The sequence below is a fragment of the Haliotis asinina genome, chromosome 10, assembly GCF_037392515.1.
Source record: "Haliotis asinina isolate JCU_RB_2024 chromosome 10, JCU_Hal_asi_v2, whole genome shotgun sequence".
In the NCBI taxonomy this organism is placed as follows: domain Eukaryota; kingdom Metazoa; phylum Mollusca; class Gastropoda; order Lepetellida; family Haliotidae; genus Haliotis; species Haliotis asinina.
In genome coordinates, this window is record NC_090289.1 from 31,386,877 (window position 1) to 31,531,055 (window position 144,179).

Here is a 144,179-nt window from a genome sequence, read left to right on the forward strand (position 1 = left end):
CTTCATGTCCAAGCGTCTGCTGATGTGATACAGTAGCCAGCTGAAACCCAGGCTTGAACTCTTCACCCTCTTCAGGATAGACGTTCAGGAAATAAGAAGAAGTCAAACTCGGCTTCGCAATGCTTTATGTTTGTTCTCATGTCCTGATTAGTATTTATTTGGATCGACCACTCTTCTGGGAATGTTGTCTGCTGAAAGTATGACTGCGGGGTCAAAGAAATTATATACTAGGAAACTGGATCAGTCTAAAACAGAAACGTTATCACGCTGAAAACATTTTCAGAAAGTACAAAAACATAACTTTAAACAGGTATCAAGTTCATCAACATCTTATTAACATTTCTTGTTTACGTCTTTTTAGCAACCATGTTATATTTCTTTTCCCCGGAAGTGTGGTTACTCATTCATACTCATTTCTCTAATACATCACATAAATGCGTTGTATTTGATTTCGACTTGATTTCCTTGTAATGTCTAAGTGATAATTCGTAAATCATTTCCGTGACTTGCTTGTCCTTTTCGTGAACACCAACGCTCATCGCTGATTATCAGTGCCCCACTGTTACGATTTCAAGGCGCTGTCATGCCCCCAGATAATGTCTAATTCTGAGGAAAGTGAGAACTGTACTTTTCCCGCTACTTTAATATTTCAGAATTTAATTACATACAGGTGGGCATTTAACATTTTTCCTATGACTCGGTTTATTCCGTTTCACGGATAATGAATAGATTCTACATGCACTTTAAAATTAAGTATTAAAAGACGGTTTAACTAAACAATTAAATAATATTTTCATATGAGATGAATCTATTCTAGCATGCAAGCTGCCTTTATTCTGTTCAGCGAAAACAAGAAAAGACCACCCGGTTCTGTCATATTATCATAGTTAATTAGTAGTATTCACTTTATACATTATTTGACATGACTAAGTGATGAATGGTATTTACCACTGACGTCGCTTCCTCTGGACAATATGGATGAAGTGTTCGTGTCTGAAGCACGTGTCAGACCAAGAATGCTTTGAAGAACTGTGTCCAATACATTTCCTCCGCAAAACATCGCCAGGATGAACACAATGATTTATTATACAGCATCCACACAACATGTTAGTATAAACAACACTCCAACAACACAACAAATTGCCATTGTTACAAAACAAACTGGTTATACGTATTTGTCCGGGGAGCTCGGCATCCCACCCGGCGCCCCACCCGTTACGGCCCCAACACTCACTGTCCGCCTCCATCTGTCCCCGCACACTTCTCGCCATCAGCCGAAGCTATCACATATCACCTTCACACCTTCTCCGCAGATTTACAAGTCTCGAGAAATAGCATTTGCATGTAATATCGAAAAAAGGTATTGCAAATATTTGTAAAGGCTAATGGATGAGCTAGATTGAATGTCTGTTCGCTTTCCCACCTCCTTGCCTATCTGTAGAGTGGGCTAAGAGTTTACTGAGGACCTGATCACGCTCTCCACATTGTCATACCGGTTTGACAAACATCAAACACTTGAGATCTGTAATCTACAACCTACTTCTCTACCGTAATGGCAGAGTAAGGTAGTCGCACCCGCTAGCGGCAAACCAGGGCTTCTCAAGTTGGTCGGGTGGCCTAATATATAGTTAGCATCTCGCGATAAGCTACAAGGACCCGGTAATGGATATTTGGCGTTGAGGATGCGAAAGTCGCTGAATGAAAGCCCTCATCCTTACTCCCGAGTGAGATGGTCACTTAGCCACCGAGCCATCACAGTTCTACCGTGTGTCACAGTAAATGGCTACAATCTACACAATATCTCATAAGAGCGATGATTGATACTAATGTGCCATTATCGCCTGGAGTTTCCATATCTGCTAGTCCCCTGTGGTAGCACCGCGGGCTCTTTAACACCTGGCCAGGTAACAGCGTCTATAACGAGCAGGTAGGAGAATCAATACCTGCCGTGTATCACCGCACAGTCGTCACATGCTCTATTACACACTTACGACCGCGTACAATTGCCGTTAAATACCTTGTAAACTTCCTTGATTTTTATATTTTTTCTCTTTATCGCATTGAATTACATTACGACAAGTCATCTCTAGATGAAAGTCAAATAACTATCATAAGTGTATATGTACAGCTATGTTAAAAGAATCGAGCACGTGATTTGTTACTTTACCATTAAGAAATTGCAAGTGCAACGATTGCTTTTTTGTTGCAATAAATCTGGAATGAAAGGCGGGCATGGCCTGATCGTGGACAATGGCTAACACCTTTATCAACGTGTGTGAATAGGTATCAATGGAAATCAGATACGTCCTAACAGATGGTAATATTAAGAATTCAAGTACTATTTTACGCAGTGAAGGTGTAAAGTGTTTCTTCCGCATTATGGCTGATGTCTGTTCACGAAACACCACCCTTTATGAGATCTCTTTGATATTAGCAAATGTAGGGTCTGTCGACATTTTGCTGTTTTGAAAGATTCAATGAACTGCTTGCTTTGTGAGGATTCACACTTATATTATTTTATGCTTGCGTTAGTCGTACTAATGCGAAACAGATTTACACGTACAACGACGAAGGGGAAATCATGAATACCCAAATGAAAATTTAATATCTTGACAATGATTCAATATATTTTTTTTAAAAAAAAAGAACAAAGACAGAATTTTGTGTCTTATGTATTCTTGAAAATTAGGTTGTGTGATCGTCCTTCTGTGGTCCAGAAGAAAGGTCCAACGTCTGAAACAATGATGCGCTCCGTGATAAAGAAAGTGGAACGCTTACAAAGAGAAACAAGGGGAAAGCACATAGCCCTGCCACAGACAAGCTGAAGACATCTACCAGCGCCAGTGACCTCACCATCCTTACTGTTATATTCCTCACCATATCCATGAGAACCACGATTATTTTGAATGTATCATTTCGTGGTTATATGCCCGGTTCTTGTTTCTCTTATACAGATTCAGATATTTTGCATCCTATATTCCAAAGTGTTTTGATGATATTGAAATTGCTCACAACTGGGCATACTGTTCCGCAAGAAAAAATAGTTTTTATCTGATGTTGTCTTATAGCAACATTAAATTCTTTTGCAAATAAATAAATACTGAAAATAAACGTGCGATATCATGTCGATCACTTTTGTAAGAAATGTATCGTTTTGATAATTCAAGTGAAGAAATGTTGTTAATATATTTCTTGGAATGTTTAATCTAGAAATGTCCAAGTATTTGGTGACACTATGCGGGATGTTGCTTCTCGACGGTTCCAGTTCCATGTCTGGCGCTCGCTCTTGTAATCAGGCAGGCTCTTTAACCACACCGGTATCGCTGTCAGGTGCGTCGTGCTGCCAGGTAGCGGGCAGGTGAGATCGATACTTAGCAATCAGAGTTAACTCCGCGATACTTCGATCTGCTCTTCAGGTAATTACACCATTCCGGCTTACAATAGCCACACAACCTGTGTGCGAGCGGGAACGGTTAAAGATCATAAAGTGTCGAGTAGCGCCTCATCTTACATTAAAGTATTTGATCTGCATGTAATTGTGTGAATAATAAAAGGACAATTTGTTGATATTTCTGTCAGTTTTGTTATTTGATGTTTGATTCGTGTATTTGAGTATTGAGTGTTAACCTACAACTAATCATTATATGGTGTTTGCATTGAGCTGTCAAGAAAAACATGTTTATCACGTGTATACAGAATGTAAATATTCACCAACGACTATATTAGTTACTGTGACTTTCCTCGTTTAGTGTACATTGGGCTTTTGCAAGCTATACGGCATTTAATCCATGTGTATACACATGTGTACAACGGTCCTGTATAGATGTGGAACATGCATTGGTGAGGTCCTCCAACTGCTTCTGGAAGAGGTCTTCAGCTGTCTTCCTCTTTGAGTATCTATATGTCAACTGACAGGTCTTCTGAGATTAACATAATTTAGTACTGGACTTTGGCGAGTAAGATCATATTTTAGAAAGTTATTTTATTAGTTTGGATAAATGATAATCTTTACACGACCAGTGCAATGTTCATTACGTCCTTGAACCAAGATCAATAGTCAGAACCCATAAAGAAATCCTTTATTTACGTGTTACTGATGCACAGACCATCAGTTCTGTGTCCTATTCTCAACGCAATTTCGCTAAAGTGATTGAGCTTTTAGTTTGTATTAGTAACCTTCTTTATCATAGCTGTATTTGTATTTAGCTTGTATCGGCAACCAAACTTAATAGAGCTGCTTTAAGTATGAAATGATATCCAGCTTAATATAGGTTGTATTTGCTTTTGGTTTGTAGTGTTAACCGACCTCAGAATGGTTGCGTTTCGGTAAGTCTACATTGGTAACTAACCCATATATATCTGTATTTGAAATTGGTTTGTATATGTAACCTTCCTCAAACCAACTGTATTTGCCACACCATTGTATTGTAGAGGCCAATGGAAACTTTTTAATGATCATTGTTTGAATTTTAAAAAAACCTTCATTTCTTCGAGCAACTGTTATGGAGTTGAAAGTGATTCTAAAAACGAGCTCAACGTATCTTTGGAATGTAATGCGTGAGCTTCACACATTGTACCCATATGGGGACTCGAACCCAGGTCTTCAGCGTGATGAGCGAGCATTTTAACCACTAGGCTACCTCACCGAACCCTGCCACGTGATGAACAAAGGGTTGACTGTCAGAGATGGCATCCATACTGACAGTTGTGATGAAATGATAAGGACCTCACCTTTTCGGTAAAAAGAAGGGATATCAACAAGGTGACTGTTCAGGGAAACGGAATGTAGTTTTACGTCGGTGTCAGCAACGCCACAGGCGAGAAAAAGGCACAGGAAGTGATCCCCAAAACACGCGAGAATGTGTCAATACCGTTTTGACGGCACCGTACCGTGCCAGATTTGAGAATGTGTACACGAGTGATACCAACAGTTATGGATGCTACAGCGACTAACGGGATCAGACCCCGATTTCTCGAAACAAACTCAAGTCTGAGTTTTGACTTAAGTTCAAGTTTTTGCTCAAATCTGAGAAAACGCGGGAACGTGCATTTTCCAGAATGAACGGAAATCGGTATCAAATCCATACTTAGTAGACAATCTGAGTTTAGTGGACAGATAGATTTCTTTAGTGGTTTGAACCCTTTTTATTTAAAAAATGCAATTGTGGAACTGAAGTTTGTTTCGAGAAAACGTGGCTAGGTGATCAGGCTCGCTGATTTGATTGACACTTGCCATCCCATTTGCGTACATTGATACTCATGCTGTTGATCACTTTATTCGATTATTTACAGACCACCGCCATATATTTACAGACCACCACCAAAACCAATCACAGATGATACAAACTGTCATACCATCCAAACATCGGTTGAGAGCAAGGACATGCTTTGATGTTCGGATATCAATTTCTGTGTTGAATGTTCATGTTGAACTTCGCTAAGAACGATTAATAAAGGCATGAATTTATTAATGCATTGCTTTCAAGCTGCATACATTTGTAATTAAATGTACCATGCTTAATGTCTAAATTTAAGTATTTTTTCTAAGACCGTGTCTTAAGGTTACAAGCCAGGAATATAATGTCATAGAAAGAAAATTAATTGCTTTATATTTGTAGTGGGCAATGATTTGATTTTATCCGCTGAAGAGAATCTAATGGCTTTTATTACCCACCCTAGGGGCTGCCATGAGAAATGTACACGGGTTGAAGAATTGTCATCTGTTTAAGTCTTCAGCAGTCACAGTTCCAGACGGATCGGAGGGTCTTTATGAAAACGAATTACAGTGAATACACCAAAAAAGTATCAACGTACATGTTTATTAATTCACCACAAGGACACGTGTGTTTTTTTCGACGCACATTTATTTTCTGTCCAATAAATCGATTTATATTTTTCTGTTAACGTCAGGAACACTTGAGTGAAGAGTAAGTAAATGTAGTAAATGCGACGAGTGGGCTTTACACATTAACCAATATAGTTAATAGAACCCTAGACTTTGGCGGAAGGAGTGACCTGGATGTCAAAACAGGTATCACCTTTAGGTTGGCTAATTTGAAAACTGGCCTAGCTGCAATATAGTTTCTTGTTGAATAAAACTGGCACAGTTCCATACCATGCTGGGTCATAGTTCATCCCAAATAGAGGGGCTGGGGTAGCCCAGTGGTTAAAACGTTTGCTCGTCACGCCAATGGCCCAGGTTCGGTTCCCAACATGTGTGAAACCCGTTTTGGTGTCCCCCGCCGTTTTATACGTAGAAGATTGCTAAAAGCGACGTAAAACTAAATTCACATATTTACTCATCCCAAGTGGAGATTTCGATTTCATAATGCGATTTCCCAGTGTTTGTTCTGGAAGGTTGCACCGATCACCGATCACCGATGACCCTGGTCGATACCTCACCTGGAGCAGTTTTTTATGAACGCTTCACGTGCGCCAAACCTTTCACCCTCAGGAAGAATAACATATCATTATATTTTGTGATTGTAACTCGTGACACCTGTGGATTATCCTTTGAAAATTATGGAACTATTGTGGATGTTAATGACAAATCTGGTCCTTGGGGTCAGTCACTGGAAACAGGAAACAGATGCTTACATCTGTCAAAAATCGATGATATGTCTGATTATAAAAAAGAAACGTTTTGAACTTGTATATTGTATGTGTGGAGTTGAATGACTTAGAAGGGTCTTTAGTCTTATTTTCCATGAATCTGAGGTACTGAAAAGCCAAAGTGACCAAATGGTGTTCACGTGTAGGTGCCCTGTTTATTCATGGTTGTGATGGTGCAAGTTCCTGGTCTTTGGTTTCGTCTATGTGCCTTGTTCTAGTGCTGTTGTCACGTTTTTATGTTCCTATTGATGTGCACTTGCCTTGCTCATTGTCCATGTGCCTATGGCTTGTTCATGTACTGGTTCCTTGTCCATGGTCCGTGTTCATGTGCCTATGCCTTGTTCATCTACTGGTTCCTTGTCCATGGTCCGTGTTAACGTGCCTATGACTTGTTCATGTACTGGTTCCTTGTCCATGGTCCGTGTTCATGTGCCTATGACTTGTTCATGTACTGGTTCCTTGTCCATGGTCCGTGTTCATGTGCCTATGACGTGTCCATGTACTGGTTCCTTGTCCATGGTCCGTGTTCATATGTCTATGACTTGTTCATGTACTGGTTCCTTGTCCATGGTCCGTGTTCATGTGCCTATGACTTGTTCATGTACTGGTTCCTTGTCCATGGTCCGTGTTCATGTGCCTATGACTTGTTCATGTACTGGTTCCTTGTCCATGGTCCGTGTTCATATGTCTATGACTTGTCCATGTACTGGTTCCTTGTCCATGGTCCGTGTTCATGTGCCTATGCCTTGTTCATCTACTGGTTCCTTGTCCATGGTCCGTGTTCATGTGCCTATGACTTGTTCATGTACTGGTTCCTTGTCCATGGTCCGTGTTCATGTGCCTATGCCTTGTTCTTATGCTATTGCCATGTTCATGGTCCCTGTGGTTTTGCTATTGCCTTGTTCATGGCCCATGTTCATTTGCCTATCCCCAACTGTGTTCGTGTGCTTGTGTGTGGTTAATGTGCGTGTGCCTTGCATCGCCATGCATTGCATGTTCTTTATGCCTGTGCCGTGAAACCATACGTACATGGTCTCTCAATGCCTGGTGTCTTTTACCTGTGTAGTCTTCTTATGTCTATTACCTGTCCAGGTGCCTGTGTGTTCGGGAAAAGAATATCTCTCCAATATAACAAGTCATTTGGGGAACCACTTTGGAAAGCCCCAATGATATCATGTCGTAAAATATTCTGCATACATGTCAACCATGCAGATACTGACATTGTATTAACATTTAAATAACTCAAACTGGAATCGCACCGGTCCCATATCATCATATTAAATGACCACATCTCATCATAATAAATGACCAGTACCCGATATAGATTTTTTCTGGTTTGAAATAAATGTAACTTATTAAAACACAGTCACAAGCACCGCTTGTATTATTAAAGTATTGGAAAAAAGTAATAACAGATTTATTTGTGCACAATATAACCCCGCCGTCTGTGAGCAGAAATATTGATTTTTAGTTTTTGACAGCCGAAGTTATTACCGTAAGTAATATGGTCAGCAGGTGCTACCAATACCTGCATCAAGGTGTTGCCGAATTTACCTGATAGGTCTTTCACATGACTTGTTCAGAGAATGACGTTTTGTAATGACGATTTGAAAATAAGTGTTACGATCAATAGAACTCGACTGAAATCCCATCGTCTTAAAGATTTCTGGCCATATGGTACCTGTGAATTACCTGGGTGTTATTGACATGGCACCAAGTGTCCACAGGTATCTCAGGTGAGAGAGAGCAAACTGTACAGTCATCACGCAGGTATTCTGTAAACAAAGTCACAATATCTGATAAATTCAATTGGGTGAACAGACTGCGTGTCTCTCGTCAATCAGTAACTTTGGGAACAAATGCTAGTTTGAAAACTCTTAACTAAGATTGAAACCAAGAGAAAGGAGTGGTAGTTTGGACCAGACAATGACGTGATGAATAGCATGAGCACTGATCTATGCAATTGGGACATGATGACAGGGTGTCCTACTACTTGGAGGGAGGGAGGAGGGCGGCAGGAGAGGAGGAGAAGAGTTAAATGTATGATAAAGACCGTGTTCCGTAATAATAGATAGATCGCATAATAATAGGTAAATCGCAGTTACTAGTATTTCTCAATGAAATATTGACGTCAAGTTGCATTCAGTTCAGTCACTTAATGCCATACAACACCAGATGAATGGTTGCGAAGCGGATGGAGTATTGTCCAAGAGACACTTTATATGAACTCACACATTGTCGAGTAGAGACCACTGCCAAACCATGCCAAGCGGCAGTGGTGGCACACAAGACATTGGCTCAGTCGTAAATCTTTACTCTCCTTATTGTAGATCAGAATACAAAGTTTGATTAAAGATGGCGGCTCAGAAATGACACGCGTTGTAGATAGGGGTCGCGAGAACTGACTGACAGAAGAAAAGACAAATCCTCCGTTCCATTGAGGTGGAGCAATGCTGAAAATTATCCCATGTATCGGGGGAAGACGGAGTTGAACACACCTGACGTATAAGTAGTAATTTCAGTGTCAGCTTTCAATAGGCAGAAATTTTAGGGATTCAAGGCGCGTGAAATTCACGTGACACCCACATGCAAAAGTCAGAAGTATCAAATAAAACGAAACAAAGTTCACTCATTCATCAAATTAATTTCCTTCCCCTCCATAAACCTCGTTCATGTATTTATGGCAACGAGTAAATTGATGGAGAAGTTTTGTGTTTTATGTCACTTTGATGTCTAACCACCGTCACCCGGGTTAGACAACGAGGAGCTGTCTCCATAGAGATTCGTATTACAAGCACGTCAGTTATAGTGGCGGTTTAATCCAGCAATATACAACTTGCTTCGCGTCTATTACAGCTGTAACGTAATGTGCCGATCTGTATTATACAAATCCCTACAACTGTGGTCAAGCTAGATAAATATGTCAAAAGTAATAAGTCGAACACAAAATAAATAATTGTTCCTTCTCGTAGGATGCGTTGACTGTTTAATATTACGTCATTAGTGACATTTTAATTGTAACGTAATTAATATTCAAACTATTGAAACCAATATTTTATTTCCTAAATCGTGGATTTCAAGCTGAAACCACAAATACAAGTTTTAACATTTATTTTATATATATATTACCCATTCTGAGACTAGCATAAAACCTCAGAAACTACATCATTTTGATTTGTGATGTGAGGTGAATATTTTGATGTTAGGGTTGCATTCTCGTGGCAGGCCAGTATATAGTTGATGGATCAGTTGAAAAAAAAGGTCTAAAAATGATAAGGGGTGGTGAAGGAATAGCTGACATTCCCATTAAACTGAATTTGTAACAATGAAACCCCTCAGGTAAGAGGGCGGGGACATGCGCGTGCGCTCAGTCACGTGACTAGGTGAGAACAGGGGTTATTAAAACACATCTCGAGGACATGCGCACGCATCGCGTCACTGAGCCTACGGTGGCATGAGGGTCGGGAAACTGTCAACAATAGGCGAAAAATCTCAACTAAACTTCTCAGTGTTTTCATCATATCTAGGGGTAATTTCGCTGTCAGAAATAGTCCGAGTATTGTGATTCAAATCTATGGACACGTTCACGCGTTGTTTGTGTTTGCGTTTCACGTGAATGCTTACAGAACTCTCACGGTAGTAGAACAAACTTTGAAGACAAGCATGTTTTTTACATAGTTTCTGGGACCGTATTGCGGCAAAATTCAAAATTGTTTATGTACGTACTCTATAAATACGTTACATATATAAAATAGTATTTATTCACAATTAATGATAACCAAATTCACAATTACATACATGTTCATATTATGAAAACATCGGACACTTTTTTTTCAATACAACACATTTCATGTAATACAACATATTTCATCCTCATAATATGAAGAAGTCATCGGGCACTGACATTTTATTACAACATAATTCACTGGATACAACATATTTCATTTTCATATCTTGAAGCAGACATGAGGCACTGAGTTATTTTGATACAGCATACATCAATGAGATCAGATGTTTACCCAATTCGTCCACTGATCTAGTCGTTCGCATTTATCAAAATGTGCATATACTGAATGAATGAAAATGCATTTTTCAGGTAGATGAGAAAAAGCATCCACCGATCCTTTTGGCCTAGGACCTTCTGAATAACGTCATTCAACAAATGTAATATGTAGTTTGTCGGTCATTGACAATCCGATCAATGTTATTTTTTCGGCAGAGAAAGCACACAAGAGCCGAGGAATGCAAGCGTGTCAGACTAATTCATTGCCACTGAATTATTGGAAGAGATTTTGTGACGATCACTTTCAAAACGCATTTATCGTGCACAAAATACAAAGCAAAAAACAAAAACAAACAAACAACAACAACCCCACCCCACCCCCACCCCAAAAAACAACATAAACAACAACAACAAAACAAACAAATAATATATATTATATATAGGAATCAATTGAAGGAATAATTTGTTCAATAATTTTGGCTTTGTATAGTTTTTAATTAATTTCATCGGTTTCCCTATTTCTACTGTGTGCTGCGTGTGTCGGTGAGATGACCAGCGATCGAGGAAAGGCGACATGCGTGTCTTAGGTTGTCTAGGAGACGGGTCACAGACCGACCGGACCAGGTACTCACTATTTCCCGGGGAGTCCCCAGAGATTCTGTCGAGGGTAATTATTTCTCTGCGATCTAACCAAGGAAATCATCCCGTCCCCTCCTCGACTCCCCCACGGATTAGTCATATAGTATCAGGTCCACACACCTTGCTGAAAGTAGCGCGGACATGACGTCATAATGTATTCTCAGGGCTGGACCTCATCAAATGTATCCCTCCGCCATAGGTGCTCATCCAGGCCACATAGCGGCACATGCATTGCCTCCCTTGCTCCACTGGCAGAAGAATGGTTCCTTTGTTGATTTTCGACACGTCTTGGAGATGCGTGCGTGATTCATCCAAGAACGCTCTCCTCCCACCGTCCCTCTCTCCCTCCCTCCCTCCTCTCCGCTCTGCTGCACCTTGGTTAAACGATTACGGTGCCAGCGATTCCTGCAACAAAAGATTGGTATTGATTGTCTCTGACCCCGGCCACAAGCCATTGTTATAAATCGTGGTGGTCCTTCGGCAAAAGCAAGACGTCTTAGGACTTGATCAGATTCCATGCCTGTCATAATAGTTATCTATTACTCACAATCTCTGTAATATTCAAAAGTGATATTGAGTTCAAGATTAAGTTTTGTTCAATTCAGCCCTAGGTTGCGTTGAAATGAAGAGAGCATATTGTCAGCTGTACGTTTATTTCATAGTGAGATATATCAGTTTAATTTGATAATTGACAGCACAGCATGATATCAACTTACACATATTTATTTCCCCGAAACATTCTGAATGATCCTGATAGCACAGCTTCAACACATGTATATCTTTAATATTGGGACGCGGTATCTTAAATCTTATTTATCCAACTGTTTGAAATTATGAGAATTTCCAAGAATATGCCCTATAATTTTAAACAAACGTATTTCTTAAATGTGATTTTTTCAACGTTCCTCTGTGAGCCTTTTTGTTGTAGTTAGATTGACTAAGAAAGCCTGTTCGGTTAGGTTATTGTTTTATGACCTGTCTGGGTGTAGATATGTAGATATACTGTATGTGTGTTTGTTTCCACTGAGGCGCATCTTTGTTTGGTGACCCGACAGACAGAGGGCAGACGGCCCCACCGCTATCGACAACAAGGACGTGGGTGATTTATTGTTTATCAACGACTGGGGAGTCGAGTATAGGGCAGATGAGCGTATATCACAAAGAACATAAACTGTAGAGCATAAGTAGTGCAGTGGTTGTAGCAACAGTAGTAGCAACAAACAACAATACCAGTAGTAGTAGTAGTAGTACAAAACCAGTAGTAGTAGTAGTAGTAGTGGTAGTAGTAGTAGTAGTAGTAGTAGTAGTAGTAGTGGCGGTAGAAGTGTCATTCTACCATGTGATTGGTAAATCGAAGTAATTCAGAGGTATATAATCACGTTATATACCTCTGATTTTCCAACACATTATGTACTTGTTTACAATCTAAATAACACGGTTATGGTAGAATGGAGATAAACGTATTGTGTTGGAAAATCAGACGTATTTAACGAAATTATAATAGCTCTTAATTCTGTATTTAAAACCTCACGCTACGCGTTCGGTTTTAAATCAAATTTAGACCTAATATAATTACGCTATATACCTCTGATTTTCCAACACAGCATGTGTATCTCCTAATTATTTTGAAATACTACAGTTCTGATGCTTAGGACATGCTACCAGAAATCTTCAAAAGTACCAAATAAATGGCGACATTTCAAAAACTATTACGAGACCTTTGTTTATATAATGAACAGCAAAAGGAACGCATTTTTTTAAAAAACTTTCAAATAGAATACATTCGAATTCGAATTCGAATATTCGTTCGTGATCATGTAATACCAGTGGGAGAACACATGTATCAGTAAATCCAAAACACATGTAGGTAATGTTGGTATATATTTGAACTGTACGCTGTTTCTTTCTTTAATCATCTACACATGTTTGATCAGTACGCATTGTCCGCTTAAGATTGCGTCACAATCCTCTGACACTAACTAGTTCATCTTATCCGCCCAATCTCTTATCCCCCTCCCTGTTCCCATGCCATATGTTTAAGGTAAGCCGGAAGCGGAAGTCAACCAGCTGGTAGGAGAGTTAAGGTGTTTAGAGGCCAGCCAATTGTTGTATTATCTGATCATAACATCCCATCTAAATCTTCCGTCAACCCCTTTGTCTCACCAAACTGTCTTTGGTGCTATTTAACAATGGGTTCTGCTTCAAGTCATTGTGGAGTATTTTATCGATATATTGCTGTGCGTTTGCAGTTTGTAATAACTTCTGTGATTAAATATCTTTAAATTGGATTATTTTAGAATTTAGCACAATACAAGTCCAATTATCGGTGATTGTACAAAGGCTAATGCATTCCCATGATTTAGACAGTTAAAAAGTTGGAATATGACACACTGACTGAGAATATCTGCAATAATTTTGAAGTGTCGTAACACTTATTTTTCAAGACTATAATTAACCAAACTTAACCTTCAGGTTTTGCATTGTGCTAGGGACAAAGCTTTCTGTACTTTCAAATAGATTTGGTATTTTTGTGAATGAAATATTAGCAGATTATTTCTTTGTGATGCTGCTATATTGTTGAACTCTTTCCAAAACCATACGAAAAAGGTTCAATGGATCCCTATTGAAGAATATATGACCTACAGACACAACTGTTTCAAAATATTCCCACAATATTCGCCTGTGAAATATAAAACAATAACATAACAGATATGTCTTTCTGTCTATATCCATCTCTGATGGGCAGATTTCTGTGATTGTTACAAGACCAGTTATGTTTACACATTTTGTTTTATCCATTTGCTCTTTTACCGGTAATTATGATCTGTTGAGAAGTAGATACGTGGAATCTGTTGCCATTGTTTAAGCCACAAGCCCATTGCGTATTTTTTATCACCAGCATATGTAATCCTCGTAACTGAAATAATAGCATGATAGTATCAGAATACGTATTATCGATCATACTGCAGACAATACAAAATAAAAACAGGCTAAAAATTACAGCAGCTGAAGGTAGATCACTATACTAAGGTCCACGGGGACTCACGGTACCTTAGCTACCTGCTTGGACATTAGTTGGATGGATTTACATCATCCCTTCAGTGATTGGCGATTTGAGTCAAAAGTAGCCATACTTTAAAATAACAGATATTCTACGAGTTAAAAACACATGGAATGAAAATTCAGAATGGGGAAAACTTAATAATAGAATCATGACAATTGTAAAGATTATTCTAAAGTGTGTGTTTTTTTTACTTTTAGTACACATTAGGAGAGGCTAAATGAGGTTATTTCTTCTTGTAAACATCTTCGCGATACCACCTGCTAAGTTATGCTGGTATTTGCACAGCGTAACTGAATTAAATTTATCTGTTGATGCGATATTTGTAGAATTAAAATCTGAAGTTAGGTTCTTAAACAGCTGACATCTGAAGTCATCATACATTGAGCGGTCAGTGAGGAAGTGAGTTTCATCTACTCTGGTGTCTTACAGAAAGGACACTGCCGGGCTTCAAGTGGGGTGATAGGCGGGGTATGTCGCCCTGTTTCGATTTTGTGTGTAAGAGTACCACACCTCAGTTTTGTGAGAAGCTTTCCTTTATTCCTGGGAATGAAAAGATACTTTTTCTGGTATTTTGTCCCTTTTAAATTTCCTACATGTTCTCAGTTTATTACCATTAGGGAGGTTCTTGTCATTCTAGAGACTTTGAAACCAGTTTTCATCATCTAATATTGCACATTTACACTTTACACACTCAATAAAGCTTGAAATATATGGATAATGGTTGTATTTTAAGTCCACATTTATTTTGTTTGCAAGGGAGACAATCCTTGAAAACCAGGATTTTCTTCGTCGTTTTGACCAGGTGAAGCCAGAGTTTAGATGTGTGTTGTGTTTGATAAACCTTGAGTAAAGTCTGAACATTTCACCTCTTGGTTATACAGGTTTTCCATCCCACCTCCACATTTAAGGTTGGCGTTGGGATTAAACTCCAAGAGAAAATCCAAATGCTCTGTTCTGGATAGCGTTGATACAACTGTATTCAGTTCGCTGAGCCATACAGATGCACAACCCAATACAGTTCGCTGAGTCATACAGATGCACAACCCAATACAGTTCGCTGAGTCATACAGATGCACAACCCAATACAGTTCGCTGAGTCATACAGATGCACAGGTTCTACTAGGTTTTCATACAGCTTTGCATATCACATGCCATACCACCAGCTGATATAAACTTTGCTTGAAGACTTGACAAAGCTCTGCTAGCAGATTTGGTTATTTCCCTGACTGTATATTGTAGGGCCAAATATTCATCAAACCACAGTCCTAGATATTTATATTTGTTTTCTGCCATAATTTCATGTTGCCGACAAAAATACTTACTCTCAGAGACGCGGATATTCTTATTTCTGAAGTATATTATCTTCGTTTTATCAGTGTTTAGGGTTAGACGCCATTTTGAGCACCACACTGACTCTGTGTTGAACATAACCCGCCCTGCTGGCCATCCGGCCACCTCGCTGACGTCCATCTCCGCGTGACCTTGGGATGTCATAACATTGGTTCGTTAAGACGACTAGGAAATAACCGTCATGTCTGGATTACTGAGATAATCCTCATCAGAGCAAAGATGGGGGATACCATGGGGGTGCTTCACTTGATACAGGCCATGGTCAGGATGAGATTATGAGCTTAATCTCCTCTGATTACGACTTGTGTCAGGACGCATGTTCTAATTTGTGACCTTCGCTCCATGTTTGGGGATGGCAGGTGCATGAATTTTACCGTTATTGGGAGTTATTTAAAACACTGTTCTTAATAATAAATGCTTATATAAAGTTTATGTTTTTATTGTAATTTTGTGACTCTCGTGATTCTACACTCTTTTGTATGTTTGTAAACATCCTTTGCATGTACAGAAGTGAGACGAAAATAAACTGTTGCCTGTCTTTCTGCCTATATCCATCTCTGACAGGCAGATTTCAGTGATTATGATAAGACCAGTTATGTCTACACATTATGTTTTATGCATTTGTTCTTTCACTGATAATCATGTTTTAATAAGAAGTAAATATATGGAATCTGATGCCTCTGTTTAAGACACAAGCCCGTCGAATAGTTTCTAGCATCAACATATATAAGCCTCGTAATTTCGAAATTAATCCTTGCAAATATATTAATATTTAATCATAAAGATGATGTACAGGCTTCTTCCTAATGCCAACACAACAGTGCCAACATAGGACTCTCTTGTGCAAGGTGTGACTCGCAGAGCTCTGGCACTTCGAATAATTAAGATATTTCCATTTCGGGTCGTAAATCTTCAGCATTATACCATGTTTTTTTCGAGACGATGACAATATGCCCTGATTTCTCTTTATTCCTCTGCCATATCCGTGGCCTACAAACAACGGTAAATAACCTCGCCGTATTCTACCGCTATGCAAGCCTCCAGGGGTGTCTGTGTGGGGGCAGTCGCCCATGAATAATTCCTATTCTGGCGTACACCCCTATGCAAATATCGTGTTCATTACTATAGCCACCCGGATTTGGTGGTCATGTCGCTTCCCGGTTGACTGGTCAAGCGTCACAGATTTATCACGCGCCGGCGCGTGGCCCCTGACCACCAGGTAATAAAGTCCTACCTGTATAACACTCAACGCGTGCCACGGGATTGCCGTCACGTGTGACTTTCTGCTCGAATACCCGTCGTTCAAGAAAGTTTGTTGACTGTTTCCTTCAACCTTGATGATCTTTCAATAAGGCTGTTTACAATTTCCTCTTCTGTCAATGATAATCAAATAAGTTTGTTTACGGATTTGTAGAGTTTCCATGATAAACAAACACCAGGTGGAGAGCACGATACAACCGAGCACTTGCTGCAGTCGGAAATACTCGACAAGTTACGTTACTACAGACGGCCTGGTCAATTTCATTCCATAACTAACACGTGACATCTCGACTAGAACGCCCGCGTTTGATGATACTCAAATATAGATTGAATAGAACATTAATGAACTAGAAACGTGAATGATACATGTTGTTTAGGTCTATATTGACCCTCTTGAAGACGCTTGTGTTAAGATAATTGGATCTTTGGAAAGATTTGAATTACTTAATTGCCAATCATTTTCTCAAAAGAATATTCCCCTGACGAAACATGATGAAATCTTATATTTTGACGCAATAATATTTCATATTTAATCCGTTGACACAAGGTCCATACGGGACAATGTATGTAATTAAGCGGAAATGCTAATTTAAATATTGTTTAGCTGTGAATCATCAGAAGAAATAAATAAAAACTACAATGATCAGAACTGAAAATAAGTGTGCCGTTTTCTCAGGTCGTTTTAACTCTCTTCGCGACAATTTAAACCGACGGACAAAAGAAAGTATACACCCATGTTAGTGAGTGACATTACGCGAGTTAGTGAGTACTTTTACGCCACCTTTGGCAATATTTGAGAACTATCACAGCGGGGCACACCAGATATAGACTTCACACGTTGTTGTAGAGAATCGAACCCGGGTCTTTGGCATGACGAGCTGACGCTTTAACCACAAGGTTACGCCACCGCCCCAAACACCCATGTGTTTTTTGTGACTAAAACTGGAATAAAGAAAGAAAGAAATGGCTATTCGATTGTATTGTATTGTATTGCATGTCAACGTTATGGGTCGTTTCTGTGACTCCTTTTACAGCCGTAGAATGCGGTATACAACGTTTTCGGTCAAATCAGATTTTCACGAGCATACGTTCAGCTTTTGTGAAAGCAGCTCCGGGAGCTGGATAGCTGTGGTGACATAATTACTGCTTGTTGTGTTACACACAATTAAACGTATATATATATATATGTGTGTGTGTGTGTGTGTGTGTCTGTCTGTGTGTGTGTATTTTTAAATGGGGTTTTTTCCCTTCGAGTTCCGGGTACAAACTATCAACCAGGACACACATTGTACCACAAAATCCTGCTTTTAGCTGACTGTAACTAACATGTATTTATGTGCGCGACTCTTAGCACTTTTCTAACTATGTTGGGCGGTTTGCAAATATTCGAGTCTTATATTCGACCACACAATCAACCACGTCGACGAGCCTGACCACCCGTGTCCGTGTGCCGCATCTCACGAGTCAACTCCTATTTTCACAAGTTCCTTAGAATTTGATTCCTAGAGTGCTTCTGGCATTTCACGTCTTGTGTTTTTTACCTTATTATGTGTTGAAGTAATTTGTTATAGCATGTCTTTGTGATTGACGTTTTGTGTTTGTTACCGCACACCTGTGTGAGTTTGAATGTCTCGTAAGTCTTGTATTCTGTATTACAAACCTTTTATGTATACCCTGGAAGCAGCATTTATTATCGGTAAACATGGACGACGATATGGTCGCTCCGAGAAACAGTGCGAAAGAGGGCGATACATTAACTACAAGATGCATTAATGCTCAGTAAATTACTGATACAAAGATATGAATACAGGAATTATTAACAGAGTGTGTTTTCATATCGCAGTATCATTTACCACGAATTTCACGGTCTTAAGCAAGTCTGTGGGTAATTATCTCTTTGTCTTAGGGGCGGTGGGGTAGCCGAGTGGCTAAGGCGTTCTCTCGTCATATCGAAAACAAGGGTTCGATGCCCCACGTGGGCACATTGTGTGAAGCCCATTTCTGGTGTCGCCGCGTGATACTGCCGCTAAAACGGCGTAAAACCTAACTAACTTTTTGTCTTCTGCTGACAGTCTTGAAATATTCGAAGTTTACGACATATTATTTTTGACAAAATAGCTTTAGAAATGTAACGTCAGAGAATGCATTCACCAAACTCACTCCGTTCACTGAGGACCCAGGACAAACACACCGTGAGGTAGTAAGTACATGAATATACAATATTCAAACGATATGAGGTATGCAAATTCAATAACCTTTATAACTTAACGTTCATGAAGACAACCTCACAATACTCACAGACGCTGCATCAAAGCCATAGTTCCAGTATCTTCAGTTCTGAGTTCGTCTCCAAGATTTGCCCTGATTATTAATCTTGGTTTGTCAGAACCATACACGTTTTCCATTAATGGTAAACGATCACTGGCCTTTCTTTGAGGGTAGGCGTTGAAAATAAGGTTCGTTAACTTTAGACAATCTGCCAGTGCCGATACGTTAGTGTCCCTCAAAGACGCTGATGCTAGTTAAATTACTTGGACATGTAATCTCTGAAACTATCTTGAAATTATATTACGTTGTCTTGTGATGTGTTATGGAAAGTCTAGAATGCAGTCCGCCTTTCAACAAATGTGAAACATTTCATTTTGGAACTTTAAGTAGAAACATCCCGAATAAGTGTTGTGCATGTCAAGTTGTTCGAAGTACGTTGGACCATTTATAGGTTGACAATATGAAATATTTGCTATGCCAGTAGTTGGTGCGGTGGAGTGGTTAAAACGTTCGGTTTTCAACCCGAGTTCATTTCGCACATGGACACATGTGAAGCCCATTTTTGGTGCTAAAAGTGGCGTATAACCTTACTCACTAAGTTTCAGTTATTGACTGTTTCAATGCAGGCCAGGAGTTATATATGGAGATCCAGGATATCTTAAGACTCAAATATTTCCGGTGCTTCACGTATCCTGTCGTATTTGTTGCCATCGTAATCGTTTGAGATCAGTGCGCAGTCCAAGCGTCTAACCAGAATTGGACAACGCTGTCCTCGTTCATCGCTCAAAAGGTATCATGCTCCATTTGTATCTTCTGATTCAAGAATAATTGTTCTGAGTGAAGAGTTTCTAATCAAAGGATATCCAATCATAAATTCATTAGTTTGAGACGGCAATTCCGACTGCAACCACTGGACGCTCTCCGGTGCGAACTTCAAAACACCTAACAGCTGCCACGGACGCTGAATCCTAGTCTAAAAGTGCGTTAAATTCATCGCGTGATTCCTTTCCTCTTTGATCAGAGGTGTGAATGATAAACAATCGATTAACAAAGACCTTTTTCATAGTTAATTACAGGTAAGCGGTTACCTTCGCGCTGCAATTACCAGCCAGGTGAGAAACGCTATTAATTTCCAATCAGAGCTTTGAAGGGGCGGAGGTTACCGCCCCGCGACAAATAGGCCGCGTAGAAATACAAAAGAACAATGCGTGAAGCGATCTCGAGCAGGCATTGAACACTTTTGGCCTAGTTTGGTTTAAGGATAAAGGTGTATATTTATGACAGACGGGCAAATTGGACATTGTGTATGAATATCGTATTAATTTTCAAAACTAGGTACAACAAAGCAGATCAGGAATGGGATAGCCATTCTGGAACCGAGAGCAGAATTACAGATTCGGGGTCCATAATATACTCCATCTGGGCATACTGAGGACAATGCACATCCATGTCGCGCTACACAATGAACAATACCCTGTACTCAAGCAATATTTGGATAGCATTTCTTTCATCTTACCTGTGTATAAAGAATTGATATGTTATTCCGAATAATGTTACATGTTTCTTTCCGCTGCTTCAGAAGAGAACTGGAGAGATATTATTGGTTTCTACCTTGTCCTGTTAGTGCGCCAACCTTTGTCGTCAAAAATATGTACAGCTAAAAGCGGTCCAAGTACAACGAGTCTTTCATGCCAGCATAGTTAATATATCGTTACATGAAAGAATAGAATGTTCCATAACTTCTTTTGAGAAGTACATAATACGAAAGCCTGGCATCATTGTTTAAGACTCGGATTTGTGAAACATATCATGATATTCATTAATTAATGCGGGGAAAATAATAATATTCAGTAAGTTTGAACCGCGTCGGGAATCGCTTTTGACGCATTATACCACACTGATTTTAGAATAATCATGTTCAAAACAGCCAAGTATTGAAGGAGGGCTAAGTATTCGAAAGTAATCTGAACCATGTCTTACATATTTACCAGAGAGCTACCAGTATCGTAACGTTAAAATACATCTACTAACGACAGTCGTAGTGCCGCGATTGCTTTGCGTGGAACGTATCTCATGCCACAAAACGATCGTAGCGCTACAACAATCGTAAGTCCATGTTAAACTATGGGCGTTACGATCACCTTGTCATAAGCCTATGCTACATTATGGGAGTCACGATAACCTTAGCGCTACGACAGATCTAAGCTTATGTTAAAGTATGAGTGTTACGACGATCACCTTAGCGCCACGGACAGTCGTAAGCGAATGTTATAAGATTGCAGTTACGATCACCTTAGCGCTACGCTCGCTTTGAGAATGGGACCCTGGGCCTAGATTTTCGAAGCTCTCTTCGCGATAAGATAGTCGTAAGTGCCTTACATTAACATTACGACTGTCTGAGAGCAAGAAGGCTTTGAAAATCTTATCCCTGATTCCTAGCCGTGTGTAATCTTTTGCTACACTCGCACAAATGTCCGAGGTGTTAATTAATAGTTTAAACGATAATTTCTTAAAATATCTAAGTACCCCTCTGACAGACAGGCGACCTGTCCTCTTATCTAGACTTGACTCTTTAAAGGATATAATTACTATATATCCATGGGTTTAGCCTTCAACAGAGCCTTGGAGCAAGGCTAGTCTCTGGCCAAAAGGTGTACTTACCATATCCCCTGCTTTGTACATGCGAAGCTCAATCGAAACTGGATATATGCCATTAAACATATAAACACTACGTTTGTCTGTTGTTGCAGATGAGTGGGTATGTTGAAGCATCTCACGGACAGATAACGGGTCAGGATGACGGAACTTGACCTGTACTGTTGATGACCTTGCACTGGGTCACGTCATTCACATGTCTGGAACTATTCCCTTGGAACCATTATGCGTGGTTTTACAAACAACCACGACAGGTAACTAATACTCCGCAGGGATGCTCTGGCTTGCTAGACCTCTCCAAACTGTGAGTGAGTTAGGTTTACCGCCATCTTGAGTTATATTACAGTTATGTCCCGGTCGTTTCGGTTGTATGTTCCAGAAAATCTAGAAATGACGAAAGTTTTCTATTTGTACCACTTTACTTTGAATTGTGCCGCTTTTGTGGGGTTCGAACCCTCCATTTCGTGTCTGACACTCTTAAGGGATGCTGTTCTATTCACCAAACTGAATCGGTAGATCGTTGGTGAGTCCTTGTGTAAGTTTTCTTGTTTTCCCATAGTTCTTGTTAAAGAAATATGAATTTCAAAAGGTCTACATGCGTGCTTCACGCATGGAATGGAATCACTGAAACTACTGAAATCCTTCGCTTAACAACAAATGCTAGATTCTGTTAAAACTTAGTTTATAATTTAGTTGCAGTGGTAGAAGGACGAATCGGTCTTTGAGCCTGGCAGAGGATGGAGGGAACTGCTGTTGGACGACTTGCGCATTTCAAATCACCGAAGATTATCAGAACAGCTCCATGGCGTACCTGATCAAAAATGGTCTGAACAGCACTGAGATGAGCTAGTCGTTGTCCCTGACGGAGGATGGTCTGAACAGCTCTTTAACGAATCTCAGGTTTGAACTGACCGAGTTCTGAACAGATCCGCGAAGAGTTGGTTGTTGGGGGTATCCTACACAGATCTGGTCGCTGTATCTGACAGAGTATGACATGGACATTTCTGTGACGAACCAGTCGTTCCACTAGACCGAGGAAGACCTGAACAGTTCCACGATAAATTAGTCATTACACCTGACCGAAAATGACCTGAAAAAGTCTATGTCGAACGAGTCGTTACACCTGAACGTGGATGACCTGAACAGCTCTATGACGAACCAGCCGTTATACTTGATCAGCTCTGTAACGTACTAGTTGCTACACCTGACCGAGGGTGACCTGAACAGCTCGCTGTGACGAACCAGAAGTTACACCTGACCCAGGATGACCCTATCAGTTCTACGACGAACCAGTCGTTACGCTTGATCGAAGGCGACCCGAACAGCTCTGTGACGAACCGGTCGTTACAGCTAACCAAGGATGACCCGATCAGCTCTGTGACAAAACAGTCGTTACGCCTGATTGAAGGTGACCTGAAAAGCTCTGTGACGAACCAGTCGTTGCGCCTGATTGAAGGTGCCCTGAAAAGCTCTGTGACGAACCAGGCGTTACACCTAACCGAGGATGACTTAAACAACACTATGACGAGCCAGTTGTTACACCTGAATGAGGATGACTTGAGTAACTCTGTGACGAACCAGTCTTTAGACCTGAACGTGGATGACCTGAACAGTTCTGTTACGGACCAGTTGTTACACTTGAACAGCCCTGTGACGAACCAGTCATTATACCTGAACGTGGGTGACATGAACAGCTCCGTGACGAACATGTCGTTACACCCGAACGTGGATGACCTGAACAGCACTGTGACGAACAAGTCGTTAGACCTGACCTGCAGGCCCCGTGAAGGCGTGTGTCAGTCCACACAGTTTTGAGAAAGTTTGTGTTGTTGAATGTTGATATGAAGTAACCCGCTATCATACACCAGGGGTATATACTTATAATAGCAGCCCAGCACGTAGTCTATATGTATTCATACAGACAGGTTGATTATGAAATTGGTGAGGTATATAAACGATTGTCTAAAATACTACAATGACATACACGTATTTATATAACTTTACAGAGGACGTTACAGATACAATGCACATACACGTATATTGCTGTAATTCAAGTTGCTTCTATTGTCAGACGAAATATACATTGATATAAGCATATGTGTAGTAATACAATATGAATGTACTACAGGTATAGCATAAATGATGGTCTGCATGGTAACTTAGATCCATAAATCATATCATAAAATCATTACATAACTGTATTATCACTTCATGATGATTTAATCAGTCTTAAGTTTACATTTAGTCCTTTGCAGAGGTGAAAGCATTCTTTCAGTGTGGATGTTTATATTCATATACTGTATGTTTAATATTAATTATGACATCGTTCTTTTGTGATAATGTCATGAAAGGCAAGTCGCAATGTTATTTTGTCGGGAGAGGCATTAAATTAATCCTTTTGCTTGTTTGTTGATACTGTTTCTGTACAGTTTATCAGAAATGATGATGATGATGATGATGATGATGATGATGATGATTAAGGGAACTTATTAATGTGTCACACATTGTAAAATGACAAGTGAACAGTTAAAAAACATAAGTACAGATACTTAACAGACCTGTTGGCATATGAAGCACCCAAATCTCTAAAATATCAATTGCACGTATGGGATAAAAAACAGCTCATAGTAAATACGTTTAAACGAAATGCGCTATATCTGTGCTATCGTGTATATCGTGGAGTATAGAATACACACACATTGTTACACTTTACCTACGATTCATTGTTTCAATACACTAGGAAGGAAGCCATCACTTCAAGAACAATAACTTGTGAAGCGTTTGTTCTTTTGTGCGTATAATCAGAATATCCTGGTGTTAACCTGCCTGTCTCACGCAGGGTGGGAGCGTCTGTCCAGGTGCAGTCTAGCCGTCTAGGGGGGGCATGTTATGGACTGTCCTGCCAATAGCAGAAAAGTGTATAATTTTCCCAATGAGGAATTAGAAGGACTACCGCAACGATACCCACCTTTCCTCTCTTATAAACTCATTTATGGATACAACCCCCACGATGAAGCACACGGCCGGTTATTATTTAGAAAATTATCATTGGATGATGTCAATTTCATAAATAACCGTGGCTGTCATTAACAGTGCGAGCGTGGCGGAGAGTTGAGCGTCGTGTTGGTGAAGGTAGAGATTCAAATGGTTGAAAAATTGTCCACTATAACCCTAATCAAATGCATTCATCCTAAAGGTAATTTACCGCTGCAGAATTAATTCCATAAAACTGTTTCATCTCTGTTTGAAACAGAATTTCCACAATCCTAGAATACATGCTAGTGTATTTTAATTGCATCCGTCTGGCCTCTCTGTCACAAAATGTCACAAATACCTATAAATAAACATGTCAAATATCCCGGTTGTGTACACACCGGATCAACCCCGGGAAATACAGTGAAATAACTCTGGCAAAGCAAACGCACATTGACAGGGATCTGTACATGCGAGTTTCAAGACACTTACATAAAATATTCAATTCAAATAATTTACATACACTCGAAAAACACACTCTAAATCGATTAAGAATCGAATAAGGATCGATTGTTCATATCCGATTATATGATCGGCATGTGTACATTATTTGCTATCAATCAGTGTTGACACTAGGTGTTCGCAAAAACGATGAACTTATTCACATCCGTCATATGCTATTCAAAAAGAAACAAAGTACAACAAACAAACAGACCCTCCAAAAAAGGGGGAAAAAACGCCCCCACTCCCTCTAAAAACAAAACACACCCCACACAAACAAACAACACCCCCCTCCCCACCCAAAAGAACAAAACAAAACAAACAAAAAAAAAACAAACAAACAATAAAACCAAAACAATCGACACGTGAATGTGTGGCACAAATCAAAATTGGAAATGTATTGCGTCTAACATATTTTTTGTCGATGCGTCAAATTTGGATATGCCTACAATAAAACTTTTCAACGCTTTTAACATAATTATTAACGTACACATTTGCATGCGTGAATAACGAGGGTTATCTACCTTGGATTCTGTTTCTTACTGCCTCTTACAGTTTCAATACTTTTCAGAGTTTCAAAGGTAAAATACTGTTTTAAAAATATGTTCCTATTTTGGTTTTAATTGACATCTTGATTTTTTTTGTAAGTTTTGACGAGGACGTTTACCTGAACTAGAATTCGAAACGAATTCCACACGGACAGACCTTAATTCTCTTTAACTGTTCCGTCTTTCACGACAACACCCTGTGTTCGGGCTTTTCCGTGAATAAACAGACACTTAACACTGGCATCAGTCATGGCAACAACAAATTCTTCTGAATAAAAAGTCCATTATCCTTGGCATTAAATTCACTGTTATGTTCGTGCAATAGAGCACTGCATTTCAAATAGATTAATTCGCCAAACTTCTCCAAAAACTCCCTTCAAGAATCGCAACATGATCGTATTCACTTTTTACACGATTCTTTTGTGCGAGCCCCGTCTCCCGTCCTGGGTAGCCCTCGCCACCCCCGAGACAGAGAAAGGGGGGTGATAGAACGGCAGATGGCCACACAGGCTCGGCTCCGCACACGGTTCGGGTATTTACCAGGGGTGAGCGGTCGGGGCAGGTCTGAAACTACGATCGTGCACAGTGCCTGAACAAACCGCACAAATAGCTGGAGCAATTACTTTGATCATGTTTAAAGGGAAGAAAATTATTGAAACTCAAGCCCCACCTTGCAACACTTCAGGTGAATTTGCCGCCAGATGGGGTGGACAAACTTTCCATTGTATAGAGTCATTGGAGGCTAATAGTCGTATCGGGGTGCTCGGGCGCTGTCAAGATCATCTCGCGCGCCATCTCAGTCATGCCTCATAATTACATTAGAATTGCAAATGTCCTCGATTCACTTCACATACTGTTACGATATGTTGTTTTTCTTCAAAGAAATGACATATATTTCTATACTTATAAAAACCGCACCAAATGTTAACTATTTGAGTTAAGCTAATTAAGTCACCGAGTGTTATGCCATGTGGCCATTCTAAATCTCTGTTACCTTTATAGAAATTTATTTAATATCCAGGTAACCAAATGAAGATAATTTAATTCAGGCCCTCCTTTCATATCTTTGAACAGTTGCTGTAATTTTTCACCAATTTTCAATCATGTAATTTATAATCTTCGCATGGTTGAGCATGACGGTACAATGTAGAAACGATTTTCCCTTGGCGAGTGCAAAGTGTAAAAGTTAATTTCATAAAACCGCAACCGCCCCTACCGTTACCAACCAATACAATATTACAGTACTGTCAGACGGAGTAATTACATTTCTTAATAATTCCGTTATTATCCACAATGCACGTATGCGCACATGCAAAAATATCTAATTCATATTCCTGGAGCATCCGAGTGTGACCAGAAATTCAATGTTCCAGTCTGTGCAAGCATGGCTCATGGTTTTGGCGGATTTGACTGTCGTGCGCCGCTCGGAGGTACATGTACGAAGGCCAGTTTCACTAAGTACAGTACCGCAAACTCGTGAAGCTCCGATAACAAGTGCACATTTCTCCGGCCATCTCATATGGACGGATATATAGACTGTAGCTGCCACAATAATCACTCAACGCATTTTGGCACAGGCGATCAAATTACACATCGCCTCGGTGTGTGCCGTGCCCAGCCTCTCTTCCCCCGACCTGACTCGTTGGCAAATCAGGCCACCTTATCACCAAAGGAGTCATAACGACCTCTCAATCCGCGGTTTTCAAAATAAAAATGCAGAATGAAAGGCATTCTTGCTAATTTATGCAACCATGTACCATTCCCGACATAAATTTACCATCTTTGAACCAATGGTCAGATTTAGGCGACTTCAGGTGGAATTTCTTAGATCAAAGGTAGACCTGTCTTTTGCCATCAAAGATAGTCCCAACGCGACCAAATGATATATGCGTCAAATTATGATGTCATTGCATTTTGATTTCAGAATGTTTGTGAAATGAATGATTTTCGGTTCGGTATGGTAAAGGTATCTCTACAAGGTGTTTAACAAGGGCCGAGTGATGGCGGATGCTGACACTGGCAGGAGTGAACAGCCCGGGCACCTGGCCATTCCGTGTGTGTCACTCGAGAAGCGCATCGCCACGCCAAATCGAAAACAAAACCTCTCGAGACCGAGTCGGAAACCGACCGTGGACTTTTTGTATGATGACACGGTCTGTTATAGTTAATCAGATTAAAGTTTCAGGAAACACGCGGTAAGAAGGAAATTTATATACGTGAAAGTGTCTACTCTGGCGACCGGAAGCTGTCGTTACGAATAACGGTACATGCGCATTTATCAAGGTCCTCCCAGCTCAGTTCGCTTTAAATGAAAACATGGCAGAGGTAGTCACCAGGTGGGGGAGAAGAAAACAGAAGAACCCAAGGCGAAAAAACGGTAGGTGAACATTTTGATTATATGATGGTGCTTGTATAAATATGTGGCTGTGTCTGCGTTAATTTATATCGCGGTTTCAGGGCGGTCTTTGGATAATTTCTTTAACGACTAACACCTTCCCGGCACCTGCGGTCCGTCATTGATCGAAGTACCAGCCTCTCTTAGAACCAGATCTTCTTAAATTATGAAGAAAACGTAATTAAACAGAGTTTAGTTGGATATTCTTTCGAACTATGAGAGATTTTAACACTAAGGACACTGATTATGAATCTAGGTAAGGAAAGGTGTGACGTTCTACATATGGCTTCGTTGGGCGTGTAGACCGTCTCTGATGGCGAATATGGGACCGACATCGGTCGTGGAAGATATGGCGGAGAAACATGGTCATCGTCACAAGACCAACTAGTTATCATTTAGTATTTATTATGTGCAGGTGTAAGTATTTTCAAACAAGTCCTCCAAGACAAATATATTTATGTCCGGGGGCGAGTGACGGATGGTGGTGTGTGGCGGCCGGGCGCTGAGCCATTTTCCTGTTGGCGACCTATTTCCACATACATTCCGATACCTACGGTGGAGTTTATTCATAATGAGGACATATTGTATGGTCTGTTTCCTAGGATGCCAGGCAATAGGGACGTGTTTGATCTTTGTCTTGTCAGTGCTTTGTATTTTCGTTACCCATTTATCCATTCATGTCATTGGACTTGAAGAAAACCATATGTTGGCAAGTGGTTTCAAGTTACGTCGCCCAGAATTTCTTTGTACCGGTGGAGTTGTTTATTTACGTGCAAATATTTAAAATTATTTGACAAGTCACCTTTACTGTTTATGTGTATTTATAGTTTATTATTTAATACGCTACACAGTGCTATAGTATGCCTTCACTGGAATGAAAACAGCCAGTTTTGGCAAATTGGATTTGTCCTAGGACGTGGCAGGTGCTCACAATTTGAACTTTGAGCAGCATTTATGCAAAATTCGTGTTTAAGAAATGCCATTCAAAAAGTATTTTATGAAATGTTTATTTATAATTTTCTTGAAGTCAAAATTTGTTTTGTGTGAAAGCATTTTATTATGGTGTCATTTGATTTGCATCTGACATTTTGACATTTTCATTCATACCAGATGATTCATTTGATGTCCTGTTGGTTTCTCTTTTAAAGTAAACTTTGATGATGATTTCTTATCCTGGTAATTCATCACAATATGGCAATTATCATTAATTACCTACTGTAGTAAGCACTGCATATTAAGTCAATTATCTACCTCCATATATTCCACTCCCTTCAACAAGGATACAGTTCCCAGTTAACCTAGGCGCGTCACTTATGTCAAGCAAGGGAACACTTCTCTCTGTTAGGTCACCTCAATCTCAGGAGTATGCAAGCGTCCTGTGCTCTCATTGGTTATATTACAAACGTCCTGATCTCTGATTGGATACCTCTTGTTCTGTGAGACAGAGGAGTCACCAAATAGCTGATTTCTGTCAATTTTGCACTGTCTTGGAACTGCACAAAGCTCCTGGACCAGTAGCAATGAAATGGGGCCCAGTGTTTTAGATAAGGGAGTAGAATTGACAGAGATACACAAAGTGGGATAATGAGACTCATTGATCATTCGGTGAGATTACTGGGTTGGAGTGGGGAATGCCTCAGTGTAACAAATATTTGTTGTTCTGTAAGGAATTAGTCATAGGCCTTCACAAAGGTAATCCATGGCAGGGTTGTGTCACACTATGAAAAAGAAGATGAGAAAACATTGTACATATTATTCACATCTTAAAACAGGATCCCTAAAAAAATTAACATTTATTAATGAAGCTTATTTTATTTTTGGCTAATATGTAGTGTACCTTAAACCCTTAAAGAAATAATTTCTCATGTAAAAAGACCTTATCTATTCATTGGATTTACAATACAATAATTTTTAATTTAATTTTATTCTAATTTTAAATATTCCTAAATCTATTTCACAGCTGTATAAAGAAACCAGTATAGTACATTATTACATATATGAAAGTCTACTTTCAGAAAGTATTAATTACTCGGGAACTTAGTAAAAACAAATATTTAGCTAATAGGAAATTAGATGGCACTTAGAGCTGTGTATTTTAACAATAGATATATTAAGAGACTCAAAAACTATATTATACAATTCTCCACAAATATGCCTAACAGATACAACACAGGAAATGTCACTAGAAAACGTGTTTGCAATCTTCTTAGTGTAAACACATTTGATCTTCTTAATTAAGACATGATTATTGTCCAAACATCCCATCACTTTGTTGGACGGGTGTATTGTCCTCTTAACCTGTCAATTTCACACCTTGTAAACACCTTAATAGGCTTAGAGTCGAGCACTGCACACACCTGTATGCGTAAGCTGATTGGCTCAGCTCACCTGGATTACCTGACTTGATTGGCCGTCTGGGGATGGTACTTTCTCCTGATTGGACCTTATGCTTCAGTGGTTTTATTGTTATATGTTACCTATATGGTGTAAACTTAATAAGTATTGCTGTGTTTAATTGTGAAGAGAACAGATTGCTGTCTTTGACTCATTCTATGGCAACGAGAATGGCCAATGAAGTAGGTATGTGACTGATTTGTTTGATGGTGGTTTATTGATATTTACATGTTGTAAAACATAACCTTTTTTTGATAGCACAGTATGCATGCATAGATGTTCATTTATTGTTCACAGTTCACAGTATGAAATCAACACTATATACACTTATTAGAATCATGGCAAGACCAGTGGAAACCTGTGATTCCATATTCATTCAGATTACTTTCAGAGAACCCATATGAGTTAGAAGTGAATTTTCTTTTAAATAATTTTTTGACTCGAGCTAATATTCTCTTATTGGATGCATTGAAATTTACCAATTTCTTTCACAGGTTGTTTTAAAGGAAATGTTTGGATATTTTTAGGCAATCATAGCTGAGATCTTTGTTTGGTATTTCTTCCTGGTGGAGAAAAAGCGCCAATAACAATCTTGGTCCACTGAGCAGTGCCATCTCAATATTCAATTACATTTAGTCAAAATATTGGTGGTTGTATCAAGAGATGGCTTGATACTAGTGATGAAGCTTGGCCCTATTGATTCCCTGGTAAAAACACTTGCCTGACATTGTGCTTTGTTGTAATTTAAAATAACATGGAAAACACTTCAGATATTTGGACACTTGCCAACATGCATATTTATTCACTCTGATAGTGCATAATAATGACATTGTAGGTAGGAGATTGAATGGATTATTCCAAGTTGGTATAGCTGACATTAACGTGAAATAGTTGGCAGTTATCAGGCTATTCCATGCTTGGTATTTATTGATTGAGGTAAAACGTGTCACAGAGGGAGTAGCCATGCTTATGTTTGTATCTAAATACCTTCGGCATATATGAGTCACTTTTCATTGGGTGCATGAATGTTGTCATTGAACAAGTGCCACTGGGTCACGCTTAACAAAAACAAGCGTTGTATATTTATTGTTTTATTATTTTTTGGTAGCTTGTTTTATTGTCAATCCATTATAGGGTTTGAAAGGGATTGACATTTCTCTGAGACTAGTTGGAGCTAATCTGTAATGGCCAGTTGTACTCTTCCTAAGGCTAGTTACACTGTATTTAGCAGTATTGAAAATAAATTTATTTATTACAATTCAAGATATTTTACAGCGTAATATTTAAATGGTTGGTAGCGAAAATTTGAATGGACTAGTTATATGTTCATTTGATATTGTAGGAAAATCTTTTATTTGTTTTTTAAACAGATGGCCATTAGTCTGTGACAAGTGAAAATATGTAAGGACTGGTTATATCTTTCTTACCTATTTGTGGATTGGCTGGATGTAAGATGACAATGGTGATAGTAGCGCTCAGTTTTGTTTACAATTTGCTTTAAGTTGACCTGCTTCTCACACTGTTTCACCTGAAATGTGTGAAAGAAGGAATTTGATGAAAGAAGGGGTTTGATGCAGGGACACACTTGCTTAATTTCAAGAATGAGAAAAAGATAAGACAAAGCCTTACCTGTGAAGCGCTAGTACTATATTATGTATTACTTATCACTAGGGCTAAAACGATTCACACTCAAGTTGATTCGATTCAGTCATTTTCAGTTTGATTCTTCATGCAAGAACCTAGCATCAAGCAATCCTGTTTTGCCTTATTTCTGCACTTGAAACCGCTGACGTTGGAGTCAAATTTATGTTTTGTCAGCATGGAAATAATTTAAATAGGTATTCAAATATTAAATAAAAACAGTGATAATGGTTAAGGTGTCAGATTTGATTTTCTGTGAATCAAACCAAATCATTTCAGCCCTATTTGTTGTTTACATCACAGTGTTTGTTTAATCATGGATAAATGTGAACAAACGTTGGTTATTTTTTGTTAAATACTCATAAATATTAAAGCAGAGATTTAGTCACAATAATTAGCAGAGATTAGTCCTGATGCTCATTTGTGGAGTTTGATGGTGGAAATTATTTATTCATAAAGGTGGGACAGAGCAGGCTGCTCTTCAATGGCTGTAATCACACCTTCGTGGTAAAACCATGGAAGCAAATATTAATTATTGAATTCAGAAAGAATTTACATCACCCCTCCCTCACCCATCTCGAGCACACATTTGAAACAATTACCTTGGAATCAAAATAACTGGCTTTGGTATGAGGGATAAGGGCGGCAAGTTGACTGTATTGCTATGATTGTTGGCGGAATTGCAGTGTTATAATTATAACTATTGAGACCCTTATCGCAGGTGGCATTAGACTCCCTACCAGACATGGTCGGAACAAAGCATGAAAAGCTTCATTGGTCGTCTTTGATCGGTCAGAATGCAAGGATTATTTCATCCTGAATGTGCTTTTCCTTCCCTGGTAATTCCAAAGTTAAATACTTTGTTCACAGATTCAGAAGTTAAAGATTACAATACATGTATTGTTAATTCGGCCATTATACAGAGGAGGACAGCGAGGCTCTTGTTGGAGCCGACTCGTCTTTGTTGGATCTCATCTTGGCGATGAAAAGATGAAGTTCTTGCTGGAGATGAATACCCAGTTTTAATATGCTATCCCATACACTGATTTCGACTGTTGTACTGTTGGCTTGACCCTTGACCGAGCCCGTATAACCAACACTTGACAGTTAAAGCTATAGCGGTAATCACAGGTCTGCTTGTTGCTGCAGCTCCAATAATGATCTATATTGTTTGTGTGTCTATTCTTGTCAGCTCATGTTGCCACTCAACAAGGATGTTGATGTTTTGAAAATACTTATTTTTGTTGTGATCTGATCATACTGAACCAAAAAATAATGCATTTATTTAATCATGCTTAATGTCTTTTAACGTGAGTGAGTTTAGTTTTGTGCTACATTTATCCAGCACTATCATTGCAGGTTTGTTAACATAGACTGCTTATCAGTGCTCAGTTGTTCATTAATTTGGGGGTTTAACTTTCATTCACACTTGCATATTTTGATCTTGAATATCATTTTAAGGTATAATGTTTGTGTTCTACAGGTTTTAGTAGTAAGAGGTTAAGATTGTATTAGCACAAAATATTTCCTAATGTTTTGCAAGGTATTTGAGATGGTAGCCCTGCTTATAGATGTTAAGTGAAAAAAATGAATTATGAAAGACAGAAATTGTCCTCTGACATTTCTGTGCTATTACATTTGATAGAACAGTCTATTTTGTTCTGGAGAATTTAAAAATTTACATTTTGAAGACTATTTGTCAATGTCGTGCCATAATATGGACAAATTTGAAAACCTTTTTTTAACACTTTTTCCCATTCCCAGAAAGAAAAGAGAAATTAATGATATTTTCTTAAGTATCATGTCAATGAAGTCAGGTCCTCAAAAAATTTTTGATAACTCGTTTGATATTGCGAACATTAACCCATCAATGCTTGCAGTATATCATATCTTTCTAGTGTCACAGAGTATCATATTCACTGTCTGGTAAAAGTCGTGATGATCAACTTGAGGCGATAGCTTTCTTTTACCATCCAATAATACTATCAATAACAAGAAATTGAAACAGCAATAATTACGTTGTCTTTCCTCCAGTAGCCCGCATCTCCACATTGCCCCAGCCTTACTCAGATGATCTTGCTAGGTAATGAAAAACGAGGAATTGTCACCTTAAATGACGGACCACACGCCGGTGACAAAAGCCTCGTGGGTGAAGGAACAAAGAGGTGTTCTTTCTTGCTCAGCTCATCCTCCTGCCTCTGACAGCCCTTTGTGGAGCGATGAACACTTATGCAATAAATCTGGATGTTGATTAGCTTGGGCCTGTAGCTCTGCTCCTTGAAGGGGGTGAGGGGCGGGCCCAATCAAGCGAGGTGCTCGCGACATCAATGCCATGTCCTCTTTTCTACAATAGACGGCAAACAGTATTCAGCAACTCTAACGGCAATACTAGAATGGGAAACCCAAGACACGCGCCTGGCACACGTTTGAGATGAATCTGAAGGTGCACTGACTCTAGCCTTACCTGGCGGCCCACTATTACCCCAATTTTGTTGATGTCGTCCAAATTTGTAGGTCTCCATGGGGTGTCGGTAGGGGACGAGGCTATCATTTCTATTGCCGAACACGCTTGCTGGGCCTTTCATTTTCTTCCCTTATGGTTCAAACTGTCATTACAAAGTATTACTGTGTTAAACTGCTTTACCTGAGTCGCGAGCATGTTTGACACAGCTAACAATGACCTATGGGATCCAGTGTCACAGAGAAAACACAGGCTTCTGGTTCATTCATGGTGCATCTGCCATACCTCCTTGAATACGGTCGTTGGCCTAAACTTGGCGAAGGCTGAAGTTCAGGTGAGGAGACAACAAAAACACCTCGAGGTGTGAAATCACTGTCGCTGTTTTGCACTTTTTGAAACATAATCTGAAAGCCCCTTTGGGCTGATCTTAGCAGTAGGGGGGAGCAATCCATTCTTGTACAGCTGTTAAGGGGAATCTGTCAAGACGTGAAGTCTTTATTTGTTGTAAGTGCTCAGCTTTAGGCAAATATGGTTAAATATTTGTGTGCATTTTGAGGCATTGTCCCACATTCTGTAGGAAGAGAAAGTTAAGTGATCAAATAGTTTGATGAAATAACAGCTCTTGAATTTTACTTTCAGTTTCACTAAAACTGCTGTATATTATGTTTATGACAACAATAGGTAGTTCTTATTGTGCTAATATTTTTGGATTTACACAGTTCTTCGATCAAGATTAAACAACCAAAAGTCGCAAACCCCGCATTAAGGTCATCCCCCATTATATTTGTACACAGTATATTGATATAGCTATTCTGTCAAATGTATTATGAAAAAGAAGTAATATTTCTATCACATGTTGAATATTGATATTTTAAAGATCCCATCTCACAAAGTTATTGGAGATTTATGGTACATAGCTAAAGTGATCGTAAGGCCCATACTTTAGCACAGACTTACGACTGCTGTATAGCTGTAAGACCACATATTTAAGACAACAAATAGATAAAAACAGTTAAAACATCTAAATGATTCTTTTGATCCAAAACTTGGAAACTGAGTTTTATTAAATTATTGTAATTAGGGGAAATGTATCATGAGGTGTGATCTCTTGTAATTTTATGATCTGATAATGACTAAGTACATGGCTCGTAGGAGACACCTTAGAATTTAATTTCTGGTTGTCATCTGTGATGTGTACAACTCGACTGTAAATATGAAGCACAAATGTTGAGGGGAGGATTTAGGTAGAATATTGGGAGATTTTAATAAGACCATAGCTTTAAGCATCTGGACTGGGCCAAGTCATGGGCGAGATCATTAGAGAGAGAGATAGCTGGCGGCCCTTTACTGTCCCTTTGTGAGGGCGTGTGTGTTGGGAATGGGATCACCTGAGCATACCTAAGGGCAAAAGCTGGTTTCTCTTCAGTTTAGAAGAAAAAGATTTGTCACCTACAAAACAATGGCAGAGGATCATGGCTTTGCTTGTCGTGTTGATTGAAAATTGATCTCCGGTTACTGTTGAGGTGCTTTGGTTTAGAGGCTTCAGATCATCTCTGAGAGTTGATGTGGGATGAGGACAGCGACATGCAGATGGTGCTGATGGCTTTGGAATGGTACCTATTATTCAGAGTCGATATCAAAATTTGCCTCCCACTTGTTATTAAGTGCAAGGGTTATTGGACTCTGGTCTGAAGATGTAACCCCTCTGTAGAGTACCTGGACTGTAATTAATAAGTTAATCAGTGGCTGCTCATTAGCATCAAGATGAATCCAGTTCTCAGCCACTTCATCCTTCTCTTCATCTCTATGTTACGCCTTTCTTCCTTCCTGCACTCCTTTACTCGTTCAGGTGAATGCCAGACAGAACTGAAACGTAAATTTCTGCCATGATATGTTTTGTATTATTCTAGGTGACAAAACAGTTCATCACTGGTCATTTCCGTGAAGGTGATGGATAATGATTTTTGAAGTGATTCCCAACAGAAACATCAATCACATGAAAATGGTAAATTTCTGAAAATGTTACTAATCCCAAAGGCTCTATGTTAAACACTGATGCATGGTGTGATTGTTGAAATCCGACACACCTTGATACATAGTGGTTGGTACCCCAAATGTTGTATGTACAATGTGAACATGTGAACAGCAGTGCTCCAGGCATCTGGCATCGCCCGTTCTATCACACCGCTGTCTGATTATGTTGTTTGTCCTAATGATTTGGAATTATGAGGTGCTCGTCTAAGGTGAATGTAATCTCCAGGTTTTGTCTCATGTTGACAGAAATATTGGGTAGTCTCATCTGCTGAAATATGATCTTTGTCCTTCTGTCCATATTTACTTGTTTTAATGAACATGTTTCGGATGTGCAAAGAAAGAACTGCTGTTATTGTTTTCAGACAATATTTCAATTAATCTTGGCGCTTACTCAAGGCTCAGAATCCATATTGAGTGGTCAGTCAGTCTCACAATTAAATTGGGGATAAGGTTGTTCCAATTTCCATTGATGGACAAGTTGGGGAGCTTAGAACACAAGAAAGGCAGTTCTGCTGATAGAGAAAAAATTCTTAGATTCATTAGTCAGTGACTTACGACTGTCAGTGGAAGTATAGAGGTGTCAGTACTTTGTTCATTATAGTGTCTTAGAAATATCCTTTCAAATGGGAATAGTACAAACAAATATGGTGATAAGTCATTGACATCTTGCATCAGGCTGGAAGATATTTTAATCAATATTTTTTTATGCAATTATGTATTTGTACTAAACAAATATCTGTAGAGACTCTGCCTAAGAATATTGATGAGGATCATGAAAGTAATTTTGTAATTGATGTCAGTGTATTCGATATTTTTTTTATTTTTGGTATTCTTTTATTAATCACTTGTTTAGTTTCTGTACATATTGCAAGTAACTGAATCAAAGTGAAATTAATTAGTCAAAGTTGTAAATTGATAGCACCCATGATTCAGTGTGGGTAGAAAAGATTTAATTATTAACCACATGACTACAGTTTTCTCATACTTCAACAGAATTTGTTTAAGCCATATAAAAAACATTTTTAAAAATACTGCTTATCGCCCCAAAATCATTAAACCTTAGCTGCAATACATATTTTTAAAATTGTGCAGGACATTGAGCTTTTGGAACCAGATATCTCTTCACAAACCACCCATCTTTCCTGTCCATATGTTTGGCTTGAAAATAAGGACAGAGTGGGTGGACTTTGCCCATAGCTGGACCAGAAATTCCTTTCGAAAATCTTGATTCCATTTCCCCTGGCATCAAGAAATATTAATCATTCTTTTGCTTACATTCATGTTTGTGAATGAAGTATGATTTGGTTGGGCATTCATATCCTGGCCATTAAGCAATGTTGTATTTATGCAAGTGCAATGATGACATACAATTTCATAGGCGGGATGGTGGCTGCCTTTCAGGGAGATAAATGATCATAATGATATGAGACAAGATTTAATCTGTGGCCGACTATACAAAAATCAATATGACATCAAATTGCTTATGTGAGGTCTTCCGCGTTCCTGATTGAGTAAACATGTTTGAGGAATATTGTACTTTCCTTAAGGATGGTTTTTACTTGACGCAAAAATGTCTAATTCTTGTAGTTGTTTACTTGACTTAAAGGGCATGCGTTAAATGGCTGTTAGTAAGGTGACTTTGTTGGGGGTCTGTTTAGCACAGCTGAAGGGAATAAATATGCAAATGATGTTGAAATGTTCTTGGTCTATTATTGCACGTTTCCTGAGTAAGAAACCACACCTTTTGTGGAGGGAAGGACATGTAGGGATATTTCTCATGTTGATTGAAATTTTGCCATGTTTTGACATGTCTTTGTGATAACTGTTGCGATAATCACCATCAGTTACAGGAGTGTGGAAACACTGAAATGTGATGCTGTAGATCTATTCTTTGTATCATTAGTATAATTTATTTGATTTTCATTAGTTTTGTTTATTGATTGATTGAACAAGATTAAGTCAAAGGGGAACAGATATCCAGATATGCAGTATATTTACAACATTGTAAATAAGTGATTTATTTTGTTAGGTGACATTCAGTAAAGAAACAGTAGCAAAGTTTTATAAGGTAGATAATGTTATTAGATTTTTCTTTCATTTTGTATATATATCAGTTTGTTATTTCATCATTTTTGTTACTTCTCTCAAAGACGTTACTACCATTTGTATTTCATGAATCCTAATTCCATTATTTTTTTATTTTATTATTTATTTTATTTTTAACAAACCTTTTTCTTACCATAAAGCAGATCATCTTCACGCTATAGGAATTTAATGTGCAAATGTTCAGATTTTACAGAAATTTTTACAGTAAGGAGTAAACATGTGTCTATTTAATTAAGGCTCCACCTAGATGTGGATGTATTCAAAGCGGTATTGTTGGTAGTAGTTACTTCCTCCTTTGAGTTCTGCATCTTTCACTCATGTCAGCAGAGTCATCGGCATCATGAGAGTCAGAGCATCTCATGATGTGTCAGACTCAGGGCCATTATAGTTATTTGTGTGGTTTGAATCGACAAGACAGCGTTGGCCATAGTTCATCCCAAATGTAGAGACAGAGGTCACTTCTGGACAAAGCCATTTAGAGATTGGTATCAAAGTATGCTCTTGTCTGTATCAAATTTATACATCAATACTGTGATGAGAACACACATCATAGGCAGTTGGTGCCATGTGTAGCACCACCATCTTCCAGTGCTATCTACTCCTCAGATTCATTGGGCAGTGACTCCCTGGCCGATACTGACAATCTTCAACACAAATCAGGAATGTCAGAGAATTCATAAATAATGACTCAAACTGAGGGTCTGGTGCTGATATGAGTTGTTCTGATGCTGTGGAGATGGTCGACCTTTGTTCAGCTGAGGGTCAATGGCTCAGATTGATATTTGTTTTGAAAGAAGCTCTTCAGACACCTGTATGTGTCCCTCCAGGAGCTGGATGGTTGCTGTGAGAGAATCTCTTTAACATGTCTGTTCCCATGCTCTAGGAACAGATAGCTGTGTTCCAAAACTTGTAAGACACCTGTAATTATGCTCTTTTTTTCTGGGAGAATCTCTGTAAAGCACCTGTTCTATGCTCTGGAGGTTTGATGGATATGTTAAGTGCATCTCTCTTAAAGATATGTACTGATGTCTTTGGGATTTGTAGATGTTTTTGAGAATTTCTTCAAAACATTGGTACTTATGTCCTTGGGGGTTTATGGGCACTTTTTCATGGGTGAATCTCTTTAAAACACCTGTACTTTGTGATGAGTGCTTGGCGCTTGTGTTATGAGATCTCTGAGATCTCTGAGATCTCTTCAGCACATCTATACTTATGCCCTAGTTTGTTGGTTGTATATAAAATATTACCCAAATGCTTTTACCGAATCTCTGCTTGGGCTAGGTGTTTGTGTCTGAAAGTTGTCTCTAAAACACCTGTTCTCAATATCTGGAGTTTGCTGCATGTGTTTAGATATTCTTGTTAAGTCACCTGCACAATGCTCTTGGTGGTTGCGTGGGATTCCCTTCATGACACCTGCACAATGCTCTTGGTGGTTGCGTGGGATTCCCTTCATGACACCTGCACAATGCTCTTGGAATACAGTGGTTGAGTGGGATTTTCCTCAAAACACCTGTGAAGTGGTCTGGGAGCTTGGTGGTTTTGTTGGGAATAGTTCTTTTAAACACCTGTAAAGTATTGAGTTTGAGTTGAGATGGGCTTTATACTTCACATAAGCATTATTTCAGCCATAGTGAAAAGACCAAGTCCACATTCATAAACATTTTGAACACCTGTAAAGTGTTCTGGGAACATTGTGGTTGTGTTTTCGAGATTCTCTTTTAAAAATTAGCAGTTAAGTTCCCAGAGTTTGATCCCTTAACTAAACGCATTCACAGTATTTTTATCTCAGAGTGTTACAGGGCTTCAGCCTGCGAGGCTTTCTAGGTGCCCCTGACCACCAAAAACACATATACATGACACACTGGTTTAAGTGAAATGGAACCTTGACCTATTTTCCTGAAAAACACTTATTGATTTCCCAGGGAATGGGTCACTGCCAATATATACTTCTATCAACTGCTACCTCAAGTGTTACCTTCAGAAAATAACCTCTCCTTGAGGAGGAGCTTTCAAACTCTCCCTTTTCCTTGCTTATGAAGGGTCAAAATGAATTCCTGTAAATACATTTGTCACTTCAGTTTCTAAATATCAAGGCTTTTTTGTACCTTCATGGAATGTTGGACAATTGAGGAAAGATTTGTGTAGAATAATCTTCCAAATAGATTTGTCAATGTGTCGTGGCAAGTCCATGTTGACATATGGGAGTGGCATTGCTAACAATTATGTGTCAAACTTAGCTAAGCAAATTATTGGAATCACTGACAAACCTGTAACAAAGAGTGTTGTTTATGAGATCTACAGCATGTTCTGTGTTGTTGCTTCCTTCCTGTATAGTTAGAAGTCTCTCAGATAAGCATGTTGTGAGCACCTTAGAGGGATAGATACATATATTTATTGTGCAAATGTTCCTTACAGAACCAATGACAATATTCTGTACACTACATGAATAAGATATATAATGAATCAAAGTTACAAAATGCAATATAATAGAAATGTGTATAATAATGACATAGGACAATCTAAACATCATCTAGGTTTGTTCATAATTATACATATGGGAGCAGATTATTTCTTTACTATTTGGTTCATTGTTTGTAAACAGGTCAAATTTTTCTGTGGTAGTGAGGCTTTGAAGGTTATTAACTTGACAGGAAAGGTAGTCAAATAAGGTGTTTTTTTATATCACCTGTAATATCAATGGTGGAAGGATGGGGATGGACAAGTATGAAGTAGGACTGGATAAGTACAAAGTAGGTTTGGGTAAGTGTGAAGTATATTCTGGATAAGTGCAAAGTATCTTTGGATAAATGTGAAGTATCACTGGATCAGGGCTACACAGCTTGTTAGAATACTAGCTGCAGTCTTACTAAGATGGACTTGAGAGTAAAGAACAAAACATGTTACGATCTAGATTTTAATTCCAAATGTATCTGTCCTATTAATAATACCTTGCATGTTTAATCAATAACAACAGCAGCCCTAGTAGAAAGGTACACGATTTTGTCACGGGAGATTAGTAACAAATATCTCTTTGGTATTGAAGCTTGTATCATTAAGATTTCAAGGCGTATTTATCATGTCAATTAACACTGATAAGAGCACTTTCTAGAGGTCAGCGCACAGGTCATTAGACAACCCGACACCTTGTGGCAGAGAGAGGAAGTGTGAGACTACACTGGCGAGGAAGGGTTCAAGTACAGGAAGGATTGAGAACAAGGACTTTGGTGTCACGTCGTTATATAATACATAGACAAGTACCTGATGTGCATTGTATGTTTGATATGTGAAACCTAGCTAGTCATGATATTCCTGATATTCCATGATATTCCTGGAGAGTGACATGTTTGAATTCAACACCCTTCTATCAGTGCTATTTCTGAGCAGACGTTTCATTGAGTACTAAACTGGCTACAAGTAACAGTTACATGTAATGTTCTTTAAAAAACGAACTGCAGAAGATGAGTGAGTGAAATGTTTCTAACATTAGAGGCACTACCAAAAGAGACTTCCTATTAATTAAACAACACATTCACACAGGCACATGCACAGATAGGTTTTTCTTTTGAGCCTATTCCTTAAGAATAACTTACATTAAAAGTCCACTTGCATTGGTAAATAATAGGTGAAGAATCCACAGGCAAACAAAATCTTTCAAGAAAAACAATGTATGAATAAATCGGTTTGGTTTTTGGCATTTGGTAATGCAGATTTCAACTTCATTTCAAGAGGGACGACTGTACCTTCCAATTATGGAACTGTCATGGTGTCATTTACTAGTTTCTTTTGTTTTGAGGGTTCAGGCATCAATAGATGTCCTCCAAAAAACACTCCCTGTCCTTGTCATGTTTCACCGCGTTTGCTGACTTTTTACGATTTTTGTTATTTCTTTTGTTGGCAGTACGTCAGGAAATCTATTGATCATTGTCATACACCAGTTTGAACTGGAGGCTCCAGGCCTACTGATAATTATACTGATTTCAATGCAAGGATTGTGCGTGTAAATATGTTGTTGGTGTTGGTGAGTGTTGCACTTCACAGTATATGGTGATGGTCAGTAAATAATCACTGTAAAAGTAGAATCACCATAATCAAATTCCATTGGCCACAAACGGCAGAGTAGTTGTAAAATGATATGTAACTGTGGGGTGAAAGTTAGTGAAAAAGGGGTTTGAAAAAGTGTTAAGCTTTTCCTTCTTTAAAAGTAATAAAAACAGCTTATTCACTTTGTATATAGAAGACATAGTGTGTACCAGCATACCTTAAAATATATATATACATTCCAGGTGTTCAAGTTTGTTTTTGTTTTTTTTTAAAAAAAGCCACTTATCACAGAGCATGTGATTTTAAACATAACTTGTCCTGACTTATTTTCCACTTGCCCTGATTTTTATTACATAATCATGATGATCTCTTAATTATGAAAGAAAAAATTAGTTAGTTAATGTTTTATGGACTATTTATTGACTACTCATCATGCCAAAGACTTTAAGTTCAATTGCCTACATGGGAACAAAGTGTGAAGCCCATTTCTGGTGTCCATTGGTATGATATTGCTGGAATATTTCTAAAGGTGGCACAAAATCCAACTCACTTACTCCTATCAAAAGTAACATATTCATGTGGAAGGATGTCCTTTGGGACAGAGTTGGGTTTCTGGGTGGTTTACTGTATCAATTACTCTTTTGGGTTCTTGGGTTACACTTGATGTCCAATGATCAGGTTATGCTAGTCATTAAAGGAGACAAGTTTTATGCTGTGTCTGTATGCCACGATAGCATAGATGGTTGTTCACTACGTCAATCACTTGATTGTGTTGATGAAACAACAAACGATACTTCCACATGAAGAAATACAGAGCAGGAGAATATTTTACAGTTATTGTTTGATAAAGGCTTTGTCTTTGCTTTTCTTTAACAGAGTTGCTGATATGTTATGAACTGTACTTTGCAAGAGAATATTACCTTCATTATGTTATATTTCCTCAGAAGTTATTGACAGAAACCAAGTCGAACTTAGCTTATTAGGTATAAAGTTATTTAGGCTTGTGTCGTTGTGATAATCATTTATGACACATTAAGTCAGTGAGTTTTGTTTTAGTCCACACTTAGCAATAATCTAACTATAAGGAAGCGGTCTGTAAATAATTTAGCTTGGACTAGACAATCCGTGATCAATGACATGAGCATCAATCTACTCAAGTATTGAAATCAGTCTTGTGTATGTAAACAAATATATTTATTTCCTTATGAAGTTATTCCAGTTACTAAATTGAGTGTGGCCATTGATATGAAATCAATTTTTATGACTGACTATTATATATTTTGAAATATTTTCGCAATTTAATGTGTAAACACCAGTTATGGTTTTATATCTGTGCAGGTGTCTTGAGTCCTGTGGTAGAAGTGATGTGTTGATAGGGTACTAGAGCAGTAGCAATTAGGTTTGTTGCATGACCAAACATTGAACTGAATGCTTGTCATGTTCAATCATTAAAGGGACAGAGAAGAACCAACTAAAATGGGTCTGATACAGTTGCGTTGATAAAACTAACATTTGGAATGAGTTAAATCTGAGGAAATGTGTGTAAATACAGAACAAAGTGTGAAAGGTCAGTAAATTTTGAACTAAGAGTCCCATGTATGATGTTGCAGAGGAATTGATGGATTGCACTAATGAACTGTCGTAGCACCATTGGTGCAGAAAATGGTTAGTTTGGTTGGTTGTTACAGTCTGACATTTTGAATTTGTTGATGTTGATGTAGGTGCAGAAGATGATGTTGAAGATGGTGGTATGATGTTGATTGGTTACTGTGATTGGATATTTGTGGTGTTGGACATTGGTTGTTGCAAACAGACATTGTTGGTGTTGCAAACTGACATCATTGGTGTTTTGTGATGTCATCATGGTTGGTTAATGGAGTCTGACATTGTCGATGTTGATGTAGGTGAGGAAGATAATGTTGAAGATAGTGATGTCATGTTGTTGGGTGTTGATATCAATTGTCAAACATTCTGAGACCTTAAAGTCTATGGCCAAGCGTGGTAGTTTACCATATACTGATATCAAAGGGTGGGGTCATTGTGGTCAAAGATTAGTGTGTATGGTGGTAGTATGAGAGGTTAGGTTGTTGTGGTTTGACATTGCTGTAGAAGGTGATGTCAGAGGGTGGGTCTGACTTTGTTTATGTTGGTGAAGGGATGGTGATGTCACAGGGAGAGATTGCAGCAATCTCACATTGTTGGTGTAGAAGGTGCAAGAGGATGATGTCATACTTCACTGTGATCGCAAAAATGCTTGCATTTCCTTTTGCAGTTGTTTTGAAATCTGATAATGAGATGGTCTGTGGGGGCGTGTAGGCAGTTGTGGACACATGTGTTATCTAGGTATGCCAGACAGGTCCTGTTTCCTAGGTGTTTGCTGCATCCTGTCTTTGTACAGGAAGCATATTGGTGGCAATGTATATCGCTTACTAGCACTCTATTGTCTTAAAGTCACATTCCAGATGCTATATTTTACATGTAACTTGTACATGGTGTGCAGAAGTTACTTTGTTAAGTGATTTTATGGAGAGCATGTAATTGATCTCAGTAATACAACATAACTGTGACTTCCTAGCTAACCATGGAATTGTGAGCAGGATTTAATGATCAGTGAAATGTTGAATAAACACAGATAGCCTTGATGAGCAAGATATTCTTCATGTGATTAAGTACCAAACAGCATTTCAATTGATCTGAGAAGCTCAATATAAGACTTCATAGAAAATAGCCTTGAAAAAAAATGCTGAGAAGTCTTGAGAATTCTGGTATATATCAGAAAATCCCATCATGTCTTGAAACCAAGGATGATGATGATGAACTTTTAAAAAACAAACATCATTCTGACACAGCATTGGAGTTATTTTTGTCATGTGGTCGACACTGTAATGGGAAAATATGTTGTATGAACATCCTTGTGTGGTGCATGAAGTATTACTCAAAATAATGATTCCTTAAAACATCCTTGCAGTTGTTTTAACATTGTAGCTATCAAATAAATAGAACAATATAATTTAAGCGTTCCTGTACAGTGCTGTATCTTTAATGGTGTAATAGGGCAAATATGTGGTTTCTTGTAGTGGATGTTTGCTGTAGTATGAATAGAAAAGTAAGCTGTATGTAAATGGATTTTGTTCAGCAAATGATTTTTAATGATGTTTGATGTCCAACTCAGCAATGTGAATCAGGTATACTGCCCGGTTTAGATCTGGCAATAAAGTGATTTACATCAAGAGCATCAAAGCAGGTAAATGGAACCAAGACTGACCAACTGGACATTTAGTCACTTTACACAACATGCTTAGGATCCAAGGAACCTGTCATCAAGGCTGCAGCGATTCATCCAGACCTTGACCTGATTCACTTTTTGATATTGGACACACGATTCGTTTCTTCATACAAGTGAAATCATCAGATTTCATTTAACTCTCCCAGTTCAAATGCGTCTGCTTTTTTTGTGTGAAATCCAACATCACCTTGCTGATGTCTGCTAATGATAATACTCATTGGATCATTACACAGGCATCAAATAATGTAATTTTCTGTCTAGGACATCAGTGCATAAAGCAATACAAGACGCCAAATATGCAACCCTGTTTGTAGTCAACATGTATCCCGAAAATGTGAGAAAAAATGTGACACAAAATTATCTGAAAAAGTGTTCGTGTTCAGATACTGATTACTTACAGTCCGAGGTGGACTGACTGAATTTAGTTATTGTGTCTGCCCTGGTATGAGAGTGTCATCCTTAGCAGTCACTTGAGTACTCCATCAGCCTCAACAGGATGTAGTGTTCATTTCTTGATGCCAGCTCAGCAAGTGAGCGCTGCTACCCCAGGGGCTGTTATGTGTATGTAGGTGTGGACACAATCATTGTAAAACAATAGGGCCATTATGGAAGTGGGGAGATGGAGAATGGATAACTTGGGTATGGGAACTGCTGTGGAACTTTATGTGGTGATATTGTCCTCACAACTAATCAACACTTAAAAAAATATTGTTTTCATCTTGAAATTAAGCATTAAATATTCTGACTGTCCCTTTTAGTTTTATAGTCTGCAGCTTAAGCACTGATCTGGAGCTTGAGTCAAGTAAAATTTTGTTCTGTCTGGTAAGAACAGGTAATAAAATATCTTCTGATGAAACTAAGATATCTTAAGAATGAAGCTGAGGGTGAAGTTGTGACTTGAAGTCTCATAAAGGTTGGCTACAAACTGTTTTTAAATGAGAGTAGTATGACTTGTATTTTATCTTTTTAAACCATTTGTTTTGCATATTTATGAAATTACATTCCTAATGTTTTTCCAGAACTTTCTTGCTCTCATGCTTATTTTAAACACCCACAATGTATCATCAGTACTTTTACTAAAACTCACATAACAAGCCCCACCCAATATGTAAGTAGTGTATTTCAGGAACTGATGTGTGATGGGTTATTTGTATATCGGAGGAAATATTTATGATTTAATTGATATGAAAGATTGTCATGTTTGGTTCAGTTTCAGAATAGTTAAACAGTCTGGATGGATTTAGATAAGTAGATGAATATCCTGAAAGCCTCTACTGTCAAACAGTAACCAAAATGGTGTGGACAAAAATATGCGACTGAACAGAGAGATTATTGATAAGTGCCGGCCTGGAGTCTAGACGTGGTTCCCCTTGTACGATTGATGTGTCAGTGATCAAACACGGCTTGTCACTAAACTGATGCAAACCCAACTGGCTCAGTAGCCACTGTGCTGATGATGGAGGTATTGAAAATGGTGTAAGGCTGTTGCATCGTGGTTGTAAGTTTGGGCAGTAGCAGATTCACTCATGACCTAGATGATGAAACAGAAGTGTTTTATCGTTAAAAGTCAACAGATCTGTCCTCATGTCAGTTGAAATTTTGATATTTGTTCTGATCAAATATTTTTATTTTTGATTTGTTTCATTTCTGTTTTAAAAAATTTTAGAGTGAGCGTTCATCATCTCCTCTGCAATATTTCAGCGGTATTGTGATGAGACCAGTTAATAATTATATCAGATATCAATAAAGTTTGAAATGAAAAACCTTGTGTCAAAGAACAGTTGAACTGATAGAGTATCACATACAGTAAACTAGTTATTTTTATGTTCCCCAAAAAGGGCCACTAATTTTACTTTTGATCATGTTTCAATAATCAGATTAAAGCAACAGTCCAGGAGTGAAGTTACAGTTTGTTTAAAACGTGTTCATGTAAACACTTTTTACAGTATTTAAAAAGAAATATGTTTAGAAAATTGTTCTGAAAAAAGCAGTCTTATAAATTTTATGTGGAAAAAAGGTTTAATTTTGCAACTTTTGATTAAATCCTATCTGTGGCGAACCAGTTTTCTAATCAGCTTAATGACAGTTTTTAGTATTGCATTTTATTAAACTGGTATTCTGGGTAAAATTGATACATCTTTTAACATGTTATGATGTAAAGTGATGATGACAGGTTTGTCTTGTAGGAGGAAAGGTTAAACCATTCACTTAGCTGTAGTGAAGAACGCAGTTGAATTGTGGCTGGTGGGTGCTGGGAGTGAATCACCCTCTGTAACTCTACCCATATTATATGAACACACGATAAACACAGGCAAATTTTAACAGCCTGCCGGATCAGATTACTGCAAACAAAGAAGCAGAGATGTTACCAGTAGCTGCGGGGACAGTTAAATGTCCCTCATTATACAATGAGCGCAGGGAGTGGTATAACACTTGTAAATCCCCACATCTATATAATACTAGAAGGGCGGGGTTATGTACTCACATGTCAACTCAAGTGGACACTGGTCTTTGTATTTCAGGAAAAGATAAATACATATGAAATTGTTTGAAATTTAGTTTGGATCTGAAAAGGACCTGTCGTCGCCCCCCTAATGTGAAAAGGATTTACTGAACCTTTGTATTCATATTCAGGACCCCCTGAAATTTTAAACAGTTATCAGATGCTTATTTTATATGAATATTTATTCATTATTTAATTAAGAGATTTAATACTTTGAAATTCTGTGAAATCTACCTGTTCACAAACAGCTATGAGAAGTGCAGGGGAAAATAGCACTTTGATATCATGCCGTGTACTATCATCCTAGTTGACATTATTTTTAACTCAATAATTATACTCAAATTGGAAGTAAGATGCTATCATTTTGCGTGGAATTTCGTTTAAGGAACTTCATCATTTCAGTCTGTACAATCATGGATAACGTTCAAGTTGTAAGAAACATGTCTCCTTTATTGGGGTTTGATAGGGCATTCCTGATGCCTAGTTCTGATTTCCCTTGGAAGAAAATATTTGCAGTCTTCATAGACACCCAATAATGAATTCCTGATGCAGAACTGGAACTGTTATGAATGATAAATGCTGATTGAAGCATCAACAAAAACAGTTGCCTAGTTACTCTTTGCTTTGACATAGAGGTAATGATAAATATTATTTCACAGTGTTCAGGTCAGTGCACATTGGAAAACCGTCCCAGTTGAGATTGGATTGATATTCAACTTAGAACCAAGGATGGAGAAATCTTAACCAGTGTTTGAAGTCTAGGGGTTACTGGGATCTTTGAGGTTTGCTTTGGTAGGATTTGAATCTTGGGAACCCCCAAATTTTGCAATTTTTGGCACTAGGGCAATGAAAGGACTGTCTACAATCGGAAAATTGAATTGAACCACTGAAATACTTAAGCTCACTAAAGCTGTTTGCCAGTGTAGTCACAAGGAGAAAAGGCTCCCCAGTCAGTAGATAACATAGACTAATGCTTAGTCTCTGAATGTACGTAAGTTTGATAGTAACAAACAAACCCTTTTGAACTGAAAAGGAGCCCCAGGGAGAAACTTTAGAACCTGATGAAATGTAGACTTGCTCTATTTTGGGGTTTTAGCTTTGCAGGGATGGCTAGGCAGTAGGATGACTAATGTGTTTCGGGGACTGTGAGACAGACCTTAGTTAACCCTAAATTTCTAACTGTTATGGTCAGCAGTTATGTTTGAGGGCACGAACATGAAATGGTCAGTTGGAAGTGTCCACATTGGTTTCGACCAAATGATAAATAGTAATTTGAAACAAGCCATTATTAATACTAAGGATATCTGTGAAAACTGAATGAAAGACTGTTTACATTAATAGGCAACTCATGAGCCATGTATCTTTATTGAAGACTGGTTTTTTATTAGATTAGGCTATCTGACAATCTCAAGACTAATTGTAATAAATGATCAACTTCGTCAGGTCATAGTATACAATGATTGATCATGACTTAATCTGGTGGCTAGGTGCAACAGTTTGACATCGCTTGTTCATACTCCATTGTGTATTTAATATGAAGGAAACAGTGTTGATGAGAGTGGCAATTTGTGCATTTTGCTGTATCCTTAAAAGTGAGTAAGTTTATTTTTATGCTGCTTTTGGCAATGTTTCAGCAATATCATGACTGGGGACACCAGAAAAGAATGTCACACATTGTACCCAAGTGGGGAATTGAACCGGGTCTTTAGCATGATGAGCGAACACTTTAATTGCTAGATTACCCCACCATTGCCCTTTCTACGATCTTAGATATAGACTGTTCATATCAAGGTTATATAACCTAAAATCTAATAGGCTTATAGACAGACTAGTGTCTGTGGTTTCAGACAATTTACAGAATGTCATCAAATAGATGGACAATCGATGGATTCAAAACAAAAATCGTGTAAACCTTGAAGCCTGTTCATCAAAGGTCAAAGTTGACACAGTTAACTATGTAGAATTACGCTCCCTTGGTATCCTCCTGGATCATCTTCCTAGGTTTGTCAACCTGGTTGATGTGCATTATGATGATATCTCATTTTGCATTTTGACATACTGGACTCACATGTTTTTTACATAACTGAAATACTTTCCTGAGCAACATTTATGTATAATCTTCTCTCCTCACCTATTTACCTACCCATACCACTGAAGTTGAAAGCTCAAAACCTCTAAATTTATGAGTCATCTTTCCCCAAACCATCTACCTATCTAGCACCTGTGAAGCTGTGTGTAGAGAGCCTCTGTTTGGTGGTGAGTCAGACAGGATGTGGTGACACTTGCCAGAGGTATCTGTTGGAACCTTTCTGCCATAACTCAAGCTGATTTGTATATATCTCTGATAAGACTGATGAAATTCATAATTAAACATTAGGGTCAAAATGAGACTGTGTTGATCCAAGGCAAAGTTATAGTCTTCTAGAGATGGCAAATGTGGTGAGTCAGTGGTATTTCAGATTGACATCTTTCTTCAACATTCACTTTGTGACAGTGAATTCCTTCTACTAATTCAAAGATACCTGTCTATTTTTTCAAATAGTTCATTTGGAATTTTAAGGCAATACAACTTCCAATGTCTTTGTTTGCAAACAACTTACAATTCTTTGTTTTGTGAGAGATTGAGGGCAGAGGTATAAAGCATTTTGAAAACAACAACCTATTTGTTATTTTGGAACCTATTGAAATGCAGTTAGGAATATCTTATCATTTCGTACTGGAGAATAGTAATTTAGTAATCCTTTTACCAATTTCAGAACATAGTAATTCAACTAAATATGTAATGCTTCTTAAAACAGCAGACTGCATATTTTGCATCAGCTGTATATAAAAGGTATGACTGTAGATTTGAAAGAAGGTGAAGCGTTGTTTTAAGTAGAATGTTGAAAATGTCAGCGAGAGTTGAAGTATCCCAGTTAGGGGTTGACTGGTGTTTTACTCTGGGGAGGCCCTGAAGGTCAACTCATTGGGAATGTAAATTGCAGTAACTCTACCTGCTATTAGTAATAATTGCAGGAGTAATAACAGTTGCAGTGTTTATTTTGAGATAACGGCAATCATATACTGGTATTTAGTCGTTAATTCCCATTGTTCTTTGACAGGTGAATTTAGCAGCTTTGTTCAAAGGAGTTATTGTTTCAAGGCCGTTTGTCAGTTGGGATATTTATTATTTATGCTTGTCAAAGTTTGTACATAAATACATTTCTTGGTACATCTCACAAGATATCATGTTAACCGTGATGTTTTGAAATTAGAATTTGCCTATTTTTTGTGACATATTGGTAAGAAATTATTATTCAATTATTTGGAAATTAAAAAATATGAAATGGTAAATGAGAGGAAATGAATAATTTATGTCATAATTTCCTTCAGGAGAGGTGAATAGTTTTTCTTATGAATGTAGTGGTTTATTTTGTACCAAGAAATAACACACAAGTGATGATACTGATGAACCTGCTGTTGTTACAATAAGCTCATTTCCAGCCAAACTAGTTAATTCATCACTGGTAGCTACACTTTATCCAGCAATTGTTTTGGAGGTTGTTCTATTAAAATTCATTGGTTTCAGTACATGTTTTGAGTGTTTTGATGCCAAGCATGATCCCATTGGGGTACTCCGTTTGCAATATTTGTTTTGAGGCCGAAGCATCCACTTCCAAGAACTGGAATGGTAGAGGAGGCTATATAGACAACATGGCCGCCATATCATCTGCCATCAATATTGATTCTCATAACTGGATATTAATTTGATTTTAAGCATAAGCATTCACAAGGTCAGGTTTCCTGGGTTCTATAGATCTTCTGTTATTTGTCAGTGTCCGAGTGGGCAAACACAGCCCTCCCTGCGAAAGGTTCCATCCTTTCATATATTTACTCTCCCTCCTCTGATGAGTCTGGTCAGAGTAGCCAGAATAAGGTGAGCTAACGGAATGTGCCGGAACCATTGTGGAATAATTATTTGGAATAATTTAAGAATTGAATAACAATACTTGGAACACTGATAACAGATTTATTACCTAATTATTGTTGGCTAATGTTGATTTTTTTATGACATAATCGCAGAAACATTGATCCATCCTGTATCCTTGTAGTTGTAATATTTTTTCATTTTGTCATTTTTGATGTGGTAAATATTTGAAATAAGGGATAAATATATGGTTTGATTATCTTCACCATTTGTTTCAAAATGATTTCAACATTTATTGAATTCATTTTGAGATATTAATAATCAGATCAACATCAAACGAACAATTTTCATATTGACAATTCCTACTTGGATTTCATGGTAGAGCTTTTTGATGTTTTCATACAGATAAAAAATGTTTTGAATAAATCTCAAATTTTGATAGCAGCAAGTGAGACAAAAGTGATGCTTTCGCACACTTTCCGTTTGTCCAAATTAGCATTAATCAAATACAATTAATAGTGAAACCTTGCATGAGCTGGCCGGGGTGAAAGACGCATCACCAGTCTGATGCTCGGACAAGATTGATACGTCCTTTATGTTCTTCATGTTGACAGAATCTCGTAGTTTCTGATGCGTTTCTCCGATTTGAGTTTGGACAGGGGAAAGTTGGGACAATATTGACCTGGCACTCGCTGGTCATATCTCTCTGTGAATTGATATGACCTAAAGGAAATTAGTAGCACCTTGCATTGAACACACCAAATTACAACTGGCTGATTCCTTGCAATTGTTCACCATGTGTGACTCAGCGACCATATTTTGACTGAAATTCTGTCGGATGTTTTCTGAAATGGGGAAACATCTTATGTTAAACACAATAGAACACAACGCAATATTCCTACATCACAAGCACTGGTGAGGAAAGGTGTACTCTGGCCCTCGAATAAGCGAAGAATTTGTCGATATCCATCCATCGTACGTGTATTGATTGGTGGTAGCAACTCCACTGAGGCTTGGAGAGCCCTGTTTGCAGGATATAGAGCACTCCTTAATGTATTTTGGCTATGATGCCGATTGCCCAAACTGTTATTCCTAATGGAATTGAATTTATGTTGCATCGTTTAATCTTTGGTGTGTCGCTGGCGCTGTTGTTGCTCGGACAGCTACTTCTCAATAAGAAGGGACAAACAATAGATGCAAAATGAGGCATCTTTGGAAGAGCTCTTAAGGCACGTTGTGCAGCTTCTATCAATCACAGATTTCTTGTGCTGGTTTTTCCACTTTATCTGGGTAGAAATTTTTACAAGCTGCCAATAGTGTTATTCGGCTGTGCTGAATAAATCTCTTGTTAACATTAGACGTAAATCAAATAAAGGATATAGAAGGTAATTTAATCATTTGATATAAAGTTTATGCAGGTCTGCCACTATCTGGTGGGTGTGAGCACTTGAATCAAATTGTGGAGGTAAGGTAAATACATCTCCGGAGAATACTACTTCAAAGACTCGTCTCTTTGAAATGTATTGATGAAAAAACAAATATGAGAAAGTAGCAACTTCGTGCAGAGTGCAGGCATGAATTGACGACAGTCGGCACCAATGATAACATGGTTCCATGACATTTGCCAGCAGTGGTAACCAAGAATGCCTTTCAATCTGGGGGATTTTTTTTACTAGCAATACTCATCAAAAACATTATGGTCAAAATAACTGACTGTTTTGAGCATCTGATAAATGTTTCAATGTGTTTATACATTCTGCAGCTTCAGTGACTTGTGTTCAAGTTTTGCAAATGTCTTCATGATGAAGCATTCACAAGGATTGAATGATGAATGATGAAAATAAGCTAGAATTATTTAGAAAAGTATGGAAGGGGCCTTCTTATTTTATCTCAGAATAGAATTTGTTTGCTGGACTTGCTGTATGTCCTGGTAAATGTTTCGTGAAAATTTGTGAAGTTGTTTGTCTGTTTCCTGGGTTTGAAACAGTCTCTGAAAAAAAGTGTTGTTAAATGGTAGACCATGTATTTATAACCATTAATTAAGTTAAGCAGTGTTTAGTCAACTTAAAGACTAGGTCCCAGTATGTTGTCCAGTTATAAGAGGGTAAGATTCATGTCGTCCAGTTTTAGTTCAGGCTCTGACATTTTAGCTAGTGCCATATGTCTAACTGAAACAGTACCACTGAAAAGACTAATCAGTTATTGATACTGTCACAAATTGTAAGCAGCTTAAAGTAAACTAGCTGGGGACTGCCTGTTTGGCTGAAGCTATACCCCCTTTAATTCTGGCCCCATGTGTTTATGGTAAGAGATAAAATGAATGACAAGTGCTGCATGCCCACGTTCTGAGAAGTCACCTGTTTCCTACATGAAGACCTTAAGTTTATCTTAATTTCACAAATCCCAAATCAGTTTTTATCTAACTGGAAACAACAGATCCTTTCATACTGTTTGATAAGGTTCTTTGCCTTCATGTGTCAGCACGGAAGATTCACTGGCTGTACAACATTTGATCCTGTTTTTGCCAGGTCTGACATGTGATCAGAAGTGTGGGCTTGTTTGACGCATCATATGCTCAGATATCTTGCAGCAGGTCTCTGGGCTTTCTGGGATGCAACATCAGATGGAACAGTGTAAGCAGGAACTTCAGTTACAGGGATGTGGGGCCTGGCGTGGTCTTTGTGTTCAAGTCATCTCGCTCACTCTATGACATTCCATGATATGTGAGGACACATTGCCTTTGGTGCGTGGAGCGAAATTTGAGATGCGTGTCCCAGAAAATCCAGATAATCATGGATAAGAAAATGAGTGTTTCAGCTTCCAGTGTTTGCCTTGGTTGACCTACCTGCTGAGCTGTGGTGCTGAGGTTGGGGTGAGGCTCTTGAGGTGGGAAAATTGGGTTGAGGTTTGGTTGAAGCTTTTGAGTGGGAATAGTTTTGCTGAGGTTTGGCTGAGGCTTTCAAATGAGAATAGTTGTTCTAAGGTTTGGTTCAGGCTTTTGAGGTAGGAATACAACTAATTGTTCTGAGGTTTGGGTGTTGTTCAAGTGGGAATGATGGTTCCAAGGTTCTGTTGATTTTCGGGTGGGAATAGTGGTGCGGAAGATGGAGTGATAATCATGTAGGAATGGTGGTGCCGAGGTTTAGGTGATGTTCAGGTAGAAATGGTGCCGCTGAGGAAAGGGGTGATGTTAGGAGGGAATAATGGTTCCAAGGTTCTGTTGATTTTCAGGTGGGAACAGTGGTGCTTAAGTTGGTGTGATATTCAGGTAGGAATAGTGGTGCCAAGGAACTGTTGATTTTCAGGTAACATTATTGGTGCCAAGGTTGGGGTGACATGTTAGCAATGGTTGTTAGGTGCTGAAGTTGATATTTAATTCTGGAAGCCACATAGTTCTATTCAGGGTTTGGAGACTATTGAAAGGACTTTGATATATGGATGTAGATAAGCTTAGGTGACAAGCAGTGTATAGATTCCAGCAATGTGGCTGCCACAAATATTGTTCAAACCTACTGAAAATACAAAGAAAAGGAAAAAATACTGTTTCATTTAATGTTGTAGTCTCTCAGACTGTGTTATAGGTATGCCTGTCACTCTGTCTTTTCTCAAGGGTGTTTTAAGAAGACTGACAAGTGGAACAAACCATATAAGAGCCATTAATATTGTAGGGGACCCTTGTGAGTGAAGCTGAAGGTAGCTGGTTGGAAGAGATGTGTCACAGTAATGAATAGTGTCAGTTGTTTCAACCATCAACACATGTTGTACATATGGTGGTGTCTGGATTAGTCTCATGGAATGTGGGTAGATGGGTAGTTTATACATGATGAAACAATTGATCTACAGTGAGTGAGTGGGGGTCCAGGTTTTGAACATTGTCCCTCTTGTGTATCAGTGTGTCAGCCTAATGATGGAGAAAAGTCGGAACTGAAGGTCCACCCCACATGGCAACAAAGTGTGAATCCCATTTCTGGTGTTGTGATATTGTCGGAATATTGCTGAAAGTCACTCACTCCTTACTGAAGTGAAGGTCATAGTTGTTTAATACAAGCATGGGTATGGAGTAGACAAACTTTGAGCCATAATGGCAGGTGAAAGCAGGCAAATCTGGATTTAAAAAATTTCTTAGAACCCCAAGGAAAGCAACTTACACAGTGAAGTGGCCACTTTAAATGACCGGGTCACACAAACATGCACGCATGCATGCACACACACACACACAACACCCCACCATACCACACCATTCACCCACTTATGCATAGGTTGTGAATGGATAGCCACAGATGTTCCACTTGAGAATGTTGAATATTTCACGTTTGAGTGTGGAATATTAATAATGATGACAAAATATTTATTCTAAATGCCTGTGGTGGTGTATATGCAGGTAGTGTGTGGATTTGGTGGGGTAGGAGGTGTTCAAGAATGTTGATGACATTCACGTGCAGAGGCAGAAAAGTTGATACATCACTAAAGTCAGGAATGTTTATTGGGAGATGGAATAATTTCGTAAACTTTCTGTTGCAACAATTTGTACGGCAAGTCTTACAAAATATCATCAGATACCTCATTTAGTTCCAATGGAAGTTTAATGTTCAGTTGTGGTGCTGTTCAACCTGAATTGGTATGCATGTGTGACATAATGTGAAATAGACAATGTAATGCTCTTTGTGTGCCAGCAGACCTCTGGGAGAGTCATCTTGATTGACTGATGGACTTCGCAGCTGTACCCTCTGTCTGTCCTATAGAACACATAAGGTGAGGGAGAGGATCAGGACGTTTTGGTTTAGGGGGTTGGGATAGGGTGGGTTGGCAACTGGGGAGATACTTGCAGGATTTGATGGCATGGGGTAAGGGACTGACAAACGGTTGGGGTGGTGGATTTTCTCATGATGTGTGACTTAGGGATCATGTTCGGTAATTTGGGTTCAGTAGCACTTTATGTTCTCTACTTTTGTTTTCTTTGGTTATCATCAGCATTATTATATATTTTCGTAGATCAATATCACTTTTCAGCTTGGAAACCTTTCACAACTTTGGTTGAGGGAATTTAGGAAATATCAGATGTTTCACATAGTAGTTTGATAGTTTGGTTTAGAAAATGATAAACACCTTCTTACACAGTTTAGAAATAATTAAATTGCAAATTGATGTTGAGACAAGAGAAGGTGAGTTTACGAATAATATTTAATTTCAAGAGTATCACTTGTATTGCTTATTCGTGTTCTACAGTTCATAGACTATGTTAACTTAATTGAAAACATAAGTACTATATTTTCTTTGATAAGCCATACATGATTCCAGTTGACGTCTGCTGCACAGATATTCCCTTAGCTTATAATTCCAGACCCATATGCTTCCACATTTCTAACATTTTAGCAAAAGTGGGTTATTTCCATGAAAAAGTGTGCAGTATGTATTCTGCGTTTGTGCTGTTGAAGTCCCATGGGACACAAGATGGCTGCCTTGATGACAGGAACAGCTGTTGGTAGACAGACACCCCCCTGGAATGTCCAGGACCTCTTGTTCCAGACTGTATCAGCACCCTGCCAGCCAGCCTCTCTACACTCACAAGGAATGTGATACACCCTGATAAACACACATGTACATGCTCACAAGCACCTGTTCACAAAATTAATTTGTTCAGGCTGCTTTGTTGAAATTACTATTATTTTGACACATACAAATCTCCCATCATTCCCTTTGACCAATCTGATAAGATTAAAGTCTGAAATGTTGAAAAGCCTGTGATGTGACTGTTGATGTGATGAATATGTGTATTGCTGAAATTACATGTCTGACATGGATTTGGACATGAGGCATTCTGTTTGTATGATAACCAAGACCAGAAACAAATCAACAGAGGTGACGGTGTATAGCCCATATGGTCTGTGTCTGTGACGGTACAAGTTGTAGCAGTAGTCCCTAGTCACACCATGAATTTGGACCTGAGGGATTCTATTCGCCTGATCAGTCCGAAACAAATCGACTAAGGCGAAGGTAAATTACGTATCTCGTCTCAGTCTGTGACAGTACAAGTTGTGGCTGTAGTCAGACCATGAATTTGGATGTGAGGCGCTCTATTTGTCTTATACCAAAGTCATAAACACATCGACAAAGGCAAAGGTATATTACCTATCTTGTTTCTCTGTGACAGTACAGGTTGTAGCAGCAGATTAGAAACACAGCATGCGCATAGTGTACAAATCAGCAGTGATGTACAGCTGACAGTTGCTAAAAACAACAGTGGTGTCATGACAAGTCAGCCTGACCCACTGCACTGCTGGAGGGATAAAGAGGCGCGCAGGTATTTCCACCTGTACTCTACAGGGATGCTGCTGCTGCTGTTGAAATGTGTTAACCTCTCTGTGTCTGGCATCAGTCTCTAGCTTAGGAGGAGTACCTTCCCTTACTTTGCACCATCTACTTAATTCCTCGAGCATCCTCGGCTCCTATCACATTTATTCAGATTTTACTTGTTTGGTTTTATTTGAATTTTTTCTCTCTTTTACTTTTTTTTGAGGTTTATAAACCATTGTTGCTATTCCTTCATTGAGTGCAGTCAGTAAAATATCTTTTGTGTAAGTTTGTATTGTGTTTCTCTTCTTTGTCAGCTTTGTATACTGTCTACACATTTTTCACAATTTGCTCAAAATTACACAGTGTGTACTCTGTTTTTTGCTTATACATCCATAAACGCAAAAAATATAACTCTGTTCCTGTTTTAGTCTTTTTACTTCAACTATTTTCAATTCTCAGTGTTCATGGGCGATAAAAAATATGGAATGCAATTAAGAACGTTCTTGTGAATCCCATCAGATATTTGTGTGTTGCTGAGTGTCTTGCACTGGATGTTTTGAGACTTGCTTCTCTATAAGGGACTTCCTGCTTCTACCTGGGGCTTATCTCTGTCGACTTCCTGTTCACCTATCTTTCGCCCTGCCACCCTGCAGGATGTGATAACACTGTGGAGCGGGAGTCTCCGGAATCCATCTTAACCTCGGTACAACTGTCAAGTCCTGATACCAACATCCATTTAATGATGCCCCCTGTAATTTATTGTCAATGCTGCAAGGTAAACTCTGACATCCATCAACCAGTGTCTGTTTGTGCTGGAGAAGGAAAGACTGTCCAGGAATGCTCTGTCTCTCAGACTATGCAATTTGTCATTGTTAATTGGAAAAGAATTATATATCGTTGTTGTTCTCCGATATGAAATTACGAGCCATTTCAAATTTTCTTCTAATGTGAACATCAGGATCTAAAGTAGGTGTGGAGAATGTGAAGAAACCTTTTGGGGCATGCTATCAAACACAATAGTGAACGTTTCGGTATCTTTGCTGTAGTAATCAACATCCATCAATACAATGCCAGAAGCAATGACACGAGTTTGGCTCAGCGCCGATGGTGTCTTAGCTTTCATCCCAGTGATGATGGCTTAATTTGCTCTGCGACAAGGCCCTGTTGGGATCTTCATCTACTTACCTACCTTTATTGCTAGGAGAAAGGTGAACACTGGTCCCAGTGGGAATGGGGCACCTCCATGCAGCCACAACCCAATTTAGTAACCATTTATCGACTAAATATAGGCAGGTCTCCATTGGGACTGACCATACCAGCATAAACCTTAAACCATTGCCATGGAAACGGGAGGGGAGGGCTCATTCCCAATAAACATGATAAATGCTTCAAAGCTAACAGGTGAGACTGGGCGAGGGAGAGTGTGACTGGTCGTGTTTGTGTGTATTATTGTGGTTACATACTTACACATTGTACTTGTTTGAAGCTGTTTATGATTGATTGGAGGCAACTGACAGAAAATAAGGAATTTTACCAATACAGACAAACTGATACAGCTGCTGGTTGTTTTGAGAGCTTTGAAAAAGGGGAACTCTGGGAATTTATTGATTTGTGAAAAGTGTTTTTATGTCCCATCTGAATTTTAGACCAAGTAGATAGGAATGTAATCTGGATATATTACTAGCTTAAAATGGATATTTTAAAATTGTTTTTTACTGTTTAACATATTCACCGAAGAATACATCTTAAGATACATTGAAAACAAGTTAACTTATGAACATGAGATGTTGTAAGGATGATAGTATCTTGTTAACTATGAGATGGTGTATGGATGATAGTATCTAGACAGCAATTACGTTGAAAGGTAGGCTTGATGCATGGACGGCAGTTAAAGCACCTGACAGCAAGTAATTGTTTCTTTACAGTGAACGGCAAATTGATGTAAAGGTCCCAAGTCGAACCCTGACTAAATCGCCTGTAATAGAATCTCCCAGTGGGGAATTCAGCTTTGATGTCGGCTGAACACGACACAATTTTTATTTCTGGCAGGACATGAATATGCATATACATGACAAATTTATTCATGAACTTCTGGCTAATTTCTAGGTTGGGGCAATTTTGCCTGACAGCATATCATCTGTCTTGTGAAGCATTATGGCATCAAGTGAAGATCATACACCACTGTCAGAACCGTTATTCTCTCTCATGAAAAAAACTGATAGCTATAGATAAGGTAATGTCGGCCAGGAGTTACTCGCTGGCCACTGTACATATTCATACTCTATGGAGGAAAGGTGCAAGGTGGAACTGTGTCACCACGAGGTACTTACTCATTGAGGCAGTTCTTGCTGGTCAAGGAGATTTGAGTATCTGTATGTGTTTGAAGTATTGGTATTAAACAGAAAAACCTTTAACCATTTTATATTTAAATTATTTCCCCATGTGACTGCCTTTTCTGCAGGATGTGAATGTTTGAAATGGGAATTTGATGAATTCATATGAGGTCTTTTGTGAGATGATGTTTTGGTGTAAGGATGAAAAAACTAAACCAGTTTGTATGTTGTACGGTAAAAATGTCTTATGCCTGGTGTTTGCTCACAGTTGATTGAATATCTTTCCTTTTTGAAAGGAAAATATTTCCACTTTGTGTAAAGTTAATCAATCGAAACTGCCTCAGATTTGAATCAATATTTTGACAAGAAACATTCTGTGATATTGTTTGGAACTTGTAATATAGAATTCATGAGTATCAATAAGGCAATGAGTCCAAGAAATATCCATACCTTTTATCAGTGAGAATCCAAGGCATTTCTGCCAATATAGAGTCATTTATATCAGAATATATCACAATTAGGAGACTTTTATCTGTGAATTCTATTTATCATTTCCCACATTAAACTGAAATATATATACCTGGGAGTAACTACCAAACAATTCTTTTTTTAACTACATGCTACTCAAAAAAAGTTAAAAGCAACAGTTGCTTAAGTAAGGACATACCTTCGTCCCTAAAACAGAATCTAGTATAACAATTTTGAGGACCCGAAACTGTACAGCTACATTTCCAAAAAAAGATACCAATCAAGGTGTTTTGCTTTGAAAGAAGTGAGTTAGTTATTGACAGCAAACCTCAAGACATTGTCAGATTAAATAATATCCATACAAGTGTACTGTGGGTAGACTTAGTTTAGCTGCAGATGGAAATCAGCATTAAGAAGTGACCAACCGGAGTAGGTCAACCTGGCAGTAGATGCTGGACTTTGCTTCACCTCTCCTTCAGCAGCAGGTAGTGTGTTGATGTAGGTCAAACCAGTCACCATGGCTTCCTAACATCAACCGCCCTTCCTCTCCCCCCCTCTCCCCACGTCCCTGCTCCCCTCTTGACATCAAGCAGGTAAATATGTTTGTAGTTGTTCCCGCCCAGTACCCCCCTCCTCCCCCTACTCCAGTGGCTGTTTGGCAGCAGGTCCCAGGCTCGGCCTGCCTGAAACCTTATCTCTGTGGCCTCCACAAGGTGTTCCCACACTGTCCTGGAACCAACCACTCTTAATTGCCCATGTCAAATGTAGGTGGCTCCTGAAGATCTCTCTCAGAAGAGGTAGTAGAAGGTACACAGAGAAGGAAGTTATGGCCATGGAGGCAGAAGGTAGGTTTGATAGACACCTGAGTGTTATATATTGCAGGTATTCTTGGTGATGTTTTTGTTGTGCATCTTCTTGTTGATGAGGAACATTTACCACTTGGTGCAAGTGTGGGGTTGTTGAGTTGCTGTTCGAGGTGAATGGTTCTTTGTGAGTGGATTGACAAGGAACGTCACTGTTAGGTTTCTCACTTTTGTTTTGCCATACCTTGTTTCTCCATGTGCACTGGGAATGTGGCCTTGAGGTTTATACACATGTTCTTAATCAAGGTGTTTATGACAATGCTTCTCTTAGCAATGTTCCAGTCAGTCGGCCATTTTGACACCTTTCTCTGTCGTACATTGTCTGCCAATGTCAGTAGCACTTGTAATACTATTGACACTTGTATGGAACTAGCAATGTATTTATGGAAGTGCCTTTATTCTGATTGTTCACTCATGCTCCCACTGACTCTGAAACAATGCCCAGTGGTCAGCAAGACCTGGAATTATGCAACTCAGGTAATGGCTTCTCAAGCTGGAGCTTCAGATAAGATGGCCACTTGGTCAAAGAGATGCTTCTGATCTAACGTGGTACTGCTGGGGTTATGCAACTCAGGTAATCACATCTCCAGACTCTTGCAGATTAGTGGGGAAACAGGATGGAAGTAAAGGTAGAGATATTATGCAATCAAATCTTATCAGATAATACAAGATGAGGTTGACAGTTACCAGGACAGATGCGGAAGTGGATCATGCTGTGATCCGCAATTAAATAATTCCTGGAAACATAATTATCTAGTGTTACATTGGGTAATTTTCATTTGTTCCACAATTGTTTCCTGCAATACACAAAGAAATACTTAAGAAAAAACGAGTAAAACTATTTCTGTTAAGTTAATATGCTGATGGACAGAAGTAAAGGAACAACTCCACGAGATACAGTTTGGTGTGAAGTTTCCTATGTACAATGAAGACTTCATTTTGTGTAAATGTACTTAACACAGAGGGAAATATTTTTTTTTGCAGTATTGTGGCAATGTTTGTTTTTATAAGTATGATATGTAAGATTTCGTTGTCATTTATGCATTAGCGATTGATGATGGAAGCATGTATCAGAATTTTGTTTCTTAGTAGTATTTGTTAGGCTATGTTAAAAATAGATGATGTGGAAGGTAACACTGTATGGTCATATTCATTGCAATTGATGTAGGGAAGGAGGAGCTGGTAGTGCAGGCAGACTGCCTGATTATGTGTTACACAGGTTTTCCCATAAAGTTGGCATCAATGATCAAGGATCTACTCAAGGTAGTAGCTCTGGTAGAACTGCCACATCGTGTTGATCCACTCGAGGTGGTAGCTCAGGTAGAGCTGCTACATAATGTTGATTCACTGATGGCTCAGGTAGAGCTTTTCGATCATGTTTGTCCACATAGAGCTGCTTCATTGTGTTGACCCACTGAAGGTAGCACTGATGGTTCAGGTAGAGTTTCTGGTCCAGTAAAGGTGGCACCCAGCCTGACCAGAGTGTTGACAAGCAACTTGGTTCCCCCTCGTTATGCTGATGTATATAGCCATGCTAATGAACATTCCTGCCACCTAATGGCCTCACAGATGGCAGTCATGGGAATGGCAGTTAATTACACATCTGGGATGAGCAATGGAACTTTAGGTGTAGAGAAATGTATTGGTGCCATAATTCTGTGACTTTCATTAAATGTTTCACCATTAACAGTTTTTTACTGAATGGTTATATTCACAACACCAACCACACTTTATCCCCAAAATGTTCATTCACTATAAGGTTAAGGTATCTCAAAACACAAAAAATGCTTTGGTAACTTGAAACTTCATGTATTATGCAGCATTGCCATGAGCAGGTGTGTACGCAACCTGTTATTCCTTTTAGTGCCGTTGTAAAAAGCTTTGCTATTGCAACAGGTAGTTAACGATGGTGTTGGGAACATAAACCATCTGGATGATACACATTGACCCTGGGAATCCTTTGATGTCCAAATGGGAGTCAAGGTTGCTTCCACCATTTGGACAAGTGTCCTTCCACTCATCTGGCTAATCTTGGTACCAGCGGATAAACAATTTTTACTCCGTGGTCTGTTGCCCTTTATTGAGGTTCCTTGAAAAGACGTGTGAAGTGTACTATGTTCTACTTACAATTTGTGGAAGATTCCAACACACTTGACAGGTGTTCTTAGCTGCATGGTTTGTTGTTAGTTCACAACGTTAGTTCACGTTTTGTACCATTAGCAGTGTGGATTATTTCATGCAGATTCAAGAAAAATTATAAGAGAATCTGTGTCAGATATTGGCTGATAACTAGACTAACAGTCTCTGATTACATATAATATTGATAGTAATAAATAAACCCATTTACATTGAAAAGCAGTCCCAGTGAGATGGGGGATTCAGAACCCGAAGAAATCTAGACTTGCATCATTTACAGCTATAGCATTGCAGGGAAGGTTAGGCAGTACGCAATTCATGTGGTTCAGCGACTGTGAAACAAACTGAGCCTCAGTGTTCCATGTCCTGGTTCAGACTGACCTGAAGTAGTGGGTGCTTGTCCTCTCTTTGTAAGCAGCTAGTGTTTCTAGCATGTTTTGACTAAAGTTGTTTCCCACCCCTGACTTGTTTCAAGGGGACACTCAGATGGTCTCACTGGGACGTGGTGGAGATCTTTCACAGATAGCGAGATTTACTGTGATCCAGGGCTTTCAACATTTCTCTATCTGTGTTGATGTTCTGTCACACTTAAGAAGCTGGAACAGAATACATGCAGCTTATGTTCCGCTCATTTCACTTCTTTTACAACCTGGGAAAGGACAGGGAGGTATTTGGTATGAACATATTATTTTCTTTGGTCGAGCTGTCAGCCTTGTTTTGGGGGAAGACTTAATGAAAATAAATATATCTTTTCTACCCCTTGTTTCAAAGGCTTAATGTTTTATATATTGAGTGGTGAATTTCAAAGTTTGATCAAGAGCTCTGGCTTGATGACCTGGTCTAATTACTGCTGATATGTATGACAAGAGCACTTCGGGCACATTCAGTTAGAGCTGAGAGATGAAAACAAGCATATGAGGATACCATATTAAAATGAAAATAAACATAACCAGTCATTTGAATTTGATATATAATTTTGAGTGTTTATGCCTGGATATGTGGTGTCATATATGTTACAAGGCATATTCTACTCTTCTAGACTAATGCTTATTCTCTGAGTATACATAATTTTGATGGTTAGATGATCCCATTTAAATTGAAAAGGAGATGCCAAACCTGGGCAAAATCTAGACTTGCTTCATTTAGGCCTTTAGCATTGCAGGGAGGGCTATGCAGTGAGGTAAATAATGTTGTACAGGGACTGTGAGACAGACTAATATTCCACCTGAGTATTAATATGCTGCTGAGAAAGATCCAAGATGTCAGGGTTCTTGACCCAGAGTTCACCTTGCCTGTCCATCAGCTTCCCAAGGTGCTGCCAAGCAGTCATCCTACACCCATGTTGGAAGCTTGATCCACACTTACATAACAGTCATCAACAGACTGGAACTGAGAGACAGCCTTTGTGCAGGTCATCATTGAGACACTGCCTCATGTAAACACATGAATCACAGCAGAGCCTTGGCCAATCCTGGAATACCCTGCATGGTCTTATGACGCAAGTATATACATCTTCAAACAGCCTTCCCAGGGTGTGACTGAGCTCTGTGGAGCACCTGCTGGGATGGCTGTTGATGCAGAGTTCCAGGGACTGTTTAGTGACAATCGTGACTGCTTCTGCAAAGTAATGTTTGTTGTTTGTACCATAATGAGGTCATTGTATTCATGTGTGATCTGGACAGAAGGGGTATTGAATTTCACAAGTTGATTACCATATATAAACACTATAAACATACCCATGATACTCATCAGCTGATGTTAAGACCCTGCACTGGACAGTTATTGTGGTGGTGTGTGAAATATGCCACTGTTTGTTGGTTCTTACACATCAGGTCTTTGAGTACAAAGCGACAGCTATTTATTGTCGAATTATCATGGAGTAAATATAATCTTCTTGACTTTTATGAGAGAATTATATTGTGCTGAATATTTTCAGGCAGATAGGGTTGAAGGAGAAGGATAGACTAACGCTTAGTTTCAGAATATGTACTCTTGGAAATGAAAAAATGAACACATGAAATTATAAGCATTTCTTTATTTACATCCAGAATTTCATCCACAGCACAATACATACCTTGTGAAGAAACCTGGAAGAATATAAAACACTTCCTCTTTCATGTGTATCTTTTATTCATTTCTATTAGTGTATATGATTGTGATTGCAACAAATAAACCCCATTTAAACTGAAAGTGGGCCTCAGGGAGACCAGAGATTCAGAACCAGGGGAAGTCTAGACTTGCTTCATTTAGGGCTTCAACACTGCAGGCATTGGAGCTACTTACTTTGCAGGAGCAGTCAGGCATTGGGAAAATAATATGGTTCAGGGACTGATACTATGGGAAGCATAGCAGTGAGTGAGTGAGTGGGTGGAGGGGTTAGTGAGTGAGTGAGTGGGTTTGAGTGAGTGAGTGAGCGAGGTTTTATTCAGCTTTCAGCAACATTCCAGTCATATAATGGTGGGTTAGCCGGGCCTCACACATAGTACCCAGTAAGAGATTAAGGACATCAGTGATGAGAACTCATGTTGTACAGGTGTAGTGCCATCCATTGAGTACTACCTGTTTATAGCTTGGTCATTTGGTATGCTCTTCAGGATCAAGGTTATTAGCATTTACATAATGGGTAATATAATTGAGTTATGTGTTGTTGACTATATTTGACTGAAGTCATTGTCCTGCTGGACAACCACAGATGGCTCATCACAGGCCTAATGTCATGCAACGAGGATTTCAACTGTCACTGTCTGCCATAATTACGGAAGAGGTGAGACATGAAGATGCATAATTGGCTACGGTGTACTGTGGTGTTTTGATGCTTGAATCGATTAAACAGAAATATTGGTCTTACCTGAATCAGAGCCAATTTTATTTGAAGTGAGACACAAGATACTGGGTAAATGTTTTTATGGATTTGACTGATTGCTTTCAGTATGACTAAATACATCATGATCAAACAGTTATAACCAAATCATTCACCCAGATATCTGTATAAAAAGGACATTGGAGTTGCCTAGTGGTTAAAGTATTTGCTTGCCGTACTGAAGACCATGATTCAATTCCCATCATGGGTACAATTCCTGATGTCCTCTGCTGTGATATTGTTGGAATATTGCTAAAAGCGGTGTAAAACCAAACTCATTTTGTATGTAAGAAAAGTTTCTTTTGTCAGTGTAATAATGTAACTTTGACAAGTCAGTGGTTAGACTATTTCATGTAACAAGAATTATCATTCCAAACAGCCGAGCCGAAATGACTCTTTTTGGCATTAATTTCAGAAGGATTAGCTCTCAGTTTCAGCTGAAAATTAGGGATGTCAGTGGGAAAAAAATTTAAGGTTTTCCTTCATCCTCAGGTCAATGCCCTTAATTTTGAACACTGATTATCATTAATGAAAAAAAGAAAAGAACTTTGAGAAACAATTGCTCTTGTAACAGGGTCAAATTAAATAAAAAATGCAGTCACAACTGTTCTGTTCATACATAACTGAATAGATTTTACAACCAACAATTTTCTTTACAACTGAAAACAACTATCACTGATCCGTTGAATCATAATTTATGTGTATGTGTTAATTCATGCTTGATGAAGAATGTTGTAAGATATCAAATAAATTGCACGGGACTGGATCATTAAAATATTTATTAATGCCATAGGTGACAAATGTCACAGGTTATTCCCAACAGAAACTAATAATTCCACGAGGTATTTGGCCACGTGTGCATGTAGTTTTCTCGTATCAAGTAGAACCTTATAAACAATACCCACTTTTTTGGGGTCACACTTTATCCTACAAAATTGCTAATTGTGATATTTGCAAATTTGTTGTGAACAAATGGAATGAAATCAACGTGTTGTCGAATTTCAGTTGTCCTACTGTTCGCAGGTAAAAACAAAATGCCAGACCATGGCATTTGGCTGGGTGACATTTCCAATGTATGGATTAATTTTCCACCAATTTTCCAAGCAGCAACTCTGACAATTAGTGCGGCTGTGTGCGTGACAACCACTCTCCTGCCTTAAAGTTCACTAATTATCTTCATTACAGCGTAGCATGATGATTCATGCACAATCTGAAGCAGGCACAAAGGTAAGTTCCTAAGCAAAGCTGACTGTCAGGACTTCCTGCTTCATTTCAGGGGAATAGGATGAGTGGGAAGAGTTGGAACTACAGCCAAGAACACAAGAATAACACTATGAAAAAATTAAATTTTTTCAGGTTCAAACTTCATTTAACAAGGAATGTTCTGTGTTGTTGAGGGACTCAGACAAGGATAGCTTTCTGAAAGCAAAAACTGTGACTGAAGTGTACATTGTAAATTTGAATTTTTGAAACATATATGTTACGAACTGTTATGAAGGATGGATATTTGAATGTTTCCCCAGAATTCGGAGTAGATTTGCTTGGAAATTGTCGTTTTTTACCATTTTCTTTGGCATTTCTGAAATTGGCATTCTAGGTAATGAAACTGAATCCATTGAATCAGAAATATATCTAAGCCTCTGAAAGGCAGTACATCAAAGGTGAAGTAGCAGAAACAAATTTCTTCCGATCTGATTAAAGATCACAGGTTGCTCAACACCAAGCCATTTTTGACTACCATGGCCTCTATGAAATGCAGCATCAAGCCGCATCATCACAGGAATGAGCCGAGTGACCCATTGTAGCTGGAAACCATAGCAAGTGAATTTTAAGATGGACCTGTCTAATCCTGACCAATTTCATTACCTGCTTCCTACAAGGCACAATGCATCTTGAGCAGAAGGTGTGGAGAATTAAGCAGATCTCAGCTTAGAGGCCATACCAGTCGGAGCAGCTTGGAGATGGACATGAGTAGGGTCCATTTCATTGCTTCTGTCAGCCTGCGTGCAAGTAGGGGCCATTTTGGGGCAAGGTCAAAATAAAAATTTCTGACTCATTTCAGAGAAAAATTAGTTTCAAGATTGTTCTTTAACCAGCACTGTGATGGCAGGTCTAGTTAAAATCTGTATGATCAGATATTCCATATAGTAAAGAGTACTCGAATTGAAACTAATGCTTACAAATATGTTCTGGCTTGTAGATGCAACAGTTTTTGATACAGACTGATTTGATCTTTTCAGTGTTTCTGATGATGTTTTGTCTTTGACAATTAGGACTTTTTCCCGGACTCCATAGGTGACCTACCAAACACTCATTATTCGAGTCCAGAACAGAGAATCTCTTGAGTATTTGGTCCAGACTCGATGATTTACCCATCACTGTCACATGCCTGGAATATTGCTGAGGTGAACAACAAACATACCAAAATTAACCCCATTAGTTTTATGAGTGTAGGAAACAGCCATTATCAAGGTACGTGAGCACTCCTATTCTGATAGCGTATTGGGTCGTGACAGCAAGATAATGCCAATCGTGGCATACATAGGTTAAGTCCCGTCTTTCCAGGTGTTAAATGTTTGAGAATGTTTCAGTCTCACCACTATAAACACTGCGATGCACATCAAACTAATGATGAGAATCCTTATCAGATGGCGGCCTTTGCCCAAGGTGTTTTTCTCGACATTAAAATCTCTGTTGTGAGCTGGCATGGTCTAACACCCCCTGTTTGCTAAAGCATGGCACACTCCACCTTTGTAAAGTACTGATTTGCCACACGCCTTCTAGCTTCTTGACAAATCTTCTATTCATGTTGCGATGGCGGTCTTTGTACTGTGGCAGCCCTGGTGGCCGTAATGACGGGGAAAGATGCAGATGTGATTGTCAGTGGCTGTCCCTTGAGGACCCTGGACTCTACCTGGGGCTGGAGCTGTCAGTGTGAAGCCCTACATTCAAAACTAGCCAGGTGGTAAATTAGCCAAAACTCCTCTATTTAGTCGTACAATATGCCCAAAGGTGTCTGCTGGGCACGTGGCGAAGATTACCTGTAAACGGTAGACTTGTGTTCATTACGGTCTTGGCGTGGAAGTGACGTGCTGCTGGAATTATCTGTTTTAGCCCAGGTCCTTATGGGAACTTGAAGAGTAATAGGATGATTAGCATTGTTATATCGAATGACAGTTAGAAGTGATGTCCTAATGATGGACTGCCCTTAACTTCACATGAGTATACTTCTTAATTGGACAGGCAGCAAATTGGATGATTGAAAAACCTGAGAGCAGTGACAGACAAGGAATATTTTTTGTCTGTCTCTTTGAAGACTTAACCTTTGCCATTTTGTTACAATGTTCGTAAGGATGGCCCCACCTGTCCCAGTTTGAGCAATTCTGTGGTACACAGTACTTCAGTCTGCGAGATCCATCTAGGTCTCTGTAATACCTGGCTCAGGTGTCGAGATATATGGATCAGGTGTAGTAGTTGCAGATATGCCTCCAGTGCGACATGTGTCTGGCTTGATCCTCACAGGATATTGGTTTCACAACAAATACAGCACTTAGGAAACTTGGCAACATCACACCTGGCCAATCAAGCCATGCAGGCACCCCATGTATCCTGCGTTCTGATTCTTCATGATCTGGTATCATGTTTCATTACTCTTGAGCTCATCTCTCTCAATACAAGAATTTTACACTCAGACATAATTACCCCTTCTTGAGAAGGATTACATTTAATCTGCCTTCCCTTACTTTCAACAAGGATCTTACAAGATGCATTTTAATCTAGATTTCAGGCTATCGTTTTTCGTGACAGGTTATTTTAAGGAATATTCGAACCCTTAGGTTCCTGTTGATATTTGATAATAGTCATATTACGTACCTTAATAAAAGTATCTTATGTGTTTTTCGCATGTTTTTCTGCTGAAGATTACTCTGATGTTGAAAGTTACTTATTCTAAGATTAGTATATTCTGGATTGTGGTTGTGTAGCTAGGAATTAAGGGGCAAAAATTTTGTATCATCAAAGAAAATTGTGGAAATGTTCCTATGGCGATAAAGCAAATCAGGCTGAGATTGCTACCACTTTAAGGCAGATGAGTGATGTAAATGGTTTATTTACTTTGATGTGACATTGGCAGAATGTCTGTGTGTCTGTCCACCTGTCTGGAAGGCTGTACGTCTGCGCAGCTTCTGAAGTGAGGCCCCCAGACATCAGACTACTAACAGCTTCACCCCTCCAGCTTCCAATTACAATCTTCATCCGCAGCAGAATCCACAATTTGTAATCACCTGGACAACATTTTCGGCTAATGACTATAAGGAGTGACAGGATAAGTCAAATCCTTTGTTTAATGGGCTTTATTCCTCTGCGTGCACGTCTCTACGATAGATGACACTTTTCTTGCCTTTCGTGTAATTGGTAATGATTCAAGGATTTTGCCAGATCTTTTGTTTTCTCCAATTCTACTGATACAGATTAACTGAAATATGAGACATTAAGGGTTAAATCTTTTCTTTTTTAGATAAAAATGAACTCATTTTGAATCCCATTGTCATTAAAATCCATAACGTTAGACACAGCTTCAGCTGTTTGTTTGTCAAACTGTTAAATAATTTTTCATCGTAATATATTGCTTGATCAAATTTTGACTGATCACTTTTTGTACTGATAATCAGCAAATTAATTCAATCAACTCTCGGTGAACTTTGAATCAGAAATATGAAATTGAAGAAGTCAACCTAGTGTCCAGCTTGATTACCGTGACAGTAACAATGCAAGACATCAAATGATCCTCTAACTAACAATGAGTCCCATTCACACAGAACAAAAACATTTAGTTTTTTAGCCCACAGTACATCAACACCATGTGAAGAAAAGTGCCTTGCTACCAGAAATAGATTCCAGTTCTTTATGAAGAAAAGCAGGAGCTACCAGATCCCAAGTCGCTGATCAATTAAACAGTGTCACAAATCATAGGGGAATCTTTTGTATTGAAAGAAGATTAATCGTGAAAAGGTATGATGATCCGTAGGGCCGTTGTCTGAGGTGTGAGGGTTCCAGGCAAGGCAGAGCTGGATACAATAGGCCCATTATCACCTTAATGTCTGTCATTTGAGATGGTTTTAATTTAATTATATGTGAGAGCTTGTTTGTAGCAAGTGCACTTCAGTACAGTGCCAAATGGCCATCTTTTCATACAAATTTAGTACTAAATTAAATGGAAAATCAAAACTGAAATAGCTTAACCAAGTCTGAGTGTAGAGATGTTTGAAAGTTAAGTTAATGTGTTTAAAAAATAATCTCAGGTGATGAGAGATGTTAAGACACAGGATCTGCTGGGGAATTATTTTGTTGTTTCAAATATTCTTCATTATTTATTTTTACTTTAATTTAATCATTAATTATATATGACCTTTAACACATTTGTATTTGCAGAATATGATTAAGAAATATCAGATGACATAAATTGTTGGTACTTTGACAAGTGATATTGGGATGCAGAACATCTTTGTAACAAATAGTTGACAATGATTGAGTGGATGAAAGTTGTTATTACCAATGATTGATGATGGAGCCCCAATAGATTTCACTCATTTCAGAGAATTCTTCTTTTCCAAATGTATAACTGCATCTTTGATAGTGTACAACATTAATTGTTTATTTCAACATGCCCTTGTACATTAATTGTATATTTCAACATGCCCACAGTATGAGATGATGAATAACCCCAATTTTTGTCAATCTGAGAGCTGGATAACTGTCAGTGCAGTCAGTCCGATGCATCTGTATGTGTGTGTGTTTGTTAGAAGCATACAGTATGATCATTTATTACCTACGAGAGCAAAAATATCAGTATTCATAGTTTACAAAGATGCCCTAGTGCAATTATCATTTTGACAGGGTCATGAACAATAGTATGACGTCATGTGTTTTCTGTGACGTTGCATTCAACATGTGTTAATGGCTGATAGCCAGTCTATGTTTGAAGGTCGATTTAGGTTTGTTTTCCTCAATTTTTGACAACTTCAGTAATAAATAGAATGTTATATTCACGCCAATATTATACCATGTTTATGACACTCGTGCCTAAATATCTGTATATCCCCCGATCTTGCTCTGGAAATACCAACATTTATACAATTGTGTCGTAAACATAGTGGGACATGGGCACTCATATAATATCCTCTATATCATATAGTTTTGCTGTGGGGATATTTTCAAGAGTCTTCAATTTTTTATCTGTAATTGATTTGTTAATACTGAAATTATTTCGTGTCCCTTTACACTTAGAGTGAGTGAGTATGATTTTATGCTGTATTTAGTAATGTACTAGCAATATTTGGGCAATATTGATTGATACGTCGATCACAGTGGAAAACAATTTATCATGACAAATTAAAGCATTTGTGTTATTAATGAATTGGAGCACATTTTTCTCTGTGATGATAAATTATATCTTTCATTTGAGACAGTTTGGAAAAGTCTGTTATTGCCATTGGGATCTGTCGTAATATTATCTAGTAGCAAATCAGGGATGTAAGTGTACATGTTAATCATTAAATACCAAAGACAAAATCATGAAACATCATTTCTCAGAGATAACTGTACCATAACTTGGCAAGTTTCAGATCTGGAGTACTGTAAGTGGTTTAAAATTTCACATTAGTGCGGTCTGGAGAACGGAAAGATCAAAGGCACTTGATTATAAACAATGACAGAAGTTGCTTTATAGAATTAATACACGTTATTGGTCGAGTCTAAATATAACAGTTGTTCAGGGTTGATGGTTAAATGATCAAGGTTACCAATGGGACCAAATTGGCGAAAACTGACCACGGTAATCAATCAGGGGGTGGAGGAGGTGGATCACTGTTCTGTCCAACACCTGTCCACTTTTAAGCAGCCATTTGTCCAAGATATCCTGCATTGTCTCCACCCTCATATCACCCCAGCTCCAGTTGACCTTTCACCTCAGTCAGGTCTCAGAGTAGGGTCAAGGGATGGAAGGAAGATATAGTAGGCACATCTCAAGAAAATGGTGATTAATACTTGTGTAGCAGCAATCTGGCCATACAGCAGAGAATCAGTTTGATATGGATTTGCAGCCCAGCATTGCTTTGCAGTTTTCAGTGATACAAATTAAACACCTACTAAAGTAAAAGAGATGGCTCATAAGGGGAAATGTCAATACTAATTCTGTCCCTTTAATGTGTCAACTGTTAGACCAATAGATCACCAGTGAGTTTCTTGCATTAGTTCTGGTGTGTTAGTTTAGTTTCTTGCTGTGATTTTTAGTTTATGAATTGACCTACCTTTGCATGTGTTTGTGACTGGCACCATAGGTGGGCCAGACCATGCTAATCTTTTGTGTTTGCCTAGTAATACTGTTTGCTAATAATTTATAAATTTGCTTATGATTTACCCAGATTGATACAGCAGACTCCTTGTGACAATTTCTGATGATTATGGAAATAATTTTGTTACTTTTTTATAAATAAAGCATGTGGAATAGAATTCTTGCTTAATGATTATTGAATGCTTCCTTTCCATAAGTTTACACTCATTTAGATTAGTGATACGTCTTTGAAGCGTAAAATCTGAAACTTTTCCATCATTATGTGTCTTCATTGAATGTAAATTATTTGATCTAGGTGAAGCATGATGATAAAATGTCTTTATATATATATCCGTATTGTCTCTTTTTGGAATAAATCCTAAGCATCATGTTTCATGAACACACTTTAACTCTGTATTGATGTCAGACTTATTAATGTTTTTATCCTTACTGAACTTTACATTCAACACATTAGCCTCTAATTAGGACAACATTCAAAAATGGGATGAAATGGAACCTTATTCTTGGATCACAGTATTTTTTTTGTCGACTATTAAAGTGTCACGCAGATGGAAAAAAAAGCATAGCTTGCTCTCAATTATCTTTTAATTAGTAGAAACCTATGTGCTTATATAGCAGGACAAAGTCAAGTCACTGACATTGAATGTTATAAAAGCCCTTGCTTTTTTAACAAAGCTTTAAGTGAGAAGTAGCCTCAATTTTAAAGCGTCAGCTTGTGAAATTAAAGACCTTGGTTTGATTCCCAATACACTTATAAATTGAAGCTCATTCTTATTATCCCCCATTGCGATATTGCTGTAGCAAAAGCAGCATGCAAGCTCAACTGCATGGCTCAGGCCTGCAGGACATCGAGAATAACAATCATTAACCAGATATATTATGATGTCATTATGACATTAGGTGATTGGTATGTATGGATGATGAAATACGTTGTAAGTTATTTTCATTTAGTAAATATTTATTGTTATGTTTAGGTTGGAAATATGTTCACTGTTATTTTAAGTATATTTATCCGTATGTTTTGCAATTGGCCTTTTCACTACATATTCTGATTCACTTTCTGTTTGTCTCTCCATCAGATAAACAAAAAACCAAAGTAACCTTTTCTTCAGGTAAGTTTTTGAAAATTTAAACCCTACAGTTATTAAATCATAGAATACTACCACTTCAAATTAGCCCCTTGCTGTGACAGTGGACATGAATTAGTCATGTCACGAATCTGCATGTTCCTCAACTTACAACTGACACCTAAAGTGGACACATGCATACGGGCAGTTCCCTCTGCAGTTTAACAGCAGGCCTATGACAGTTTATATTAAACTGGAATTACCAGACAATAGAAAATTATTTTCGTCCACCTTAATCACTTCCCTTAATGATAGCACTCATTACAAGACCTTTAAGATGTGATAGTTCTTTATAAAGGAAGGACCCCTTGTGATGAAATCAGCCTGGTCTTCCACTCACACCTTGTAGCTTTACATTGCTCAGTCTGGTTGGCATCTCAAGTGGACATTTGGTGACACAACCCCTGACCGCACACCCCGACTTGTTTAAATGGATGGCACGTGCCTGGCCTGTTCCATGACCACAGTAGCACCTGTATACAGGCAGATGAACTTCCCGTGTCCCACAGCGGACATGTCAGCCATTTTGATGATGCTAATTTTTAATCTATGCAGGAACATTTGCCATATGCAGACAATTGTTCTGACCATCGTCCCTTGTTCTGATGACCCCTGCCATCCTCTTCCTCACCTGAAGGGTTCTTTCTGATCCCTAGCAATGTCCTAAACCAACTCCAGTCACGGCTCATTGAACTCATCCCAAAGAAGACATCTTGGCCATTGATTATGTTGGCCTTTTGACTTACCTATTGTCTGCCATGTGTGCTACACATCACTGAACAATAGGAGGCCTTCTGTTGAGGTCTTCCCTCAATATGACTGATAAGATCTTCAACAAATTGTTCTATTGATGGAACACTGGACACATTAGAGGAAGACACCCTTGCTTTTGAATTGCTGCTGTTGTCTCCAGAGGAGAAAGTGATACCTTCTGTTCTGATTTAATCCTTTACCCTGTTAACTGGAAGTGATGCTTGCTGCAAAATTTCAGAGTACTTTATCCACTAGTTGAAATGATGCCTCAAGCCAAACTTTAAGTAATTTTGACCATTGTTCGCTAATACATTTATCAATTTGTTTTAATCAGGACTGGTTGAACATTTTGATTAAGTATTTGCTCTTGATATTAAAGATACTGACAAAATTTGAGGCAGGGTTTTAAGGAGTTTTGTTACTACCCAAACTTTATTTCATGATCTAATGTTTGGAAAGGCGGAATTCATGAGAAGCCAATAAACCCATGAGGTACTGATCAATTTTTCGCCATTATCATGTTTCACATCTTTAGATTGCTCTCTCCTGTTTAGAGTGTAGTTGGAATGTATAGATGCACAGTCCGCAGGTGCAGATGAGATGTTCGTGGACTCGTTTCCCAATGAGGCTTATATGCATGGACATCATGTTAGCTTGTTTTTGTCCAAGCCTCGACCCCAAACCATGAATATCGCCTCACTTGGCCTGTGTCCTCGTCAGTCTGATTGATGGTGGATGAGAATTGGCAGCAAATGTAAATACAAGCGCACCATTAATGGTATTACACCTAGGAGGCAGTCGGTGGTGCTCTCTATGTCCATGGATGTCGGTGGGAGCTTTCACCCAGTGCATTATGATATTCCCCTATGACGGAGGGAGACTTGTTTTCTGGGACATCTGGCACAACTGCTTCAATCATAGCAGAAGACAAGACCTTAGTAAATACCAAGTTAACATGCCCGTGATACATGTTGAATATTACATAGGTGTGACTTACTGATTATATTACCTTTCTTGTATTACCTTTCTCACGTTAGTAGGAAGCATAATGGATTTGTTGATTTGTACATGAAGACTGTGAAGGTTCATTATGCATTTGCTGATCTGCACTTCAAGATCGTTACGTCCCTTAAGAGTTGTTTGTCTGGCCTCCTGTCATTGGTGGACATTCAGGGACTGGTCAACAGAATGTCAGTATTTCACCAAACACGACTACGTGATTGATGCAAGTTTCATATGCATCACCGCGGCAACACTATGGCGGCACACTCGGCAGTGTTTCATCCTCACTAGCCATAATGGCGATTTGCTGTAAGGGGCATTATCTTTGAGAGAGGGTGGTGGCACGTATCGATATGAATTTCCCTCTCAGGATTTTCTTGCGTTCTTGTTGTGTCTGTACCTGAGATGGCCGAAGTTTATTGAAAACCAAGTTAGTGATGTCAGGGGCTGTCATTTTGTGTTTGGGCCCCAGGTGCAGTGGTGGAGATTAAGTGCAGTGGAACATAGCGGTACACGTAAATTCAATATCATCCCGGCGATTATTGATGGACACCCAATTCGGCCAGTTGTATCCCCATGACAAATAATGGCTGCCCAATTTTCAATTACATGCATTAAAAGATATTACTGCAACTTCGTTGTAACTGTGTGTTGTTTTAGGGGATTGTCAATTTGTTTTTCAATAGCCAATCACATATTTGGAACCAGAACTTGTTTTAGCCCGCGCCTCCGATGGCCTGTTCTCCATATTTTATGTTGAAATGTGTTTCTTGACTTGGTGGCTCATTTTTATTGTTTTGGAATTATTTTTGTGATGGGACAGATATCTCTGTCTTTTGCTTTGAACTGATTGTTATTATAACTAAAAGCTCACGTTAAAATATTGGCGTGTTCTCTCTGGAACCAAGTTAAATAGCTGTAAGAATCTTGTCAGTTTAACAGTCGCGTTATGATGTAACCAGTCTAACGTAACTAAGATGAAATATCAAATTCTTCTTTAACTGGCTCCATTGCACCTTTGTATAGTTCCATTCAATAAAAATAAAAAAAATCAATATTGTGATTCATCCCAATTTTAGAGTCCCAGAAAGAGCATGGAATTGTAATGATTTAGAACCTTGCATCTAAAGATGGACAGATGTAGCTTCAAATAGCAGCGTACAGTGGACGACACAATCCATGGCCACGCGGGTAATTTAATTACATGTTCATCTGAATATTGAGCTTGATGTTCCCATAACAAAGTGAGGTAGCCGTTTAGGTCTCTCCCTACACCTAGGGCCAGGTGTCCACAAATTTAATTTTGTGTTCTGGGTTTTGTCAATTAAACAAATGACTGATGATGAAGTCAAGAACAGTTTGAATGTCCCATCCTGGGAATCGGCCCCAACTGGCGGATGACATGGCCCTCATAGATTGGATTACAGAATGTGTACAAGTGTGTTAGAAGTTAGTGATGCAGTAGAATATGGCTTGTTATACCGTGAATCACAGTCAACTCAATTCAAAACTGCTCCCATGGAGTTTAAAGAACAGTACTCTATGCCCTAAATTTGTCGTTAAAAGTAAAAAAATATGGTTGTTTGGTGAGGCGTAAATCACATCTTGGTTGTTATTGTCTTTATGTTTCTGAGTCTGCATTAGTAATATATGAGATAGCTAAACATTTTCTGGAGGTATTTTTATTAAAATTGGTTTATGTATTGTATAATTTCCATTTTCCATTTCAAATAATGATTTGAAACAAATAAAAACGTCAATGCTCTGTACCTGTCTTTGTTAAGCTTGAGGAAATAGATATGTGTATTAGAAATGTTTGTATTAGGTTTTGTTGAAACTACTAACAAGGCTTTTGCAATTTACTATTTCTCTCGAAAGTGGTTGGATTGATATATTGATGAAAAGGTATGAGGTGAAGAACTTAGAAAAAGTCCAGATCAGTTCAAGAAATAAACGGTTTACAATCTGCAAGCATGAAGGTCGCCTATGCAAACTGATATAAATATTAATTATGTCCCATTTTGGATGTAGAGTGTTGCCCAATAAATTTCCATTGTGGTGTAATTACACAGAGGGTGTGATGGTCGGTATTGAAACCCTTCAATTATTACACTGACGAATTACCAACAGAAACTTCTTCAGTGACCAATGGACATTCTAAATCTTCATTAAGTGTCTTTGTTGCTTCTATCAACTCAGGAAAGAAATATTATGTTCAGGTGAAGAGTGGCCAAGCCATCCACACTCCATCAATCTCGCCACTGGAACCACATGTGACAGTAGCTTATTTGGTAATGGTGGAACCTGTAATAAACTGTGTTGAGCGTTGGGTAATGTGGTCTGGGGCTGGAGACTGATTGGTCACACAAAGCCTGCACTCCCCATGTGCCCCTTGACATGCTGTAATTGTGGTTGTTGCATTGACAAATTGCTTACCTGCAATTGAAGGCATGTGCAAGTACCAGTACCTTAGACTGTAATTATGGCCACATCTGCCTGCTTCTCATTATAGAAACATGCTATCTAAATTCAGATTAAGAGTATCCAGTGGACTTCAACTGTAGTGTTAGCTAATTATTGTTTGATTTTGTCAATGATACCTAGAAACTTTAATGCCTATGTACTGATGATCCTTTGCTTTAATGAGCTTAATGAATATCAGAAAATTGCAAGGCAGTGGAATAATTGTAATCCTCTAATTCAAGATATTTGAATATATAAATGGATATTAAATGGAACTGAAAATTAATGGTTAAGTTTTAAGCAAATTTCTGAAGAATATGAGTGAATGAGTTCAGTTTCACGCCGCACTCAGCAATATTCCAGCGTTATGGCGGCGGTCTGTAACCAGACAATCCAGTGACCAACAACATGAGCATCGATGACATGTGTCAACCAGGTCAGTAAGCCTGTCCACCCGATCCTATTAGTCGCCCCTAACGACAAGCAGAATCGCCTTTTATGGCAAGCATGAGTTGCTGAAGGCCATTCTTCCCCATGACCTTCACGGGTCTGTGAAGAATATGAAGATATGAACATCCTATTCACAAGTTAGATCCAATGGATTGTTATTTGCAGTTCTTTTTTGCGTATCAGAAGTTTTTTGCTGAAAATGAAAATTCCTCCAACAATAAGACTCTAATTATTTGACAAGAAGACCTTGGTGGGAATATCGGTAGTGAAGAGCACAGACTCCATCCCTTTCCTCATCCTCGTATTATCAAATGATGAAGGTGATTTACCGTAACAGATTTTGGGTCAAGAACTGAAGACTAATATTAAAATAAACTCAAATACTATATCTAATAAAGATGTTCGGATGGAACTGGGTTGTCTGGCAACAGCATCATTATGATACACTTTGTTATGAAACATGAAAGTCAAACTTTTCATCCATAATAGTCTGGTTTGTTCGGTTGCTGTACCAGAGTGTGAGATATTGTTTTGACATTTTCTCTAATATTCGGTTGAAGATCTTGCTGTTGGGTTCAGCTTCAGTACTGGGGCTCGGTCTTCACCCTTCTTGATTCATTGATTATCTATTAGCAAACATTTTATCGTGTGTTGATCATCAGCATTGTAATATGCCGTAATTTGGTTTTATTAACTTGAACATGGAGCACCATTTATGTAATAATATTTGATATTTGGGATGTTTCAAGGAGAAGTCATCAATCAATACCAGGATGAACAAGAACACACAAATATAGAGAATATCAAATTATTTGCTAAATATCAGATTATTTCCGCTTGAGCGATTTCGGATGTTGGTGGGTACAGGAGCTACACACAAAGCGCCTTTGAGTACGCACAACCAATTTTTGTTTCCGGTCCAGCTTTTTCGATTCCTCATTCTACGAGCGAGTCTGTTTGATTCCAAGTCGAACCTGGCAATTTAGTAAGAACACGGAGATTTCTGTTCTGATTGGCTGGTCAAGCATAGCAGACGGGTCTGAATCATGGCAAGCTTATTGTGCTAATCGGAGATGGCCGTACGCGATAGTTCCAATAGAAATTGCATATTAAAAAATGTTGAGTGATATGTTTGTCAAGGAAAGTGATTGTCAATGCGTAATCCGTATTAGAGTTACAGTCAGTAGCAACTGGGAAAGCATTTTTCCCCTCAATAGATGAAATCGCCGATTCTTGGCAGGATGAAATATGCTATTGTGAGTGAAGAGTGGTCGACTCAATGGTTCATTATAACAGATTCATACGGACCAATTCACGGTGATCAAAATTATGTGAAATTGTGTTACAGTCGCAAATTTGATACCTTTAATATTTTCCATTTTCTACATGACTGCTTTCATCTTTCTTGAGAAAAACTTCAAATGGTCGGGCGTGAATGTTTCTTTTGTTATTGCTGGCGAGATTTTATTGCTGGGATGTAAATGTTTTGGGACTTTGCGTAGGGAAATAAAAGGATGACCGTAGGAGCATCTTGTCAAGACTAACTGGGTACAAACTCCCCTGAATGGGCCGATCTTAATCACGCTTGCTATGAAGAATCAATTCTTCCACTTGTTACAACCTTTTCTTGTTGCTAGCAAGTAAAGAGAGCAGCCTACTCCAGCAATTGAAATGCCATTTAAGGAACGACATTGACGAAAGATCTTATCCGATTAATGAGTTTGATTCATTATATTTTTCCTCTTTTTCAGACTTCAGGGCATAGTATTCTTTTACACACATTTGAGGACATTAGATTTGCAAATACATTTCCCGTGTACTGCAAAGTGGGGATTGTATGGGGTTTTATGTGATTCATCAACGAGCTTTATGCTTAGTACCTTCTTGGTAATGGTGGTACAACTCTTTTGATTTCTTGCACAAATTATTTTTACTTTTATAAAATCTTCATTGAGGTATGCAATTCATTAATCAAAATATTATGGCTGATTGTGCCACTAGCTTTTCATTTCTATTCGTGGACAGAAATATGATATTGAGTGGGGTCAAAATTGTTAGGACGTTTTGTTTATAATAAGTTAAAGGATTTCTTTGCCTGCATCTTTCTTAATGAAAATATGTAATTTATGTAACTGAATCATATTTCTTGCACAAGAATTGTTTCTGAATTTTGATTCAGTCAGTTGAATTTCCTTCTAATTAAAGAAGATTTATATATATTAATTTGTTATTGTGATGTATTTCTCTATTTTGTCTTAATAGCTCTACTGTTCCTTTGGGAAACATCATGAGCCACACCTTTATTTCCTTCGATCTATTTGACATTGCAATGGCAGGTACCTATTTTGCTGACGTTGGGAGTATTTCTGCTTTGTTCTCATGTAAAATTGATCACACCTTAATTGCTATGTTAAATACCATTGATCAAGTTGAGATACGAGTTTATGTTAGGACATTGTTTTCCGAACATATCAGTCTTTACTGCCCTTTCAAAGTGCATTGATTGAGAGGGCAAGATTTTCACTGGGGCAAGTGGCGTTTACACCTTAATCATTGTTTTAAGTCCCATTGATCCCCTGTGTCGAGAGTTTGATGTTTTTGTGTTGAGGCTGTCACTAGATTATAGGTGCTGTCATGTGTTTCTTTTTCCACACATGATTTCGCGATCAATTGCTTCAGCTTACAGGCCCTTCTCAGAGGCAAAAGATTGAATACAATGAAGAGGGAAGAACAAAGAGAAGGACACTTAAACATGTAGATTTACCATCCGTCTGTCTAATTAGTGCAGCCTGCACTACGTCCTGTTATGGGGCATTGTTAGGCTTTGTAGCTCACTTGCGTTCATGGCAGTGTTGTATGTTGAGCCTTTTGTAAATAGAGGAGGCAATGTTTAAGGTTGATAATGCTATGCTAATAGATGTCAAGCTGAGATTGGTAGGAATATCTTGATAAAGGGGAAAGTGATTTCAGTACAATATTTAATTATTGTCCTGTGTAAGAACTAGTTGAACCTGCCTTGCCTTAAGTATTCTCGCCACTTTAACTGTCATATTTATATACGTTTCAACATAAGATCAACATCTGGGATGGGCATCATTATTCAACTGCTCCATAACTCACTGCTCCTAGATTTAGAAAAGTAGCTAGATTTTGAAATGTTAAGTCCGGGCAATGGGGTAGCATAGTGGTTAACTCGTTTGCTTGTCACCTGGGCTGGATTCCCCACATGGGTACAGTGTGTGGAACCCATTTCTGCCATTCCCCGCTGTGATGTTGCTTGAATATTGCTTGAAGTGGCATAAAACCCAACTCACTCACTAAACATGCCCAGGACCCCATTTCACAAGTGATCATAGTGCTAAGTTGGTCATAAGTCCTATTCTTCAATATAGACTTATGTTAGTTGTAGTGCTACAATCACACTTCAAACAGGTCCATGGGCTATCATACTTTTGTCTTTGCCTTAACATAGTTCAACACTGTAGAGAAACAGTGACCAGATGTGTAATATGATTCGTGATGCTTGTGACTAACGACTTTGATGATTAATCGACACACTTTTGACGGTGTGCAGCAATCATGATTCCGTTCTGTACTTCCTGATCTTGGACACGACTGAACGCAACCTAGACCAAAGTTGACATGTCACAGCCAGTTGTTGGCCGACTAATCTGAGGACAGGTCAAGTAGCTGGGGTGTATGGTGATGATTCAAACAATAGATGAACTGCACAAAGTATTGACAAGTAGACCGGAACTACTCCTTGAGACTCTCTCTTGTATGCAGGGTATAGTTAGACAGACAGTTACTGTGGGTGTTGAACAAGGAGTTTGCAATGTCTAGGTTATGTAGTCATGATAAAGAAGTAAGACTATGCTCCCAAATGCCCTGTCTCTCAAAATATAAAAGCAGACATCCATATCTTCTTGCCTATGTCTCTGTAGCATTTCGGGAGGAAAGAACCTGCATAGTAGTGAGTGTTTTGTGTTGAACATACATGTGTGTTATGTCAATATAATAGGCTATGACAATAGAACAGGCTAACTGTTTGATAAGGTTAGTCATTATTAACCTGATTATCAGGTCACCACTCACATTTGGTTCAGAATGATTTTTGTAAAAGAACAATTGCTTTCCAAGGACTTTTTTAATAAGCTTAATTAACGGTTTTGTGTGTGGAAACATGTTTATCATAATGATTTGCTGATTATTATACTTGACCTAAATTTTATCTCTTTGGAATAAAGGGCGTCGGGTTCTACTTATCGGGCTGAAAATCGATCACCAGCAGTGCCCAAAACATCTGTGGAAGATGGCGTACAATGTGCTATTCATGCATTTAGTATTGTTATTCCATAACAGCACTGGGGATAAACCTGTGTAATGTGTTTTAGACAGCAAAAATGCTTTTTTCCTGAATAAAGTTTTACTGAAACTTAAATTCCATAGAAGATGGTATTTCCCTGATGACAAACAGCAAGCACAGGAGGGAAACACCTGGACTATAACTTAACCAGTGCTCACACAAGCAGTGGGTGTCAGCCATTACTGACACTACCTTATCTCCAGTCTCAAAACCGCCATATTACCCATTTCCTGTCAGAATGAAACTTGTACCACCATGAGCTGATTTGAACAACTGTAAACATGACATGGCGGGGGCACCTGTATGAATCAGCACCGTTAGAAAATACTGAACTCTGTGTGGCTCTGTGAACAGCCCAGCGCTTATGCTTGAGCGTACACTTGGCACCTGCATAAACGAGAGCAGGTACAGCAATTAACCACCAGTTCCTATGTAGGTTTTATAGGCTATACCTTGTGTTATGTCACTCTGTAATATGTTGTAGGTTTATTATTTATTTTGATTAAGTAAATAAACACAGTATGGCTGAAATATTGCCAGTGTAAGTATGATTATAACCCACTCACTAATTAGGTAAATATTGTAGAGTATCTTGCGAAATATAATCAGGGATCTATCAGTTAGCGAATTCGAGATCAGGTATTGCGATTAACCATGGACTCCCACACGTTTTATGATCTATGACTTGTGTTAAGTCACTATGTAAGATGTTGTAGGTTTGTTGCTTTTTTCATGAAGTAAATATCATAAAGTTTCTGTGAAATGTTTTAGAAGATATGTCAATTGCAAATTAATTTTTCAAAGGCTGTTTTAAAGATGTTCTCGGAGATTGTTTATATAAACTGTATATATACGTAAGTGTACTTTATCTGCAGGCTCTTCTCGTGTCTTTCTTCTCTCATCGTTGAGTCATTTCTCAAATTGGTTGTTGTTTAACGCTGCACTTGGCAATGTTCAAGTACATGGCCAAGTCAATTCTCAATGGTCTGGCATTCACTTCTTCTCATGCAGTAAAACCTAGTGCACATAGCATGACGTTACAACCTTCCTTTTGTATACAAACACTTTAAATAGGCATATCTGTGGGGAACATTAAATTGTTAAGAAGGATGAATGTCGTTATAGTTAGTGGGGAAATATGAACAATAACTGCATAATGCTTGAAAAATAAAATAAAAATTAGAAAAAAATATCATTAAACATGCCTGAGGTTTAAATGCAAAACAGGGTTTGTGGAAAAATTCAAAGTCATATTTTTCTTTTTAAGATTTTCAAGGATCTTTTCTTGTAAAACACATTTAAGAAGAAACACCATTAAGTCATAACAGAAAACAGTTAAAAAAACAGCTGACTTGCCTCTACTCTCTGATCACAGCAACTATTGGGCTGAATTATTAATGCCAACACAAATATCACTGATCAATACAGATGATACCGACCAATCACAGGTGCCTAAGTAGAGGTGAGCGTTACCTGTGTGTAAAGGGACCTGGCTCGTGTCGCGAGTCAATGCATACCTCAGGTAACACTGCTCATGGCAAACATACAAAACGGGAAATAGATTACTCCAAGCAGGCGAAAAATTGTTATAGTCTCAACTGGGAGTTATGTTTCTAATTGTATTTGGGTAATGAGCTTCCTCCTGTGGAAATTTATTGTCTTGTCAAAGTGAGTACAAGTAATCTGATTATTGAGTTTGCCTTGGCCACTTTGTGTATTTACAAATTGTCAATACTTCTGCCGCAGTCCTAAAAAGGCAAAATATGGATTTTTAGCTGTTTTTATTGGTCGGTTGAGAGCACATTTTGAGATGTAAGAGAGATAATATTGGGGCTCTGGGATTGAAGGGGATGCTTATCTTAATTGCAGGCCAATAGCTAGGACTTGTCATTTATGATGCAGAATATATCACAAGACAAAATGGTGTTATTTGATAATATGAATAAATTTGAATAGAAATGATGATAATAAAACCCTAAAGGAATAATTTGTGTTTTGACTAATGTAAGAAAAAGGTGATGGTAGATGATAATTGAAAGTTAAATATATCAATTTACATTTATATGAATAAATGTCGGTTTCATTATTGATGATGACTGAATTGTATATTTTTTGTAAAAATAAAATATGGACATTTTGTATAATATTTTTTAAAAATCAGTATGTGAGTGATATGAAGATGGTCAGGTATAAGAATAGACTTACTCATGCAAATGATGTCCCAAAGAGGATTATTATTTATGATTTAGATGCTAATTTTACAAGACATTTAACAATAATTAACAAGTTTTGGACATTTGACTTAACCAGTATGGTAATGCTTGTCAGTCAGATGGAATACAGCATGGATACTAGTGAGATTGTCCTGATGACTAGCCAGAGATAAAAATCGTTAATTCGGGATTGAGTATTGCTAGTGTCTGCACTCAATGGTAGGATCAATGTATCAGCTAGTGCCTATCTCCCTAACATCACAGTTTGGATTGGCTAGTCCCATCTCAAATCAACAATCCTTTGTTCCTTGTCAGAGAGGCCGGAGAGTACGCAAACAGTTACCAACTGATTTCATTTCGTATACATCATTGGGTTTAAGTGTGCCTGTAGTTTTGCAGTATACGGCCCAGTATTATCTAAATCAAATTATCCTGAGAGAGACGTTTATTGGATGATTAGCTTGTCATGGTTGACAAATGTGTGGATATGGCTGTGTAATGCTTAACTCTGGGGTGAATTCATAATATACAATGCTACAAAGAAGACAAATTTAACAATATGTTTTTCAATCATTTGCTTTTGGTGTATTTTGGAGAAGGGTTTTTGATAATATTAAGGGATATTATCACTGATGTATGTGATAAAAATTCAATAAAACATATTTTTATAGTTTGTTTGAAGACGTGCTGTTTTAAAAGAGGTTTGATGCTACACACTGAAAAACAATAATTCATATTTTCTATGTTTCTCAGTTTGGAAGGACTGTTTGCTTTGTTTTGGGGCAAATGATGAGATGTCATTGTAAATAGAAGAAATATGGATGTTGTGGGATTTCTAGTGCTGGATAAAAGTTATGAAAATAGTGCAGTGATTATGCTTAATTTCCATTCAACATGCTTCAAAAATTAAAGAATGGAATAACTTCTTGGTATCCATGGTAACTTGTATGACTGATGAATCAGGGCGAAGTTAGGTCGTCCAGTGTAAACCTGGGAAGTTATGTTGTCACAGGTTTGGGTGCCAATAGCATCAGTGAGGAGAGAACTGCGGGCAGCAAGTAAGGGGGAGGGGCGGGATACTGGGATACTGAGACGGATGCCAAGACCATCAGCATGGGCTGGTGCATCGTGGGACATGCACCTGCGTGGCGCCGCTTCTGTCATTGCACACAGGCACATTCAGACCACTTTGAAAGTTTAATAGGGACGTGCACTCCACTCGAACTTCTTCTCCTTGAGTATTGTTCCTGCGAATACTTGCCTTTTGATGCGGGGTTGTTATGAAACTGTATATGGTTTAATGAATATATTGTATGGCGATGGCAACTCGGTGTTGGCGATGCCATTTATTGATCCCAAGCTGTCAGATCATCTCCCCGAAGTAATAGATTGTCTTTGTATTGCTGCTCCTTGAGGAAGCGTATAGCAGTAACTGGCGAACATCACTGACGCTAGCCGTGTCTGTACGTTCCAAGCCCATTGTATCATCAAAAACAGTATGCAGTCCTGTTTTTGTGAAGAAGTGTTCCAATCCAAATAATTCTACAATTACTTTTGCTTGATTTTCTTTCTGAAGATTCCAGTTTATGAATTTGCCAGGTTTTATCAGAACAGAATCTTTCAGTCTTATGAGTCACTACAAAAAGCACAACCGTCAAGTTGCAGGACGGGTGAGAAAGTATAGTGTTTGTTTGTTTGGTAAGATTAATGTTTGTGAAATTCAATATTCAATGTTGGTGTAAAATAATCCCTAATTCAGTTGACACGAACAACCTGGACGAAAGGACCTGGTGGGAAGTGTTCCTCATGTTTAGATGTAGGGGAGATTCTTTGATGAAACATTTAGCTTTAATTAAGTTTTTATCAGAGCCCAGTTGTTGTTGCTGTCTACTTCAGCATACTTAGAACAGCTCTTTACTTCTAATTTACACTTGCCTGATGCCTTATGATAAGGAGGCTCACTTGTTTCAGCTCAGGCTAAATGATAGCATGTGATATCGCTCTCATTAACTCTCTATGGAACACTTTCAAGGGCATGTAAGGTGGCATAGCGGAGTAGCGTAGCTGGCTGGAGTGAGTGTAGGTTGAGGTGACTGTTTCACAGCTGACAGTTATAGTCCTTGTGTTCTCTGAGCTCTTTGAAGGTTCGGGCCATGGGGTAGTTGGGTGGTCTGGTTGGTTAAAGAGTTATCCCGTCGCATCAAAGAACAGTGACGATTCTTCATATGGGTACAGTGTGTGAAGTCTATTTCTAGTGCCTCCAGCTGTGATATTGCATATAATCACATCGAGGTTATTTAACAGTCTTGTCAGTGTTATGTACCAATTAAGTCACTAGTATTTACCAGTCAAGTCTCTGTCATACACTAGTTTGGTCATTATTTTTACCAGTCAAGTCTCTATTATCTACCAGTCTAGTTATATACCAGTCAAGTCGCTGTTATTTGTCTTGTCACTGTTTATCAGTCTAGTCACTGTTATTTACCACTCGAGTCACTATTATCTGCTAGTCTAGTCACTGTTATATTGCATTCTATTCATGGCTATCTACCCTCTAGTCACAGTTAATAGTGTTGTTTCTATTCTATGTCTATTCATGAATAGCGACCAGTCTAGTCACTGTTATCAACAGATCTGGTCACTGTTATCTCTAAGTCTAGTCACTGTTACACACTGGTCTAGTCACTGTTATCTACAAGTCTAGTCACTGTTATCTCTAAGTCTAGTCACTGTTATCTCTAAGTCTAGTCACTGTTACACACAAGTCTAGTCACTGTTATCTACAAGTCTAGTCACTATTATCTACATGTCTAGTCACTGTCATTTGCCAGTGCACAATCACAGTTCAGTGTATCAGCATGTCTGGAGAATGTGTGTATCATGATGAAGTTATTAAACACAATTATCTTAATGGCACTTTATATATACATGGGCTATACAACCTTGGTACTCAAGTTACACTGAGAAAAAAATAACAAGCAGTTTGAAATGAAGCCTGAAGCACCTGTCTTGTGTTAATTAGTTTGACCTGATGAAAGTGGTTTACTCAGTAATGTTGGATTTGTAAGGGATATATTTTGTTATGGGTGTGAACATTTTCCCAAGTAGTGCACGCATGTGACATCATGGATGCTTTGACCCAGCACTTTTTGAAATATTTCTCAATAAAACTTGAAAATGACATAAATGGTTACAAAATCCACAAGCATGTGTGCACTTGGTGAGAATGAGGTGTAGAAAGTTAGCGTTTTTGGATACACTTATATCATCATGGTAGGGCAATGCTGTCCATGCTTGTATAGCTGCTTTGTTCAGAGGCACTTAAAGAAATTAGTGGACTGTGAGGCTGGTATATTTTGTGGGAAGCTGGCACATGGAAAAAGATATCTGCTTGGTTTTGATGGGATTGACAAGGATGGTGACTGTAATGGAGTTTATATACTTGTCTCACAATTGAAAGTACCATCCAACAAGCCACTAATACCCTTGTGCCTTCTCTCTATCCACCTTATGGTTAATCCCCACAACAGCCATTTCTCACTCCAACCATTTCCGCTTTCCATTTTTGCAAAGAGCACATCCTAACCCCACCTTCACTACAATCCATTCAAAGTACGGCACAGATACATTGCTTCATCACCCACTGTGTACTGAGATATCACTCCAACTTCTCTCACTCACTCAGTTTCGAGAATGCGCCATCACCCAACTCCACCTTGCCCCACCTTCATGTTGTAGAGATGTGAAGACAGACACTTATCCCTTCCTATGAGGACACTTCCATACACTACTCTCCACCTCCACAAACCACTGTGACGCCACACTCATCCCAGTCTGTGTGGATATACCCTTACTCGGCTCAGAAGTTAAAACACCTACCCCAACCCTCTTAGTCCACCCATCCCCATGCCCTGAAGTACAGAAGTCTTAACTGGCTCCATCTTGCCTCACCTGCACACACCACTGAGGGAAGGACCCACTCTAATAAACATACTGTGAACTTGCTTAAGACACACCCAGACACCTATCCATCCCACTGTGGCAGACACACACACTTCCACCCAGCTGAGCAAAGGACACACTCACCCACCCCACTGTGGCAAGAACATATCCTCCCAACCCTGTAAGGGACGGACACACAACTCAACCCACTGTGAACTTTCTTATGACACACCCACCCACCCCACTGTTGGAAAGACACTCCTCAACCCACTGTTAACGTGCTTATGCTACGTCCACCTTACTGGGCAAAGGATGCACCCACATGCTGTGGCAAGGGTACAACCACAGCACACCCCAAACCACCCCACTCCCCACTGCGAGAACACACCTACCCATCCACCCCCTGTAGTATGGACACAACCACACCACCCTCCCCACTGTGTAAGAACATTCCTGTCTATCCTGCTCCAAGTTCACTCCATATATTACTATCAGGCAGGAGAAAGAGATATTTATGTGTTAGTGTGACTGTCAAAATTATCAGAGGTGGAGGACATTTCGAGGTGTGCAGTACTGAGACAAGGTGAGGGATGGCGCCTGAGAGTCTGTGATAACAGGCCAGAGAAACATGATCCCTCCAGGAAGCAGGGACCGTGAAGCGGGAAGGAGGCAGTTTGTCCCCCACCTTGACTGCAATAACAGACGGGCTTGAGAAGTTGTCCTATGCTGGAGATATCACAACCAAATGTCCTCATAACTTGGCAAGGATTGCTGACTTGCTTTGGTTCACAGAAGAATACTGTTAGTATTCCCGAGTCCACCATTGGATATGGTGGGTACAAGTTGCTGTCCTATATTGCTACTGATGCGACTTTTTCCAGTCAACCTGTGGGTTGCAGTTATTCCAACACCTGATAGTCTCTTTGTCTCACAGGAACAGTCAGTTGGTTCCTTTCAAGTTTTCCCACTCTGTGGTAAATAAATTAAAGTTATGTTTGTGAAATGGAATCACCAGTTGAGACTGGAGTATCAAAAGATGGACGGAGAGAACACCATGACTATTGATGTTCCCAAGGAGCATATTCTTGTGAAGAAACAATATTTTCCCACCAATCTTTTTCACATGGCATTTTAAAAAACAAGTTAAAACAAGTTTTGAAAGATTAAACCTAAAAAGAGTCTCAAAACATGTTTGCAGATTTCACAGAACTCATTATGCATAGGTCTGAGATATGATGCAGATCTTTTTGTAAGAAAATGCATCATATCCACACAGCCGATATCAAACCTGACATTTGGTAGTTTTCCAACACTGATGTCTTCAATTTTTCAATCATGATAATTCCTGAAAGCAAAATTGTGTTCCAGGAGTTTTAGTTTGAAATATTTCTCATTGAAATCACAAATCAATGGAGGACTTTCCAAGTCATTGATGAAGTGTCAGCTTCATTGTGATGTAGTCGTGCCTGATCTTCAGCAGAAAAGTGCAAAATACATTATAAACTGTTTGCTGGGACAATATTGTCCCTCTCCTGTTTCTGGGACCAATTCCAAGAAAACCTAATGTCAAAAGTCTTCAAGAGTACAGTGACCACTGTTACACCATACATCATACAATATTTTTGCTTCCTTTTCTTCATTTATGCATCCAGATTTTTTTAAATTCTCTTAGTGCTAAGATAACATTATCTTAAGACTGTCTTAGCGCTAAGAGAACTTGGAAAATCTGAGTCCTGGACTGTTGAACCATGATCATTGTGACTTATAACAGTATGATGGTTTACATGCATATAGGGATATTTAGATTTAGATTATTTAATCCAAAATTGCTTGTCATATGTACAATAATGTTAATTACATCTGCATGGGATTATGATTTAGTAACATCTGTAATTGACATTATTAGCACTCCAGGCATTTTACCAAGTCACAGAGCCAAATAAAGAGCTTATTGCGGTACCACATTGTAACGGCATCATTATTAGGGTGTTAGAATATTACAATATTCACAGAATTCATTCTGGACTGGTATTCAAACACTCTTGATCTTTTCAGATCAACTAGTCATTCAGAACACCTCAGTGATTCTTAGGTATTAGTGTCAACCAAAGGATGATGATGAAGGTAATGGTGATTGTGATGATGATGATGATGTTAATTAGGAGTGGGTGATATAACCGGTTAACTGGTATATTGCAATTCGAAATTCCCAGTACGATATATTTTGGTACAGTTTTCGTGAACCAGTTCACCCGATATGATTGGCAATTTGCGTGACCATGATTGGTAATTTTCATGATGATGTATTTTCTTTATACTATTTTACATTGATAGTGTTTAGAATGCTCATTGGTCATGTAATTGCATTTGCTTGACGTTTAAACCATGTAAATAAATAAAAAAAATACATACATTGGTACCGGAACCTGTTGTAGGGATAAACAAACCAAAATGTGGATGCCGATGTTGAGTTATAAAACCATACTCATTACAGTTGATAATATCATCTTGTGTGTTTTGTATTACAGAATTAACATATTAACAAGTCATCATGAATTGCTGAAAATTCTTCACCCTTTCTAGCAACTAATTGTTGTTAAAAAACAATCATGAATTTCACACAATTGCGAACCAGTGAATGCATTAACCAAGTCGGCGAGTCTGACCACTTCATCCAGTTAGTTGCCTTTTACGACAAGCATTGGTGTTTTATACATAGTTTATGGTATATATGTATATATGTGTGTGTAAATACTGTTTAGTACCATATGTTTTACAAATGTTCTGTGAGAGACTGTGTTTGGTACTGTAACATGTCAAAGTCTGAAACAGTCAGATATATGGAGGTTTCGTGGATAAGTCCCACAGAACATGGCAACTTACTCTGTATTTTGTTATGAATGATACCTTTATTGTTTGATATATTTTTTAAATACAGTTTTAAAAAGTTAGAAATAAGTGTTGTTGGATGTTTACTGATAAGCATTAGTGTCTCTTTGGCACTAGATTTGTGTCAAGTTACGAAAGGTACACCATAATACCTTAAGTGCATCAACAAAAAGAATCAAGTTTAACACAATGGGTTGTGACATTTTGTGATCTTCTCAATTTAATTTGTTGCAATGACAAATTGTTAATATTCAGTCAGCCTTGTTGTTACTCATAATTTTTCAATCTATTTAATGGCAAATGATCATTACGAAAAAATTGCAATTTCTTAATTTATGAATATAGATTAATTGCCACCTCAATCAAATGTGTTTGTTACATAATGCCGAATGTGTGAAAGCGCACTGTTATATCTTTGACAAGAAATCTTCACGTCAAACAATATAAGAGATGGTTTAGAAGAGTCAACTGTCTGCTAAGACCTAATTTATGATGGACGATAAGAGAACGAGGAGAAAGCTTTAATCAAGAAAGGTGGGAAGGATAAAAGTGATACTCCGCGACAGAATGGGCCGTGCATTATGTTGGTGAATCATCCCTCAAAGGACGATGTTAAGGGACTACTTTCCTATGCCGGGAGAGGGACGTATTAAGGGCTACATTCATATCGCGAAAGGGGTCCATATTAAAGAGCTACATTCATATCGCAAAAGGGTAGCGCATTAAGGGTCCCCATTCAGCAGACTGAGTCAGACTCTGGGATTGAATAAAGGGCTGGTATCCCTAGAATAAAGGACTGTTGGGCCCTGTGTGGAGTCTTGGTTCCTCTGCCATTGATAGGATCACATGCCCAGCCCTTCGAGCTCCTCACACAATGCTATATTGTCTCAACTGTTTGCCTTTCATCACAGCGAGAGACACACTGAATAACATCGTTATTCCTGATTCTCTATCTTTCTCATTTCACTCTGCTCACAAGTTTTAAGCAATTTTGGAAATTTTTCGGTTAATTGTTCATATTTCATCAGGGAGCAATCAGTTTTAGTTGATTGTTGGGCAGGTTAATTTGAAGGTAATTCAGATGTTGTTACTTTTGTCAGTTCAATATCAGAAATCCAAACAGATGTGAAAATGAGCTGAGAAATGGTTAGTTTTCAAGTTGTTATTGGCATTAGGAACAAATTGCATAGTTGTTTAATATTGCTAATTAAGATCGAATATATGTTACATTGTAAAATAAAGACATAATGAAAGAAATTTACCTTTTATAATAAGAGTAAGTTGAATGAAAGTTCAGAGAACCTATCAGTGATTTAAGGGTTGAGTTGACAATTCATTAATCTCAGAATATGATAATGCTTTCAGTCTGTTTTATCTGTGACTGCATCTGAAAGAAAGGTTTTGTTGTAGGAGTGTAGATGAAGGTGATATATGACATTTTTTTCCCACTCTGAAATAATAATAATTCCAGATACATGATAAGGGGTTTCAGCATGTCTAAGGACAACAATCTCACCCAACATACAAGTGTAGCATGCAGTCTCTTGACCTTGCTGAAAGTTGCTATTTATCACCCTATGACCACTGACTGATAGCTTGGTGTTTAGTTTCACCCGGTGTTGTAAAAGACTATCCCAGATGGGCAACACTTGTGACTAATTAAGACTATCAGTTGATAAGAGGTAAAGCATTAACACAGACAAGAACAATGGTGTCTCTGTAGGTTTTCAGGAAAAGATTTCAGCCCATATGTTTTCATATTTGAATGGATGTTGTAATCAATTCCAGTTGTGTCTCTTTCTGAGTGACATTTGTTCCAGATCCTTGTGTGATGCACTGTATCTGAACTCCAAATCTCCATGATTGGTTCCTGCATTCTGGCTTATTAGGATGACCAATAAAACGCTGTAGATGAATACGGTTTCTCCTGATAAGGTTTTCTGTTTTTTGTAAGCAGTGTGATTTTTGCAGTACCTAGTTCTTTCAACTATTTTACAGTTTTGCACATCTTGGTATTGACGCTTTTGAAATGCAGTAATTCTCTAACACTGTCTCCCTGATCAAACTAACTTTAATGGGGAGCATCACCCAAAATTGCTGTAAATTTTTATGGGTTTTCTTTAATTAATTACAAGGCCTGTGTTTGTTTTCTTGATGAAATATGTGGCCAAGGACACGTCTTGCTAACCTCACTTTAAGCTTTAATTCAGGCACGAGATTTTGAGGATATAAAACGGCATTCCCTCTGACAAGCACGAGGGGGTTGCGTGTTAAGTCAAACAACAATGTAGCCAATATGGCTTATTATGCAGTCTGTAGCGAACCCACGTAGCCACTCCAGCAAATCCACTGCTGCGTTATTTTCAATATTGCCTAGTCTCAAGAATACAAATTGTACATTAGTGCCCCAACATAGACCCCAGATTCGTATTGTTTACAGTGTTTATGACTTTATAACCAGAGCCAATGGTGTTGTTGAATCACACGACTTTATCAAACTGGGATTGTACGTTCTGCTTGATCCAAGTTTACATTCATTTGCTTGTCCCTTACATGAAAAATTTCATTAATATCGTCCATCTTAACTTCCGCAAGATAACTCATTCCTCATAGTCCTGTTTCGTTCATAAATCTAAGTTGAGCGTCAGCCCTTTAATTTCATTACCCGCGTTTATTTTGTGTGCAGTCATAACGGTAGAGATCTCGGGTCACATCAGAGATCCCTTGTTGATTGATCGGGAAGGAGACGAATGTCGATTGGGAACATTTCCCCTCGCGTGATTGGGGGAAGACGTAGAGCTAGCAATCTTCAATTGTCAGTCGTAATATTTGCAATCATGCTACGATTGTCTTTCTATAACTTCATTACATCGCTTTCAATGCCGCACTCAAGGACACTGCTAACATCATGTTAGAAGAGCTGTCAAGAAGGTTTTTTTGTTTAATCAACTCCCCCCAAACTTTATTTTTAGAAAAAAAATGGTTCAGTGTTATATTTACAAAAATTGCTGTGATAACGTTACATGAATAAATTCGGACGATATCTGTATTGTTGTAAACCATTCAACCATGACTATTTCAACATCACAGTGCCTTTAAACATGCACATTTTTCTGCCTGATTTGAACCGCAATTTCTGTTTAAGGTAATTGTGTTTAATACATAGGTTTATTTTGTCTAATTTAATATTACCTGATACGAAATACTGCCTACAGATAGAGATAATTGAAAATAAGAATCGGCAGTGAACATTAATTGTATCATTAGATTATCCCAGTAGTTATGTCCCTTGTCATCATATAATTAACTTATATTTACTGCATAATGGCTCGCAATCGGACGATCTATGTTGTGTAGAGATTGCTACTTTGTTTAGTTTGTTTCCGGACTCTATTGTGTGTGATGGCTGTAATTGTTTTTGCGACAGTAAATTGGTTTGTGGAGCGGAAAGATGGCGCGTGTCAGAGTGAGGAGGGGACAGGTAGCATGGAGGTACACAGGACTCCAACCAGAAATATGAAAATAATAATACATGTGACAAGTGATGACTTTCGGGGTAATCAAGCCCACCTGCCTGCCTGCGTGTGATGTTCACTTGGGTCTTGATCTCACACAACATGTAATTAAGGCACTTTAGTTCCTGTCTCCGCTACACTGAGGTCTGTTATGATTCATATTGACCTCTCTCTTATACTCCCTGATGTCCCAGTGAAAATCAATACCCATCTATTGGTGTACACAGCATAAACGGTCAAGCTCCCAGCTCACAGCATAATTTCATGCAAATGGGATTTCCATAATTACTGGATCAGCCTGTTATCTGATTCCCGTGAGCAGGAGCGGTGTAGCGTAGCCAGTGCCAGCCCAGGATGAGAGAGCTGTGACAGACCCAGCAGGGTGTGATACGCTCCTGTAACTCCGGTCTCTGACTGGCTCGCTCCTCAGGGCCAGCTGGCAAATCACAAACCTGGGCTTGATGAGACTGTCGGTGTACACACAGGAGTTGTCTACCTTGAGGCTGGCAAGGTGCTTGTACTGGGAGTATTTGTGTGAAGGTAAAGGTGTATGCATGCAACTTGAGCCCGGTGACTCGTTCGGAGTAGGACCTGACTCCTCATGTGCTGTGGCTATTGGGCTGCCTGAAGACATGTTTGAGGAACTTAAACTTTTTCCCTTTGGTAAGTTTTTCTGTCATATATGTTAACCTTCATGTATTATTAAAGGGATATTACTTTGGGTCTTTAAGTGATAACTGACATCTTACTGTCAAAGTTCATGTGGCACTGTTTGTTTATGTTTTGGAATCATAATTTTGATAGTAGTTTGTATGTGTAACAAATGGTTTCAACAAAGTTGTCATTAAACACATGTTGAGATAATTCAGAAATCAACAGTTGATGACTAAACAGTTGTTATTTTACCATTTGTTTTATTTTTTATTTGGCTTTATTTACACTACCATATTCATCAGTAGTTACAATTTCTAATTTTATATTTTTGCCTTTTTGTTGGTCCCTTGCTCAGCAACATGTGCTAGTGTCCTTGTTGACAGACATGATGTTTCTGTTACCTGTTTGTCAGAAGGACAGGAAATACAAAGTTGATATCATTACTCAGTTTTTTGGTTTCCTTGTATTTTCAAATAAACACCTAAAAATAGTTGATTTGGTCACCTGTCAGGTATTGTGGGTAACCGCAATCTTCTCCTTCTGTTTGCTTTTTCCTGCCATGGAAGTAGGTATGTCATGTTTTCTCCTATTCACTGTAACAACAGTTTATTGTACAGTTTCTGATCCCTAAATATACCTTCATTGTTTTTTGGATTACCCAGTCTTTTTGAACATTTTGTTTGAAAATTGACTAAAATTCTTCCGGAAAATATCAAATTTCATTGAAAGGGTGGGGATGGTTTCTTCAGAAGTGTAAATTTGTGAACCTGACTGATCACCTGGGTATCACCTGGGCATCACCTGGGTCAGTGCAGACAGTTGTTTGTCTGTGACCCTCTCCCAGATGGCTTCCATCACGCCCCACTGCACACATGGCAACCTGGGCCAGGCTTCCTCCCCATGCACACCCAGTCTAAGGGAGGTAATTCATTCAGTTTCATCCCACGAGTCAGCAACTGTGAAGATTGATTTTTTTTTGTTGACTTATTACGTTTTTGTATTTCTGTAATTTATTTTGACATTTGTTATTTTGTTGAAAATATTTATGGTAGATACAGATGTTTTTCCAATATATCGAAGGTGTTGGACTTTTCTAGCGTGAAAAAGTAATTGGCCATGTGTCTATGACTAATACTTGATATGACTTCAATCATATTCAGTGAATTTGGAATGACAATTCTCGTCTATCATGACTGAAAATAGTTTGAGAAGAGTGCTGATGAAATTAGTAGTTGTTGACAAGGTGAGAGAATGCTTGTTTCCTAATGCGTATAAACGGTGGTGAATCATGGGCAGCATGGCACCTATGTAGTATATGACTGTATCAGCGGGATTGTGAATCACATGCTACATGATGCTTAGCAGCATGGCGGATAGGAGGGACAGGAAATGCAAGGTGTGCTCTCATTGGCTGGCCTGACCTAGGATATCGCCACTTGGCTCTCACCCTTCAAAACTAATTGTTTTCATCTTAGACAATATATATATGAAGATATAATTTCCCTACCTTTTGTTCTTCCATTTGGCAGATTACTGATAAAAGGCATCTTTCAATACTTCTTATCAGAAGAGTTCTATTTCCTGTTTTCTCATTCCTCTTGCTTATGCATTAAGTCACAGGGTTTTTTTTATGTCCTTGCTAGGTCATTGTCAATGATGCATATGCAGTATTAAGCAGCCAATACTCATCATTTAGCTTTAGACAATTTCTGTAATCTGAGTTAGAATTAAATGTTTTAATTTTACAAATTAAATGTTTAAAATTAACTGTCAGATATTCAAACTTTAAACCTCGGAATTTGACTCTGATTTATCTAGAGCACATTGAATGTTTTCAAGCTGAAAGTACACAGGTGAAAGTAATTATCAGATGGCTACAGGTGTGTCGTATTACAGGTGTGTTAATTTACAGGTGTTTTGCGTTATAAGCTGGGGACCTGCCAAGTGAACTGTAGCTGATAAGTAGTTAGTGTCAGATTCCTTATTAGAACCAACTTCCTATCACTTTGTCTGATTAAGAAGGAAGCATTTCCTCAAAACACATTCTGTTTTTGATGCATTAAATTTTTTTGCATTATTTTTATATTTGAAAGAAGATAACAAGTGGAGATGGTGAGATCACTAGGTGTCCCACTTTGCCCCATCTGGGAGGTTTACATGGACAAGGAACTATAATTGCTTACAATGTATCGCCTTTATACCGAGTTCCTCTTCACTCTGGAGAATCATAAAAATTGATTACTTCATAAAACTGACTGAAAAGGCTAGAGAGTGCCAACAGTCGCTGACTTGATAGAGTATTGTTTTTTGCTTAAGAATATGAAAACTTATTGATTGAAATACCACTTGAAATTTTAACAATTAGCGTTGATTGCACAATTAAGATGTCATTGAGATGACCCCCACAGCTTTACTGTGTTATGATTGGTAGGTGCTGCCTTGAACGGAAGGCGAGTTGTCGCAGTTCTCTGGTACACTGTATGCAAATTGATGCATGACTGACGCTGAATGACGTCCTAAGGTTGCTTTCACGATGGCTTGTTAAGATCGGACAGGTGAAAAGGGCTGTATTGTATGCAGGAAATGGGCCTTCGCTGAGACTCATTCATCAACCCTTCTGTCTCCTTGATACAAGATCTTTACCGTTTTAATTAAGCATTGAATTCTAGCATATCGACAAGAACATTTTGCCGCTATTTGGCCATGAAGTAGGAGTATACGACACCGTAACGGCTATGCAAAAGCAAACAATCTGAGTCTTTTACTAGAGACAGTGAACAACACAGGTATTGACGCATGAAAGAACGATAATGATTGGCCTTTACAAATTTGACAGGCGCCTGTCATTGTGTGATAGAAAACTACAGATTATAGTGTTTTGTGTCAATCACTTGAATTGTTGCTGATTACTTTGTGCAAGCGCCTTATCTACAGAGTCAGAAGGCCGAGATTTTCGGATGTGAGTGTTTATGCACACTGTTAGCACAGTTTCCAATTTGTCAGATCATTGAATAGTCTACATTTGTGGAGGGTACTTCTCTTCACTAGTTTGTGCTCATTAGAAATTTTCAACAGAATGGCTACAATTACAAGCAAGTTAATTATTCCTCTCACAAAAGAGTCACTTCCTACAGTGCAGCAACGTCCTACAACAAGGAGGCGTAATTAATATTTTAATCGAACATTTTTCAAAACATTTGAGTGCTCCTACTCCATGTCAAGAGGGTTATGCAGTATTTTTCCAGGTGTTCTCTGGCAGATAAATCATAGCAGGTCCAATTATTGTTTGTCCAGAAATTCGAATGAGCTTCTGAGAGGTAGCATCCAAATATATGAGATGGCAGTTTGCACTTCAAATTTGATCCTTTTGTGTGCTACAGAGATTTGTTCAAACATCACTTCTAGCTTAGGTCCTTCTACTTTTGTCCTGTGTGTGTTCTCGTCTTGGCTCAACCACGTTACTTTATTCTGCCTCAGGCTTGTAACTCTCATCATGTGTTGTCAGTAGTTGTTGGGAAATAGTTTTGTTCATTTCTTTGCCCTTGCTGGGAATTATTTCATCCTGTATTTATGAACAGACTATGAAGGACCTTTTAACTGACAGCCAATGAATGAATGGGAGACCTATTCAGCTAATGGTAGAATGTGGGTAATACTTCCCTTCCACTGTCTAAATATTTCCTTGTGAAAAATGCATGAGCTTTTATAGAACTTTTTTAAGGTGTTGATGATGATGTTTTTCAGCATCATGATATCTCTCTTTTGGCTGATAGAATTTCGTCATCAAGTTATGTAGAGGTCGCAATGGTCTACTTCCAGCTGTAAAGGGTGACATGTTCTTGGAAGTCAAATAGACATTTCTGATGCAAGTCTAACATTCCTTACTCTGATTTTGCCCATTGGAAGGAGGAAACTGACAACACATGTTTGTACAGTGTGGAGTTTAATTGGAATGCACTCTGTTATCACAAGATAACGTTTTATGAGGTTGCGGGACACTGCAGCTGCAAGCAATTGGCAGTTTACGGTTTACCCCATGTTCAATACTGTTATGTGCCTACGAATATGGGTTTTTTTTAAATTAAGAGAATGTTAAAAATTAACTGTAGATAACATGTAGTGAACAGGTTTTTCTGATTTATCTTCATAAGTTAAGTTCACAAGGATGTCAGTCAGTGTATGGTTGATGAAGTGGGTGCTGACTTATGAAATTCTGACTTTTGATCAATGTATTAGTTATTGATTCACAAGAGCTAATTTCCCGTGCCGAATATCACCAAATAGCCTGCTATTCTGGTAATCAATACTGCTGATTTATCCAAGGAATGGCAGAGTTTTTTCTCCAGTCATGCAAGTCTGATGATCTGTTGGAGCATGTAATCTAGGATTTGTTTACATCGGTTGCTCATCCGTTATCTCAGTATTAATCATGGAGACAAATCAGGAGACTGTTCTTCCAGGCTTGGCCATGGAATATTGGATTTCTTCGGATGGGTAAATTAAGCATCGCTTACTTACTGACAAATTTTGTGGGATTTGGGATGTGCTTTTACCAACGATTGATCAGAGCACATATATAATCAGCCAAGTAGAAAACGCTTGACTGTTTGATGGATGTCAAGAAATCAGTGAGTGGCCATCAGCTAATTTCCTCTCTTATTTGCAGTGGAAAATGAAGATCATATCGATGACTCTCTCGCTACGGCAGTGGAGGAAAAGATGGACACCCCCTCCACGGGAGTAGCAAATGGTAACCATGACAACACAGTCAAGGAGAGCCAGTGCGAGGTGACAGGTGTGGCGAGTGAGACATCACCAGAACCAGTGACTGGGAAGGAAGAGACTGCAGACAAAACTCGCCCCACACAGAATGGTAGGCCCAGCTATACTGTTCAGAACAACTCAACCACAGTACACACTTCATGCAATATACCATCAATTCTGGTCCGACATTTTGGTGAACTTTTGTCACTATGACATGTTTTATTACAGTTTTGTGTTATAATTTAACAATGGGTGAAATCATTTTAAAACTTGTTGCATTAGTAAGTAAAAACAGTTACAGCCTTAAAATCTGTTTAGAAATTTAAGATGGGTTTGTGCAAAAATGAAACTTGTTGAGTCTGTAGGTGAAACAAATACAAATTTTTTATAACATCTCTGTGAATCAGTGTAATTCCTGATGTTGTTTGAAGGAACAACTGAAGAAGCTGAAGAAAAACTTGATATCAGCGACAAAAAGACAGTGGCGCCCTCAACCAACAATTCAACATCAAATGAGGCAGACACAATCAAAGAGTTCCTGGGTCGCAGTGACACAGTTGTCATATTCCCCGAACCAGTTAGCGATCTGGAGGAGGAGCATTCAACAAGCATTGGTAGGATTTCCTGTTTGATCTTCTTCAGGTTTATTTCAATCTCATTATGTTTAGTGAATTAATGAGTTAATATTTCTTATTGTTTATTGGTATTTTGTTAGTTAACAGTTGTGTTCATCTTATATTCTTTACCCATGAAGGTCTGGTCTAGAATTAAGGCCTTCAGCAAACCATGCTTGCCATAAAAGGCAACTGTGCTTGTGATGAGAGGCATCTCACGTATTTGGTTGACACATGTCACCGGTTACCAGTTGCGCAGATCAGTGTTCATGCTGTTGATCACTGGATTATCAGGTTCAAGACTCAGTTATTTACAGACAGCTGCTTTATATCTGGAGTATTGCTGAGTGCTAAACTAAACTCACTCACTCACTCACTCACTCACTCACTCACTCACTCACTCTTATTTTTTTTTGGCAATGTTTCAGATGCTGGGAATCCAGTGGAAGAAGAATACACTCTGAAGTGTGTCCACTGCAGTGAAAGCTACCAGCGTGTCACCCTGCTTCGTGAACACATGAAGACACAGCACCCTGATAAGGAGATCAAATATCAGTGCCCCAAATGTGATGAGGTCTTCCTGCTCAAAACACAGCTCGACAAACATATCGCACTCCACTCACCAACATCCCAGAACTGCAAGGTCTGCAACAAGACGTTTGCAAATGTTTACCGGCTCCAGCGTCACATGATCAGTCATGATGAGAGCACTGACCTCCGCAAGTTCAAATGTCCTGAATGTGGCAAGGCCTTCAAGTTCAAGCACCATCTCAAGGAACACATTCGTATCCACAGTGGAGAAAAACCTTTTGAATGCCCAAACTGTGGCAAACGCTTCAGTCATTCCGGATCCTACAGCAGTCACATGACATCTAAGAAATGTTGGGTGATGAATATGAAGGGAAGACGCGTAGATCGTAACGGCAACAACGAGGGTGTCATGTACTACCGCAGCCCAGGACAGACATTCAATGACTCCCTCCAGTCCCCTCCTCCTGGAAGCTACCCACAGCAGTTCCTCAAGTACGATCCACGTAATGCAGGACTCCCCACTTACTTTCCTCCAAACCTAACCAGCACTCCTGTGCGTCCTCTGGGTATGGTTGCCTACAGTATCTATCCAGACGGCAAGCCTTCAGGCCATGTTTTACCTCCTCCCAAGCTCAGCCCTCCGACCATTGAGTGCCCAAAGCCCCCACCATGCAGCACTTCTCCTGTGTCCCGGGCTCCTCAGATCTCACCTGATGTCAACTCCAATACCCAGCTGCTCAATCTGGCTGCTTCCGAGAAGAAGGTTGAGGGACCAGACACAATAAAAGTGAAACAAGAGCCAGATGAGGCCAATAAAGGATCTCGAGCAAATTCACCCCATGAGTCGGCCAAGTGTGAGACTAGTGGAGAGTTTGAACACAAGACTAACAGCATTGGGGAGATGATGTGTCGGTTTTGCAGCAATGGTTTCAAGAGTCCAGTTGAGCTGCACCAACATGAGAGGTACCTATGCAAGCTGAACAAAGATATTGTCCTACGAATGGCTAACCTAGAAAACTCTCGGAGCTCTCCAAACAGTACTGTGTCTGATGCAAGTCGCCATCCCACGCCAAATGGGAGTGTTGGTGATGCAGGGACAGATGAGGAGGATGCTGAGGAGGGAAAAGAGGAAACTACCCAGGGAGACAAGAAATACAGGATGAGGTCACTCATCAGTGATCAGCAGCTTCAGTTTCTTCGCGCACATTACCAGATAAATCCTCGACCAGGCAAACAAGAACTCATCAAGATTGCAAATGAAATTGGTTTCTCCAAGCGAGTTGTTCAAGTCTGGTTCCAGAACATGCGAGCTCGTGACAGAAGAAAGGGTAAAGATGTTCCATACTTCCCCAACATGGCTCGCTTCAAGGCTGCTGAAGAACTCCCAGTAACCACAACAGCCTCTTCTTACATACCAGTTGTTCCACAGCCGTTTGCAAGTGCCCTTTCAGCCAGTCAGTCCTCGACACCCTCCCCGAAACTCAATGGGCAGCTGACTTCGCATTCCCTCCCACAGACTCTTGTCAAACCTCAGACATCTATCGCCAACCAGGACCAGCCTCTGGACCTCACCGTCAAGCGTCAGCCTCCCAAAGCTCACTGCAACTCAACTCCTTCCCCCACACCTTCATACAGTGAGGACCAAGCTCTCAACCTCAGCTGCAAGTCTACCACTAAAGAAGAACCTTCCAAAGACAGTAAACCACCCACATCATCTCCCCCATCATCAACCCGACTTGAGGGTAGTTTCCACCAATCTGCTATCTTCAAGTACATGCAACAAGAAGGTCTCTTCCGAAGCAGTCTGTTAACCGAGATTCCGAAGACAACCAGCTCAGTTATACCAACCATGTCTGGCTGGTCTGTACCAACCATTCCGTCGAAGTCATCTTCCCCAACAGCATCTCGTCCTTCCCCAGCATCAAGGGAAATCAGCGAGGGAGAACTGAGGAAGAGCCCATTGCAAGAGGACCAGGACAGCTGTAGTTCAGATACCTCTTCAGACAGTTCTGATAGTCAGGAAGAGTCAGACTTAGCTGACAATGGCCGACTTGTGATAGATGAAGCGGATGAGAGAGGACTTGACAGGAATTGTCTTCAAGCTAAGAATGATGCACTGTTCCACCACAACTTGAGAACCCTTGCAGATGTGTCCTTGGCCCGAAGGGAAGGAGAGCTGACTGTTGCAGATCACCTTGGAAAATCCAAACGACTGAGGAAAAAATCCTGGAGACAGGTGAGCCTTTTCAAGGTATATGCTGCATTAACTTATGTTGAGGAGATTTATTTTCAGTGAATTATTCAACTATCTGTTGAAACCGTAAAAATAGGTCCTCAAAATCTCTTCTAAGAATTAGCATTATGATGTAGCAACTTTGCAAATTTACAAATTTGCATGATTTTACGAAAACAGAACCTGATTAAATATATTCAACATGAATCTGTTATGAATAGTTTTATAGAATGAAATCATCAATATTTTCCTAAATGGTCCTTGCAACTGTGAGTACGGGCATGCTTGATGGGTGTCGTGTACAACACTTACCTCTGATTGGTTATGTGATTCACGCTAACATCGGTGCTAGTTTTTCAAGTGATTGCTGAAGTTTTGTGCATCAGTGACCAACTGTTCATCATAACCCATCATTTAATACAGCATAATTTGTGTCATCATTTCACGGCAGTTTTAGCTCAGCAGTTTGAGTGCGGTGTATATTGTGCAGTGTCTGCCATGTTCATGTGCTACATCAGACATCTAATAGCTTAACTGTTTAGCCACATTGTGCATTGCTAGATGTTTGTTTGTTGATGAAGTTTGTTATTGAAACTGTTCTTGATATAAACAGGGTGACAAGCATATATAACTGAAATTTAAATTTTACTTTAGAAAATAAAACTGATTGAGAATGCATCATATTTAAAGAACATTTGCAAATATACAATTTTGATTAAAAAAGAATGTCGCCCTGTTAAACTGGCACAAATGTTGGTTTTAAAAATATATTTAAGAGCTCATCGTTATTTCACTTGGTCTTCTTGCCTATCTTAACATTTTCATTACATTGCAAAAACAATGTTAATTACGATAATAGAACAGTGATATCCAGTATTTAAAGTTTAATGTCTTCCTTGTTACCAAATTTGTGAGAATCACTATGTGATCTTGTTTAAAAAAACGAAAATCTTGTTTGTGTGCCAGTTTTGTGCCAGTTTTTTGTCTTGTTTGTTTGACTGTGTTTGACTTCCCATGTTGTGTTCATTGCTGTGTGCTGCTCCCTTAACACTCTGTTTCTGTTTTCCAACATGTGCAAGCAGCCATGTTTCTTATGGCAGGTGGAAGCAGAAGAAGCTAACCTTGACCTTGATGATTCTCTCAACGGTGATGATGAACCGATGCGCAAGAAACGCAAGTCATGGAAGAACCACAAGATGGATGTTGACATCGGGATGTATGCCTGTGACCAGTGTGACAAGATGTTCAGCAAGCAGAGCTCTCTCGCTAGACACAAATATGAACACTCAGGTAAATACATCTGTAAGGTATCAAACTGTAATGAAAAGGGAAAACTGTTGAGATCTTAAACATCCTTTGACATACTGAGTACTTTAAATTGAACCTTGGAAAGAGTACTACAGATCTATTATGAAAAACACAATGCATAGACGTGATGCTGTCTCTTGCTAAATCCGTTTCTCCCAATGCCAACAGGTGCCCGTCCCTTCTGCTGTGAGGTATGTGGCAAAGCGTTCAAGCACAAGCATCACCTGACGGAACACAAGCGTCTCCACAGCGGAGAGAAACCGTTTCAGTGCAAGAAATGCGGCAAGCGGTTCAGTCATTCGGGCTCATTCAGTCAACACATGAATCACCGGTACAAGTACTGCAAGCCTAATGATGGGGAGGAGGACTAAGGGAGACAACTCAGCAGAGCGTCTTCATGCAACTCTCTGCTGATGCTAAGTTTCAAGTGTTCTTGCTGCCAAGTAAGCGATATGGCAACTATTAGGCAATATGGCCGAATCTGAAAGGGAGGTAACCCCAACAAGGGAAAGCACATTTGCAAACTGTCCATTCCATGATTCATTAAGCCATAGATGATAGTTGCTAGTTTTCATCTATTTTGTCAAAAAAAATATTGGCAGAGAATATTTGCAATTATTTTTTACAAGGGGAGGTAACTGCGTAATGGCATAATCAGGGGAGGCAACTATGAAACTGCTGCAGTGGATTGAGAGCATTATAGCAATGTCAGTGATATGCAATCGGTCATTTCTTTTGTTGTTACAGTATTACAGTTTCATGTATTGTTTGGTATTTAACCAAACGTCTCTGAAGTGCTCATTGATGTTACAGACAGTAATCATGATGTACCTGTTATTCTACAAGCCACGATCAAGTGCTTTACATGCAACCAATACTTAATTCCATATGGGACCAGATTTCTTACACGTTTTTTTTTTTTTTTCATCCAATGTGGTTTTGATATTGTGGTGTGTGTTATTTGTTAGTCATAACTGTGTCGGAATCTCAAGTGAAATAGCTCGTGGTCTCTCTAGGACATTAGGACCGTACATGACCAGGGATAACATTTGTTGGTGCCTAGTTTTCTAAAACATCGTGCGGTTGAATCTGAATCGCTGTGTTATTAATGTTGTATGTGACATTTATTGCTTAACATACGATGTGACACTTACTGCTTAACACACCACTTGATGAACGTTTTCTTCCTGATGTCCTAGAGATAAAGCGCCATTCAGCGCCACTACTTACCAATGTATTCAGTATTTTAAAGGTTACATTGACATGAGTTCCATCATCAACTCTTGTCAATAGCCTTACCTAAGCTTCCCATTTCTCACAAAGCCAGTTTGCCATATTTTAAAGCCAGCTATTGCTGACAGAGATTTATGTCTATTTAAGAGATTAGAAAAGATGTTATTTATGGGTTAGAGGTGTATCTAAAAGAGCTTCCATGACTTTCTAGTAAGGATGACCGATCAGAAATGCTTGTGCCAATTGTGTATAGTCTTGCCAGTGCCAACTGTTTTCACAATGTATGCGTCACAAGATGTTTTGTGCCAAATTATCCTAGTCGTAAAAGTTATCAATAACCTGCGCTGTGGTCAAGGGGAGATAATTGAAAATATTTATTTACATGTAGGCTTTTTTGTTATTTATTAGATATTTGTTGGTAATTTAGGGATCTGATGGGATCTGATGTCCTTTGTTTTAGAAGTTATGTAGATTTATTGTCAAAATATTCAGTTTATTTGCATAATATTATGAAGTTGACAAAATAGTCATTTCAAGTGCTGGTTAGATAGCAATCATTAGAGTGATCTGCTTGACCATGGTGCAATGGTGAATGTAAGTGATGTTATCTCATGTGCAGGGTAACACCTGAAACGATGTCTTTACCGGACAGTATTATTCCGAAGCTTGGCCAACAAAAGGTATCGATTTGACACCAGGTGCCAACCTTCTATTGTCTTCCAAATAATTGTGTGAGTGTACTAGTTCATTTGACATATGAGAGAGGGAAAGAGCGAGAGTGAGAGTGAGAGAGAGAGAGAGAGTATGGATGTTTTGTGTCTGTGTGTTACATGAGTACCAGTATGAGAACTATGTGTTACAACATCTTCACAATTTTGCGTAAGTTTTGCATAATTTAGTTTCAATAACAAGTAACCTTTTACATTTAAGCAACATTTTCAGAATTATTGAAAACGTTTTGATAAATTCACATTTTGAGCATTTAATTGAACTGGTCTCAGAATTGTTTTAGAATAGTGTTCATGATTGAGGTTCTCAATGTTTGACTGTAAATTGAATGCCTTCTTCATTGTATGTGTTGTATATGAACAATGCTGCATAAATTTCATGTACAAAAAATCAAAAAGATGTTACTTCTATCTTAGTACAATGATCGATGCAGCAGATATTCAAAGCAATTTATTTTAGCATAGGCCACATTGTACTTAACGCCTGTGGAGAACTACTTAAGAGTCATTTTGTGCAATAGGTCGTAAATTTCGGCTGCCATACAGAAGTATTATTTCTTTTAAACAGGGTTATGTTTTAGAAGTAGTCTTGTTTATCCTTTATGTTATCCATGTGCCAAAATGAGCAATACTCTAACGTGCTCTAAGTTACGCTACAAATATTTTGTTTCTGAAGTGCAATATTGGAGGGCTATGTCTCAGTTAGTGACAAATAGTATGTGTATTATATACTGCCAGACACAACTATATGATAATGCATAATAATGAAAATAGTTTTTTTCTGTATATTTACACAGATATCCATGATCAGTATTAATGATGTCTTCCTAATATTTATGAAAAGTTTTACATCATTGTACTAACTGATGTCAGTGCTAATATGTGCCAACAGTATTAATCTTATTTTTATCTTTCAAATACTTATTTTAATCCAGTGCCAGATTTTGGTCTTCCACTTTGCAAGAATCTGCCAAACTAGGGCTCATTGTGAATTCCAGTATTGTAGGTGTTGTGCTATGTATTGTGTCAGTGTGACTGTTTGAATATTTTAGGCTGAAAAAAGCTGTTTGGTTATGAATCTACAAATTGACAAGATTTCAAAATGTCAGACTAAGATATATGGTTTAAATGTTTAATGAAGCAAACAGTATTTCTAAAATTGGAAAATATTCAAATCTGACTTTATGGAATGAATCAATTCTGTTCATATATGAGAAAGTTTAAATAACCCCTACTATGAAATTAAATACTGTTCAATATGAGTATTGTAACTGTTTATGATAAAAGTGGTGTGAAAGAGGTAATATTCAATCTAGTCAAAATATTTATATTTACAAGTAGCAACAAAAAATGACAATAATGACAATTTAAAAAATTCAATATGTGGTGTGAAATGGTAAGTAGTAAAGTTTGAGAACTGATGTTTTGTTGAGATGAAGATCTAGTCATCAGCTTAATGAGCCAGATTGTATCACAGGATGCCAAATCTTTGTACAAAGAGAGTAGAATTAGTCTGTATGTGTGAATGTAGTTGTCCCCCCTGGTGCTGAAGCAGGGGTAGTAGGTATGCCGTATAATACTCATTCCTTTAGATAGTGTTATTCCACCTTTTCTGATCGGTCATCTACTTAGACAGGTATGTACAATCCTAGTAAGCACAACAACGGAATGATTTCGACCTTTGGTAATTTCCTTGTGAATTAACTTTTTAAAAGAATACAAATTCGGGAAACATTTCGTTCATTCTGTTTGCAATCATAGGATTGTTCTCTTTTATTGCAGTGTATTCTAGATACTAGTTACCCTTGAGATATCCATGAGATATAAGCGATATTCGACAGTATTGAATCCTATATCTTCCAGATTTCAGCCGGAGGTTGAAACTTTGTACCAAAAATACTCATATTGTTGTTATGTTGATACTTTGTGTTTAAGTTGTGTTATTGTGTTGTTTATAGTTTAGGCCACCGCCTAATATTATTTGTGTTAGTGTTTCTGTACATATATAAGTGTGTGTCTGTCCTGGTAGTGTCTGTTGCTATGGGGCTATGGAGCCTGGCAGTGTCTGTTGCTGTGGGACTACTGTACTGTTACATATGTGCCTAGCTTCTCTAGTCAATAGTTTGAAAGCGAATGGCAATTTCAGATATATAAAATTCATGTAGCATTCTACTGAAGGAAGTAAATTTTTTATATTCATGATATTTCATTATGTTCAGTATTATAATAATCATGGACAAGGTAAATTACAAAAGTAGGATTTGGCGAAGTGTGAAAAGGTTTCTGCCCTGTACAATGCCATCATATCTCAGCTTTGACGTGATGTGTCGTTCCATGTTATACTATAGCAAACATTTTGAACCTTTTTGGTTCTCGTCTCGTGTCAGTCAGTGAAGTATAAAGTCACTCGTTACAAATAACACCATTTTGATGTTTGCTACTCTTTGTTGAAGAGTTAAATCTTCATGTGATATACTTTTTCTTGTCACGTGTGGAGTGTAGGGATGTGTGTGCATTCCGACCAGTTTTGTCAGGTTTTCGTCTGACAGGGAGTCCATAGAACATGTCCAGTATTTGTGTTGGGGTTGCTCATAACATGCTGGACAGACAACTACTTGGGGTGTATACGACAACATTATGGCGGCTTGATAGTCACCTTATCAAAAGGATGATGTCATGCGATATACATAGCAATATTGAATACAGAATCATACGAGAATACGAGTAAGAAATTTGTGATATCTAAAAGAAAATTTAACAGATTTTGCATCAAAACTTTTAAATCTGTAGCAACCAGTTCATTTGGAGAAATGGAAAATATTATGGTCATGAGATGAAATGATAATGTTTTAAGAATTTGCTATGTATTGTACTACGTCTTTTATTGCAGTGTGTATCGCATCACACATTTTATCAAATCGTACATTACACCTTTCATCACAAACCTGCTCCACAGATGTAACCTTCCTCAACACTCTCAACTACTGAACCATAGAAAAAATGGGAGTCTTTCTAGTTAATGAAAGTAGCTAGGTAATTAAAATACATTTTCCACTTCAGTTTCAGTACTGCTTTGTTTCATCATCATTGATGCTATGGGCAAACGTTTAAGAAACCTGTTTTTCTTTTGGTTCTTTCCAATTTGTTTGGGCCAATTTGTTATGAGCTGTTTTTACCCCTGTAGAATGTGAGGATCCTGTGTTTTGTGTCTTATACAGTACTGTGTATAGATCTTCATGTTCTTGTGTGTAAATTGTGCATTATTTTACACTAGGTATTCAGATCCAGTTTCTTCATATCTTTTTATGTAAATTATATATCATTTGATGCTAGGTCATGAAACCAGGCAGCCAAGAGTTGTACATTTTTGTCTTAAATCAAACTATTGTTTCATGCTGTTATATTAGCATGCTTGCTATTCCATTTTAAACACTTTGAACTGTGACATTTTATGTTGAATCACAGAGTAAGATGCTTCATTATTGCAAACAAGCACTTTGATTCATGAATAATGCAATTTTGTACAAGAATTTCTGAAAACAATGCCACTGATATTTTTATGAAGATCATGATTCGGATCAGAATGGTGAAATGGTAAATTTGAAAATGAAGCATTTTGTTCTGTGTATGCACCAGCCTGTAATTCTGGTTGCCTTGGAGACAAACGTTTGTCTGAGTGCCGAGGAGGCTGGAGCACTGCCATGCTCACATACTGTATATTTTAGTTGCTGATGAACTAGATTGAAATGTACATAAATGCCAGGTGTTGCAGTCCTAGTCTTGTCTTTATCCTGTCTCGGCATCCTAGAAGTCTACCTGTGCAATAACCATTTGTGAACAGAAACATAAGCACTACATCTGACGAAATAAAATTTCATTCCAATTTATTAAAAATAATGTCTTTGTTTGTTTGAAACTTTTTGATTATGTTTTCACAGATTGTCTTGTTTTTATTGTTTATAAATGAACTTATTACTGACAGTATGATTTAAAAAGATGAACTAATAACTGAAGGTAAAAATGTTTAGGCTGAAAAAAAAAACCATAATATGACAACATGATGCAGTCCAGGAAGTTTCAGTGCATTAAGAGAATGATTTTTTTATATATATCTTTATTTGTCAAGCAGGATAATTATATTTATTTGTGACAATATTAGTCTTAAGGAATACGCTATTCTCAGTATATCCCTGATGATGAGCCTATCTAGTCATTGAGTCTCATTTATGATGTTATTTCATGCTGTAAATATGATTCCATTTTTCATTGCATTTTCAAATCCATAATCAGTCTCATCATAGTTGACTAAACATCGCTGTTATTCATCTCATTTATCTCTGCTCATTTCTCATGTTACCTGTTACAAAACGTTTCCAAAATCTTGAGTGGATAGGTTGTCTCCCCTTAACTGGTAATCTCCAAACGAACTCAGATCTGAAAAAAATATGGCAAAGGTATATATTAAATTACTGATTTAACCAATTATTGAAAATAGAAAAGGGTTAATTTTTAAAAATAATTTTTAGATCTCTTTGATTTTATCAGGTGGTGTAAAGATTCATGACGTTCGTTAGTGGATACCATTAAAGGGAGACTACCTGTCTAATGTCTTGAGGGACATTCCATGTTTTATCTTGAAAATTATGATTTGAAATAGAAAAAGTCCCTATTTTTGAAGGAAATTGTTAAGTGGATGTAAAGTCAGTAAATACATATTGATGTGTGTAGAATTGTATTGTTCCCAGTATCTAGCCTCAAACTTCTAATTGTTAGTCCCGTCTTCATAGACAAATCTTAACAGTTTAAGTTGTTGAATTCTGTCCTAGTCCTCAGTGGCACAATGACTAATCCCAAATTATTTGTCATAATTATGTGACTTTTGAAGAGAGATGAAGCTCTCTGATAATCCCAGTCATGAAGATACAGACCTGAGCGATATATTTCACCATAAGCTACTGAGGGAAAAAAATTAGGGATCACATGAAAGTACAAGTGTTCCTTTTTAAATTTTTTTTCAGGTTTCTGTACAAGCTGTGTAATACATAGCTTTAGAAGAAACGTTGGGAAAAAATAAAAAAACACTTCTGCTTTCATGTGATCCCTTATTTTCTTCCTTAAAAATATATATATGGTACATGTTACAATGGCAGTTTGGGTATGATGTATGTGAATCGGTACATATATGGTGAATATGTTTTGAATGTTCTTTCACCATGATATAAATGATAAGCATATATTGAAGCCATGTTATATATGGTATATACACATAGGCTTTTGCCACAGTAAATATGGTGTATATACAATGTATGTGCTACCAAGGAGAAGTTACGAGCACATAATTGCTTTCATGCCATGACAGACTGACTGAAAAAATATGAAATCTGGTGTTCTTAACTCCTTTTGAGTGGTATGACAGTATATTGTCGCCAACGTATTAAGTATACATATATACACATGTTCCTGTGACGTATACATGTAAGTATGTTCATGGGCACCATGGTGTATACAAATCTGTATTGATGTCACCATGGTCAATATGGTATACATGTACATATATGCATATATACGCATGGTGCCATGTGTATGTGATATGTATATGGTATACATATATGTATATACACAGTCACCATGGTGTATGTATATGGTATACATATGTGGTGTGTATATTGGTTACATGTTGGCATATATACCATTGCCATCATTCTACATGTATACACATATATGTATGTATACATACCATTGCTAAGGTGCTTAGGTATATATATGTCATTGCGTGAGGTCTGTATGTTTGTGACAATATCGTATGCTTATGTACATGTCTAGATTAGCATCAGTAGGTAGAGTGTATCGTTGATTAAGTTCAATCAGTGTGGTGTTTATGTAGGTAGATGGAATACTTAAGGCAGTGCCTTAGCTTGCCAGAGGAAGCAATTACTGTAGAACATGTATCCTAGGTCAACATGAGGTAACATTTACTTTTTATCCACTGAGGACAAATTGTTTTCAGCTTTTGCTGACGATGAAATCAGAATTGAAAATTTATGAAATGTTGCCGCCAACAATTCAGGAAATGAAAGACTTTGCCACATGTATATGCATGCTTGTATATATTGATCTCAATAGCAATATAATTTAGCAACCGTCTTTATGTCGTATGAATGATTCTGGTTCTAACACTAGAGTCTGGCTCCAGGTTTTAATTTGTGTATATTGATGAAGTGGAGGATTATTTGTCGGATGATGAATACAGTCACATAATTATGACAAGTTTAGGTGTAGCCCCCCATTCGCCTCTCCCTCTCATCCCTCTGTGCCCTCTAGGATCAGCTTCCTTCTGTCTCCTGTGCAATAACTGCCCATAGCCACATCATGTGTTTTCTTGATCAAAATAAACATTTTTAAGGAAACAACTGTTGTATATGTATTATTTTTGGAGACTGGTGCAAGAAGAAGACAAGACATCAATGTCTTTGTCCAAGATTCAAACGGTGACATAGTAGTACATTTCATGATTCAAGTCTCGTCAAGGAATGATCTGCGATATCTCTGTGAAGATCTTTGAACGCACCCTTGGTGAATTCCCAGGTTCTGTGAGTGCCAGACAGAAAGAATGGTGTATCTTGAGTCAATATCCATCCGACAGATTTTCTGATGGTATAAATGGCAGTGGGTCAGTGAGTTTAGTTTTAAGCTGCTTTTAGTAATATTTAAGTAAAATCACAGCAGGGTACACCAGAAATGGGTTTGATGCATTGGGAAATACAACCCAGGTCACAGCCTGACGTGTTTTAGACAGTAGCCTACCCTACTGAACCCATAAATGGCAGCATTTGTAATGTATTTCAAAGATGTGTATATCATGGCTTTATAATTACATTTTTCTCAATGTGTATATCCGAGGCACAGAAACCAGCGATGGTTGTATGACTCCCAGTTGGCTGATCAGTTTCCTCAGCAACCTCCTCAAATCTTTACAGAAACAAATACATCAAGTTTTGTAATGTTTCCCTCCTGCCAGGGGCTGTGTATACATTCTGTACCACTGAAAAAAGTAGTTGATATTGGATTTACAAGGTTGATAAAATGCAGATAATAAAGCCAAGGGGGAAACATGATGAAGGTAAATTATGAGAACATGGGACAATTTATTCCATTCCACCAGAAATGTTTCTTCTGTATGGATATATACTTCGCTTTCTCATTTTCTCATAGGCATTGGCTTGTGGTATGCTCGCAAAATGGAACATCCCCTACTTTTTTAATGATTATATTGTAACACAGAAACACTAATTTCTGTAATATTATGGGTAATCGGCAACATTTTTCTGATAAAAAAAGATTACATGGGTACAAGTTACAGAAAATCGTGGTTCATGTCCCAAGTCACATCATACCTAAAGCTATTAGAAGATGGTACTTCTTGTTACCCTGACTTGTACATGACATTAAAGAAATAAAACGGAGAAGTTGGCTCTAACTTCCTATCTGGTGTCTGTTGGGTTTAGTTGGTTGGTTGTCTAAGGCGTCACACGGAAATATTAAAGCTCTGTGGCAGCGGGTTGTAAATAATCAATCTGAACTCGACAATCCAGTGATCAGCATCATGAGCATCGACGTACGCAGTTGGGCGGGACATGATGACATGGCTCAACCAATTCAGCGAGCCTGACCACCCGATCTCGTTAGTCGCCTATGACAAGCATGGGCTTTCTAGATCCTCGATATCTCCAGGGTATACGTTCCGACATGTCTCCGCTATACATTGGAGATTTATCGGAACGTATATCCTGGAGATATATCAAGGATGGTGTTACTGAAAACAAATTCTAACCAGGATCTTCGTAGGTCAGGGAGAGGTTGGCTCTGAGCTCGCATATGGTGTCTGAGTTGGGCCCGGGGTTCATGTAAAAGTATGACATCGTATGTCAGTTGGTAATAGTGTGATTAGTATAAGCAACACACACGTACACACACCGACAATTATTTTACTGACTTCTGATGAAACTTTCGGTAAGTTTAATAACATACTTGCTGACAAAACAATGCATTAATAGCCAATACACATTTCATACAAACCTGTCATATTATTCTTGTCATTCTTTACAAATGCATTAACGACACCCGAGTAACTGGTATTGCAGTGTTGCCTATACATGAATTTTACTTTTGTTCTTAGCAGTTTACTAACAGAAAGTTTATCAGAACTATTACTTTCTAATGTCATATGGAGAATACAATCTGGGAGTTTGCGAAAAGCTATTCATTTATGGCATATATTTAACCATTTTAAATAAATTGGGTAATTCTGACTACCGTCACGGGCGATTTGGCCAAACCTGGGACCATTTGACCAAACATTTGCTGGGGCGATTTGACTGGTGCTGGCGACAGATAATAATAAATAAGTGTTGTTAATCAGTGAAAGTTAGTTTCAGTTTCCAAGGCCTGGAAAGGCTTTACAAAGCAAAATATTGTTATCAGTTGACATAGAGATAGAAATTTGTCCCTGTTCCTTTCAGTGACATGAATATAAAAGTCATTCATATGCTGTTTTCACACACACACACACACACACACACACGCACACACACACACACACGCACACACAGACACACATTTTTGCGGAGACCGTTGTGGATATTAAAGAGAAACTTGGCTTTGAACTCTGGAAAAGAGATGGATAAACGTTTAATTTACATGGTCTAAACGAGACAGGCTTTATGTAAGTTGCGTCAGATGCAATACAAGGAAACGGAAATGCTGCCTGGCAACAGGAAGGAGAAAGCTAGGTGTTCATACCAAGGTGTTGAGGGTGTGTAATAACACGACTAGTTTCGTAAATATAAGGAAATTCATAATGGCCCAGACTTTGAGGTGAACACATTCTACAATTGTTTATGGCATGTTTGGACATTTTAGTGCCAACTATTGTTTTTGATGCTTTTGCAACAATTCTAGCTGATTCTACCTTTTTCACTTCGGAGGTAAATCACTTGGTTAGTGAGTGAGTGAGTTAGTGAAAATGTGAAGTTACTTTGGCAATATTTCATACAAATAGAGATTATTTGGTTTATTAACCGAATCGAGGTAATTGTCTAGGGCACATAAAAGCTAAAAATATGTAATCAAGGTATATATATATATATATATATAGTCACTGACGGGCTCTAAGCATTGTATTTTATACAGAAGTAAGGTCACGTAAGATACAATATATACCTTGATGCCAAAATTGCGTTACAAGTCCTTGTGTTTTATGGAACCCTGTTTGGTACCACTTGAATTCCCAGACATTCGGTTTCTCATGGTACCATTGCTGAAGTGGTGGCGCGTATTCTGTCATCATATACCAAGAAACTTGTTCATTTCACTTTGTTCCACTGAAACTCCAAACTCCATCTACAGACTCGTGCTGGTTTTACTCCGACACCTGACATACTGTCCACAAACTTCAGGAAGAGAGTAGGATGGATTTTTGTAACATTTGACAGATCTAGATCGTATTTATCAATTTATGTATGGTTCCACACTACACAATCCCATGAGCCACCATGTTAAGAGAGTTCATACACATGTTGTTGTCCTTCGGTAAATAAGCAACGGAAAATTATACAGAAATTATGTGATTGTAGGTAAGATGATTCATCACAAACGTTGAAAATTGGACTTGGACATTTCTAAAATTAGATTTTAAAAATTATTTTTGCTACACCAATTTAACATTTAGGTCCATGGAAATTACGTCAAGTGTCCGAATATAACCGGCACGGGTCAGTAATTGAAAAACACCCCTATGAGATGGAAGAGCCAAAACATGAACCTGAGGAAAATTCAGTTCCTTTGCATGACAGAAATGTCCAGACGAGAAGGGGAAAATATTTGTTTCTGAGACACGAGACTGGCGACACTCTTGGCTTCCTCGTTCGACGCGTGGTTTGTGATCAAAGGGACACAACCCTAGTCTAACACCGATAGATCAACAGATGTAAAGTGGCAGAGTGTTCACAATGCCTAAGACCTGTGTTCGATTCCCACCATAGCTACAGTGCGTTAAAAGAACTTTGTATTTTCTCTGTCGATATTTTAAATATAAGTACGTTTCTGCGGCATAATGTATAAATATTTAGTTCAATGTGTTTGACAGATGTCTTTATAAGTTAGGTATTGACAAAGTAGCAATAGAACCGTTGACGCTACATATGGCGGAGAGTCGACGGAGATCCTTATACCGTTATCACTGAGACCAATTAGGTTGGTATTGGCCTAAACGCTTAGGCCTAAACGCTGTGATATTGCTGGAACATTGCTAAAAGCGGTATAAAACTACACTCATTCACAGTCTGTCAATATCAGAGAAATCCGTGACTAATACTGGTTTGTACTGGCAATTCAAAACTTCCTCTAATGCACGAGGGTGTCCGCTATTGTCCCAATAATTACGACATATTCCTGAATAGAATGGTAATGGTATAAAGCGGCATTGTCATGTTACGAGTTTTCGCGGTACTGCACATGTACATATACATGCACATGTTAAATAAACTGTTGCCATTCGATAAATAAATATACAGAAGTACACTATTCTTAATCATCAAAACAAGAAACAGCTTTTGTAGAGTGTCTAAAATTTTAAAAAGAATCATTTGGATGATTTCAGTCTTGTAAAACTTTTCCTGCTGATTTGCATTAGTGAAAACAAGTGGAGCGTGTCTTTGATACACGTCTATTGTGAAAAAATGTTTTGTAACGTCTAAACTTATCTTTGTTACATTTTTGTTTGCAAAGTAACATTTTTTCTTTTTCTGTTTACACGTAGAAATATCAGTCACCCCAAAATAGCAATAGTCAAACAGTATTTGCAGCATTTCACGTGTAGTATGATGCTACAGGCTATATAGAGAGACTAGAATGCATGATATGATACACAAGTACGATATATATGCCACGATTCACAGCTGAAGAGAGACAAGGAGCAACTGGGATGGTGCAGATGGAGTCCACGTACAAAGCTGTTGCCAATACCCTCGGTATCACGGTTGTAGGACTTGGCCAGCACTACGGACTGGGGTCACCATAGACCGACCACGCATCACAACGCCAGCTGAAGACAGGTACCTCCGTCATTAATGAAGGAGAGAGGGTAAGTTTTCTGTTGGCATTTAGCAATAGTGTAAATGACAGTTATATGGAGTCTGTTGTGGTTTTATGAACATACACGTTGAATCATGTAGATACATATATGTTTGGCTACTTTACAGAACATGGATCTGCCCCTTACTCCCGAGCAATGAGTCTTACTGCATAAAGAACAAACGAGGATTTAAAAAAGGAAACATGACCCGTGAAAATCCGGTTTAGAATTGATCTTCAGTAACATGCTTGTAGTAAGAGGCGACTAACGGGGTCAGGTGGTCAGGATGGCTGACCTGCTGGAGACATGTCGTCGTATCTCAGCTGCGTAGATCACCGGATTGTCTGGTCCAGATACGATTATTTACAGCCGCCGCGATATAGTTACTGCAGAATATTGCTGACCGCGGCACTAATCAAGACAAACAAATTTAAAGACACATATTGATGGAAGCTGTCGTAAAATGTATTCATACGTTTGAGAAAGTTTCCACACAGATGAAGAACGAAACCAGCAGCATACGTTAGTGGGTTTATTATGAAAAAATGAAGTACAAAACAGGTTTGACATGCAGGAAATACTTTATACAGGATTTTGACGAAAGTCTGACATATTATTGCCTTCTGACTCTTCCAGACTACGTAGGAAGATATGACAGGAGTAACCTCTGTGGGAAGAGAATGCACTATTTCATGAAAAGCAAATTTATACAATTTGTCCAAAATGTCGACATCGTTTTCTTTTTATCCCACTGGCGATATTTTTTCGGTTTCAGTTCACGGTCTTGTTTTTGTTCCTAGCCATGAGCATGCGCAGTCCAAATATGAAGCAGACGACAAGGAGAACACAGATTATGGCGGCAAGGACGATGAGTCCGATCATCACGTTGCTGGACATGGTGCATTCTTCGTTTTTTCGGTCTGCAACAACGGGGAAAGAAGTAAGAGTGTGAGTGAGTGAGTTTAGTTTTACGCCGCACTCAGCAATATTCCAGCTATATGGCAGCGGTCTGTAAATAAGCGAGTCTGGACCAGACAATCCAGTGACCAACAACATGAGCATCGATCTGCGAACCGATGACATGTGTCAACCACGTCAGCGAACTTTACCACCCGATCCCGTTAATTGCCTCTTACGACAAGCATAGTCGCCTTTTATGGCAAGCATGGGTTGCTGAAGGCCTATTGTACCCCTTGACCTTCACGGGTCAAGAAGTAAGAGATGACAATACTGTAGCTGATGATGTTTAGAATAATGTATGCGATGGTATTTTCATTCAGTCTGCTAGGATATGCTAAGGTCCAATGCCTCTGACCGTGTGTGCGTGTGTGTGTTAGGTTCATTGAAGGAAAGACTGGCTATCGGTCATTTGCTGCACAATGTATCATTACAATGCTTGCCTACACGAGATGTCTCGCTAAGGTCAACTACTGATCTCATTAATCTCAAAAGGGTCTTATGTTTGTCAAATGATGGTCTCATGTAGGTCAGCTGGGTGGCCTCATATACGCCAGGAAAGGTGGCATCCTGTAGAACAAGTAGCTGTTGTTACGTTGTCTCACTATGGTCAATTGACAGTGTCTGTTGGTCAGCTTGCTGGCCTCATATACGTCAACCTATACATGCCAGATGGTCTCATGAAGGTAAACTAGTGGCCCCATGTAGCTCATCTTTGTAGTATCATGTAGGTTAACCTGTTCGTTAACGATTACACGCAGTGGTTCGTCCTTAGTGAAATACTTTGACTTCAGGCCCTGGTTCGATTTCCCCATCACTGGTACAATGTGAATCCTATTTGTGGGTTCCCCTGCTGTGATATTGCTGGAATGTTGCTAAAAGAAGGGTAAACAGTAAAACCTACTCACTCGTTCATTTACGATTCAAATGAACCACGGCGGACACAGTTCTAGAGAAAGGAAACAATCGTGTACCAATTCATACACAGTCTCATACCTGTTATCCCGCTCTGTTCGTATGGCGTGTTGATGTAGATGGTCTGGTTGATGACATTCTCCTCCGCTTGAGCTGCCGCAGTATCCCTCTTCTTTCTCCCAGTGGTGGGGCAAGTCTACGTGCACAGAAAATGCAGAACCTTTTTATTTAGAAAATATTTAAGGCCGACGCAACCCCATACGTGTATAATAACATTTTACTATGTTAAAAGTACTTACATATTGAAAGATGAAGAGTCACCATGGATATCTCACGCTTTGGGCTTCGGGTAGAAGTTTAGGACTTAAATGCAATGTGGGGCCTTAAGGCATCCTAGTTTGAAGTCCGGCCCACATGGAAATGTGTGTTCGATTCTTCAGATGGGTAAATTAAGTCTGGTGTCCCCTGCCTTGATTGTTGGGGAACAAGCGACATTGCCCGTTGCCCTCACCCACTCTCGCATATTGCAACGTACCTCTCTGGGAACCTTCTGGGTTAAGACGTGCCGTGCACAGTTACGTCCCTCCCACCAGTCATTTGGTGTTTGGTTAGAAATACGGTGCTATCCCATGTTTTGAACTGTCCTTAGACTTTTGATAGAATACTTACGTTTGAGACCCTAAGCTCTCTTGGATTTCTTATCTCGGAAAGTCAAGGTATCGTGTAACCAACTCCGACCAACTATACAGGTATACAGGTATGATGCGTAGTGCATCCCTCTCATATGGGTCATGAAAAGATGTGCCCTTCTAGTCGGAGAAAATACGCCAAAAGGCATATCTGCTTGAAGTCGACAGGTTATATTGTCTATATTCCTCGTTTATTTATGTATATGATTTCGAAACATACCGGAAGTGAACACTGGGTACGGTCGGTGCTGCTGCGGTAGAAGATCGACAGTTGGAGGGAGTTGCTGTTGTCAAACAGGAAGGCGAACAGGTTGACCCTGAACTGAGACATGGCACTGTTGTATAGCGGGTTAGGCTTGACCACAGACTCGCCGAGTGTTTTCGTCACACATCTGTTGAAGAGATTTATTCAGTCAGTGAAAGTAGGAAGGATTGGGAAAGACAGGGGCCATGTGCCATTTTGCACTTTAGAATAAAAAATGGCCCACTAAAATTTTGAAGTTTGCTATTGATACAAGGGCAGTGGTCCATTCAGACAATGGCTAATGATCCTGAAAATGGCCTATCCTGAAACGACGAAGGGAATCAGGCTCGTTGACATGTCATCTTATGTTCTAATTCTCTTCGATCAAACGAACATAAAATATTTATTTATGTACAACAAAATACTTCGCATGGGTAATGCCTACCGCAGCTCACAGGCGAGCAGGTTTATTATCACAGAGTATACAAAGAGCCGACAGAGTATTAAAATACCATCTCGTCTGCACCCTCAACCTGTACCTGAAAAACAAGCAAATTAAACACCAGAAAAAAATGCTTACACATACTTGAAGTATACTACAGACGTTCCTGCAATACTAGCTTCATTATATTATTATTATGTTTTACAGATTACAAATGAAATGCAGCAGAGAGGGTTTGGGTGATCCTGGCACAGTCAGACTGGTCAAGCTCATCATCAGCTCAGGGCCCTCGCCCCCTCTACACGCAGCCCAGACAGCGAATGGGACTTCTCCCAGGAAACACTGCCTAGTCGAACCCACCAAGAACTTTCCGGAGAATATGGAGGCTCCCTAACACTGCAGCCTTCAGCATTACCCAGATTGTCAGAAGGGCTGTGCTCCCGGTGGAGAACCCGGGCACTCTCCTGATCTGCGCCAAGAGATCAGGAGGTACCAAACCAAGGGCACCGAGAACAATGGGGAGCCTGACGACAGTGTACTTGGGATGCAAGCGAGACATTTCAAGGGCGAGGTCCGCATATTTATCATGCTTTTCCTGAATCTTGCCAATCACATTGCTGTCAAAAGGGACAGAAAATTCAATGACATAAATAATAATTAGTTTTATCCAAAAGGACAAGATCAGGTTTGTTGGCTGGAATTCGTCTCAGGCTGTATATTGGCCTATTCCAGAGAAGTTTGAAAGCATCATTTTCCAGGACGCCCTGGACATGTTCAGGGTCGTAACATGGATGGACCTCGGAGTCAAAACCACAGGCATGGTGGAGACGATAATAAAAGCAGCGAGCCAAGCCATCATGTCTTTTAAGATATGCTGTTTGTGCCAAGGAAGGTCATCCACTGACAAGGTGTTGGACAGTCTCTGTGAATTCATTCCAAAGACGACATTTCATATTGATATTTTTCTTTAAGAATCACATTCTGGCGATTTCGAGTGGGAAGTGACTGGTCCTGAGCAGCAAAAAGGAAGCCCTCAGTTTCACATTTGAGACCAGCCGACTTCATCGAAGTCGAAGGAGTCGTTTGGATTGCAGTGGCTTCTCAGACAGCTTCTCCACAAAGGACCGACTCTGGGCAGACTTGGTGAAGGTCTTCACCTGGCTTACTCCCATCACTGTACCGTCCAGCAGTACATCGCCATCAACAAAATCAACTTCCAATTTCAGATTGTGTCCAACAACCTTGGCACGCTTAAAATAGCTGTGGAATTCCTTGCTTTCACCTTGAGTCTTGACATGCATCACCAGAGGATCATCCGATAAATAAATATGTGCAAAAGTGCACAATAGAATTCTGTCATGAAGAGCTTCCACATTAATCAAACCCCGACCCCCAGAATTGATTGGGATGTATAAACGATTAAGAGAGGGTGGTGTGGTCTGTTATCTGACATGATCCTTCTGGTCAGGCGGTCAAGACCCTGGATGTCTTGTTTTGTCCAATCAACTACTCCAAAGGCTCTGGATGTCTTGTTTTTCCAATAAACTATGTGGCTTTGACTTTGTTTCGAGCATTTAGCTCTGAACTCCAGATTTTCTTTAAACGAGATTTATACTCGGCCCGAAGTTTATCTTGAATCTGGGCGTTCTGGAGCTTGTCTCGAACTTGCATTCCAAGATAAGTGTAGTCCTGATCTTCCACAAGATGTTCAATAACTCCCCCCCCCCCCCCACCCCTTGTAACTTGACCGATCCATCATTAGTCACCTTGCCACGTTTCATATGAAGAGTATTACATTTGTCGAGCCCAAAAGTCATGCCAATATCATTAAAAAAGGACTCGACAAGGAGAACCTGTTCTTTCAAATTGGTCTCTCCTTTGGCAAGGAGCTCAATCTCATCCATGTAGAGGAGATGAGTAAGAGGTGTTGGGGATCGGTGCCGAGGGGGTCCAGGATGGTAACCCTCCTCCCTATTGAGCAGAAAACTCAAAGGATTTAAAGACACACAAAAAAGCAAAGGACTGAAGGAGTCCCCCTGGAAAATTCCCCTTCTGACTGGAATAGATTCCGAAGTCTGCACCTCTCCTTGCGAGTACATCTCAAGTTGAGTCGACCAGCAACTCATTAAAGACTTGAGTAAATCAAGTAGTCGCTCAGGGAGGTCAATACACTGAAGAGACTTCAGAATCCATTCGTGAGGGACAGAGTCATGTGCCTTTTTGTAGTCTATCCAGCACATGGAGAGGTTGTGGTGGTATGTCTTAGCCTCTTCCAAAATCATTTTCTGTACATGAAGTTGATCCTTGCACCCCCAACATCCCTTTCTCGCCCCCTTCTGCTCTCTGTCAATTATCTCATTGGACGAGCAGTAAGATGACACGAGGTTTATCAAACACCCTGTGAATAATTTATATTGAGTATTCAAACACGTGATTGGGCGGAAGTTTGGGGGATCAGTCAAGTCTCCTTTTTTGGGGAGAAGTATTGTGCGACCTTTGCAGAACCATGGAGGAACATCACCTGTGTCCACAAGAGAATTGAAACAGTGAAGTAGTGGTGCTTGGACACAGGGAAACAGTACCGGTTTCGAATGCCATCAGGCCCTGGAGCGGTATTAGATTTGGACTTCTTTATAACAGTCTTCAGGCGATCTGGTGAGATCGAAAACGACCTGGTTAATTTCTCATGCATTGCATGGTCATAATCACTGACCCATGGTGCCTCCAGGTTACAGTCGCCGGGTGTAGACCACGACTGTTTCCAGAACCTTTCATTGGCAGCCATGGGAGGCCGTTTATCATGCTCATCAACACCACTTGTCTTGATTTGCCTGTAAAATTGCTTTTCATTATTTCTAAAAAGTTTATTTTCTTTGATAAATTTGTTTTTCTTTTCCCATTTTTTCTTTCTTTCTGACCTTTATTTTCGCCTTACGGGAATCATGAATTTGAAGAAGTACCTTTTCTTTTGTTGTTTTGTAATGTAGTTTTAATTTTCTCCAAATTGCCTTCTACCGTTTTGACATTGGACTCCCTGATAATCTTATTTTAAGGCACAGCTCTATCCAGGAAATGTTTCTTCTAGTTTCATTAAGTTTTACAAGAAACCGGTTTTTCTTTGGTCTTCTGTTGCTACTATTAGAGGGTTTGTCTTTAGAAACTGAGTGAAGTTCCTCCAAAGTTCGAGCGGCAGCATAGACACAGCAATTTACTTCATGTATCGAAGAGTCCGCAGAAAATTTCAAAGAAATAGCTTCATTTAGTAAATCAATTTCACTTTTGGGAAGAGAAATGTTTAGTTGTTTGATTGGCCTCCGTTTTCCCAAAGGTAAATCACACATTTCATCATAAATAGAATTGAACAAAATGTAAACAGGATTTTCGGAAAGGTCTCCAACTGAAGAAGCGGAAGAGTGAGGGTCCAAAATCTCTTTCAGAAGAGTTTCCATCAAGAAGAGGAAAGACGTTAACACGGACGTCCATAAGAAGTTTGGGGTCAGCTGCCACTTGAGCAGTTTGCTCTTGCAAAGGTTCCTGACGGGCACCAGTTGTGGGTTGAACTGGGTCACGGGGCATGAGATTTCTAAGCCGCCGGAGTTGATCGCAGAGATTATGTTCCGTCAGCTTAAGCGACTTGCCATTAATTCGTGGATTTTCAGGCCATCCTGTTGCTTTCGCACACTCAAGTAGTGTGCTTCTGAGATGTTTTGACCAAGATATTCTTGGCCAGGTTCTGTGCCTTCCCCTGGGGCAAGTCCCAACTCCAGTGTGGTTGGTTTTATTACCGGAGGAAGGCTGACTGGGCTGCGGAGTTGAAAGATGTTTTTCTCCTTGGTTTTCTGTAACCCAGTATGAAAACCAGCTTCGGGGGTGTCAGCCCTAACTGGGTGATGTACGTTCAGTTCAGGGAATAAAATTCCCCTATCTAGGCCCACCACGGAGAGGCGTACATCGTCAGTTTATTTATTTGTTTGGATTTAAATGCAAGACAAAACTAAAATACATATCTCCAATTCCTTACATCCTCAATTTCGGGTCAGGTCCCATCTCCAGGCCGCTCCATGTCATGTAAGATCACATCAGGTCAGCCCTCTCCTCCTTACATCTGAACCTCAGTACCTCACTGCTAATACAGATCGCAACACTGCGTACATGAACCATCCGGCTTGTTATCCAGTATTATCCATACGGATTGAAGGTTCAATACTGAAACGTTCATAACTTCAACAAGTTCCAATGCACTCCATTTAAGAAAGCTGTTCGCTGTGCTCTTCAATAATGTCAGGTTTAAATGTCTTTAGTTTGCAATCCGTGTAATCTTTAAATAATTGAAAAGTTTCATAACCTTGTATAGATTCCGTCTGCTGATTCGTCTTGGATGCATCAGAGTCTTCCGAATGTTGTGAAGGTGAAACCGAATGCTGATTCATAGCAGAGTGTAAATATAAGAAAGCTGCTCGCCGTGTTGTGCGAAGACCTCGAATGACTCAACTCATGCTCAATCTCACCACGTCACCTTCGTCACATGGCTCAAGCACTAATCTCACGTGCAAAACACCTTCGCTGCAGTAGGCAAGCTCTACCGTATTTAACCTAAAATAAATTCATGTATCCCAACAGCGTAGTTCGATGCTCTCTGTTGATCACTGATTGTGTGGTCCAGACTCGATTGTTTTAATACCCCCATTCATATGACAATACTGCTGAGTGCGGCGCAAAACAGCAACCAAACCAAACCCGTAAAGGTAGCATCGATATTTCGTGACGTTGTATGAAGTTTCTATTTTTTTTCACGGATCGAAAATGCGTGGTTCATACATTTTAGAAAAATCCACATCGTGTCAGACGGCTATGGCATGTGCCTTGATGTTTGTTGTACGGCATATGTTGCTATAGGTGCATGACCTGTGCTGCAGGGCATATTGCCTGTGTTATTACCCTTGTTACAAGGCGTATTACACATGTTGCAAGGCGTATTATCCGTGTTGCAAGGAGTATTACCCATGTGACATTACCCATATTGCAAAGTGTATTACCCATGCTGCAAGGTGTATTAGCAATGTTGCAAGGTTTATTACCCGTTTTGCAAGGCGCATTACCATGTTGCAAGGCACATTACCCATGTGGCAAGGAGTAATACCCATGTCGCATTACCCATGTTGAAAGGTGTATTACCCATGCTGCAAGGTGTGTTAGCGATGTTGCAAGGCGTATTTCCCATGTTGCAAGGCGCATTAACATGTTGCAAAGCATATTACCCATGTTGCAAGGTGTATTACCCATGTCGCATTACCCATGTTGAAAGGTGTATTACCCATGTTGCAGGGTGTATTACCCATGTTGCAAGGTGTATTACCCATGTTGCAAGGCGCATTACCCATGTTGCAAGGTGCATTACCCATGTGGCATTACCCATGTGGCAAGGTGTATTGGCGATGTTGCAAGGCGTATTAGCCATGTTTAAAGCGTATGGGCTGTTGTGTGTAAGAAAACACAAACAGGTGCGCGCGCACACACAGGCACAGACATACACACACGCACACACACGTGCTGCTAGCTGCATGACCTTCACATCTAATACTATTGATACTGACCCATTTTCTATCAACACAGCCTGATTGCTGGGGATGCCAGGGCTGGAGGCTACAAGTCTGTCGAACACAGCGCAGTACCCTGGAAACATCAAAGGAATCAAGAACAACAAGACCAATTAAAGACACTAAAGATGCGGAATATTCTATAAACTGGCCATATAGATGTCTCATTACAAATAATGGGATGTTTCCAGTGTGTCTTCAGTTCTGCCTGCAGTCTTTTCAAAACAACTAAGTACAAATGATGTCCTAGAATATTATCCGCATACCAGACACGTAACATGTCTCAGATGTGCATTCGTATGCCTTCCAGACAGTTTGGTATTTCTAGCACTAACGCAACATAGCAGCTGGGTCAACTACAGTGAAACGGCGAACACACAAAGTGAATCATCATCCACAAATCGACCATAGCGATACGATGATTGTAACGCCAATAATCTTTAACTAAGCGTATTGTGGATACGCATAGATCCAGAGCCTGACCACCTGATCCCGTAAGTTGCCTCTTTTGACAAGCATGGGTTGCCGACCTACTTCAAGTAGGCCTGGTGATACGTTAATTAAGCTTGGATGAAAGTCAAAATTATAAAGATGAACAATGACATTTCTTTCAATGCTAACACTTTTACCCTCAGGGAGATGAGATGAAACGCACCCCCTCACCCCACCCCTTTCTAAAGAAACTGTCTCCGTCCCTGTAGAATGACACGTTTCGGTCAGTTTGTAACCTAACTATGGATATTTAAGGGGTCAGAAAAATGACAGCTTTTCCCAGTTATTTAAACGGCAGGACTGGAGTTCTTCACCAGAAAAATGGGTACCCGGTGGGATACGTCATGTAATTATTATTCTTCAAGCGCCATGGGTTAGCCGGGGTAATATTGATAAGTTTATTTTTGTTAGCACTATGGGTATTGACTTAGTGATTAGTGAATGTATGTTGCATTATAACTGCTGCACTTATCACTATTATAATTAAAATAATAATTATTTATCTTTCTCGATCAATGCGCGGAGACGTCCTTATATATTAATTGCGTTTGCGGATAGCGCAGCAGAGATTGCAAACCAGTCAATAATTAATTCTGGGATATGATTCTGGGGCTAAAACCCCACCACAACAAAAGCAACGACCAATCCCAGGGAACTGTTAGAAATCAGCGTCCCTTTAATGCAAAGGGCATCTATAAAAGGCCACGACCCTTACCCTTGACCTGTTATTGTAATTGGCTACGTTACTGACCGCTATCAGCAAAGAAGGTGAGCACGATCTCATCTCCGATCTTGAGAGCTGTGGCTGAGGTGATGGGCACATTCTGGGGGGTGGTCATGGTGTAGGTGATGGGCGAGATGTAATTGGTGACGTTCTGGAAGATCAGGTTGCTCCTGGAGACAGAACAGTCTCATAACTTCAAACGAGATTTCATGCATGACCTAGACTTGTTGACATTGTGAAACAAAGATGTGAATAATTAGCCTCTGATATGTCTTTCGACCACAGCGAGAGTGAGTTTTGTTTTACGCCGCTCTTGATCCAAGCAATCTTCAAGGAATTTTACGGCGGGGAACACCAGAAATGGGCTCCACACATTGAACCCATTTTGGGAATCGAATCCGGATCCTCAGCGTAACGAGCGAACGTTTAACTGCTAGGCCACCTCACCGTTCTGAAGATGCTAAGCCTATCCTGGAAAAGCAGATTGTGTTTAACAACCCCATATTCCAACTGTATTGCTGCGTGTTTGTGGAAAGACCGAATGATGCAGGTCTTTCTGTAACTCTTCGGTGAAACCCACAAGCTTGGTTTTGACAAACATGATCAGACCTTTATGGCGAACCGTGGTTCGTTCCAGTTTGAAATAACATGGAAGTGTTTATGATGCGAACAAACAACATTTTTATCAGGGTCTAAATGGAGGTTCAACACATCGACATCCTAGTGTGATCTGTGAGTTCAGTGGGCAGTTGGGTTTACAGCGGTTCGATCAGCAATATCCCACACTCCACGCAATGCATCCCAGTTATGACCAAAACCATGGTCCTCGGTGTCGCTTTGAGCCAACACTAATCTACCCCCGTCGCCATCTCTGGGTTCTATATACCAGGAACCCATGCTGATCCAGTTTAGAATTGATCTTCACCAACCCATGCTTGTGAGTTGAGGCGACTAACGGGATCGTGTGATCAGGTTCGCTGACTTGGTTGACACATGTCATCGTATCCCAGCTGAGTAGATTGTTGCACCTGGTTTTGAAGTGTTGGTTGTTTGGTTCAGCCTCGATTATTTACAGACCGGCTCATTATAGTTGGAATAATGCCGAGTGCGGCGTAAAGCAAAACTCACCCAGTCAATCATACATCAGGATATCTTGTACAGGGGAGTCATCAACACAGTAACTGATATCAAGCTATTCTACATCTGTATACTTGAGTGACATTTATGTCAAATAATCATTATTCTGTTGTCAACGTACAGGTCGTTGGGGTTGATATTTCCAAAGCTGGCGTATAGGACGTTGTTGCTTGGATCAAAGATGCAGTTGCACTGGAAGCGGATGTCGGTGCCGGTGCGGATGATTCGGTTGTAGCGGTAGACGAAAACTCGACTGTACGCATAGCCATTCTGTCAAACAGAACATGGGCTAATGGTAATAGTCATTTCCCACCACTTCGTAGACTACCACTTAGTCTCTGAATAGCTATAATTTTTAGTGTGTGTATGTCTGTGTTTGGCGTGTGTGTAGCATAATCTCGGGCCCCCTCCCCCGGTCTAACTACGGCCTTGGTAACAAACCCATTCAAATTGAAAAGGCGCCTCATGGAAACCAGATATTCAGTACCTGAGGAAATGTAGACTTGCTTCATTGTGGGCTTTACTAGTGCAGGAAGAGCTAGACCGTAGGGACAATACTGTGGTTCAGGGACTGTGAAAAAACTGACCACTTCAATACGATGTCAGTCTACGTACATTCACGGATGATATCTCGCCTCACCAACATAGTGAAAATGAATTAAAACCTGATCACACTCTCTTTACTGGAAATGAACGCTATACAATATCAGTCCGCGAAGAAAATCATTTGTTCATGCTATCAACCATGAACATTTATAATACTTGACTGGTTTGTCTGTTAACGCCGCACTCGGCTGTATTCCAGCTGTATGGTGACGGTATGTATATAATCGAGTCTGGACTAGACAATCTAGTGATCAAGTACACAAATGGCCATGGGATAGTATGACGTGCCAACAGAGTCAGCGAGCCAGACCGCCCGATCCCGTTAGTCACCTCTTACGACAAGCATGGATTGCTGAGGACTAAATCTAACCCAGATCCTCGAGGACATCTTATAAGACTGCAGTGGCCATTGTAAGTGGGTATAAACTGAGGTATACTTACCGATAGGTCTCTCCTGGTGGCCGTGCCACACCTGCCGGCCAAATAGTCGACACTGATGGTATGTGTGTTGCCGGAGCGTGCCGTGTTACAGGTGGGTTCTGCACTGTGAAAAGATGACAAAATACTTGGAAATGTCAAACCCGGGATATCTATTTCAGGCATTTAATATAAATCCTTAGTGTCATTTAACATGGGTTGGTACCATGGATAGAGGGCCCATTTCTGGTTTCCTGACGTGATATTGCTGGAATATTGCCAAAAGCGGAGAAAAACCACACTCACTCACTCCGAAACATAATGGTGAAGACTAACACATACTTTCGATCAACTTTATTCTCAGGTTGATTCGTTGTGTTCGTTTAAGACGTCTTAATTTAACTCCCATTTCAAGAGAGTGAGTGAGTGATTGGGTTTAGTTTTATGCAGCTGTCAGCATTATTTCAGCAAATTCACGGCGAGGTGCACCAGAAACTGGCTTCATACACTGTACCCATGTTTTGAATCGAACCGCTTTCTTAAGAGTATCGAGCGAATCCTATATCTATTCGGTCTGTCCCGTTTCAAGCGAAGAGTTTTCTCTGCTTGTTTTAACTCACCTGTAGTTCTCAACGTAACCCTCGCCATTAGAAAAGTCCCCGGGAGGTGTCAATGACACGATCATTCTATTCGAGAGACACTGGCAGTTCACTGGAATAACAGCATAATGTTCATCATCATCATCATCATCATCATCATCATCATCATCATCACAAGAAACATTTTGCGGTGCCAGCATTATCGCCAGCATCACAATCCTCATCGTATTTTACCCACTTTGACATGCATGACCTAATGATATTTTAAAAGACCAGACACGAAAGCGAAATGAATTTAAAACCTATAAAATAAAACAGCCACAAACATGAACAATTACTTTCGGTCGTAATTACAGATGTCTGTGAAAATAAATTTTATTTTCTTAAGAATCGATTTTAATTAAAATATGATTTTAATAGAATTATTGACAGTGATGTAAGCCCGGGTCTACGACCCTCCTACTCACTGGGTGCGATCTCACATGAAGCCCCCGAGTAACCAGCGTTACAGACACACTGGTCAACCCCTGACCGTGTCTCGCACACGCCATTGACCCCACAGCTGAGGCTGGTGCACTTGTTGGCTGCGATGAAAAACACACAAGTGTATGTTGCGAAGAGCACGTATACATTCACCGTTATCAAACGAATAGGTGTAAAATAATATAAATCCCTTAATTGAGATAACGCTACCCAACTGGTGTTGGGAGAAGGATGTGAATTTAGGCTTTATTGTGAATATACGACACAGAGAGGCAACACCAAGACCAGTTACGGTAACTGACGATGTACGCCACACCCATGCCGTATTATACACCTGTAAAGACTGCATCCCCATATTGTACTTGTATATAGACGCCACTACCCCCTCACCTGCCTATATAAACACTTAAACTTATCCTGAGCTGAGATATTCTATGACACACCCTTGGTAAACCGTTCTCAGTTGTTAATTATCATCTGGAATATTTTTCACTATCGGTTCAGAAAGAATCCTAAGAAGCTATTTTAAGAAGCGTGACTAACGTCGAAGGAGTGAACAGCTTATACCTGCTTGAGGGGTAAGAGGGATCCACTGAAAACGGCAACGGCCCAAAGAGCAATACCGAAAAAATACGTCCACAGCCAAAAAAGAGGCGAAAAAAGCAAGAGCTTTTCGTAAACCCTCCTTTACTTTTCTTAAACATACATTTTCCGTATGCGTATGCTGTCATGTGTGATACGGTAGCACGTTTACTTACTAAGACGAGACGCAGATTCTGTAAAATGCATCAAGGTCCGAATGTTTTTTGTAAGTGTAACAACAGGCTTGTGTATCACCCGTGTATTTTTCAAATGAGGTGATCTGTTAGTAATAATTACGGACCAAAAATAAAGGGATAAAAGAAAAAAGCCTCTGTACACGTGAAAACCAACCGAATATTGCACATTTAACAATATTATAGGCTTTTATTTTTCGATATTTGTTTAAATGATTTATCCAACATTTAATTAGCCAAATAGTATTTGCAATGCAATATCAATAACAAGCAATCGGTTTTGACGAAAATAAACTGAGAAATTAAAACATTGACGTTTGAAAGATTTCTAATTTATGATTAGAAATAATAGAAAAAGTTGTTGCTGTTTTGGATTGTTGCTGTAAGGTCTCTTCTTCCTCGTCCTCCTCTCTCTAATACGCACACGCACACGCACACGCTCACGCTCACGCACACACACATGCTCTCCCACGAGAGGCATACTAACACACACGATATGCTCTCCCACGAGAGGCATACTAACACAAACACACATGCTCTCTCACGAGAGGCATACTAACACACACACACACACACACGACATGCTCTCCCACTAGAGGCATACTAACACAGACGACATGCTTTCCCACGAGAGGCATACTAACACACTCGCACACGACATGCTTTCCTTCGAGAGGCATACTAACACACAAACACACACACACACACACACACACACACACACACACACACGACACGCTCCCCCACGAGAGGCATACTAATAATGATCATGAATGAACACAATCAAACGACATAAACATTTATATCTGGAACACAACCCAGCTGCACACGAATGCTTTGTTGCCATACAAGGGTGCGAATTATGGTGTATGAAAGAGCCTATGAATTATCATAGCAAGTATGTATGTGAAACTTCAGTACCTGTAAAGATGTGGCAGCTCTCTCCTTCATAGCCAGTGTTGCAAGCGCAGACTGCGTTGGAGTAGTCGCAGACACCGTTGATGCAGTTGTTACCGGGGTTCTTACAGTTGAAGAAGCTGCCTACAATGGAACATGACATCAGAACGTATTATGTTATAGAGACACCTCGTGTGACGCGATCGGCCAAGAATGCAAACTAACACGGTGCAAGTTTCTGAGTAGTCTCTAAGTCCCTGAACCGCGTTACACCCCTTCACCCAGTCCTTTCCGCAGCAGCCGTACATGAAGCAAGTCTAGATTTCTTCAGATTCAGGAATCTCCCATCTGACTGGAGCTCTTTTTCAATGTCGAGTAATGTCGAACGCCAGGCAGGGACCAACAAGTACCATGTGTTAACGTCTTTTGGTGTGACGTGGCCGGGGATAGAACCCGTGCGCTTCCGCTCTTCGGGCGGACTCTCTAGCCACTACACCACCCACTACACTGAAAACATGCTTTCTCATTCACATTTGTCGATCTGCCGGTTTCCAAATGCATTCAAATGCATTGGAGAGTCAATCGCTCAATCAAAACATGGGTTGTTGAGAATCACTTCTAATCACGATCTTCATGGTGTTCAATAAACGTGACGCAAGCCGTCTTTGCTGGTATTGCAATATTTATCGTAAGAAAGAAAATATTCTGTTTTGATAATGGTAATGATAATAATTCACTTATATATCGCCTAGTATCCATCTGACTAGTTGCTCACTGGACGCTCTAATCAGAATCTGATTATCATTACCCCGGATAACCCAAGCTGCCTCTTAGGCGCTAGAAGGTTATAGTCACAGAACTCTATCTCACCGGGTACCATTTTCTGCTGGGTGAACAAAGGCAAATTCGAACAAGCTCACATGCCTAAGGTAAGACCACATGTTTCCCATGTGCTTTGTTGTGGGTACCCAGTATCATCGTCAATACCGCCCTGTTTCTGAAGAAGAGCACTCTTTGTGGATAGATAACTTGTTAAGTGTGGATGCGACGTTTTGGGGTCATTTGCTTGAAAACAGTGTTAGGATCTACAACAAAACGCCTCATCCACTGCGGTAAAGAAGTTGCCTATCAACAAAAAGTGCTTCTCTTTATACCAGCTTCTATATGCCACGTAAGGAGGTTACACACTCTGTTTTTGAACATAAATAAATCTACTACTGAATGAAAGAATGTTTTAAGGGTGCAGATCATGATGGACACGAAAATCGATTATTACTACACTACACATCATCGCGACTATTTCAAACGTTTAATTAAAAAAACTTTACCCGTGAAAATCTTCAGTAACCCATGCTTGTCGTAAGAGGCGGCGACTTACGGGAATCGATGGTCAGGCTCGCTGACTTGGTTGACACATGTCATCGTATCCCAGTTGCGTATATCAATGCTAATACTGTTGATCACGGGACTTTCTGATCCAGTCTCGATTATTTCCAGACAACCTCCATATAGCTGGAATATTGCTGGGTGCGGCGTAAAACTAAACTCACTCACTCAAAGCAGCGTGTTATGTCCAGTTTATGTCCGGACTAGTGTCAAAAGTTGCTGATATACTTAAGATATTCATAAAACTGGTTTATATTTGACAATTCGCTGCCGCAATATGTATTTTACCAAGGCTCTAATTTTTCCCGTATGCATATATGTATTTTCTGTATCTCACACTTTTATACATGGTCAGTCAATCTGTACAATATATCTTCATATGTCAGTCATAATGCATATTCACGGGAAATCTGCCCGTTTCGTTGACAGATTATCCTAACGGTATTTGAAAGTTCTGGAGAGTATACTAATCCTCATATTCAAAGATTGCATGGATTATAAGCGAAATGAATGAATGAACGAACAAACAAACAAACAAACAAAACAGTTGTACATTTACTTTCCTGTTTCTTGTAATATTTTACAGAATGATAATCGAAAATATTCTGCATCATAATGGATTACGTTATCACAATAAAATAGAACATTTTTTTCAATTTGTAAAATAACGAAAAGTTAGGGGTTCTATAAATTGCTAAAGGGAATAGATTTGATGGTGCTGAGTTGACAGATATTTTATCATATACATTTTGGAAAGACAGATCGAACTGAATGAATAGTGGTTCATTGTTTCCTGTTTATGTTTATATATACCAAAGAGAATAAGTGCATTGTATATTGAAGCGAGACTCTTCTGAAATATCTTAATAGTGTGTCGATGTGACTAAACATCTGAATTCACTGACTCTAAAACGTCTGTCTGTAATTAGGCAAGTAATCAAACGCTCTGTCTGTCAACTCGTCATTTTAACAGCATCAGTCTTGAGGCACTTGATCAATCATTTGCGTGTATCTATTTGAACCCATCCACAACAGCCGTTGCTGTTGGCGACGGCTACCTCCAGTGCGGTTACACACAACATGGGCAGACAGACATAGGTTTTCTATACGTTATATCAACATTTGACTTCAAGATAGATAGACCGTCTATTATGATTCTTGTTGCTATGGCGAATTGATTCATTTTATTCTTCTAGGATTAAAACTATTGTCCTGTGAGTGATATGTTGAAGGTGACACATTATCGCGTATTTGTTCTGCATGTAAAATGTACACACGTGGCATTCTGCAACTGAAACAAGTAGTGTAAATTGTATTGTAGTGTTTACCCACTGGGTGTAACTGCTAGCATAGGTACGCCTATGTTTTAGTCATAGTTACTGCGCTGTTTCTCCCTATGCAGTCTTTGAACGGCTTCTAGAATGAATGCACATAAAGGCGATAAACTATGAGCGCAGCTCCGTCATGTGTAGGGTAAGGAGTAGTTCAGTATGAATATACTCCTCAACGTTGTGTCCATATCTATCTATCTATCTATCTATCTATCTATCTATCTATCTATCTATCTATCTATCTATATATATATATATATATATATATATATATATATATATATATATATATATATATATATATATATATATATATATATATATCATATCTCTTCATATATTACGTAAACATATAGACGTAAAACCACAAAACCATTTACATTTGTAAACACAGCTACAAGCGAAGATATTTCATAAAACATTTTTATGTGACAGGAAATATACTATTCCACGAACGAGATACGCGCTCTGTCGGAAAAACTGTACAAAAAAACCCTAAAATATTAAAAACTAAAAAAACTGAAAACCCCCCACTACTTTCTAATCCAACATTTCAACATTCTGGAATATTCTATAGTTTTGTAGTTTTTAAGCTATACGTCATACACATCAGTGGTCTTTACTCGAAATATGTAATTGTATGTAACATCACTCGAAATATGTAATTGTATGTAACATCACTCGAAATATGTAATTGTATGTAACATAATTCCTGGTCTATTCTTGGACAACTTCATCTGCCTAATGTAAGATCTGAAAATAACGTTTAACAAAAAAAATTATGACTGCTAGCGATTGTATGCATATGAATAGGAATAAGACAGTTCTGTTCTAACCCTTGCATATATACATTTGTATATCTGGTTAGAATATCCATTTTATATTTGCTTCTTTTGTATGCAAGGGAGTGTTTCTCCAATATTTGAACATGGACACGCCTATAACTTATCCTAATATCCCATGGAGCCCAAGAAAATGTGTATACATGTATGCTTGTCGTTAGATCTCTGGAACAATCGACCTTTGTAGTTATTTTTAGCTTAATTTTTTACCTCATCGCCTTTGAAACTTAGTGGTAAAACGGACAAATGCCCACTGTCAGGATGCTGAACACGTGTGGTTACTGTCATGCAAATGTACTGAAAATACACTTCAAGTTTATTAAGCTTGACCTTAACACCCTGCAGCGTTCTTTGCCTGTGCCTAATAAACGGGATGTGCCACAAAAAGGTCAACAGAACGATTACATATTAAATGTCGCCATCAAGACAGTTTGGGTTAGTAACCATAAGTATACTGGTTGTGATTCGTGATCATCTGGGTCAGGTTTACCATGATTAACTCTCATATAAGCATTAATTTAGTAAATACGTGTTCATTTTCAAATGGACAGAATTACGCTGATAAAAGTTCCTTACCTGTTTGTGCTCTGCAGACTACCAGACAAGTAGCCACAAACAGTGCTATATTGAGGGACAACTTCATTTTTATGAGTCCGAACTCTGAAACAAATATTCTCTGAATTTCATTTGCAAATAATAATAGTAATGAATTATCTTAGAATAAATATGTACCGAAACATTCAAATAAAAACATGTATGTTGTTATCTCTTTCTATAATATAGACGATCCTGCGATTGATCAACGATTCAGGACAACAGATGACAATGCAAGTCACCTTGCCTGACCATTCCATCTATTCCTGGGAAAATTGGATTTGACAAAAGATTTCAAACAGCCTGGGGGCATTAGTAGGCAGAAACAGTCACCTAAACATGAGCAACTGGAGACCCAAACCACAGCAGAGATACCCGCATCAAACGCATATCCATAAAAGAGTTCTTTATGTCATGTTAGGATTTTAGGCACCGTTCAACATGGCTGTTTACTTTCTTTCGCCCTACAGTTTACTTTGATCTTGGTTTCAAACCACATATGTCATTGCATTCTGGCGGACAATTTCGAATCCTAAAGCTGATACAGTATAGTTTTATCTGTAATAACCGCACAAGAACCTGACACAAAAACCAAAAGCAAAGCAAGCCAGGGCAATCAATCAACGGAACTATTTCTTTGTGTCAGCGAGACGGCAAAATCTTATTAATCGATTCAAAATGGAGTAATGTGTATTTTGTAGAATAGAGCTAAAGTGATAAAATACCTATCAAATTTAAAATATTCAAATTCCAGACATGAAACAAAAATAAGACAGATGTGAAATCCTACCTTTTTCAATCCAGGCCTTGGTTCACACTGTTTTAGGGCTGCCAGCAGTCGCTCGGTAGTGTCAATATGAGACGTTTGTACAAGGTGTATTATATATTTCCTTGACTTGTGTTCCCATGTGGTATCGTGCTATATTCCACAGTCTCCGCAAAACCCCGTCATAACCAGGTTTATGCACCGCACCCGGTATTCAGCTCGTCTTAGCTGCTGCCTTCACTCTCTCAAGAGTATTTGGACAACCTGAATTTATCAATTGGTATCCATTTGGATTATTGTATGAGGTAAATATTGAAACTGTGACGATTAATCACGTGACACGATCTTTATTTTGAGATGACGTGCACTACAGACGGTTATGTGAGATTTGCACTTTGGATAACTACTGTATGGTTGTGTGATAGTGTAGGGATGGGAGTAGAGACCACGGCGAACTATCAATCTGTTGATTACGCGGGCGATCCTTCGACTCGTAGTTTAGCGCCCCGGGCTCGAGTTATTGGTTTTTGTACAATGGTTGGCAAACATAGGTGTGAGCTCTTTAGCTCCATTCGTAAGAGAAACATACAGACATCACGATGTCTCAGGGTAATGTTGACCTGCCTATGGATGGGTCAAGGAGGTGATGAGGGAGGTGGATGGAGGGTATGGACTCATGGTGAAAGGTGAAAGGTATATATATGAAGGGGGTTGGGGAGGAGAAGGCGATATACACACAGGGATGGACGACGGTGGAAAGTGGACAATGGGTTAGGTGCTAAAGGAGGGATGGGAAGGGACAGTGAGGGTGGTCGAAAAAGGGTACGGATGGACAAAGTGTGAAGGTGTTGTGATTGGCGGAAGGATGGAAAACAATGCAGGCGAATGCAGGGATGGATGGATGGAAAAATATACTTACGCTTGGGACAGAAGATTAAAGATGGACGGAGGGTTTTCGAAGTGGTGACCTGCTTCATTTACGACTTTAATTTAGCACTACAGAGAAGGTTTGGCAGTTGACAAAACAATGTGGTCCGGGGACTGTGATACAGACTAATTAGAGGGGTGTGGAGAATAACGGACGGAGTGTAAATGTGTGCTTCATTCAGCGTTTCACGGTTTTTCTTAACATCTTGACATGGTCACAATGTAAACCACATGCGAGACACGCCTGAATGTAAAACGCTCTATTAACCTGTTTATATCCCCAGTACAATAATGGAAGGTAATGGTTGTTTGGAAAATTCACTTTCATGACGACAAGAATCTTCGTTGCACCCATGGTAACATGAATGAGTATTTATTTATTTATTTATTTATTTATTTATTTATTTATTTATTTATTTATTTATTTATTTATTTATTTATTTATTTATTTATTTATTTATTTATTTATTTATTTATTTATTTATTTATTTATTTATTTATAAAAACTAACAAGTCAAAACAGTGAGTGAAAACATTTTTCTTACAGCCACAAAATATCAGGTCCACAGTGAGTTTTAGATGGTGGAGGTTATCACAATCTTCTATTAACCATGATAAAAAAAAGTTGACCACAGGCTTGCACAAATTCACATTACAAGTGACAAATAGATTCGGAATCCTTTTCTTCATTACAGAATGAACATAAATCCGAATCTATTTTATTTTTTTCAAGAAAAACATATAGGACTATAGATATAGTAATCGCTGTTTGAGTCTTTATTAATTGAAAGTAACCAATAATTGGTGTATTTCCTGCACATTGTCCAATGTTTTCTTTCACTATTGACAAGCCAGCAAAATATTTTCTTATAGAGTTAGTGACACCATAGTATTCTGAAAATGGTACATTCAGTTGATCCCTTTCGTTAATATTAACCAGCGATAGATATCTGCCGTTTTCATCAACAAGATCACAAATCTGAGAGATACCTCTTTGAGACCACCCTTCATAAAATAAGTTTTCTTGTCTATAACAATATTGCTGTTATAAAATATATTATCAGACAAGAACTCTTAAAAATTAACAGGTTTAATTTTACTTAAAATCATAAAAAGCATGGAAACAATCACCCCAGAAAGAATTTTTGTTAGATTTCTGACATTTCTTTTTAAAAACTTCTTTGCCATGCTTATCAGATTCACTACATTTGGAAAGACAAGCATTTAAAACATATTTCCAGTTGGGATCTTTTGTAACTAGTTTTCGCATCCATGTCACCTTCAAAGCTCTGACATATTCAAATATATTAATCATGCCCAATCCACCATCCTTAATTGGTCTACACTTCTCTCTTCATCCTGTCAGGTTTTTCATTCCACACAAAATTAAATTATAGCATTTTAAGTTCCTTTAGAAAAACACCAGGAGGATTAGGTAGAATCAGAAAAATATAATTCAGTTTAGAAATAAGTAACGATTTGATCAAAGCAATCTTTCCAAGCGGGGTTAAGATTCTGTTTATCCACTTATTCATCACCTGTTTTAATTCAAAACGTTTGGAGCTAAACTTGAAATAAACAATATCTTAAATATTTGTGCTAAGAGTAACACCTAAAACATTGAATGATGAGGGGTTTCATTGAAGCTTTAAATGAGATGAATACCTGCAGCTGTTTGTATTGTTTTTTGTACTGCCAATCCATATCACCTGCGATTTATCGTAACTGATCTTCAAACCTAACATAATAGCAAAGATATCCAGCGACTCAACAACAGCTTCGGCATTTTGTGTGTGTGTCTGTGCGCGCGCGCGAGCGTGTGTGTGTGTGTGTGTGCGCATTTGAGTGAGGTGTGTGTGCGCACTCATTATGAGTGAGGGAGGCATCGAACTAGGGGCAGGGTACAGGATTGTGATAGGCAAGGGGATGTTGATGTACAAGCACATGTTGATTTCCACATTGATGCAAGCCAGGAGGCTAGTGTGTCTGACAGCAAGATCGTGTGAAACCCCATTGCCGAATGTACCCATTCTGTCTTAATGGGCCTTGGGAGAATCACGTTCCGTCAACACCAGGGAATACTTATACAAACGATGTGCCGAATGTTTCTAGTGGAAATACTGTTGTGAGAATAGTGTACATGAGAAATATCAACAAAAACGTGTTTGCCTTTTGAAATATAATAACCAGTTTGGCAATTTCCAGCTTTTTAATCTTAGGTCCTGTTAAAAATTGCAAGTGAATATTTATATGGAAAGGGCCATAGGTTGAATTGTCGGTACAGGATCATATAATTATGATCGGATATATTTTCATATTTTAATACTATGCAGGAGCTCCTTTCACAAAGCAACCTTTACTAGTGTTAACGCTAACTCCCATCCTGTGTAAAGGTTGCTTTGTGAAAGGAGCCCCTGGTCTACAGTGTCGTAAATGATGTTCAATGTTCACATCGTGACTCACCATACGTTAAAACTGACTATTATATTTAGGATG

General features: G+C 38.9%; 2 protein-coding genes across 6 annotated transcripts; one reads left to right on the forward strand and one right to left on the reverse strand.

The window, feature by feature from the left end:
* The first annotated feature begins 28,073 nt into the window (after positions 1-28,073).
* LOC137297949 (zinc finger E-box-binding homeobox protein zag-1-like) lies at positions 28,074-116,141 on the forward strand. Of its 5 annotated transcripts, none has more exons than XM_067829954.1 (6): positions 28,074-28,250; positions 102,987-103,193; positions 103,516-103,698; positions 104,127-106,480; positions 107,545-107,752; positions 107,939-116,141. In XM_067829954.1, the coding sequence occupies exons 1-6, from the start codon at positions 28,190-28,192 to the stop codon at positions 108,139-108,141; spliced, it is 3,216 nt and encodes a 1,071-aa protein (XP_067686055.1). In that variant the 5' UTR covers positions 28,074-28,189; the 3' UTR covers positions 108,142-116,141. The 5 variants fall into 5 exon arrangements, with proteins under 5 accessions (XP_067686055.1, XP_067686056.1, XP_067686051.1 ...); XM_067829955.1 differs by lacking the exon at positions 28,074-28,250 and adding an exon at positions 85,474-85,512; XM_067829950.1 differs by lacking the exon at positions 28,074-28,250 and adding an exon at positions 98,153-98,329.
* A 5,418-nt stretch (positions 116,142-121,559) lies between these two features.
* LOC137297952 (EGF-like domain-containing protein 2) lies at positions 121,560-140,039 on the reverse strand. The gene is made up of 11 exons (XM_067829957.1): positions 139,973-140,039; positions 135,862-135,981; positions 134,149-134,265; positions 133,703-133,793; positions 133,107-133,209; positions 132,181-132,329; positions 130,950-131,092; positions 129,704-129,782; positions 123,644-123,815; positions 122,816-122,930; positions 121,560-121,782 (listed from the first exon to the last, which is right to left on the reverse strand). Exons 1-11 carry the CDS (start codon positions 140,037-140,039, stop codon positions 121,634-121,636), a joined length of 1,305 nt encoding a protein of 434 aa, XP_067686058.1. The 3' UTR covers positions 121,560-121,633.
* Positions 140,040-144,179: the final 4,140 nt, after the last annotated feature.

Excerpts from the sequence above, each read along its gene's own strand:
- LOC137297949 (XM_067829950.1), top strand. The coding sequence starts at position 98,221 with ATGCAACTTGAGCCCGGTGACTCGTTCGGAGTAGGACCTGACTCCTCA. Across the intron at positions 98,330-102,986 it reads ACTTAAACTTTTTCCCTTTG|TGGAAAATGAAGATCATATC; the intron begins GTAAGTTTTTCT and ends TCTTATTTGCAG. Across the intron at positions 106,481-107,544 it reads GACAGGTGAGCCTTTTCAAG|CCATGTTTCTTATGGCAGGT; the intron begins GTATATGCTGCA and ends ATGTGCAAGCAG.
- LOC137297952 (XM_067829957.1), bottom strand. The coding sequence starts at position 140,039 with ATGAAGTTGTCCCTCAATATAGCACTGTTTGTGGCTACTTGTCTGGTA. Across the intron at positions 135,982-139,972 it reads AGTCTGCAGAGCACAAACAG|GCAGCTTCTTCAACTGTAAG; the intron begins GTAAGGAACTTT and ends GTTCCATTGTAG. Across the intron at positions 131,093-132,180 it reads AATATCAACCCCAACGACCT|GAGCAACCTGATCTTCCAGA; the intron begins GTACGTTGACAA and ends TTCTGTCTCCAG.